General features: G+C 45.7%; 2 protein-coding genes across 2 annotated transcripts; both read right to left on the reverse strand.

Moving 5' to 3' along the window:
* Positions 1 to 3,081: 3,081 nt before the first annotated feature.
* Positions 3,082 to 94,458, reverse strand: SMC3 (structural maintenance of chromosomes 3). The gene is made up of 29 exons (XM_040361639.1): positions 94,284 to 94,458; positions 93,076 to 93,151; positions 91,657 to 91,695; positions 87,912 to 87,979; positions 86,006 to 86,077; positions 85,845 to 85,924; positions 82,249 to 82,327; positions 75,652 to 75,769; positions 75,403 to 75,578; positions 75,200 to 75,280; positions 73,642 to 73,806; positions 73,419 to 73,540; positions 70,895 to 71,108; positions 66,975 to 67,078; positions 54,104 to 54,203; positions 53,838 to 53,998; positions 52,739 to 52,880; positions 47,768 to 47,918; positions 46,747 to 46,899; positions 43,762 to 43,913; positions 41,860 to 42,018; positions 41,643 to 41,750; positions 41,411 to 41,519; positions 38,112 to 38,359; positions 28,052 to 28,264; positions 19,563 to 19,754; positions 14,045 to 14,222; positions 10,856 to 10,962; positions 3,082 to 3,544 (listed from the first exon to the last, which is right to left on the reverse strand). The coding sequence occupies exons 1-29, from the start codon at positions 94,296 to 94,298 to the stop codon at positions 3,473 to 3,475; spliced, it is 3,654 nt and encodes a 1,217-aa protein (XP_040217573.1). The 5' UTR covers positions 94,299 to 94,458; the 3' UTR covers positions 3,082 to 3,472.
* A 32,662-nt stretch (positions 94,459 to 127,120) lies between these two features.
* On the reverse strand, positions 127,121 to 141,202 carry DUSP5 (dual specificity phosphatase 5). The gene is made up of 4 exons (XM_040361640.1): positions 140,773 to 141,202; positions 133,676 to 133,812; positions 129,630 to 129,849; positions 127,121 to 128,241 (listed from the first exon to the last, which is right to left on the reverse strand). Exons 1-4 carry the CDS (start codon positions 141,134 to 141,136, stop codon positions 127,841 to 127,843), a joined length of 1,122 nt encoding a protein of 373 aa, XP_040217574.1. The 5' UTR covers positions 141,137 to 141,202; the 3' UTR covers positions 127,121 to 127,840.
* Between the last annotated feature and the right edge of the window lie 2,977 nt (positions 141,203 to 144,179).

Below are 144,179 nucleotides of genomic sequence, written 5' to 3' on the forward strand. Positions count from 1 at the left end.
TGAACTCAATATAAAAAGCACCTAGCACAGTTTGTAGATAAAGCAAACAAAAAGTAATATAGTCCGATAGTGCAGCGCTCCAGTGAATATAAATTAAATCAATATAATAAAGTCCAAAATGAATGTGTTCATCAATGAAGTTGAAATCCAAGACCTCCACCAAACTTCAGTGTGCAAACAACGGAAACACACCACTGTGCAAACAATCTGCTTACCAGAAAATCATCATTATGGGCATGAAATTAAATAACGTGTAGAGCAGTTGCAGTCTCGCTGCCAGCAGGATGTTTAGGTGAAAAAACGGTTGTCCACAGGCAACATCAATGGTAAAAGATCATACCGGAATTCACAAAGATCCAAAAGGTATGCATTGCGTTCATTAATAAAAGCAAAAAAGTGCAGAGAAGAAACGGCAATAGTGAAGCCCGTAGGTAAAAGCAACACGCAATTTATTGTATGGTACTTACAGGATCATACAGGCAATCAGGCATCAAAACATATAAAAGCCCCGCGGCTCTGATGATATCCACTATAGGATGCGCCTCTGATGATATCCACTATAGGATGAAACATGTTAGGCTGGCTGATACAAGTACGCTACGAGCCGCGGAGCTTTTATATGTTTTGATGCCCGATTGCCTGTATGATCCTGCAAGTACCATACAATAAATTGCGTGTTGCTTTTACCTACGGGCTTCACTATTGCCGGACTATATTTCATAGTTATCAACCAGCTCCTGCAGAGTCAGGGCTCGAATGAGGAAAATTGCAGGGTCTGCATTAGAGCTGCACGATTAATGCTCAAGAATCGTTATCACAATCTTTTTCCCCTTGCAATTCTTGACACAGGGTTTCACTATCTTTGACATGACAAAAAAATTTCTCTCTGCACTTTGTTATGCAAAGAATTTCCTGGCTGCTCTCAGCCAAAAGTCAAAGTCTGGGCAGCCTGCCAAGTTTTGAAAACATTCTTTATCAGTGGAAAGTCAAGTCTAAATGTATCACATCAAAGGATCAAACTTCTGTATGTAAATTAGGAACGTTTAACTACTTAAACACCAAACCTTTTTCTGACAGCTCTTTTCAAGTTAAAATCATTATTTATTTTTTTGCTAGAAAATTACTTAGAATCCCCAAACATTATATCATTTTTTAGTAGAGACCCTAGAGAATAAAATGGCGGTTGTTGCAATATTTTATGTTGCACTGTGTTTGCGCAGCAGTCTTTTTAAATGCAATTTTTTTGGAAAAAAATTCCTTTAATGAATTAAAAAAAAAAAAAAACTAGCCAGTAAAGTTAGCCCATTTTTATTTTTGTATAAATGTAAAAGATTTTACGCCATGAGAATCGTGATCTTCTTTTTAAGCAAAAACATTGTGATTCTCATTTTGGCCAGAATCGTGCAGCTCTAGTCTGCATCCCTTTAAATGTTATTTCATATTGCGAGTATCTTACCAAAAATAAAATTTTTGTTGCAAGGGATGCCAAAAAAATCAGTGCACCAATCGCACAATCAGGAAATTATGTTTCTGGGAGGCATTCTGCACACATCCTTTGTACAGAACACCATATTGCATTGTAATTTACAGGAAAAAAATAAAAAAGTGCTATGGATTGAAAAGGAAAGGGCAATTTTTATTTAACATTCAAATACATTTTGACTTGTGTCGCAATTGTACACGCCATAAAAGTGCAGTTACTAGACATGCACGGAAACATAAATCGGGCGAAAATTGTGTGATTGTTTTTTTGCCGATAAGGGAACGGAAAACGCATGCGATTTTGTCACGTATTGCTTTTCATAGGTCATGCGACTCAAAAAATGCATCAAAAACGTAACACTTGCTGCGTTTTACTATGCATTTCAACAGGGAGGAGTGTTTTCAATGAAGGTTTTTTTAACTGACCAAAAATGCAGCAAGCAAGATTTTAAACACAGCAGAAGCGCAACGAACCAGTGTGGACATACATAGAAATTAAAAAAGGACACATTTTTGAGCTTTTCTTGTGCCAATTCATGTTAATTTAAATTCATAGTATCAATTAAAAAGTCGAATACAATTATATATAAAAATATAAATATTTAATTGGTAATGCATCCTGCATTTTTGGTATGGGCACAAAAATTTCTATTCGGTGCACCTCTAGGAGTTACCCTTTAACCCTCAAAACTTGCACGAAAGTCATAGCTGAATGTTATACAGTACAATAGTTGTGACACTGGTCAAAGCCAAAGTCGTATACAAGTCGCACCCATCCAAAGTTTCATCAGTCCCAGTTCACACTTGTGCATGGTGCGAGATAGCATGCGAGTCGCACTGCACATCACATGCAATGCGATTTCAGCCATACAGATAGTATAGGTGATATTGCATTGCGTTCGCACCAAACTTTCACAGGACCTTTTTTGGTCCGCAACAGAATCGGATTGCAAGGGTGTTCACACCTATGCGATCTGATTCAGGTCCAAACTGTCAGTTCGCAGTGCGATATGTGAGCTGAAATGGGGGCGTCATTAACATTGTATTGTCACTCCCAGCAGTTCACATATGGAAGTGCGAGTCAGGATTCGCAGGGTTTCCGCATCAGGGGACGAGTTGACACAAACAGAACCATAGGGGAGGAAAACTGCGGAGCAAGGCAAGTATTCTTCTCTATCAATCACCTAGTAAAATGAGCAAGGTTGGGGGCAGGGTACATTGTTATGTATAGGTTTTTATGCTCTGAATTAGGCTTTAATGACAGATTTTTTTTAAAGCTGGATTTTCACCTTGGTTGTTACACTAAATTAAGCATCTTTTAATGAGATGACTCTACATACTTAGCAGCCATGATTAGGAATGCCATATTAACTAGTAGAACTGCTGATAAACTCAGGCAGCCTGCCATTCTCTGCCACGAGCCTGCACGTGACCAGGCTGCAATGATCACTATGAAGAAATGCAGCCTGGTCTTTTAATTACTAGCTGTCTGGACCTACAAGTGGAACCTCTCAAACCCAGGAGGAGATTATCATGACACTTCTGGTCCACTGCTCTCTATAACGAGATGTGATTTATTATCAGACAATGATGTCATCACACTGTAAAATCAGTTGTTTTATTGACGCTATTTTAAAAGGAGGTTCCCACAAGGCAGTCTGGTAAAAACAAGAATTAAAATGCACTTCTGTGGAAAGCATAAAAACAGCATTTCAGGGATGGGGGAGGAATCCTAAAAAGGCAAAAAAACAAAAACAACCAACAGCAGGTATATAAAACCAACACAACGTACAGAACACAAACGTAACATCATAGTACAAAACATGAAAAGCCTGCCATCTGAAGTATTAAAACAACTCTTGAAAAAAAAAAAAAAAAGGCTAAACGAGCGCAAAATTTTACACTTTTTAAATATACAGAACCCGATGCAAAGGTTAGCAGCGGGTAACATTTTGTACAATGCCTTCCGGCGGAACTGGCGACAGGTGCTTCAACCGTGAGTTGTATCGTCTTCCACAAAGTCCTTGGCCTGTTCTGCTGTGATTACGTCAATGTGACTCACCTGAAAAAAAAAAAAAAAAAAAAAAAAAAGTACAATGGGAGAAGTTAAATAACGCAGATGATATAGTCCTCTGCCCAGACGGTAAGGACTCTGCTGTCTCATCGACAAGCCTGGCATTTCATGTGTTCAGGAGCAGGTTACGAGAGTGAAGGGCAGCAGATGCCTGTGACGGAGGCTGTTATCCGATATCGGCCAAGAATTTTTTCTTGCCCAGTAATAACAGCCGGGCTTCTGTTCCAAAACTAGGCCTGCTAAAATCACTGTGCAAACTTATATACAGGCAGTCATGTGCATATGACCCTATGAAACCAAAGACGCTGAGCAACACTTATGACAGTTTGAAGTCTGAGGATCGTTTTCAAGTACCTAAATAGTACATTTTGTAAATATAACTCCCATCACCCAACTAATCTTGCCACTCGCCACCTATTACTTCAATACATTCTTAGGCAAAGCTAACACAAGGGCTCAGCATCGCTATGCTTCTTTTAATTGGCAAATTAAAATTCTTTTCAGATATTATATATATTATAATAAGATTTAATCTTCGTAGTTATTGGAAAAGGATGCTGGGGAAAGGCACCAGAGGGAGCAGCTACAGGTACATATAAAAAGTATACAATCTTACTAATAGAGAAAACAAGTGAAAACACCACTTTACAATAGTTCATAATATAAAGTAAAGTGGACAAAAAAATAAATAATGTGAACAGGCAGAGTGCCTTTATTGCAAAAGACATGCAATGTCTCTTCTGCAATAAAATATACTTATCCGACTGTTCCCAAGCCTCTCTATAAACGTACACTAAGCAGCGCAAAGCGCTGCTCAGTTTAAATTTCGGCACACTGCCTGTGTGCTGTGATGACTGCACTCCTGCGCATGTCCGGGAGAGACATCATCCCGTGCCTGCCAATCAGGAACAGCCAAAGACTTTGTGAACTACTGGAACAGGGGCAAGTTTAAAAATCGGCTTTAAAATTAATACATATGCAAAACCAGGATTTTTGTATTTACCATACAATCCTGTTTTGGAGTACATTGAGAAACATAGGAAGTCTGCAACCTTCAGGTTATAATGCCATCTATAGGAATACTATAGAATTGTAGGCCAACCAAGAACAACCACTCCCATTTGAAAGGGTCTCATTTGGCAGCAGTATTACCTACTGAACACAGCAGTGAAGTTCTGCCCAAAACAGGATCCAGTCTCATTCTCATGCGACTTCTGTTTCCAAGTCCCCTGCACCGACAGGCACACACAGGGAGTCCTTCTCCACAGAGTGAAACTTTAGTTTGTAGCTCTGGGGTATGCAAGCATCCACAAAGATTAAAGGGGTTGTAAAGGTACGTGTTATTTCACCTTAATGCATCCTAGTAGCAGATGAGGGTCAGATACTAGTAGGTTACCAAAATAACTGTAGGCGGACTGGAAGAATGGATCAAAGATGGTGTCCCATGTGGCTCTTTGAAAGCAGGAGTAGCAGCAAGGAGATGTTTCCTCACTACTGTATAATGGGAAAAACGGCTTGCATGTGTCACTTCACCCACTTCTGCTGCAAAACCAGCAAGAAAGGGAAATTAAAAGTGCTCAGTCTTTATGTGAATGGGGTGCCTCCCAGTTACCAGCCTTATTGGCTTACTCACTAAATGAGCCTTGAGAGACAGGGCAAGGCACTGGACCTAGAAAGTGCTCTGCAGCTAACTTTTACCAGAATGCTGTCTGCAAAGTCCCCTTGCTTGAAGGTCAATACCAGCATATCCCTGCAATGTTGTCAAAGAATTCACCCTCTCAAGACTTCAGCCAAAAACGAAGGCATGCAGGTAGGAGGGGTCATTGCTGGGCTGGCCTACAGGATTTTTTTATTTTTTGTAAATGTTTTCCAGTGTCCAATCTTACTGTAGGTGGCAGTATAATCTGAAGGTTAAAAACACTTACTGTCTCTCGCAATGGATAAGAAATAAATAGGATTTTTGTACTCACCGTAAAATCCATTTCTCTGATTTCATGGACAGACACAGCAGCAATTGACCTTGGGGTATTATCCTCAATTTTAGGAGATTGACTAGGCAGAAAAACAGCATGTTAAGTGTTAAACACTCCACACAGCATAGTACCTCCCAGGGGGCGGATCCCCCTGGGTACATCCCCCATTCTCTGTTCTGCAGCCTCAGCTCGTAAACAAGCAGTACAAACAAAGGAGGGGTGGGTGCTGTGTCCGTCCATGAACTCAGAGAAATGGATTTTACGGCGAGTACAAAAATCCTATTTTCTCTTCCGTTCATGGAAGGACACAGCAGCAATTGACCTTAGGGACGTCCCCAAGCAGTGTAAAAAATCGAGGGGGTGGGAAAACACAGCAAACCAACTTCACCCCAAACAAACCAAAGTTCCTCAACGGAGGAACTTCAACCTTAAACAGCCGTCTGCAAAACCTTGCGGCCAAAGGAGGCATCCGAAGATGCACTCGCATACACCCTGTAAAACTTTGAGAAGGTGTTGTGGACTGACGACCAGGTCGCTGCCTTACACACCTGTAAAACAGACGCCTGATGGCGGAAAGCCCAAGAGGCACCAATCGCCCTGGTCGAATGCGCCGTAACCGGGAAGGGGGGCGCCCGCCCCTTTAAGGCATAGGCCTGAAGCATGACCTGCCTGATCCACTTAGAAATGGTGACAGACGAGACCGCCAGACCCTTCTTAGGACCAGTCACCGACACGAACAGTGAATCCGACCTCCGAAACGGAGTCGTAGCAGACAGGTACACCCGTAGGGCTCGAACCACGTCCAAGGAATGCAACACGGCCTCCTTTGGATTCGCTGGCAGAGGACACAAGGATTGAAGAACAATGTCCTCATTAATGTGAAAGGCTGAAACAACCTTAGGAAGGAATGATGGCCGCAGCACCACCTTATCCCTGTGGATGACCAAGTAAGGGGCCTTGCAAGACAATGCTGCCAATTCAGAAACCCGTCTGACCGATGTAATTGCCACCAGAAAAATCTCCTTCTGGGAAAGAGTCAATAAAGGGATTTCCCTAATGTCCTCAAACGGAGACTGTTGAAGCACAGAGAGGACTAAATTCAAGTCCCATTGGGCCGGGGAGGACGCACAGCAGGGGCCACATGTCGAACCCCCTGCACAAACGTACGCACCAGAGAGTGCGCCACCAAGGGTCGCTGAAAGAAAACAGCCAAGGCCGAAATAATCCTGCTTAAGGGTACGTTATGTGTATTGTGCAGATTTTACCTCATGTTCTTTTTGTTATGTACCATGAACACTTTTTGTAATATGCTTTATTGTATTTTCTATTGCATACAGTACAACCCCACACGGATTTTGGCCCCTGAAGAAGGGACTTTATTCCGAAACGCGTAGACCTGAATTTATCCCTGTGGATGAGTCCATCACGCATCTATGCACTTTGTTCTTAAACAGTTTTTTTTCATACTTTTTGTATTAAATTATATAATACATTTTATTGAAATCACATGTTTCCTTAATTGTTACCGTTAAAGCCCCACCCTGGGGGAATTCCCTTTTTTCCTAAGGCGAGAGCCTTATCCACTCCACGCTGTAAGAACAGCAGAATCCGGGACATCACGTATGTACGGGGGTGCTAATTCATCTCCTCACACAGAGATGTAAGCCTTCCACGTACGATGGTAAATCTTTCTCTCTGTAAACGCCACAATCAGACCCAGAACTCGCATGCAAAAGCCAAGCGACGGCCACTTCTGGGTCGCCAACCGCTGCACCGCAGACTGCAGTGTCTGTAGTTTCTCCGTGGGAAGGAAAACTCTCGCCTCCGAGGAATCCAGGACCAACCCCAGGTATTCCAGATGCTGAGACGGGACCAACACTGACTTCTGGACATTTAGCAGCCAACCGAATTCCTGGAGGGTCTGGCAGGTGATAGACACATCCACCTCTAATTTTGAGCTTGAAGAAGCTCTCAAAAGAAGGTCGTCCAGGTATCCTACAATAGCGATCCCGCGCTGCCTCAGCAGGGCCAGAATCGGAGCGAGCACCTTGGTGAAAACCCTTGGCGCCGAAGTCAGGCCGAAAGGGAGGGCCACAAACTGAAAGTGGTCCTCCCCGACCGCAAAAATCTCTGGTGCTTTGCGCATATGGGGATATGCAAGTACGCGTCCTTGATATCCAAGGACGCCAGAAAATCCCCCCGATGGAGTTCCGCCACTACAGAGCGAACCGACTCCATCCTGAACTTTTGCGATTTGAGGGCCTTGAGATCCAGGATTGGACGGATGCCTTCCTTCTTGGGGACTACAAACAGATTGGAGTAAAACCCTTGAAACCGTTCCAGTAAAGGAACTGGCACGATAACCCCCCTGACCAGCAGATCCTGAACAGCCCCAAACAGGGCCTCCCGACGACCCGTAGGAAGCTGGAGGTTGGAAGGAAAAAATCTGTTTGGCGGACAAGAGAGAAACGATCTTGTACCCTGAGGAAACTACTTTGCAAAGCTAGCGGTCGGAAAGAAGAGACCTCCAACGAGCCGAAAATTCGCGAAGCCGGCCCCCCACCCGAGAGACGGGCGGGGGAAGACCTTCATGCGGAAGCAGGCTTGTGGAACCAGGGGCACTTCTGCCCTTCAGCGGCCGCCTTAGCTGCCCTGGAAACGTTAACCTGCCGCACCGGGCGGACTAAAAAAAACCGATTGGGGGCGGTAAAGGAAAGCCCCTGCCTACGGCGAGGCTCCTTACCTTTACCCAAGTGCTCTTACCTCCGGTGGCATCTTTTATGATGTCATCCAGAGGATGCCCCAAAAATCAGTTCACCCTTAAAGGGCAAGTCCACCAAGGCCTTTTTAGAAGACTGGTCTGCAGACCAACACTTCAGCCAGACAAGGCGGCGCAACACTACCGCGTAGGCCGAGGCCCTGGAGAGCAAGGGAAGTGTATCCAGGGCCGACTTGCAGACAAATTTTAGGCCCTGCACCAACTGGTCGGCCAGCGCCACACAGTCCGGAGGGGCATTATGCGCCTCCACTCCTGAAGCAACAACTTTGCCCGTTCAGTAAGTGTCTGTGACACTAGAGCCCCGGCCAAGACCGGTCTCACCGCCGACCCCACCACTGTGAACATGGAGCGGGCCACAGCCTCAGCTCTCCTAGCTGCGGGTCCTTGAAAGCGGGAGCCCCCTCCAGAGGTAACGTGGTAGCCTTGTTCAGCTTGGACACAGGGGGGTCCACTAACGGAGGAGAGGTTCACTTCTTTAGGAAGTCCTCCTCAAAAGGATAACAGACCACAAAGCATTTCGGAACAAAAAAAACTTTTTGCGGCCGATCCCATTCCTTGTACAAAATGTTTTCCAGATAAGGAACGCAAGGAAACACTTTTGCAGTGCGGGCCGGCTTACGGAACCCAAAAAGGGACCAACATCTCTGATGTCTCCGCCGAATCCTCAATTTTTTGAGTATCCCGCACCGCAGTAATAAGAGCTCCAACAAGCGCCCTATCATGCGCTGACCCTGAAGCAGAGTCATCCTCACTGTCCGTGTGGACTAGACCTGCATCCTCTGACACCACGGAACCAGGGCCGGAAGCAGTAGCAGGGTCCAATTCCGTGTGAGAGGCATCCCCAGAAGAAGGCGAGGGGAGGGTGCGCTATTTACCCCCCCCCCTCTGGCCACGTGCCGCTTCAATCCTGGCAACAAACGCCTCAAGGACTGCCGTCATAGCATCCACAGAGGTCGCAGGAACAGGGGCACTAAGGGTTAACTCCGGCAAGTCTGGGGGAGAAGCATCCGGTTTGGACGCCATGCTGACCCACCCAAATAGCCGCCCTTGGACTGCAAGGCAAGATCCACAGGCCACCCTCCCGGCCACAGCAGAGGCAAAAATCCCATCCAAAATGGCCGCCGACATGCAAAAAACAGCATGCATGCTTCAAGAAAATGGCCGCCGATCACTAATAAAGGCGCCTGGTGCCGTCAAAATGGCGGCCGCGATTGTTTTTTTTCTACACCAAGTAAACACACCAGCAAACCCCCGGGCAGGCCCCCCCCCCACACACACAAGGCAGTAATAAAAACAACAGCACCTCCGATAGCAGATACAGCCACCAGCCACAGGATGGAGCCCCCCAGGCGGACCCTCCACCTCACGGCCGACCACCCAGAACGCAGGGAAGGAGGGAGAGGAAAGCAGGACGGACACCCGATCGACCTCCCCAGGAATGCCCCAGCCGCACCACCCTGCCAAAGCAAGGGGACTGCTACTTACCCGTCCTGCGACCACCGGCTGGAGGCATCCCGGACAGAACCAACGTTCCACGCAGTTACGACATGGCTGTCGGCCCGGCACACTGACACAGACATAGAGCCCGGTCATTTGTGTGCCCTGGAGCGTATAGCTCACCATGACCTGGACGGCCCAGCGCGTAGCTAAAGGCCGGCACAGGCTCGATGGCCAGAAACGAAGGGACTACAAGGATCCAGCCTGTCACCCAGTCGGCAGTTGATTGTAGATCCCAGGATCCAAAAATGCAGGAAAAACTAAAGAAAAGCAAGAAAATCGCAAAAAAAATTATCTCCAGAGCACATGGGCCCAGAGGAGCCATGTCACCTCCTTGCCAGGCAGAAAAAAACTGAGGCTGCAGAACAGAGAATGGGGGATGTACCCAGGGGTACTGTACTGTGTGGAGTGTTTAACAATTAACATGCTGTTTTTCTGCCTAGTCAATCTCCTAAAAGGGAGGATAATACCCCAAGGTCAATTGCTGCTGTGTCCCTCCAAGAACGGAAGAGAAATTGCATTGCTCTAATTCTCCCAGAAAAAATACTGTATGTGACAATATCAAAAACATAGATTATCAAAAGAGTACCGTGGAAAGCACAGGCTATAGAGGAACGTATTTGACTTCAAACTTAAAGAGGGGGGTTCCACCCACAAGTGGAACTTTCTCTTATATGCTTCCTCCCCCTCTCCGGTGCCACATTTGGCACCGTTGGACAGGTTCCCCCTTCAGGAGATAGGTCTATTGCCGATCCCCTGGAAGATCGGCCCCCCTCCTCCTTGCCAATTAGAAAGCGCAGTGTGCTTCACGCATGTGCAGTAGGGAACCAGCTGTGAAATGGAAAGGCTTCACTGCCGGTTTCCCTTACGAGGAATGGTGGCGACAGCACCTGGAAGTCAATCCAAAGATCATCTGGGGTGCCGACATTGTGGGCACCCTGGACTGGTAAGTGCCCTAATATTAGAAGTCAACAGCAGCAGTATTTGTAGCTGCTGACTTTAATTTTTTTCACCCAGGCTGGACCTCCTCTTCACAAGTTGAAAACGTACCTTATTTCTAAACTTCACTCCATAAAACTTGTCAGCAGATTCTAACAGCTCAGGCCTGAAGGTTGTGGTAATGAACTGAGCATGTGATGCCAATTCTAAGATCATATCTGTAGATAAATAGACAAGATGGAGAATACACAAAGTTAGTTTGTGGGAAAAATTAAGCAATTCACAATACAAGACCCAAGACAGGTGAAAATAGTTCATGACATTTTCCCTTTAATTTGATAGACTGTTGCACTGACCAGTGGGGAAGTGGGAGGAAAAAGACCACACCAAAACTTTGCATGAATAGATGTGGCCAAAAATGTGTGGACATCCAACTATCACATCTATGAGCTTTCAGCGCTTTCACACTTTGAATGACAATTGATGTCACACATGACGCAGCTCTACACACTGGCACACGCTTCATGCACCTATTAAAAGGCAGCGGACACCATCTTTAGCACGGGTACCGTAATACTGCATTATACAGTATACCCAACAGATGACTGCAGGCCGCACTTACACCTGTGAGAGACCAGAGCAATCGAGTACCGATATCAGCAACCAGACTGGTTCCCTGTGAGCTATACACCTGCGAGGACTGCGCTTTCTTACTCTAAAGCCAGGAAGTGGATATACTCTTGAATTGGTCGGGTCCTAAAATAGCCAGGAATGTACCAGATCCCCCGAGAAAACCATCCACTGTTTTGGACGGATCTGGATTTCATTTATGTACAAGGTGCAAAGCCTGCAGAACCACTAGGAAGGCGGGGGTTCCTAAAAAAAATGTCCCACTTCCAGTCTGTGGTAACCAAAGAAAATTTCAAAATCAAACCTCTGATTACGTGCAGCTCGAGCCACGTTACCTACTTATTGGAGTGCCCATGTTCACTTCAGTATGTGGGCCGAACTACATGTCAGCTTAAAATTAGAATAAATGAGCATCTGGCAAATATTAAGATACCCAAATACCAGTTTATCCAGACACATTAAACTCTTTCATAATAGTGACCCCACCCTATGTACTTTCTATGGTATTGATAAGGTTTCAAAACATTGGAGGGGTACAAATATGAAGAGAGCAATCTCACAGAATGAGACGAAATAGCTATATACCGTAAATTACGCACTATGCAGTCATATGGTATGAACATTGAGCTTGATCTCAAAGGAGAGTGGAATATTTTATATATACACACACATTATTGTGGTACATTTAACAACTTATATAGCACAGGGTGTCTTCGTGGACTTACTTCTATGCATATCTGGTAAAAAAAACACACAGCATAAAAAGTTGGTGCCAACTACACAGATGAGCGCATAGCATATAGATTGGCATTCATTTTTTATGCCATACTACAAATAAAGTTTTACATTTTTAATTTTAGTAAATAAAGGTAATGCGTTTATTTTGCAAGCGGTACTACGTGGTGCAAAGGCGTATGATACAATTAGCACCAAACTATACTGAAATGTAGGGCTGCAACTGGCCGATTATTGTTTCGATTAATCGAATAATCGGTTAATAACTTTAAAAAAATAAAAATTTTGCTGCGATTTGCATTTTTATTTATTTTTGGCTAATCTGTTGTTGGGCAGATTAGAAAACACAAATTGCCACAATGTTTTTCTGCAGCTTTTCCATTAAAGTATATTGAAACAAAAAAACAAAAAAGCACCGTTTTGCGTAAAAAAAATAAAAAAGTCCTTGCCCATTTCAAATACACAGCAGCTGAAAAAATCATGGATGTGAAACCATGTAAATGAACGTAGTGTGTTTCTGCAAAAAGCAGAGGTGTGACCCCAGGCCTGAGATGTTTAGTAACATAATGGGGTTAAAAAAACTAAAATTAGTACAAAGAGCAAATAATCGCTACTGTAAGGGGTTCATTTTTTTACTGTGGGACAGTGAAAGTAATATTTACAGTAGAGATTTGCTCTTTTTGTACTATAAAGGGCAAATTGTTTTATTTTTTTAATCCCTTTATGTTACAGGCCGATTAATCGATTATGAAAATGGGGAGCTGCGGTGGCTCAACGCGATTGGCACTGCGCTGACAAGCCATTCACCTCTGCAGCTAGAGGTTCGGATCCCGGTCTCAGCTACATGTGAATTGAGTTTGGTGGTCTCAGCCCGGCTCCCGATGGGTGTGCTATGCGAGGTAAGCTTGCGCTTAGAACGCCCACCCCCCTCCCGCAAAAACCACCACACTTACACGCACTCGAAATTGGGTTAACATGCACGCACTTTGACCACGCGGTCTCTAAAGAGAGAGGCAAAGGACTAACGGGGCTGGTTGAGCGGGCTAGATCCTCTCACTCCCTTATAGGGAGTCCCTCTGCCCCGTTGGGCTTCAAAGCGGAGCAGGTAGGGCGGGCTGTGTGGGAGGACCCCCTCACACACCCACCATTGCCACCCGGGGCATGGAGAAAGGTGGCAGACTGCCTCTGGGGGAGGCCTGCCTACTCCCAACTCCTGCAGTCCGGCTCCTCTTTCGGTTACACGCACAAAAAAAAAAAAAAAAAAAAAGAAAAAAAAATTGATTAGTTGTCGATTAATCGATTAGTTGTTTCGGCCCTACTGAAATGTTTTTTAATTTGTTGTGCCAACTTGGGTCACCAGGAGTGGCGCTGTGGTACGGTTTTTATTTGTATCTTTGTCTGGTGCATTTGTAAACCAGCACTGCGGCTACACACACAAATTTTTCTTATCTAGCAATTAGGCTTTAAGACTATAAACAACATGACCATCTGTGACCAGATACGCCCCCTGAAGACATAATTAACGAAACGTACGTCGAGGCGGTACCTGGTCACGTCGTCTTACGCCTATCCAGTCCTCTGGCTGTCCCCTGTGGATAGTGGAGCGCACGCCATCCACGGAGGTGGATGGAAACCTGATCAGCCGGCACAGGAAGTGAAGGGAAATCTCTCCAGTGGCGACCAAGCAGCAGCAGCAAACTGACCAGGGCTCTTATTTTAGCAGATGGCAATAAACCCTGTTAATGGACAATGTGCCAAAGATTTACTGATTTCAGGTGCTTGTCCAGGTTTTGACTCTGCTGTGACAGATGCACTTCAAGGCAATGCTGTTTTAATATTTTTTTTTACTAAGCAAGGGGTCTAGAAATACACAAACAAAAACAAGAAGCACACAAAATGAAATGATACAAAACAGAAAAAAAAAAGGCACAGTACCTGACACAGCTTTCCTGTGCTGGGCATCCAGAGCCTGGTCAATTTCATCAAACAGGTAAAAAGGGGCAGGGTCACATTTCTGGATTGCAAAAATCAACGCCAGGGCTACCAGGGACTTCTGTCCTCCAGACAGCTGCTGCATCTCTCTCATTTCAGCTTGCTTGCCAGTGAAGGAAACCTATGGGGAGCAAAACAGCAAGGACATAGTACAAATTACTTGCAAGCACACTACAAACTTGTAATTGAGTTATAGCCCTGCAGCTGGACAGATGCTACTTAGTTAGCCATAAAAGTGTATTTTAAGGGTGTTTGGGGGGACAATTGGATGAATCAGGCAACTGGTAAGCTTCAGACCCACCCTAGAGTGTGACTGCAAAGTGCAGGAAAGGAAAAACCCTGATGAACTTATCTCTATCCTACTAGCATTCTCATTTTGAGCACATGACCCATCTGGCTACTTATGCTGCTTTTTCCTCTACCACTTTGAAATCTGTTGTAAATAGTCTGCAAGAAGCCAATGCAAGTTAAGATACTTAAACTGCTTGCATTTAAGCACTTAAGGACCGCCCACTGTTGATATACGTCGGCAGAATGGCACGGACAGGCATTATCACGTACCTGTACGTGGTCCTTTAAATACCTGCCGTGTGGCCTTCCCCGTGAGTCGGACTGTGGGTGCCGCGGACTAGATAGTCTCACAGAGGTATAGAGCAGGGAGATGCTTGTGTAAACACTGCGAATGACACTGATCTCGGCTCCGTGTACTCGTAGCGGAGATCAGTGTCATATGACAGAGAGCCCATCCCCCCTACAGTTAGAAACAATGCAGGGAACACTTAACCCCCTACAGCGCCACCTAGTGGTTAACCCCTTCACTACTGGTGTAATTTTCACAGTAACCAGGGCATTTTTATAGCACTGATCGCTGTGAAAATGACAATGGTCCCAAAAATGTGTCAAAAGTGTCCGCCATAATGTCGCAGTCATGAAAAAAAAAAAAAAAAAAAAAAAAAAAAAAAAAAGAAGAAGATTCACTGATCGCTACCATCACTAGTAAAAAAAAAAAAAAAAAAAAGCCATAAAACTAACCCCTATTTTGTAAACGCTATAACTTTTGCTCAAACCAAACGCTTATTGCGATTTTTTTTACCAAAAATATGTAGAGGAATACGTATCGGCCTAAACAGAGGAAAAAAATATTGTTTTTTTAATATATTTTTATAATAATATTATACATTATATTTATTATAGCAAAAATTAAAAAATATTGCATTTGTTTCAAAATTGTCACTCTATTTTTGTTTATAGCACAAAAAATAAAAACCGCAGAGGTGATCAAATACCACCAAAAGAAAGCTCTATTTGTGGGGAAAAAAAAATAGAATTTTTGTACTCACCGTAAAATCCATTTCTCCAAGCTCATGGACGGACACAGCAGCCTTTGACTGTAGGGTTATATCTGCTTCCTTTCAGGAGAGTTAGGCAGAAATACAGCACTTTCAGTTTTAACAACCTTTCTTTAGTGCTGCTCCTCCCAGGGGGCGTGGTTCCCCGGGTATAACCCACACCCTGCTCTAGAAGCCTCAGTTTGTAACAAGCAGTACGTCAATGAACTCAGAGAAATGGATTTTACGGCGAGTACAAAAATCATATTTTCTCTTCCGTTCATGGACGGGCACAGCAGCCTTTGACTGTAGGGACTTCCCCAAGCAGTGTCAAAAAATTTGGAGGGGTGGGAAAAACAACACAGCAAACCAAGCTTCACCCCAAACAAAACCGGAGTTACTCAACGGAGAAACTCCAACCTTAAACTGCCGCCTGTAACACCCTGCGGCCGAAGGAGGCATCAGAAGATGCACTCACATCCACCTTGTAAAATTTTGAAAAAGCGTGGACCGACGACCAAGTCGCTGCCTTACACACCTGTAACAGAGGCTTGATGTCGGAAAGCCCAAGAGGCACCGATCGCCCTGGTCGAATGCGCCGTGACCCGAAAAGGAGGCGCCCGCCCCTTCAGGGCATAGGCCTGAAGCACAACCTGTCGGATCCACCTGGAAATGGTGGCCGACGAGACTGCCAGGCCCTTTCTGGGACCAGTCACTGACACAAACAGTGAGTCCGACTTTCGGAACGGAGCCGTCGCCGATAAGTATACTCGAAGGGCCCGAACCACATCCAGGGAATGCAAAATGGCCTCCTTCAGGTTCTTCGGCTGAGGACATAATGATGGAAGAACAATGTCTTCATTAATGTGAGAGGCCGAAACGACCTTAGGAAGAAAAGAGGGCTGCGGACGCAGTACCACCTTATCCTGATGGATGACCAAGTAGGGGGCCTTGCAGGACAAGGCCGCCAGTTCAGACACCCGTCTGATTGAGGTAATTGCTACCAGAAAAAAACACCTTTTGTGACAGAGTCAACAAAGGGATCTTCCGAACTCAAGTCCCATGGGGGCAGTGGAGGGCGCACCGGAGGGGCCACATGCCGGACCCCCTGCACAAGAGTGCGTATCAACGAGTGCGCTGCCAAGGGACGCTGAAAGTAAACAGCCAGAGCAGATATCTGCCTCTTGATCGTGCTCAAGGCGAGAGCCTGATCCACTCCCCGCTGTAAGAACAGCAGAATCCGGGACACCACGTATGTATGAGGGTGCCACTTCATCTCCTCACACAGAGATGTAGGCTTTCTACGTACGATGGTAAATCTTTCGTGAAGTAGACCTCCGTGCACGTAGCATGGTAGAGATCACCAAGCCCGACAGGCCCCCGGTCCTTTAGTACCTGGCTCTCAACAGCCACGCCGTTAAAGCCAGCGACTGTAAAAGCAGGATGGAAGACCGGACCCTGCGACAAGAGATCTTCTCTCAGGGGTAGACGCCAGGGGACGGCTGCCACCAGACGCACCAGGTCCGCGTACCAGGAGCGGCACAGCCAATCTGGGGCGATCAGGATTGTTGGAATTCCTTCGGCTTCCACTCTGCGCAGCAGGCGAGGAAGAAGCTGCAGGGGGGGGGGGGGGCGCGCGTAAATTAGGAGATGGTGACCCCAAGGAGCCACCAACGCATCTGACACGTCCGCCCACGGGTCTCTCGACCTGGCCACGAACCGTGGCACCTTCCGGTTGAGGCAGGACGCTAGAAGGTCCACGTCGTAAGTGCCCCATTTTTGGCACAGACCCTGAAACACCTCCAGGTGGAGAGACCACTCCCCTTGGTCCAGAGTTGTGGGACTTAGGAAGTCGGCTTGCCAATTCTGAACTCCCGGAACTCCTCCTGAGTCCAACGCCCCTGGGCTGACTGGGTGCCCCAAACGCCAGCCCCAACCGGAGAGGCTGGCATCTGTCGTGACCACTGTCCAGCGGCACGGCAGAAAAGACTTCCCGGTCCGAAGCACCGGAGACGTCAGCCACCACACCAGAGAAGACTTAACCAGATGGCTCAACTGAATCTGGTAATCCAGAGAAGACGGGAGCCTGTCCCAACGGTGTCCCTGGTGTGGAATTGGGCATACGGGACCGCCTCGAAAGAGGCCACCATCAGACCCAGAACTCTCATGCAGAAACAAAGACGACCACTTCTGGGTCGACAACTGCTTCACTGCAGATTGCAGGGTCTTCAGTTTCTCCGTCGGGAGGAACACTCTCGCCTCCGCGGAGTCCAGGACTAGTCCCAAGTATTCCAGTCTCTGGGACGGAACCAACACTGACTTCTGGAGATTCAGAAGCCAGCCAAACTCTTGGAGAGTCTGACACGTGATAGACACGTCCTCTTCTAATTCTGAGCCTGAGGAAGCTTGCAGGAGAAGGTCGTCCAGATATCCCACGATAGCAATCCCTCGCTGTCTCAGCAGGGCTAGTATCGGGGCGAGCACCTTGGTGAAAACCCACGGTGCCGAGGCCAAGCCGAACAGGAGGGCCACAAATTGAAAGTGATCCTCCCCGATCGCAAAAACTTCTGGTGCTTTGTGCATATGGGAACATGTAGGTATGTGTCCATGATATCCGATGGCCGAACATGGGGGGACTACAAGAGTCAAGACCCAGCCTGTCATCCAGTCGGCAGTTGATAGAATAATCTCAGGATTCAAAAATGCAGGAACAAAAAAAAAAAAAATCGCAAGAAAAAAAATCTCCAGAGTACAGGACTCTAGAGTGCCTGTCCTCTCCTGACGTTAGGCAGAGAAAAACTGAGGCTGCTAGAGCAGGGTGTGGGTTATACCCGGGGATCCACGCCCCCTTGGAGGAGCTGCACTAAAGAAAGGTTGTTAACACTTTAGGTGCTGTATTTCTGCCTAACTCTCCTGGAAGGAAGCAGATATAACCCTACAGTCAAAGGCCGTTGTGTCCGTCCATGAACGTATGAGAAAAAAAAAGGACGTTGATTTTGTTTGGGAGCCACGTCGCATGACCACGCAATTGTCAGTTAAAGCGACAGTGCCGAATCGCAAAAAGTGGCCTGGTGTTTGACCACCCAAATGGTCCGGGCTGAAGTGTTTAAAAAAAAAAAAAAAAAAAAAAAAGCAATGATGTTTTAACTAATTGACCTTAATTGAGTGGCCACGCAACGCTGAAGCCAAGTCAAATTTATGTCATTGTTTTCCCACATATAAAGCTTTCTTTTGGTGGTATTTGATCAGTTTATTTTTTGCACTATAAACAAATTTAAAAAAAGAGATGATATATCTCTCTCTCTTATAAAAAAACACATCCAAACAAAACAATTCTGCTATATACTTTCGTAAAAAAAAAAAAATCTCATTAAGCATATATTGCTTGGTTAACGTACCCGTTATAGCATCTACAAACTATGGGATATATTTATGGAATTGTTAATTTTATTTATACTAGTAAAGGCAGCGATTAGCGACTTACAGCCACTGTACTAATAACACTAGCTGGAAAGGGGTTAAACATCTAGGGCGATCAAAGTGTTAGAGGTTGTAAAGGTTTGTTTAAAAGGTTCACGAGAAAAAAAAAAAAAAAAAAAACTGGCAATGATGCCCCCCCCCCCCCCCCCCCCCGGTTTACTTACCTGAGCCCGTTAACCTACTGCACTAGCCCCGACGTCCTCGTCTCCACTCAGTCTGGCTAGATTGGATGGATTTATAGAAGCGCAGCCATTGGCTCGCGCTGCTGTCAATCACATCCAATAACGCGGCGCTTAGGGGGCGGGGCTGAGTGATACAGTCGGCGGCAGTGTTTGTGTGTATGGTGTTAGGTGCTACTAAGGTAAGAGATCAATTTTGTTCCCTGTTTTGCAAAAACACAAAACCCATCCCCCCCCCCCCCCGTTTACATAGGCTCAGATCTCGGTTCTGTGTATTCACGTGTATATGTACACAATTCTTTTCAGCACAGGAGAGCAGACCTGTAGCAGCTTTAAAGAATACAAAACTGCATTAATATGGTTTAATATTTGCCTGGAGTGCAACTTTAAATATGATATGAAGTCATATATTTAATTAATGTACCAAACACCTCTCAGCCGCCTCCTACTCTATCAAACACTGGTGGTTCTTACCCGGATTCCAACACCAGTAAACTGATCAACAGATGGCACACTTTTCTTTGAGCTGGAGCCTTTTTCACCGTCTGCGTTCCCTTCCCCTTCATCTTGAGACTGGCTCCCCTCTACATCCCCTTTCTTCATCACAAGTGTGGCTTTTCCTCCTGGCACCAGCTTCTGGAACACTTCACTGAAGTTCTTCGATACCTAAGAGAGCAACAACTTTCAGTTACACCACTCATGGCACAGAACAAGATTTGCAGTTTGAATGCATACACGGTTGCCATTTCTGTTTAGAATGCATACTAAGGGTTTTCCGACAGACATTAAAAAAAAAAATATTTCAAAATACCTATAGCTAAAAGACAGAGAACAAAAATTATTGGATACGAACCAACATGATGTTATAAAAAAAATTGGATTTTTGTACTCACCGTAAAATCCATTTCTCTGAGTTCATGGACGGACACAGCAGCAATTGACCTTAGGGTTATCTACCTTCCTTTCAGGAGATGACTAGGCAGAAAAAAAAAGCACTTCAAGTGTTAAAACACTTCTCAGTATAGCACCTCCCAGGGGGCGGGTCCCCCGGGTACATCCCTCTCTCTGCATCATGCAGCCCCAGTTTGTAACAAGCAGTAGAAACAAAGGAGGGGAGGGTGCTGGGTCCATCCATGAACTCAGAGAAATAGATTTTTCGGTGAGTACAAAAATCCCATTTTCTCCTCCGTTCATGGACGAACACAGCAGCAATTGACCTTAGGGACGTTCTCAAGCAGTGTCAAAAAATTACGAGGGGTGGGAAAAAAACAGCAAACCAAACTTCACCCCAAACAAACCAGAGTTCCTCAACGGAGGAAACTCAACCTTAAACAGCCACCTGTAAAACCTTGCGGTCAAAGGAGGCATCCGAAGATGCACTCACATCCACCTTGTAAAACTTTGAGAAGGTGTGGACTGACGACCAGGTCGCTGCCTTACACACCTGTAAAACAGACGCTTGATGGCATAAAGCCCAAGAGGCACCAATCGCCCTAGTCGAATGCGCCGTAACCTGAAAAGGGAGGCGCCCGCCCCTTTAGGGCATAGGCCTGAAGCACGACCTGTTGGATCCACCTAGAAATGGGGGCCGACGAGACCGCCAGACCCTTCTTAGGACCAGTCACCGACACGAACAGTGAATCTGACCTCCGAAACGGAGCCTTAGCAGACAAGTACACCCGTAGGGCTCGAACCACGTCCAAGGAATATAACGTGGCTTCCTTCGGGTTCGTCGGCCGAGGACATAAGTATGAAAGAACAATGTCCTCATTAATGTGAAAAGCCGAAACAACCTTAGGAAGGAATGACGGCTGCAGCCGCAGCACCACCTTGTCCTTGTGGATGACCAAAAAAGGAGCCTTGCAAGACAAGGCCACCAGTTCAGAAACCCATCTGACCGAAGTAATGGCCACCAGAAAAACAACCTTCTGGGACAGAGTCAACAAGGGAATCTTTCGAATGTCCTCAAACAGAGACTCTTGAAGCACCGAGAGGACTAAGTTCAAGTCCCATGGAGGCAGTGGAGGATGCACAGGAGGGGCCACATGCCGGACACCCTGTACAAGCGTACGCACTAGGGAGTGCACCGCCAATGGTCGCTGAAAGTAAACAGCCAAGGCCGAAATCTGACCCTTAACTGTACTTAAGGCGAGAGCCTGATCCACTCCACGCTGTAAGAACAGCAGAATCCGGGACATCACGTATGTACAGGGGTGCCAACTAATCTCCTCATACATGAAGATGTAGGCCTTCCACGTACGATGGTAAATCTTCAGTGAAGTAGACTTCCGTGCACGTAGCATGGTAGAAATCACTGAGTCCGACAGACCTCGATCCTTCAGCACCTGGCTCTCAACAGCCATGCTGTTAAAGCCAGCGACTGTAAAGCAGGGTGAAAAATAGGACCCTGCGACAGAACATCTTCTCTCAGGGGTAGACGCCAAGGGGACGTCTGCCACCAGACGCACCAGGTCCGCGTACCAGGGACGGCGCGGCCAATCCGGGGTGATCAGGATTGTTGGTATCCCCCTCGGCTTTCACTCTGCGCAGCAGGCGGGGGAAGAAGCTTCAGAGGAGGGAAGGCGTAGATTAGGCGATAGTGACCCCAGGGAGCCACCAACGCGTCCACACACGGGTCTCTTGAACTGGCCACGAATCGTGGCACCTTCCGATTGAGGCGGGACGCTAGAAGGTCCACGTCTGGAGTGTCCCATTTTTGGCACAGACTCTGAGAAACCTCTGGGTGGAGAGACCACTCCCCTTGAGCCAGAGTTGTGCGACTTAGGAAATCAGCTTGCCAATTCTGAACTCCCGAAATGTACACGGCCGACAGAGCCGGAACGGACCTTTCGGCCCACCGAAGGATGTGCGCGACCTCCGTCGCCGCAGCCGAGCTCCTTGTTCCGCCTTGATGATTGACGTACGCCACGTCCGTGGCGTTGTCGGACTGGATCCTGACCGGTCGGTCCTGCAGCTCCAGGGACCACCTGGCAAGGCACAGCTTGATTGCTCGGAGCTCCAGAATATTGATCGGTAGGCGGGACTCCTCCCGAGTCCATCGCCCCTGGGCTGACTGAGTGCCCCAAACGCCCCCCCCAGCCGGAGAGGCTGGCATCCGTCGTGATCACTGTCCAGCGGCACGGCAGAAACGACTTCCCGGTCCGAAGCACCGGAGACGTCAGCCACCACACCAGGGAAGACTTGACCAGATGGCTCAGCTGAATCTGGTAATCCAGAGAAGACGGGAGCTTGTCCCAACGTGACAGAATCTCCTTCTGTAGGTCCCTAGTGTGGAATTGGGCATACGGAACCGCCTTAAAGGACGCCACCATCAGACCCAGAACGCTCATGCTTCAGAAGCGAAGAGACGACCACTTCTGGGTCGACAACTGCCTTACTGCAGATTGCAGGGTCTTTAGTTTTTCCGATGGGAGGAAGACTCTTGCCTCCACAGATTCCAGGACTAGTCCCAGGTATTCCAGCCTCTGGGACGGAACCAACACTGACTTCTGGAGATTCAGAAGCCAGCCGAACTCTTGGAGAGTCTGACACGTTATAGACATTTCCTCCTCTAACTCTGAGCCTGAGGAAGCTCTCAGGAGAAGGTCGTCCAGATATCCCACGATAGCGATCCCACGATAGCGATCCCTTGTTGCCTCAGCAGGGCTAGTATCAGGGCGAGCACCTTGGTGAAAACCCGCGGTGCCGAAGCCAGGCCGAACGGGAGGGCCACAAATTGATCAATCGCAAAGCGCAGAAACCTTTGGTGTCTTGTGCATATGGGAACATGCAGGTATGCGTCCATGATATCCAAGGACGCCATGAAGTCCCCCTGGTGGAGTGCCGCTATCACCGAGCGAACCGACTCCATTCTGAATTTTTGCACCTTGACAAAGCAATTGAGGGCCTTGAGGTCCAAGATAGGGCGAACACCTTCCTTCTAGGGGACCACGAACAGATTGGATTAAAACCACTGAAACCGTTCCTGCGAGGGAACCGGCAAAATCACCCCCCCCCCTGTCCAGAAGATCCTGGACAGCCCCTGACAGAGCCTGCCGGCGAACCGGAGGAAGTTGGAAGGAAAAAATCTGTTTGGGGGACAAGAGAGAAACTCTATCTTGTACCCCGAGGAAACTACTTCGCAAACCCAACGGTCGGACAGAAGAGACCTCTACCGATCCGCGAATTCGTGAAGTTGGCCCCCCCACCCGAGATCCGGGCAGGGGCAGACCTTCATGCGGAAGCAGGTTTGTTCACAGGCTTGTTGGGCTTGCGGAACCAGGAGCGCTTCTGCCCCGCAGCGGGGGCTTTAGCACCTTGCGGACCTTCTCCCACCGTGCTGGGCACACGAAAAAACTGCTTGGGGGTAGTAAAGGAGGGTCCTTGCTTGTGGCGAGGCTCCTTACCCTTCCCAGACTGTGGGAGCAGCGTGCTCTTACCACTCGTGGCATCCTTAATGATGTCATCCAGGGACGCCCCAAAAAGCCATTCACCCTTAAAGGGCAAATCCACCAAAGCCTTCTTAGAAGACTGGTCAGCCGACCAGCATTTCAGCCACACAAGGTGGCGCAAAACCACTGCATAGACGGAAGCCCTGGAAAGCAAGGGGATCGTATCCATGGCCACCTCGCAGAGAAATTTTTGACTCTGACCCAATTGTTCAGCCAGGTCCCTAAAGGACTCGGAAGCGTCCCGTTCTTCCAGCTCCTGCAGCAGGAGCTTCGCCCTTTCAGCCAGGGTCTGTGCCACCAGGGTCCCGGCCAGAGCCTGCCTCACCGCCGAACCCACCACCGTAAAAAGGGAGCCGGCCACGGCCTCTACTCTCCTATCAGCAGGGTCCTTAAATGCAGGAGCCCCTTCCACAGGCAACGTGGTGGCCTTGCTCAGTCTGGACACGGGAGGGTCCACTGACGGAGGAGAGACCCATTTTTTCAAAAAGTCCTCCTCAAGGGGATAACGAGTTGCAAAGTTTTTTGGAACGGCAAAAACTTTTTGCGGTGTATCCCATTCCTTGTACAACATACTGTCCAAATAAGGAACACAAGGAAACACTTTAGCGGTGCGTGGCGGTTTGCGGAACCCAAAAGGGACTGTCACGGCAGGTGCCTCCGCCACCTCCTCAAGTTTCAGAGTATCACGCACCGCAGAAATAAGAGCTCCAACAAATTCCTTGTCAGCAACCGACTCTGAAGCAGAGTCATCCTCACTGTCCATGTGGGTTAAGCCCGCATCCTCTGACACTACAGAACCAGAAGCAGCAATAGCATTGTCAGATTCTGCGTCAGAGACATCCCCAGAAGCAGGCTCAGGGAGGGGGCGCTTTTTACCTCCCATCCGGGCACTAGCCGCTTCAAACCTGGCAAGAAAAGACTCCAGGACAGCCGACATTGCCTCAACAGATGTGGCAGGGGGAGGGGCGTCAAGGGTTAACTCAGGCATTGCTGGGGAAGAAGTACCTGGTTCAGGTTCTATAATGTCCCAGCGCTGTGTCACCCTCACTGCAAAGCAGGGAAAAAAACACTGGTCACCTCCTGGCTGCTACTAACAGAGTATGGGGCCCCTGGGACTCACCACCCCTCCCGGTGCAGCGCCGTCTGATAAGGACAAGGTGTGCTGAGAAGCTGTGCAGCGCTGCGTCCGTCTCCCTCAGACAGATTTCGCTGTCTTTTTTGCAGCGCCAGAGCGGTCACACGAGGCCAAACGAAAACCAAGATGGCTGCCGAACGAGTAAAAAAAGAGCCCAGGACCACACTAAAATGGCCGCCAAGCTATATAGAGCGCGGCTCTGGTAAAATGGCCGCCGTGCGCAGTTTTAAAAAGACAGCGACACAGCAAACAGCCAGCACAAAAAACACATCCCAGCACACAGAAAAAGCCCTGTAGTGAACACCACAGCCCCCTGCAGTGACAACACACAGCCCCCGCTACACGTGTATACGAGACCCCAGAAAACCCCCCCTTCACAGCCGCCCCAATGGGAAAGGAGGGAGAGGAAAAATAAGGGAGAGAGGAAAGCAGGGCGAGCCCTCAGTCGACCTCCCAGGTGAACAATTCCAGCCAGACCACTTGCCTGAGCAAGGGGCCACTACTTATCCGTCCTGCGACCACCGGCTGGAGGTTTCCCAGACAGATCCAACGTCCGCTAAATGGCATGGCTGTCGGCCAGACACACTGTGACAAAGCCATAAAAGACCGGTCATATGTGTGCCCTATAACAAAATGTTCCCCGGCCGCCCCTGGAGCAACGGGGCCTGTCGTGGACGTCCCAATGCTGAGCTGAGGGCCGGCACACGCTCGATGGCCGAACATGGGGGGGACTACAAGAGTCGAGGACCCAGCCTGTCACCCAGTCGGCTGTTGATAGAAGAATCACAGGATTCAAAAATGCAGGTACAAAAATAATATAATATAAGCGAGAAAAATCGCAAGAAAAAAAACTCCAGAGTACAGGACTCCAGAAGTGCCTGACCTCTCCTGTCGTTAGGCAGAAAAAAAACTGGGGCTGCTAGAGCAGGGTGTGAGTTATGCCCGGGGAGCCACGCCCCCTGCGAGGAGCGGCACTAAGGAAAGGTTGTTAACACTTTAAGTGCTGTAAATTCTGCCTAAACTCTCCTAGAAGGAAGGTGCATAACCCTACTGTCAAAGGATGCTGTGTCCGTCTATGAACGGAAGAGAAAAAATAAAATAAAAGAGGGAAAAAAAAAAAAAACTCCAGAGCACATGGGCCCAGAGGAGCCATGTCTTCTCCTCACGCTAGGCAGAAACTGGGGCTGCATGATGCAGAGAGAGGGATGTACCCGGGGGACCCGCCCCCTGGGAGGTGCTATACTGAGAAGTGTTTTAACACTTGAAGTGCTGTTTTTTTCTGCCTAGTCATCTCCTGAAAGGAAGGTAGATAACCCCAAGGTCAATTGCTGCTGTGTCCGTCCATGAACGGAAGAGAAAAGTGTTTGTCCAGGCTTTAAATCCAAATTTACACTAAACTCCCCCCACCCTAGATTACATCCAAGTATTAAATCTTTTACCTTGTTCCTGTTGCTGCAAACTGTTTTTTATTTATACCCTTATAACCAGGTTTACAAAATTCTCGCAGAAGCAATTTCTGGAAACTCAACCACAGGGTTACATTTTCCAAAATGCCCTCTCACTACACATGTAAACAGTGTTTTGGGAGAAAAGGTATCCACACTGTGTTCCTTGAAAATAAATCAATGTATGCATGTGGAGTGGTACAGAGGGGCAAGGATAGGCGAAATGCTGTATCCCAGGAGGCAGGGCTGAATAGAATTTCAATGAGGGAAAGCAGTGTGTTAATCTAAACAGAAGTTTATTATAGGATTTATATATTTTATATATTTCTGCAAGTTTCAGCTAAGGTCAGAGTCTACACTGGTTGGCTTCTCCCAACTGCCACACGAAAATGAAAGGTGAAGCTTAAAACTGAACTAAACCCTTCTATCCTTTTCAAAGGAAGCCGCTATCTAAGCCTCAGATCAACAACTCCATGATGTGGTCATTTATGACACCAGCCATTTGATGGTTTACAGTTTGGTTGAAAGCACAAGCAAATGTGACAATCAGCATTTCCAGCACTCCAGAAAATGTGACTTTTTTGGAAATGTTAAATTGATGGGTTTTGTACCGCTTTTATGCAGCTGAAGACGGTCAGCTTTAAGGGCCTTTGCCGATTGGCTTCAATAGAAAAATTAAGGTATTTTTTAGAACCCGATAGTATGATAGAGGTGTGATAGAGGTATGATAGAAGTATGATAGAGGTAATTGCCGACTTGTATATTAAAATTATATTAAAGATTACTTCAACCTTACCCTTTTTCACACTGGTAAGTGGGTTCTCTTCTGTGCTTAAGATGAAACTTTACCCATAACAACTTAATAAAAAATAATGTTCTTTAGCAAGGAAAATACATTCAACATTAATTACCCTACCAAAATGAGTGTGTGCTGTAAAATTTGCCTCCAGTGTTGCTCCCGTTTCTTATTGCAGGAAGCCAGAACCCCTGAACAGCAGTAAATTTTTAGGCTGTCAGCAGATTGGCCTCTACAAATTTTCCACAGTGCCTAAAAATGGAGAGCAACTGAGCATGTGCAGAACAGGGTGAGACAATGTATTACTGCATTTTAAACAGTATATACACTTATTTTTAATGTTTTACATAGCTATACCTGCAAAAGGAGCCAGCCTGAAGTGATCTAGCAGGACTTAATGTTCTGGCTAAAGTTCTTTAAATGTAATTGGTTTTATTTGGGGAGCTGCAAAAAACCCTCACCATCCCTGGCCCATCTTAGCCATTTGCTTTCTGTGCTGTCAGTCATTCAGTCTCAACGTCATGTGGGGGCGTTACCATGGGCAGTCTACATGCAAATGCAGTTAAAGAGGAACTGCAGTCTGCTTACATAATTTGTAATAAAAACATCTTTGCAATTCTGAAGCTTCCAACCACTTTGCATATTAATTTTATACATACTGTGATTTTGTCAAATATGCTGAAACCTCCCTCCACTAATTCTGGCTGCAACCATTTTAACTGTGGGAAGCTGACTCACCTGGCAAACTCTCATGAGTGAGAGAGTGCTGTGCACGACATCATAAGCCTAGGCTTTTTTATCAGACAAGAATCAGGAAGTGGGTTGTAGAAGATATTTACTGGCAGAAAAAAAATGTTTTACTATCCAAAGTTAAAACAAGGGCAGAGGTTTCAATGGATGGAAAGATGAAAAAATTACTGAAGTTCCGCTTTAACCGAAGAACACCTATTCCTTGAGCCTACACAGCCACTACACTACACAGCTCCCACCCAGAGCCCACTTTTTGGGAAGATACAAGGCAGGGGTGCTGCAATGTTTGTGAAGGCACTAAAGCAGCCTGCCAGCTCTGCCCACCCCCACCAATGAAAAACCAATTTCTATGCTACCAATTTTCCCTTGTCTGCAAATCATCTCACCTGCTTAAAAGTAAGCTGGATGGCCTCGTACTTTCGAAGCTCTAGGACATTCATTAGCTCCATGATGGATTTGTGACCTCGGTCCAGCTCTTCCTGACGTTTAATGAGCTTCTCTTTCTGCTCAGAGAAGTTAACAAACTGGTCCAAAGCTTTCTTGTTGACGTGGCTGTACTTCTTTAGCTCTGTGTTGCATTGCTCCAGCTTGCGGAATAGCTGCAAGTGAAAACACGAAAAATTTACAAATTTAAAAACTATATGTAAATGCACAACATCCAAAACACATAGCAATACTTGCAATATTGTTTGTGCACTACAATCGCATTTAGTATTTTCCAATATAAACATTTTTTTTCATGTAGCATTATATGCGGTCCCATGACTGTACATCCTTCCTTATAGTCCTGTTTCTGCACAATGGAGGGGTGCCAGGTTACTAAAGGGGCAAGCAATTTCCATTCAGTAAAACTTGGTGTCATTCACAACTTTGTGTGTCATCTGGTACGGTAGAATCACCACAGCACACACCGTGTGAGGTTGTTTTATTTACACAAAGCTTTATTGACAAAGGACAGGAAGACAGCATGGAAGAGGAGCTATATGACAGCAATGTGCTTGGCTCCCTGCTTTGCGATGGTTGCCCTTTCATACAGAATGCTCAAATTCAGAGCAGAGTATGGTTTCCCTGAATAGAAAAACTATAGCAGGAGCAATAAGTGTGGCAACCCTGAAGATGAAGGGCAGGCTGGAATAAGATTTCCGGGGGGCGTGTCCTGGACCGACATGTGAGAGGACGTAGCTCTCACAGCTCCTGAGCTTGATCCGTGACCGATCCCTCCCTCAGCCAAGCTACCGACTTTTCGCCGCTATATGCTGCAGCCTGCTGATCCCGGGACCTCAGGGGAACCTCCGCCAGCCCTCTGCACCTGGGGAATGGTCCGAAAAGTGCTCTTTGAATCGGGTCCCAATTTTCAAGATGGCGCCGCCGCGCTCACAGTGAAGGGAACCCCACGAGGCGCTGATAAGATGAAGGACCAGGGTCCCAAAGCTCAGAGGCCGCCGAAAACACAGGGTAAGGAGGCCCCAAGGACATGGTATATTACACCCAGAAAATGAATGGGCTTTGCGGGAACCGATACTGCAGGGCAATCCAAGAAGGCGGCCATCTTAGCTGAACACAGTGAGAGTGAAGAGTCAGACCAGGCTGATTCTGGGGCCCAAAACACTGATGCTGCTGATACACCTGGAGCTGCCCAACCCACACCGGCAGATATCCTAAAGGCGGTTAACCTTGGCAATGCCTCAGTGAATAACGTGCGGGAAGAATTGTCGCTGCTGCGACAGGATTTACAAAAAATGAGAGAATGCACCACGGCCGTGGAAAGTAGGGTGAGCGAGCTGGAAGATCACTTGACCCCCATAGAAAGAGAGGCCAAGGCTGCTTATCAACTGGCGAGGGAGGCCACTGACCGAGCTGAGGATTTTGAGAACCACCTCAGGAGAAATAATATACGCATTGTGGGTCTCCCTGAGAAGGTGGAAGGCAGGGACCCCACGACCTATGTGGAGGGGTGGTTGCTGGACATATTTGGGAAAAACACATTCTCCCCGTTTGCTGTAGAGCGCGCCCACCGGGTGACGGCTCGCCCACCGCAACCTGGATGGCTTTTCCAGGCCGATGCTGGCAAAACTGCTGCATTACAGAGATAGGGAAACGGTGCTGCGCTAGGCAAGAGAAAGGGCCAACATACAGCACAACGGAGCCAGAGTGTCCTTTTATCCTGACTTCTCGGCTGAGACGCAGAGCAAAGTTTTTGAAAGTGAAACGTCGGCTCAGGCAGTTGCAGCTACCATACGCCATGCTATACCCGGCCAAGTTGCGGGTGATTGTGAATGGGCAGGCACAGTTTTTTGAGTCGGCCAAGGATGCAGCTAACTGGCTTGACCGGAACGAACAAGCCTTGAGACGGCGAGGACAAGATGGAGGGGAGGACGGATAGTGGCGCCCCGACCCATGGCGGGCCTTTGAACAGGCCGTGGACAAAGTGAGATCGTGTCTTGGTGAGGAGAATTTGTGATACTTCCATCTAGTTTATCCCTGGCTGAGGGACATTATACTGCTATTGTTCAAGACGAGAGCTTCAGAAATCTTAATGGCAAATCTACTAAACCTGACTTGTTTTGGCCCCCTGTGTTTCTATATGGGGACCTATGCCTGTTCTGCCCGGTTGGCAGGGTTCAGAGATGAAGAGTTGGTGAGGGCTGCGGTTTGCGCCATCTTTTTCCGTTTTTTGATGGGTGGTTCTTCAGTCTGGATTTTACAGCAGTCAGCGTGAACAGCGTGTGTGCATGCCTTCCGGCCATGCCCGGGGGCAAGGTATTCGCCAGAGTCTCGGGACTAATGGAGGTACACTTGTTTACTACTATTTTTTTTATTTTTGTGTCGTGGAATGCTAGAGGACTTCACTCCCCACTTAAGAGAACAATGATACGCATGTGCCTTAAAAAACCCAGGGATTTTTTGCTTCCAGGAAACGCATCTGACGGTGGACACTGTTAGCTGTTTGCGATACAATTGGGTGACTAAAGCGTACCACTCCACTCATACCTCTTACTCTAGGGGGGCGAGTGTTTTGGTGCATGGATCCCTGGATTATCAGGAACTGGACAATAGCATCGACCCTGAGGGGCAATATGCGTTTCTTTATTGCAGGTTGGGTGTTTTGACATGTATACTTGCATGTGTGTATGTGCCCCCCCCCCCCCCCCCCCCCCTTCACAGCGGCGGTGCTGAGGGCACTGATCGCCTACGTGGACGGTAGGCCTGAGGTGTCGTTGCTGGTGATTGGGGACTTTAACTGTTGCCTGGACCTTGCGCTGGATAGACATCCGGCCGTAGGAGCCTCTGCCCTCTCCAGGGGAACCCCTCTGGCGCGGTTGTTGCAGGAGGTGGGCTGGGTGGATGTCTGGCGACACCAGAACCAGGGAGTTAGACAATATTCGTGTTTTTCTAAGTCCCATGGCAGTTTGTTGATAATTGACCTGGGGGTGGGAAACGCACGCATGCTCCAGTATGTATCTAAAATGGAACACAGGCACCGTAGAGTATCTGACCACTCCCCATTAATAGTGCACTTGGTGGTCTCCCAGCCCACTGAGCTCCCTAGAGCACCTTGGAAATGTAATGCTTTTTGGCTGAAATTGTTTGAGTCGCCTGCAACCATAGAAGAGAGCGTGCGTGGGTTTTTCATTAACCAGGATCCACAGGGTTCTTGTATACAACAGTGGGAGGCTTTTAAAATGTTCTTGAGAGGGGTTTTAATAACAGAAATCACCAAGGTTAAAAAGGCCTTTGTCTGCTTTTGTGATGGAACTAGAGGAGAGGGTGGAGGTTCTGGAGGGGCAATATGTTTTGAATCCCTCTGACTTGGCCAGGGAGGAGTGGCAGGCCGCTCAATCTGCTTATGAGCGGGTGCTTTCCTCCAAGGCCGAAAAAATAGGATTTTTGTACTCACCGTAAAATCCATTTCTCAGAGTTCATGGACGGACACAGCAGCCTTTGACCTTAGGGTTATATCCGCTTCCTTCCCGGAGAGTTAGGCAGAAAAAAAGCACTTTAAGTGTTAACAGCACTTTCCTCAGTGCAGCTCCTCCCAGGGGGCATGAGTATAACCCACACCCTGCTCTAGCAGCTCCAGTTCGTAACAAGCAGTATAAACAAAAAGGAGGGGTGGGTGCTGTGTCCGTCCATGAACTCAGAGAAATGGATTTTACGGTGAGTACAAAAATCCTATTTTCTCTTCCGTTCATGGACGGACACAGCAGCCTTTGACCTTAGGGACATCCCCAAGCAGTGTCAAAAAATTTGAGGGGTGGGAAAAACAACACAGCAAACCAAGCTACACCCCAAACAAAACCAGTTACTCAACGGAGGAACTCCAACTTTAAACTGCCGCCTGTAACACCTTGCGGCCGAAGGAGGCATCAGAAGATGCACTCACATCCACCTTGTAAAACTTTTAAAAAGTGTGGACCGACGACCAAGTCGCTGCCTTACACACCTGTAATACAGAGGCTTGATACCAGAAAGCCCAAGAGGCACCGATCGCCCTGGTCGAATGCGCTGTAACCCGAAAGGGAGGCGCCCGCCCCTTTAGGGCATAGGCCTGAAGCACAACCTGTCGTATCCACCTAGAAATGGTGGCCGACGAGACTGCCAGACCTATTCTGGGACCAGCCACCGACACGAACAGTGAGTGCAACTTCCGGAACGGAGCCGTAGCAGAGAAGTACACTCGTAGGGCCCGAACCACATCCAGGGAATGTAAAGTGGCCTCCTTCTGGTTTTTCGGCTGAGGACATAAGGATGGAAGAACAATGTCCTCATTAATGTGGAAAGCCGAAACCACTTTCGGAAGAAAAGACAGCTGCGGCCGCAGCACCACCTTATCCTTATGGATGACCAAATAGGGAGCCTTGCAAGACAAGGCCGCCAGTTCAGATACTCGTCTGATCGAGGTAATTGCCACCAGAAAAAAACACCTTTTATGACAGAGTCAACAAAGGGATCTTTCAAGTGTCCCCAAAGGGAGCAACCTGAAGCTAAATTCAAGTCCCATGGGGGTAGTGGATGGTGCACCGGAGGAGCCACATGTCGGACCCCCTGTACAAACGTAAGCACCAAGGAGTGCGCCGCCAAGGGTCGCTGAAAGTAAACGGCCAGAGCCGAAATCTGACTCTTAACCGTACTCAAGGCGAGACCCTGATCCACTCCCCGCTGTAAAAAACAGCAGAATCCTAGACACCACATATGAATGAGGGTGCCACTTCATCTCCTCACACAGAGATGTAGGCCTTCCACGTACAATGGTAAATCCTACGTGAGGTAGACTTCCGTGCACGCAGCATGGTAGAGACCACCGAGCCTGACAAGCCTCGGTCCTTCAGTACCTGGCTCTCAACAGCTACGCCGTTAAAGCCAGCGACTGTAAAGCAGGGTGGAAGATCGGACCCTGCGACAGAAGATCTGTTCTCAGAGGTAGACGCCAGGGGGCGTCTGCCACCAGACGCACCAGCGGCGCGGCCAGTCTGGGGCGATCAGGATTGTTGGAATCCCTTCGGCTTCCACTCTGCGCAGCAGGCGAGGAAGAAGCTTCAGAGGAGGGAAGGCGTAAATCAGTTGATAGTGACCCCGAGGAGCCACAAACACGTCTGACGCATCCGCCCACGGGTCCTTCGACCTGGCCACGAAACGTGGCACCTTTCCGGTTGAGACGGGACGCTAGAAGGTCCACGTCTGGAGTGCCCCACTTCTGGCACAGACTCCGAAACACCTCCAGGTCTAGTGACCATTCTCCTGGGTCCAGTATTTGGCGACTTAGGTAGTTGGCTTGCCAATTCTGAACACCCGGAATGTACACGGCCGATAGAGCCGGAACGGACCTTTCAGCCCACCGAAGGATGTACTCTACTTCCAGCGCTGCAGCCGAGCTTCGTGTGCCTCCCTGATAATTGACGTACGCCACGGCCGTGGCGTTGTCATACTGGATCGTGACCGGTCGACCCTGCAGCTCCAGGGACCACCCGGCAAGGCACAGCTTGAGTGCTCGGAGCTCCAGAACATTGATCGGCAGGCGAGACTCCTCCTGAGTCCAGCGCCCCTGGGCGCCCCAAACACCCCCCCCCCCCCCAGCCGGAGAGGCTGGCATCTGTTGTGACCACTGTCCAGTGACATGGCAGAAATGACTGCCCGGCCCGAAGCACCGGAGACGTCTGCCACCACACCAGGGAAGACTTGACCAGTTGACTCAACTGAATCTGGGAATCCAGAGAAGACGGGAGCCTGTCCCAACGTGACAGAATCTCCTTCTGTAGTTCCCTGGTGTGGAGTTGGGCATAAGGAACTGCCTCGAAAGAGGCCACCATCAGACCCAGAACCCTCATGCAGAATCGAAGAGACGACCACTTCTGGGTCAACAACTGCTGCACCGCAGATTGCAGTCTGAAGTTTCTCCGTTAGGAGAAAAACTCTCGTCTCCGCGGAATCCAGGACTAGCCCTAGGTACTCCAGACGCAGAGACTGAACCAACACTGACTACTGGATATTCAGAAGCCAGCCGAACTGTTGGAGAGTCCGACACGCGATAGACACGTCCTCTACCAATTCTGAGCCTGAGGAAGCTCTCAGGAGAAGGTCGTCCAGATATCCCACGATAGCGATCCCTCGCTGTCTCAGCAGGGCCAGTATCGGGGCGAGCACCGTGGTGAAAACCTGTGGTGCCGAGGCCAGGCCGAACGGGAGGGCCACAAATTGAAAGTGGTCCTCCCCGACCGTAAAGCGCAGAATCTCTGGTGTGCATACGGGAACATGCAGGTATGCGTCCATGATATCCGAGGATGCCATGAAGTCCCCCTGATGGAGCGCTGCTATTACCGAGCGAATCGACTCCATCCTGAATTTTTGCACTTTGACAAAGCAATTGAGGGCCTTGAGGTCCAGGATCGGACGGACCCCTCCTTATTGGGGACTACAAACAGATGTGAGTAAAACACCTGAAACCGTTCCATCGAGAAAACTTGCACAATCACTCCCCTGACCAGAAAATCCTGGACAGCCCCTGACAGAGCCTGCTGGCAAACCGGAGGTTGGAAGGAAAAAATCTGTTTGGTGGACAAGAGAGAAACTCTATCTTGTACCCCGAGGAAACTACTTCGCAAACCCAACGGTTGGAGAGGAGAGACCTCCACCGAGCCGCGAAGTCGGCCCCCCACCCGAGACCCGGGTTCAGACCTTCATGCGGAAGCAGGTTTGTCCACAGGCTTGCGGAACCAGGGGCACTTCTGCCCTGCAGCGGGCGCCTTAGCACCTTGCAAACTTTTTCCTGCTGCACTGGGCGCACGGAAAAAACGCTTTGGGGTAGTAAAAGAGGGCCCTTGCCTATGGCGAGGCTCCTTGCCCTTTCCATACTGTGGGAGCAGTGTGCCCTTACCACCTGTGGCATCCTTAATGATGTCATCCAGGGATGCCCCAAAAAGCCGCTCACCCTTAAAGGGCAAATCCACCAAGGCCTTCTTGGAGGATCGGTCCGCAGACCAGCATTTCAGCCACACAAGGCGGCGTAGTACCACCATAGGCGGAGGCTCTGGAAAGCAAGGGAAGCGTATCCAGGGCCGACTCACAGACAAATTTTAGACCCTGAACCAATTGATCAGCCAGGTCCTTGCAGGTCTCGGAAGCATCCTGCTCCTCCAGCTTCTGCAGCAACAACTTTGCCCGCTCAGTCAGTGTCTACGACACCAGAGACCCGGCCACGACCGGTCTCACAGCCGAACCCACAACTGTGAACATAGAGCGGGCCACAGACTCCTCTCCCCTATCAGTGGGGTCCGTAAAAGCAGGAGCCCCCACCACAGGCAATGTGGTGGCCTTACTCAGTCTGGACACAGGCGGGTCCGCTGACGGAGGAGAGACCCACGTTTTTTAAAAAGTCCTCCTCAAAGGGATAATGGACCGCAACGTTTTTGGGAACAGCAAAAACGTTTAGTGGCGTGTCCCATTCCTTACATAGCAAATGCTCCAAATAAGGAACACAGGGAAATACTTTTTTGCAGTGCTGGGCGGCTTGCGGTACCCAAAAGGGACCGGCACAACTGGTGCTCCCACCAAATCCTCAAGTTCATAAGTATCACGCACCGCAGAAATAAGAGCTCTAAAAAATTCGCTATAATTTACTGACCCTGAGGCAGAGTCATCCTCACAGTCCGTGTGGGCTAAGCCTGCATTGTCAGAGACATCCCCAGAAGCAGGCTCAGGGAGGGGGCGCTTTGTACCCCCCTACTGGGCACCAGCTGCTTCAAACCTGGCGAAAAACGCCTCAAATACAGCCGACATTGCCTCAACAGATGCGACAGGAGCAGGTGGATTAAAGTAAAACTCAGGCATTGCTGGGGCAGAAACACCAGTTCAGGTTCCATATTGCCCCACCGCTGTGTACTGCAGGACAGAACAACCCACCGGTCACCTCCTGGCTGCAAAAATAGAAGCAGAGGCCTCCCAGGGACTCACCACCCCACCCAGCTGCAGAGAGAGCTGAAAACCTGAGGTGTGCTCTGATGTGCTGGCTGTGCTGTGTCTGTCACCTCAGGGAGGAATCACAGCGTTTCACAGCGCTAAAACTGTCACAAGAGGCCAAGAGATTTCCAAGATGGCGTGGCGCAGTTTAAAATCCCCAGTGATACACCAAACACCTCATACAACACAGCAGCACCCCCCAGAGTAACAACACAGTCCCCCAACAACACACGGGCCCCGGCGGTAATAAAGAAAACCCAGGAGGCCCCCCTTCATAGCCGCTACCCAGGCAGGGGAAGGAGGGAGGGGAAGGGGAGAGAGGAAAGCAGGGCAGACCCTCAGTCGACCTCCCCAGGGAAAAACACCAGCCATACCACCTTGCCAGGGCAAGGGGCCACTACTTACCCTACCTGCGACTACCAGCTGGAGGCATCCCGGACAGAACCAACGTCCACTAACGGCATGGCTGTCAGCCAGACACACTGTGACAAGGCCATAGAGACCGGTCATATGTGTGTCCTGGAACATGTAGTTTCCCGGTCGCCCCTGGAGCAATGGGGCCTGTCGTGGACGACCCAGAGCTGAGCTGAGGGCCGGCACACGCTCGATGCCCGAACATGGGGGGACTACAAGAGTCAAGACCCAGCCTGTCACCCAGTCGGCTGTTGATAGAAGAATCACAGGATTCAAAAATGCAGGAACAAAATAATAAAAAGCGAGAAAATCGCAAGAAAAAAATCTCCAAAGTACAGGACTCCAGAGTGCCTGTCCTCTCCTGTCGTTATGCAGAAAAAAACTGGAGCTGCTAGAGAAGGGTGTGGGTTATACCGGGGAACCACGCCCCCTGGGAGGAGCTGCACTGAGGAAAGTGTTGTTAACACTTAAAGTGCTTTGTTTCTGCCTAACTCTCCTGGAAGGAAGCGGATATAACCCTAAGGTCAAAGGCTGCTGTGTCCGTCCATGAACGGAAGAGAAACTTGTATAGCGCAACACATGCGAACTGAATCGCCTCAGGGAGCTTGGTATCCGTTTCCTACTATATTTTGCCTTCAGAATAGATGGGTTTTGAGTTTTTTTCTGAGGCCTGGCGATTCACTTCCATTCGGATGCTGGTTGGTAAAGCGTTCCAGAGTTTAGGCCCTTGGACTGCAAATCTTCATTCTCCTTTGGACTTATAGCGGGCCTTGATGAGCTTCTACTTGGGCCGCCTAGGTGACACTTCCTCCCTGCAATCTTCTGGGACACAACACAGGTCCCAGGAGATTGGCTGGCCAATGGCAGAGTGCACCCGGCCGTGAAGCCGTAAGCGGTCACGGCTGGGTGCACACAATAGATTTGACGGTGGAGAGGAGGGGGAAAGGAGCGGTGCTCTGTGCGGGCGCATCGCTGGACAGTCAACAGGCAAGTGTCGGTTTAATAAAAGTCAGCAGCTACACTTTTTGTAGCCAATGACTTTTAATAAACTAAAAATAGGGTGGAACTCCACTTTAAAAAGTGCACCAAATCGGTGCACTACAGGGTACAGGAATACACACACACTGCTGCTGGGAGGTCAGGAGGGATATGAATCCACAACAGGCAAAACCTGCAGTTCAACACACTGAACCTGCCCTTCAGCACATGAAAAACCCACCCTGCAGTAGCGAGGCAGAATCTGACAAGTACGTTTGCTTCTGCTGTTTGCATATCGTCAGATAATGCCTCGGACTACCTGTGCATGCGCTGTGTTGACGTCACACCAGCTGATAGACATTATCTAGCGTGCCGTTTGGTACTGTGCATGCGCAGACCCATCGGAGGCATTTTTTGACGGGAGACAGTATTCGACAGGACCCTGGCGCCTACACCAAAAGCAGATTGGTGAATCGGCTAGGGTTGCCGACATTGCGGGATACCTGGACAGAGAAGTGTCTTTATAATAAAAGTCAGCGGCTACAGTATTTTTTTTTATACCAGGCTAGAACGCCGCTTTAAGTATGAATTCACATTTACCTGTTTTAATGTTAACGTCTGGTATTTTTCAAAAGCCTCCTGCGGAAGGGAGCCCAATTCTCTGATCTTTTTCATGCATTCCTCTTTCTTTTTTAAGAGCATTCCCTGTCTGTTGGTCATCTTCTCAAGCTCCTTTGTGTCGTGATTAATGGCATCCAGATTTTCTTTTTCCATATGCTTCCATCGATCCATGCTCTTCACAAGATCTTTTACTTCTACTTCAGTTTTATCAATATTTACATCCAGACCTGACAATGAAATCAATGAGGTAATGATCAAAAAACAGCAGGAGAGCCAGTGGAAGCACAGATTCACAGACTGAAGCAGAAGCAGGGAGATCCTTGCACTGTCAATTCTCAGGTACAACTCTCCAACAAGAAGAACAGTGAGCAGCACAGTAGTGACATCACCATATCTCACTTCAAATCTGGCAAGACTGGCAAGTCAGAGGCTGCAGTGCCTTAAATAATCTCAGACTGCAGATATACAGTGATGAAGTTACAGAACAAAGTGCCTAAATGTTTAAGGGTACAGATTAGGTACAATTACTATTTCTTTTTATTTTTTCATCAAACCGACTTATTAATTGATCAAGTGTTTGTGAATGTAAAACATTTTCTGCTATAGTTCCCTTCAATATAGCACAGTAAGCTCCCCAGTGGATGTCCTTTATAAAAACATGCAGTATAATGGCTTACTTTAAAACGCACTTCGGCGCTCAGCTGACTACCCGCTGGTCTCCTCCCAATGTGATAGCTGCGGGAGGGGTTTCTGGGAAACCCACGCTGACGTCAGCCGAGACGAGGAGACCGGCGGGCAGTCACGTGTGCCGAACTGCGCTCTGAAGTAAGCTATTATACTGCATATGTTTATAAAAGGACATCCACTAGGGAGCTTATTGTTCTATATTAGAGGCACCTAGAAAAGAAAAATCGCTGTTTCTAGTGCAGCAGGGGAGGATCGGCGAGCTGATGGGCAAGGAGGGGAGAGGAGGGAGATGCATGCTTTTAAGAAACCGGGTCATTTTTTTTTGGGGGGGGGGGGGGGGTTAACAAATGAGAACAGATACAGATAACATGCCAGTGACAGTCACCCACAGTCTACACATAGATTACAAGAGTAGAATGATTCACTTGTATAATCACAAACTTACAGTATATGTGTGTGTGTAATATATTATATCACACAAACACAAACACTGGAACCTTGGATTACGAGCATAATCCCTTCCAGGAGAATGCTTGTAATCCAAAAATACTCGCACATCAAAGGGAGTTTTCCCATAGAAGTCAATGGAAACTAAAATAATTCATGCCACATTGACTTCTATGGCATGCAATACCGCATGTGGTCAAAGGTGGGGGGCGCCAGAGAGACTCAAATGCTCGTAGATCGCTCGGCTGCCCTCGGAAACTGAGTTTTTCTGAACGGCTCCGACGCCCCCGCACCTCTTGCCAAATGCGTTACTGCACACCGCAGTGACTTGAATCTTGCTCGTTTTGTGAGACACTTGAAAACAGTCAGGATTAAAAAAAAAAAAAAAAAATTATATATATAATAGAGCTTGTATTGCGAAGCGCTCGTTAACCACGTAACTCGCAATCCGAGGTTCCACTGTGTGTATGTGTAATTATTTGGCATACAAGATACAGGGTCTATAATTTTAATGGTAGGTTTATTTTAAACAAAGAAAGACAGGATAAAAACAAACAAAAAAAAATCCAGAAAAGCACATTTCAAAAAAGTTCAATATTAATATTGTTATGCATGTGTAAAATAAATATTGAGTGTGCATGTGTTATGTGGGGAAGTGACCCCAACAGAAAAGAGTGTGTGTGAATAGATGGTATACATGGTGTTGGTTCAAGGTGCGAGACAGAATACGTCTGAGTGACAATGTACACCATCTATTCACTCACATACTCTTTTCTGTTGGGGTCACTTCCCCACAAACACATGCACACTCAATATTTTTCACACATACATAACAACGTTTACACATATATATCTGTACGTGTACTAAACAAATCTCATAAAATACAAGGTATTTTTCCCACACGATATATGCACATTCAACACCTTTCACACACTTACAATAACACTTTAAAATACACATATACATACATACATACATACATACATGCATAGTAAAACAATTTTATGAAATACAGCTATATAAATATAAAAATACTACATATAAAAAAAAAAAAAAATCTTATAACCAATTTGGCATTCTGTTATTCTGCCAAGGTTGTTTAAAATTTGATCATATTTTATTCATTTATTGGTACGATTTGGGAAACACGCTAGAGGGAGTGTGTGTCTGTCTCTCTCTCCCCAGCCCCCCCCCCCCAAGGTGTCTAAAGTGGGACTTCTTGCAAGCCCCTTTGTGCTGGACTTCTTTCTGTGGAGAGGGGACGGACCAGGAGCCTTCTGGACCACTTAATTGCTTTTAAACTTCTGCTTGTGCGATCTTCTTTCTAAATTCCACCTTCTAGTGGTAAACATACTATTGTCGTGTACATAGATGTTTGTGCACTGTGAAACGTTTTGAATCCAGAGTTTTTTTTAAATATATTTCTTCAGATCCAATAAGCCCCCCGAGGAAGACCAAGACTGTACGGGTCGAAATACGTTGGTTATCAATGTGGCTTACATTCTGTAATGTAATGTTCTGCTCCACTATGTGAATATCACCATTTTGTGGAATATGTATTGTATCATACAACCAGAGCTCATATTTTATTTGGAACATGACATTGAATTACATTTTGTTAAAATAAGAGAAGTTTTATAATCAGTTACCGTCTTTTGATCCATTTAACATTGCTGCTTAAAAAAACATCCGGTTTTATAACGGTGTAATTTAGGGCATCTCCAGAGAAGGTGGAGGAGGTCACCCCTGTCCCGTTTACATCCATAACACAAAAGGTGAGCAAGTATGCCCATTTTATGCAGTTTAGCAGGTGTGAGAGGGGATCTCGGTACCATATATAACTGGGATAGTTTTTGTGACGAGTTTAAGGAGCTAGTTACCACCGCCTGCAACTCATGACACCCCACTGATCACCAGGCAGGGATCCCATTTCGCTCTAGCCGGCATAGCTATCAAAATTGTATCTCAGTAAATTAGTGTAGCAGTGACAAATAAGACCTTCAGCATGTTCTACAATTACCATTTCTAGTTGTTTCCTGATGGACAAATAGTCTTCCCTTTTTAAGTTCAGGTCCACTTTGGGAACTACTATGCAGATGAAAAATGCAATGGCAATTTATAGGAATATGAAATTCATTGTTACCTTCTGATCGTGCCACTGTTTCCTTGATACGTTTGTTGATGTTCTCCAGCTCAGATGTGGTTGCAGTAAGTACTGTCCCCCCCTCTGTCTCTCTTAGCTCATTCAGTTCCTATACCGTATAAAACAGAGATCAAACATGTAAAACTAAAATAAGGAGACACTCAGTCCCATCCATGTTTCAAGAAGCTGGTTCTAAAAAAACAAGCTGGCTGAAACCCATAGTTGTGTTCACCTGCTCTACTTGGTCCAGCCTCTTCCGCAAGTTCTCATTCAGGTACGTCTCTACTCTAGTGATTGTGCCCTCCAGCTTGATTCTTTCATTCAGGAGTTGTCGATTGTCCTAAGAAATAAAACATGTTAATGAACTCTGTTGAACTTCTGTTAATAAAAGCGGTCCAATGCAGAACCTGCACAGCTTGCCATAATGCCATATTTGAAAGGTTATATACCTGCTGTAACTGTCGGATTTCATCGTTCAGGGCATCTACCCTTCTTTGGTCTTCCAGACTTAGCTGTGATAACAGGTCTGTTCCCAGCTCTGCTTTAAGGGAATCCCGAGTTGACTCCATGGCATGTAAACTGGCCTCCAAGCTCTGCAAGCTGCGTTGCTGTAAAACAAGATTGTAGAGGAACATTAACAATGATATAAACCAGGAGCTTTCCACCTATGGATCTCAGCTGCCTTTAATGTGGCTTACAAACTAAAAAGGTTAGGGAACTCTGGTACTTCACATTTTCAAGTGATGGTGAACTAGCTTAAAACTGTTTTTTTTTGCGTTGGCTTTTAAATCCACCCTATAGGAGTTCCTTTAAATCCTAGACCCAGCTGTCAGAGCTTCTATCCTCCACTGAAGGTCGGAAATATAACCCCAGACCCTTGCATTCAACTAAATACAGTAAAATCTTGGATTGCGAGTATCATTTTTTCCAGAAACTTGCTTGTAATCAAAAGCACTTGTATAGCAAAGCACATTTCCCCATAAGAAATAACAGAAACTCAAATGATTTGTTCCATGACCTTTTATTCATAGGTCCTTCAGTTTATAGTCCATATAAAAAGATTATAGCGATGTGACCAGGTTGTGTAACCATAAAATGTCCATCCACAAATTGCCGCCTCCACAAGGGGATTAGAAGCAAAATCCAGCAGGAGCTACAGAGAATAAAAGAGAAGTGTAGCAATAGGTTGCTAAATGTTATACCTTCATTAAATGTAACCATATTGCTACACTCAGAGTAGCTCCTCTTCTATACTCAGTTGTGACATGACGCTACTTGTATATCAAGACATTGCTTGTATATCAAGTCAAAATGTATTTAAAAATGTTGCTTGTCTTGCAAAATGCTCTTAAACCAATGTTTTACTGTATATAAAAAAAAACATGAATATGCAGGATTTTATTGCAGAAAAGACATGCACTGTCTCTTCTATAATAAAAGAACCTTAATTGTGTATCTGCAATCCTCTGCAGAATGTACACTGAGCATGTGTGAAAGTGTTGTCATCCAATGCCAGGTAATCAAAAAGGCTGAAGACCAGCACTCGAAAGCACCAGGGGAGAGGATGATGGTGCAGTGGTTTCAAACCATTGGGTAGATATTTGTGCCTTTAGTTCTGCTTTAAAAGGAACACTAAAAGGTTTGTTTTTTATTAGATCAATTGATTTCTGTAAGCTAGAGCATTTAAATATCACTCACCTTGTTTTTCCTTTTGACCTCCAAAATACAGTAATCCAGGTTTGAAAATGCCATTCCCTGTCTCTCCTCTTCTTGCTTTCCACCAGCATCTGAGGCGTTTTGCATGGTGGAAAGCAGAATGTGCTCACCCCCTCCCCTATGACTACAGCCCTGCGTGAAGATGCTCTCTTATCCCTCACAGGCATGGAGGCTAAGCCTAATGGGAACTGTAGTTCCCATTAGGCAGTAATGTAGCAAGAATGAATGCGCACCGCAAACCAGGAAGTCAGTGAGAATAACGATTCAGGAGTGACAGAGGTGAATAAAACAGCTCGATTTCAACAGGTATCAGTTATAATGCAAAACATTACTTTTTACTTTTTCAGCTACTGTCAGACTTTAATTTAAGAGGAAAATATTTTTGTCTTTACAACCCCTTGAATCTTTACACAACATAGAAGCATGTACAGTAGACAGCTTGATAAAAAATAAAAATAAAAAAAATAAAAAGGATTGAAACAAACTCAGGTTCCTACAGGCAACACAGTGCATCTGCTAACATTTTAGGCTAGCCCAGACTGACTTTAACAAACAAAAACATCAGAATTATTATTAACAAAAAATGTAGCTTTTATATAAAAAAAAAAAAAAAAAAAAAAAAAACTGAAGCTCACCTTTGGCATGAAAGTCTTTTCAGACTGCAGACGCTTCTCCTTCAGCATCTTCATTTCTGATAATATACTGTCTCGTGAGGCTTTAAACTTCCTCTGCTGTGTCTCAATCTGTTGCATCTGGTTCATCAACTGGTCAATTTCATTATTAATCCCTGCACAACACTAAGGAACATACACACCACAGTAGAACATGTTTAACCCTCTCACGCCGACCGCCTCCTGTCCCCTTAAGAGTTCTAAAAGCCGTGAAGCAGGCATCAGGGTCATGTGACTGCCGATTGGCTGTCACATGAACAGAAAGCTACATATTAAAACAAGCATGCATTGGGAGCTTACAGATCTCCATGCGTGCTCTCAGCACGGTAACGTGGTTTATATGCGGCACCCCAGTGTAAAAGTGGTTAAGTAACTTTTACTTCTTCATACCATCCCCTCTGTGTTCTAATCCTGTGTGCCCCCCCCATGCAAGTCATTAAAGCGGAGCTCCACCCTCAAATCAAACTATACATCAGTAGGTTTAAAATAATGTCATTAACCGAGTAAAAAAAAAAAAAAAAAAAAAAAAAAAAAATGTTTTACATGCCTTAAATGCTGTGTTGCTAGGCAGCATTCCTAATCTGCCTTCTTCCTGCACCGCGGTCCTTCTCCTATCCTACCTAAGCCGCACAGACTCCTGAGTGTCATCATTTCCCAGGAATCATTTTAGCTAGGGGCTCTTTGCATGGCGAGTGAGCAGGGGAGGATGCCAGCATCTCACCTCTGCCTGCCGTCTGCGTGTTGGATTAAGGCTCTGGGGGAGGTACAGTGTCCATGTCCTCTCTGGGGAGGGTAGCAGTCGCGTCTGCATTAGATCGGTCATTCATTGTAGCGTGACCTGCTTGAGCAGCAGCATGTTAGCCTCTGTTCATGGAGCCAGCACAAAACTATAGTACTCCTTGAGGAAGCGCGGTGCGGGCAGTTTAAACAGGTCCCTGGTCATGCCCGAGTGTTCCCCTGTCTGTTCTCCCGCGATTACACTCTATTGCGGGTCAGACAGTCGCTGTGGGTTGCGTTGGATCAGAGCAGTGGAGCTCAGGACTTGATTATCAGCGTTGCCAAACAGATTTCCCAGCATGCACCTCAGCAAGAAAAACAGAAAGGAAAACTAACTGGGCTTCAAGTGCCCTCACATAACATGGATGCGGCCAGATACTGAGGAGAAGATAAGGCAAGTGCGCACATAGATTGCTTTAAGGACTGGGGAGACATTGCTATGTTTTATTGACTATTGACTGTGACAAGTACGATCTAGCAAAAAAAAAAAAAAAAAAAAAAATTTATGACCGGAGCACCACTTTAATAAAAATAAAAAATAAAAAAGTCTGCTGTACCTCATTTCAGAGCTCTTCTCAGCAATCACATGATTGTCTAGCTTTCTTCTCTCCCCGTCTGATAGATGCATGGGGCAGGGCTGAGATTCCCCCACTTACATCACTCAAGAGAGGAGAGAAAGCCAGCCGATCATGTGATCGCTGAGAAGAGCTGTGAAATGAAGTAGAACAGCCTTTATTTATTTTTTTTAAATCACTCAAACAGGGACACACAGGATTAGAACACAGAGGATGATATGAAGAGCAGCAGGAGTTGAGGGGGCAGGCACTGTCACAAGCTGGATAAAAAAAGAATGGATAGCTGCACACAGAGGTAGTGATGAAAATCTTATTGTAAACTCCGTAACATGAACACCACCACAGGACAGGAAAACATGTACAGGCAGACACTTCACACAGCAACGCTGCACTTATTCATGAATAAGCACAGTGTCGTTGTGTGAAACGCATCTATTATTTGTGCCCGTTTGCCTGTTCTGTAGTACATTTCATGTTACGGATTTTACAATAAAGAGATTCATTACTACTTTGTGTGCAGCAATCCATTCTTTTTTATCCAAATTGCACGGCCGGCGAACCAAGGCTAGCACCCCTGGGAGAGGTACATTCTTCAGCATAGCCGGTTTCATAACTCAAGTGGAGCAGCATTTTCCCATTACTGTCACAAGCTGACAGGCAGAGAGGGGAGGGGAGAGAGCACAGAGGAGACAGATTGCAGGCTGTGGATGGCGGAGGCACGTACGGATGACTCTGGGGTCAGAGTTCAGCAGCCCTGATATATCGGAGTCAGCATACATGGGGGAGGGTATAGCCAGGCAGGATCAGCCAGGTATTACAGGGGGACAAATGACACAGAACAAGCATGGTGCTGTATAAAATGCTTTAAAGAAACAGGATCATTTTGGGGGGGGGTTAACAAACCCTTCTAACTGAGGCAAGGGCACAACATGCCATTGCTTCAGTGCGCATGTGCCGATGACTTCAGTAAATGCAGACACAGGGGGATATCCCCTAAACCATGCAGGTTTAGGAGATATCCTGGGTAGCTACAGGTAAGCCTTAATATAGGCTTACCTGTAGCATAAAGCGTGTTGTAAGGGTTTACAACCACTTTAAAAGTTACCATCTTCCTTGATACCTCTCCAGAGTTCTTACGCCACTCTTTTCTCACTTGAAGCCACCACCAAACTACCCGGCCACTTCATCCCATATATAATGCAATACTGCTTACGTCTAGGAATTGGCTGCTAGCCATATACACTGCATTATGGGAGCTGGGGGATGCATTTCCTTACTCTGAAGAAGTTTATTTTTTTTCTTGCGCCAGAGGAATGAGCAGCAGGTATCGGCTAAAGAGGGGCATCTTTACAAAGACATGGTAACTTTCCCTAGAGTGGATAAAAGTATTAGTTCATCTTAAACTCTACATTAGACAAGTAGAGGTCTTCCAGCTAAGTACATCTGTGTTCGATGTGATCTTGAGAAACACAAAAGAAAGATTTGGTTACATCTAAAAAGGAGATGTAAGCACTGTATGTAGGGTGCCTCTTATGAAATGGTATTGTGTAAAGCTTTACTTTTTTTTTAAATTTACAATACCACAGTTAAAGGATACTTTCAATGTTTCTGCGTAGGTTCTCATTTAGCTTTGCCTCCAGTGCATGCAGTTCATCCTCTACTTTCCGCACATCTTTCTGCAGCTCCAGACGAGACTTCCTGGTGTCATAGTAACCACCAGTCAGTGCACCCCGATGGCTGACCTGGTCACCTATAAACAAGAAAACAATTTCAATAAGCGGTCTCTTTTGTTGAGTTCTATGAAGGACTAATCACCTCAGGGGAATATGACTCGTCTATAAAAGGTTCTCTAGGAATCTAATGGCTGTGCATCCTTATGTCGCCTTTGTTCTCCAGCCTCTCCCGACTGCTTGTCGGAATGGAAGGGGGAGGGGGGGGGGGGTAGAGCAGAAGATCTGTGTAAGCTCTAAGACCCGGGTCTTACACAGGGCTGAGGACTATCTCCCGACCCCATGCGAAAAAAAATAAAAATAAATAATAATAGATGCCCGAGCAGCCAGTGCAAGAGCGAGGCACTCACATGCCCCCATTTACTCAGAAGCACCAGGTACTTGTTTCTCCTGGAGTTTGGCCTAAAGCTGAGTGTCCGTGGGGGAGAGGGAGGTAGGTGTCCTGGTGATGAGCTGCTGCTAAAGTGAACCTTTTGCTTATGGACAAAAGCACAGGGTCATATTAACACCTGCGAGAGATACAGAGCTGAAAGGATCACTGAGGTTTGCTAACACAGCAACAGCAACCCAATTAAAAAATCAATCCTAATACATGGATTACGAAGAGTGATGTGATATACTGTCTCTGATGAGGCTTTTTGTGCTCCCAGCAACAGCTGTTCTATAAAAGAAAACAGAAATACGATCGTCTAATCCTATCGAGCAGCGTCCAGAATTCATATTTACGTAGGCCGGCATCCAAGAACACATTAGGTCTATAAAGTTACAGTTTAACATGCTAAACTGCTTCACTCAAAGTCAATGGGGTAATACACAAATAATGCCTGACAAAGAAGTAAAATGCATGGGAAATGCCAGGAACACAAAATGTACTACAATGAACCTTACCCTCAAGGGTGATACAATCCATTGTGAATGCCCTGGCCAGCTGTGTGGACACCTCCATACTGCGACAAATAAGTGTCCTCCCAAACACATGCTTAAAAGCTTTATCGAATCGGTTAATGTACCGTAGCTTACTGATCATAGGAATGGCATCCTGTCAAGAAAGACATACAAATTAAAATACTGAATATTTTACCTCTAGAACACAATTCCAAATAGACTCAATTCTGCTGCAGCATCCAAGTCAGGGGTGCCCAACCTTTTTAAGAGCGAGGGCCACTTAAGCAACTTGGTAACCAGTTGCGGGCCACAATGAGCAGAGCGGGTGGATGACAGGTCATGGCTATTCTATAGGCCCTCCAATCCTATCTGCCCAGATGGAAGGGGACAAATTCCCTTTTGTTCTTTGTGGAGCGGATTGGAGATAGGCGGGCGTAAGCGGGAAAAAAAAAAGGATTTTTGTACTCACCGTAAAATCCATTTCTCTGAGTTCATGGACGGACACAGCAGCAATTGACCTTAGGGTATTATCCTCCCTTTTAGGACACTGACTAGGCAGAAAAACAGCATGTTAAGTGTCAAGCACTCCACACAGCATAGTACCTCCCAGGGGGCGGTTCCCCCAGGTACATCCCCCATTCTCTGTTCTGCAGCCTCAGTTCGTAAACAAACAGTACAAACAATGGAGGGGTGGGTGCTGTGTCCATCCATGAACTCAGAGAAATGGATTTTACGGTGAGTACAAAAATCCTATTTTCTCTTCCGTTCATGGACGGACACAGCAGCAATTGACCTTAGGGACGTCCCCAAGCAGTGTCCATAAAAATCGAGGGGTGGGAAAACACAGCAAACCAACTTCACCCCAAACAAACCAGAGTTCCTCAACGGAGGAACGTCAACCTTAAACAGCCATCTGCAAAACCTTGCGGCCAAAGGAGGCATCTGAAGGATGCACTCACATCCACCTTGTAAAACTTTGAGAAGGTGTGGACTGATGACCAGGTCGCTGCCTTACACACTTGTAAAACAGACGCTTGATTGCGGAAAGCCCAAGAGGCACCAACCGCCCTGGTCGAATGCGCCGTAACCAGGAAGGGGGGCGCCCGCCCCTTTAGGGCATAGGCCTGAAGCATGACCTGCCTGATCCACAGAGAAATGGTGGCAGACGAGACCGCCAGACCCTTCTTAGGACCAGTCACCGACACGAACAGTGAATCCGACCTCCGAAACGGAGCCGTAGCAGACAGGTACACCCGTAGGGCTCGAACCACGTCCAAGGAATGCAACGCGGCCTCCTTTGGGTTTGCCGGCCGAGGACACAAGGATGGAAGAACAATGTCCTCAATAATGTGAAAGGCCGAAACAACCTTAGGAAGGAATGACGACTGCGGGCGCAGCACCACCTTATCCCTGTGGATGACCAAGTACGGGGCCTTGCAAGACAAGGCCGCCAATTCAGAAACCCGTCTGACCGATGTAATTGTCACCAGAAAAATCACCTTCTGGGAAAGAGTCAATAAAGGGATTTCCCTAATGTCCTCAAACGGAGACTGTTGAAGCACCGAGAGGAACAAATTCAAGTCCCATGGAGGCAGTGGAGGACGCACAGCAGGGGCCACATGTCGAACCCCCTGCACAAACATACGCACCAGAGAGTGCGCCGCCAAGGGTCGTTGAAAGAAAACAGCCAAGGCCGAAATCTGTCCCTTAAATCGTACTTCAGGCAAGAGCCTGATCCACTCCACGCTGCAAGAACAGCAGAATCCGGGACATCACGTATGCACGGGGTGCCAATTCATCTCCTCACACAGAGATGTAAGCCTTCCACGTACGATGGTAAAACTTCCGTGAAGTAGACTTCCGCGCCCGCAGCATGGTAGAGATCACCGAGTCCGACAGGCCTCGATTCCTCAGCACCTGGCTTTCAATAGCCACGCTATTAAAGCCAACGAATGTAAAGCAGGATGAAAGATAGGACCCTGCGACAGAAGATCCTCTCGCAGAGGCAGGCGCCAAGGAACGTTTGCCACCAGACGCACCAGATCCGTGTACCAGGGACGGTGAGGCCAATCCGGAGCGATAAGGATTGTTGGTATCCCCTCGGCTTCCACTTGGCACAGCAGACGAGGAAGAAGCTTCAGAGGAGGAAGGGCGTAGATTAGGCAATAGTGACCCCACGGCGCCACCAACGCGTCTGATGCGTCCGCCCACGGGTCTCTTGACCTGGCCACGAACTGTGACACCTTCCGATTGAGACGGGACGCCAGAAGATCCACGTCTGGAGTGCCCCATTTCAGACACAGACTCTGAAAAACATCCGGGTGTAGTGACCATTCTCCGTGGTCTAGCGTTTGGCAACTTAAGTAGTCGGCCTGCCAGTTCTGTCCCCCCGGAATGTACACGGCTGAAAGAGCCGGAACGTTCTTTTCGGCCCACCAGAGGATGTGAGCGACTTCCGCCGCTGCAGCCGAGCTCTGTGTGCCCCCTTGATGATTGACATACGCCACAGCCGTGGCGTTGTCCGACTGGATCCTGACCGGGCGGCCCTGCAGTCTCAGAGACCACTTGGAGAGGCACAGCCTGATCGCCCGGAGTTCCAGGACATTGATTGGCAGACGGGACTCTTCCCAGGTCCAGCGCCCCTGGGCTGACTGAACACCCCAGACACCCCCCCAGCCGGAGAGACTGTCATCCGTCGTGACCACCATCCAATGGTACGGCCGCAATGATTTCCCGGCCCGAAAATGTCAGCCACCACACTAGGGAGGACCTGACCAGGTGACTCACCCGGACTTGGTAATCCAGAGACAAGGGGAGCTTGTCCCAACGCGACAGAAAAATAACACCAATCACACTAATCACACCAGCAAACGCCCGGGACCCCCAGGCAGCCCCCCGCGCGCACACGGCAGCAAAAAAACAAACACAGTACCCCTGATAGCAGACAGTCCCCAGGCCAAGACGGAGCCCCCCAGATGGAAAACCGACCACCCGGAACGTGGGGAAAGGAGGGAGAGGAAGGGAGAGAGGAAAGCAGGGCGGACCCCCAAATCGACCTCCCCAGGAATGCACCAGCCGCGCCACCCTGCCAAAGCGAGGGGACTGCCACTTACCCATCCTTCGACCACTGGCTGGAGGCATCCCGGACAGAACCAATGTCTGCGCAGTTACAGCATGGTTGTCGGCCCGGCACACTGTGACACGGACATGTGTGTGCCCTGGAGTGTATAGCTCACCGGCCACCCCTGGAGAAACGGGGCATGTCGTGGACGGCCTAGCGCGTAGCTAAAAGCTGGCACACGCTCGATGGCCGAACTTGGGGGGACTACAAGGATCGAGGATCAAGCCTGTCACCCAGTCGGCAGTTGATTGTAGATCTCAGGATCCAAAAATGCAGGAAAACGAAAAGAAAAAGCAAGAAATTTGCAAAAACACAAATCTTCAGAGCACATGGGCCCAGAGGAGCCATGTCATCTCCTTGCTAGGCAGAAAAAAAACTGAGGCTGCAGAACAGAGAGGTACTATGCTGTGTGGAGTGTTTAACACTTAACATGCTGTTTTTCTGCCTAGTCAGTGTCCTAAAAGGGAGGATAATACCCTAAAGTCAATTGCTGCTGTGTCCGTCCATGAACAGAAGAGAAAAGTCTGTTTACATTTGCCGCTCTATAGAGGTGAATTGAGGATCCGATTGGGTCGTGCCAATCGTGCGAAAAGGGCCCAAGACTGCATTCACACTGATGTGCTGCAGCATACTGCACCCGTGTCTATCCTGCGGGTTAACTGAACTTTGCCATGGGACTCCACCTGTGGCAAAAGCTAGCGCTGGACAGGAAGCATTGGCTCATGGGGCTTTGCTCTGTAGCCGGTTTCTTCCACTACCACCAGCTCCACTTACAACACTAATGCTGTGGTATGGTGGGTCGGCAACCAGCAATCTGGGCTTGCCAACCCCCCATCCCAGAGCAGGAGGTCGCGGGCCACATCAGAGGGCTCCGCGGGCCACATGTGGCCCCCGGGATACTGGTTGGCCACCCCTGATCTAAGTGAACGTAAGGTCTTTTGGATTCTGTGGGGAAGGGTCTGAAACAGTTTTTTGGTGCTGTGTGGGGACTTTATTAGGAGATTTCCTCTAATATCCTGCCCTAGTGATGTCGTCACTGCAGGCCTTGGGCATCAATAATAACCTGAGACGTACTCACCTACCTACTCTAAATTACATGGGCAAGGTTCTGTATTATCAAGGTAGAGGCAGGCAAGGATCAACAGCACTATTATAAAAAAAATAAAAAAGAAGAGGCAAGGTTCAACAGCATCAGGGAATAGGCAGGCAAGGTTAAACAGCATCAGGAAAGAGGCAGGCAAGGTTAAACAGCATCAGGGAAGAGGCAGGCAAGGTTCAACAGCGAACAAATCTGACCCCAAGTGACACTTTTTGGGGACCAGTGACATTATTACAGTGATTAGTGCAAATAAAATGCACTGATCAATGTATAAATGACACTGGCAAAGAAGGGGTTAACACTAGGGGCAACCAAGGGGTTAACTGCATTCCCTGGGTGTGTTTTAACTGTGTGTGGGCTGGGCTTACTGGGACAACACAGATTGCTGTTCCTGATCACTAGGAACAGCAGATCTCCATGTTGTCCCCTGTCAGAATGGGAATCCGCTTTGTTTACTTAGGCAGATCCTTGTTCTGCCTCTCTGCACCACAATCACGGGTGGCCGCCGTATCTATTGCATGAAGCAATGTACAGGTATGTTGTTTTGCACAATAGAGCCAACCTGCTGCAGTATATGTACTGTGGCTGGTCGGCAACTGGTTAATCTAGTTGAATTCACACAAATCTAAATTCCCTTTAATCCTGCATTGTCTCTCACTATGCAGCACCCAAACAGTGAAACTCATGATGCATAAAAACCAGGAAAAAATAAAGGACCATGGTCTTTTTCTTAGTCAGGCCAACAATTACTCACATTGGTCTCTGGGTAGGCAGTATCTCTAACATCTAACTTGTTGAGTGGCAGAAAGGTAACCTCTCCAGGAAGATTCATCTTGTTAAACTCCGTTAAGATCTTGGTGCTGACCTCATCTGAATCGACAATATGATAGAACAACCTGAGGGAGAGAACAGTTAAAACATTCTGGTGTTCATGACCTTTGTGTAGTTCATGCTATAAGTAGTTTTCATCAATTTTGAAGTGATTAGTAACTGCGGGTGGGCAAATCTAGTAGAATTTCCCTCTTGCTCTCGGACTCTTTTCCAGAGACAGCAAAAGATCTGCAATAGTTGGAGTTGAGAATTCTTGGCTTGTATAATGAATTCTCAACTAAAAACAAATTGAACACATTATATCCTAATGGCTGTTCATGCATCTGTGAAGAAAATTATGCTGGAGTGGACAATCACCTAAGCAGATAACATTTAGGAGAAATAAAAAAAAAACACACACACACACCACCTTTCTGAAGTACTTTTGTAAGCAATCGTGACTGCAATAAGTTTTGACAGTGAGCTCTTGCGGCTGCGCATCTGCCAAATTAGGAGGGGCGGCTGTGTCCATATATCAGCTGCATCAACATCCAGTAACATAGGCTACCTGCATGCAGCTCCAGTTGCACAAACAAAAGGCTCAATTCAGGTAGTATGGGAATTGACGCTCATGTGAAAGAAGCCTTAGAGAAGATATTCTACTGGGAATTCTATTTATTTATTTAAAGCTGGACACATAAAATGCAGATAGCTTGAGTTGGGTGTAGGGGAATGGGCATAAAGGTATTTTACCAGATAGGCTGCACTTCACTGTCACATTTGGTGGCTTATTAAACGCATGAATTCTCCTTTCCTGTCAGGAAAGGAGACCTTGAATGAACTGTGCAGAGTAGTGGCTGCTCTTGTAAAAGACTGTTCCTCCCAGCAATGTCCTCATGCTGTACTTTCATCACCTCACTTCACTGGAATTTCATAATTATCTCTAATGAAGACAGAAGGCACTGCTGGGGGTTTTAGGGGATAGTTTACAGCCTTGCAAGTATAGTTTGTGGTAATAAAGACTGGGATGAAAAAAAGGTTACCTGTTCCCCGCTGTGACCTCCACACAAGTATAAAAGGCAGGTTCGCAGTCAAAATTATTCATGACGATGCCATGGTAGCCATTAGCAACATGTGGATTAATTCCCTTCCTCCGAAAGTGCTCCATAACTTTATTAATGCTGTCAATGCCGTTTAAAATTGCCTGCCAAAAGAAAATTAAGCTTAGTTTACAAACTAAAATTTAAAAAAGTATTTTTACAACAAAACATTGATTTTACGAGACATACAGGCATAACATTCAAGTCACCTTTCCTGTGGCAGCCCGAAGTAGCTGCTGTTTCTTCTCCAGATCCTCCCTCTTGGCCGCTAGGGCCTGCTGTTCTGCATTCTCCTCCCGCCACAAGTAACTGGAGAACAAGTAATATAAAAAGACAAGTTTAGGTTTAAAATTTTCAAAAACCTTATTTCTTGAGCAAAAGGCAACTAAAATGTCTAATTTCTTATGACACCAAGCTAACCTAAGGTCTCACTTTCTGTGCAGATGGGGGAATAGCTCACAAGAAAAGCAATGCTTTTGTTTAGCGTTTATCCTCCTAGTGGCAGACATAAAACCCTCAAAATTCCAGTTTTGCTAAAAGGAAACCTGCACTGACATAAAGAACACCCTGGATGCATTATATTAGGTGGGTGGACAGTGAACATAAAATGTGCTCCTTCCCTTAACTACTTCTGGACCGGAAGGTTTTACCCACTTTCTGACCAAGTTATTTTTTTTTCAAAGCGGCACTGGGTTAATTTAACTGACAATTGCGCGGTCGTGCAACCCTGTACCCAAATAAAATGTATGTCTTCATCTCCCCCCCCCCCCCCCACCCACCCACAAAGAGAGCTTTTTTTTGTGGTATTTGATCACCTCTGTGGCTTTTATTTTTTTGCGCTATAAACAAAAAAAGACTGACAATTTTGAAAATGATATATATCGCTGTTCCTAATCACTAGGGGCAGACAATCACACTGTACTCCCCCACAGAATGGGGATCTGCTTTGTTTACATTGGCAGGTCCCGTCCTGCCTCTGTGGAGGGATCGTGGGCGGACAACGTGGCCATCGGCCAAGTGCATCGGCTCTGCGCGCCCGCTATATCCGTTACACAAAGCGCCATACCGGTATAGCGATTCACGCAATAGAGCCGCCCTGCAGCATTATAACTGTGGTGACTTGTCTGTAATTGGTTAAAGTGAATGTTAACCTGATTCATGAAATTTGAGCTGGGCACATATGTCTGTAGTGTTTTCTTAGCCCTCTTCCAAGCACTATTTTGCCAAGCTTTCTCCTGCTCAGTAGCTCGGTTATCAGCCTGATAACTTACAACAAGTACTCTGGAGAGACAGCAGCCTGAAGTGTGTGTGTCCTGGAAGGATGCTGTAAATAGAATAGCAGACAGCTTGCTGTCTCAGAGCAGAGCTCTGCACATTCCTTCCTTCGCCAATATGGAGTGGGATTGTGTGTGCCTTTCATCCAATCAGCCGTCTTGGCTGTACGCCAATAGTTTACTCCCAGTGGTGAACAGGAAGAGAAAATCTATAAAACAAAGACCACTTTCCAAAGGATATATATATCTGAAGACAGCAGATATGCATTTAAAACTTATGTAGGGAGATATGTTTTTGTATCATCTGAGGCAATAACACTTCACCCTTCGGGCCCCCTAATATTTACCTGAGCCCCATCTCTGTCCAGTGACGTCCACAAGTGTCTCGGCCGTCCAGGACTCTCCCTTCTGATTGGCTGAGACACAGCAGCGGCACCACTGGCTCACCCTGCTGCAATTTAAAGTCAATTAGCCATTTAAGAGAGGAGGCGAGGCCGAACCACAGCTCTGAATGGACACACGGAGCTGCAGCTCCACTTGGGTGTTCCCATAGCAAGCTGCTTGCTGTGGGAGTACTCAAAAAAGGAGGGAGGGGCCAGGATCACCGACAAGGGACCCGAGAAGAGGAGGATCTGGGCTGCTCTGTGCAAATCTACTGCACAGGGCAGGTAAATATAATAGGTTTGCCATTTTAATAAAAACAAGGCTTTACAATCACTTTAAGTCTATACACCAGGCAAGAAGCGGGAGTCTCAGCTCTACTGTCCTATTAAGTTTTGCAGGACAAAGTACTGAGGTTTCTTCACGTGAATGTTTATCCTCCTTAGAGTACGGCGCCAAACGAGAGAGAGAGAGAGAGAGAGAGAGAGAGAGAGAGAGAGAGAGAGAGAGAGAGAGAGAGAGAGAGAGAGAGAATGGAACCCAATTCTGGAGACAATAAGATTGAATGGTGGTATGCCTGAGTCAACGATAAATAAAAAGAAGGGAAGGGAATTCGTCTTTCTGAGAGAAGCAGTGGCCGAGATAAAAACCTCAGTCCAGACCAGAATTGCAGTTTCTGAATTGTAAAGAGTACCACAACACTCAGATCCCATGGAGTCACAGCGGAATAGATATGGGAGCAAATTGGGAGTACTCCTGCACACAGGTCCCGATCAAAGCGTGAGAGGGGCCAATGGTCTCTGAAAACTCCTGGGGTGGAAGCTCTGAGACTCGAGATGTCCTGCATATTAACAGCCATGCTGTTAAAGCCAGTTACCATAAAAGCAGGATGGGACAGAAGGTCTTTTCAGTAATCATATCTGGGCAACATTCCACATTATACAGGGCCAGTTCAGAGCGACGAGAATCACAAGAATGCCCTCCGTCTCAATCCTGTGAAGGAAGAAGCTTCTCTGGAAGAAAGGCAATGATCCTCAACCACTGCTTTCACAGGAGAATCCCATTACTTTGGAGACCTGTCCAGTTTGTTCAACCTGGAGGCAGGGAGAGTCGCATCCTTTGTGACTCACCCGTCCTGGAACACCTCCAAGTGTACCACTTTTCTGGGTCCAGGTGCTGCCAGATAAGGAAATCTGCCTGCCAATTGTCTACACCTGAAATGTTCATAGCGGACAAGGATGAAATATGAAATTCTGCCCAGGTCAGGATTTGATCTATCTTTTTACCATGACGAGACTTCTGGTTCCGCCATCAAAATCAATTTACACTGCTGCTATGATGCTGCCCCAACTGAATCTGGATTGAATGATCCTTCGTAATACGGTGAGACAGCCAATTTGTCAAAGTTTCAGGATGTTGATGAGACTCCTACAACAGTCCTCCAGGCAATTTCTTAACAGTCAAAGAGGGAGAAAACTTTGCAGCCCATTCCTTGCTTTTCTTCCACTGATGAAGATTGTGCTCTTACCACCAGTAGCACCATTATTAAGAGTTGGTCCAAAGAGCCACTGCTCCTCAAAGGCAATGCGGAGCAAGCGCCTCTTGCACAAAGGTTCCTCGGCACAACACTTAATTCATACCGGTATATGTACTGACACTATGCAGGTTATGAGAGGAGAGGTTTCTAGCAAACTATCACAGCTGAAGTTTAATTCCACAGCCATTGGGTCCATATGCTCAATATAAAATGGATCAATTGCAGCAGAAGTTAGATCTCTTAAAGGATTTTGACTAAATCAGGCACTGGTTTGACAAAGTCCACTGTAAAAAAAAAGCCAGCAACTCTGTGCTTTTCTTATTGATCTTTATTAGCTATATAGCACGGATTCAGTACAAAATTCTAATGCAATTCGGCCATTGCAGCCTTCTTCATAGCACTGTTTGACAAAGGACCTGCAAGAGAGAACAGATCTTCCAAACGCTTATTAGTTAGGTTCTTAAAAAAAAGGATTTTTGTACTCACCGTAAAATCCATTTCTCTGAGTTCATAGACGGACACAGCCTTCATTGACCTTAGGGTTATGCTTCTTCCTACCAGGAGATTTAGGCAGAATTCTACAGCACTTAAGGTGTTAAAAACTTTCCTTCATGCTGCTCCTCCCAGGGGGCGTGGCTCCCCCAGGCATAACCCACACCCTGCTTTAGCAGCCTCAGTTCGTAACAAGCAGTACAAACAAAGGAGGGGTGGGTGCTGTGTCCGTCTATGAACTCAGAGAAATGGATTTTACGGTGAGTACAAAAATCCTTTTTTCTCTTTCGTTCATAGACGGACACAGCCTTCATTGACCTTAGGGACGTCCCCAAGCAGTGTCAAAAAATTCGAGGGGTGGGAAAATAACACAGCAAAAACAGGTTACACCCCAAACAAAAACCGGAGTTACTCAACGGAGGAACTCCAACCTTAAACTGCCGCCTGTAACACCCTGCGGCCGAAGGAGGCATCAGAAGATGCACTCACACCCACCATATAAAACTTTGAAAAAGCGTGGACCGACGACCAGGTCGCAGCCTTACACACCTGTAACACAGAGGCTTGGTGTCGGAAAGCCCAAGAGGCCCCGATCACCCTGGTCGAATGCGCCATGACCCGAAAGGGGGGCGCCCGCCCTTCAGGGCATAGGCCTGAAGCACAACCTGTCGGATCCACCTGGAAATGGTGGCCGACGAGACTGCCAGGCCCTTACTGGGACCGGACACAGACACGAACAGCGAGTCCGACTTCCGGAACGGAGCTGTCGCCGACAAGTAAACTCGAAGGGCCCGAACCACATCCAGAGAATGTAAAGAGGCCTCCTTCGGGTTCTTCGGCTGAGGACATAAGGATGGAAGAACAATGTCCACATCCAAGTGAAAAGCCGAAACGACCTTAGGGAGAAAAAAACGGCTGCGGCCGCAGCACCACCTCATCCTTACGGATGACCAAGCAGGGAGCCTTGCAAGACAAGGCCGCCAGAACAGACAGACACCCGTCTGATCGAGGTAATTGCTACCAGAAATAAAATCACCTTTTGTGACAATAAACAAAAAACCTCCCGAATGTCCTCAAAGGGAGCATCCTGAAGCACTGAAAGGACTAAATTCAAGTCCCATGGGGGTAATGGAGGGCGCACCGGAGGGGCCACCTGCCAGACCCCCTGACCCAACGCACGCACCGAGGAGTGCGATGCCAAGGGTCGCTGCAAGTAAAAACAGCCAGAGCAGAATCTGGCTCCTAACCGTACGTAAGGCGAGAGCCTGAACCACTCCTTGCTGCAAAGACAGCAGAATCCTGAACACAACGCATGTACGAGAGTGCCAGTTCATCTCCCCCCACACAGAGAAGTAGGCCTTCCATGTATGAGGAAAAAACCTACGTGAGGTAGACTTCCGTGCAGGCAGCACGGTAGAGACCACCAAGCCCAATAGGCCTCGGTCCTTAAGCCCCTGGCTCTCAACAGCCACGCCGCTAAGGCCGGTGGCTGTGAAACAGGGTGGAAGATCGGACCCTGTAACAGAAAATCAATTCCCAGGGGAAGACGCTAGGGGGCGTCTGCCAGCAGACGCACCTGGTCCGCGTACCAGAAGCGACGCTGCCAATCTGGGGCAATCAGGACCGATAGAATCCCTTCAGCTTCTACTCTGCGCAGCAGGCGAGGAAGAAGCTTCCGAGGAGGGAAGGTGTAAAGTAGGCGACAGCGACCCCAAGGAGCCACCAACGCGCCTGACGCGTCCGCCCACGGGTCCTTAAACCTGGCCATGAACCGTGGCACCTACCGATAGAGACGGGACGCTAGAAGGTCCACGTCCAGAGTGCCCCACTTTCGGCACAGACCCCGAAACACCTGCGGGTGGAGAGACCACTCTCCTTGGCCCAGTGCAGTGCGACTTAGGTAGTCGGCTAGCCAATTCCGTATTCCCGGAATGTACCCAGCCGATAGAGCCGGAACGGACCCTTTGGCCCACCGAAAGGATGCGCGCGACCCCCGTCGCTGCAACAGAACTCTGTGTGCCTCCCTATTGATCAACCTACGCCACGGACGTGGTGTTATCGGACAGGATCCTGACCGGTCAGGCCTGTAGATCCAGGGACCACCTGGCAAGGCAAAGCTTGATTGCTCGGAGCTCCAGAATGTTGATCAGTAAGCAGGACTCCACCTGAGTCCAGTGCCCTTGGGCTGACTGGGTGCCCCAAGCGCCCCTCCCCAACCGGAAAGGCTGGCATCCGTCGTGACCACTGTTCAGTGGCCTGCAGAAAAAAGACTTTCCGGCCCGAAGCACCGGAAACGCCAGCCACCACACCAGGGGAGACATGATCAGATGACTAAACTGAATCTGGTAATCCAGAGATGACGGAAGCTAGTCCCATCATGACAGCAGTTCCCTCCGTAGTACCCTGGCGTGGAATTGGGCATACGGAACCGCCTCGAAAGAGGCTACCAACTGACCCAGAACCTTCCTGCAGAATCGCAGAGATGACCGCTTCTGGGTCGGCAACTGCTGCACAGCAGATAGCAGAGTCTGAAGTTTTTCCGCTAGGAGAAAAACACTCCCGCCCCGGAGGAATCCAGGACCAGTCCCAGGTATCCCTGAGACGGAATCAACCCTGATTTCAGGACAATCCAGAAACCAGCCGAACACTCGGAGAGCCCGACACGTGATAGGCACGGCTCTACCAATGCAGAGCTCGAAGAAGCTCGTAGGAGAATGTCGTCCAGACATCCCATGATAACAAACCCCCGCTGTCACAGCCGGGCCAGTATCGGGATGAGCACCTTGGCGAAAACCCGCCGAATGGGAAGGACACCATTGAAAATGGCCCCCCCCGACCGCAAAGCACAGAATCTCCGGTGGTTTGAGGATATGCAGGTACACGTTCATGACATCCAAGGATGCCAGAAAATCCCCCTGATGAAGTGCCGCTATTACCAAGCGAATCGACACCACCTTGACAAAACAAAACAAGGGACTTGAGGCCCAGAATCGACCGGGCCCCATCCTCCGTGGGGACACAAACAGAATGGAGTAAAACCCAGAGACCGTTCCAACGAGGGAACTGGCACAATCACTCCCCTGACCAGAAGATCCTGGACAGCCCTCGACGGAGTCAACCGGCGAACCGGAGGAGGCCAGAAGCCGGAGGGAAAAAAACAGTTTGGCAGACAAGAGAGAAACTCAATCTTGTACCCCAAGGAAAACACTTCGCAATGCGAAGCCAGTCTCCCACCCGAGACACGGGCGGGAGCAGACCTTCAGGCGGAAGCAGGTATGTTGGTAGGTTGTTAGGCATGCAGTATCAGGTGCGCTGCTACCCCGCAGCGGGGATTCAAGCACCATGTAGACCTACCCCCACCGCACAGGGCGAGCGAAAAAACGCTCGGAGGTAGGCAAGGAGGGTCCTTGTACAGGGCGAGGTCCCTAGCCCTTCCCAGACTGTGGGAACAGCATGCGCTTACCACCCGTGGCATCCTCAATGATGCCAGTCAGGGAAGACCCAAAAGGACCGTTCACCCTTAACGGCCATCACCAAGGCCACCTTAGAGGTCCTTCTTCCAGCTCCTGCAGCAGGAGCTTCGCCCTTTAAGTCGGGGCCTGACCAGGGCCCCGGCCAGAGCCGGCCTCACCGCCGAACCCACCACCGTGAATAGGGAGCGGGCCACGGCCTCCACTCTCCTATCAGCGGGATCCTGAAATGCAGGAGCCCCTTCCACAGGCAACGTGGTGGCCATGCGCAGTCTGGGTCCACTGGCGGAGGAGAGACCTACTTTTTTTTTTTTTTTTAAAGCCCCCCTCAAGGGGGTAACAGGTTGCAAAGTTTTTTGACAAACTTTTTGCGGTGCATTCCATTCCTTGTATAACATATTGTCCAAATAAGGAACACAAGGAAACACTTCAGCGGTGCGTGGTAGTGTGCTGGTACTGACACGGAGGTGTCTCCGCCACATCCTCAATTTTTAGAGTCTCACGCACCGCAGAAACAAGAGCTCCAACAAATTCTTGCCAGCAACTGACTGCAGCAGAGTCATCCTCACTATCCATAAGGGTTAAACCCGCAGCCTCTGACATAACAGAACCAGAAAAAAACAGCGATTCTGTGTCATCCCCAGAAGCAGGCTCAGGGAGGGGGCGCTTTTTTACCCCCCATCCGGGCACCAGCTGCTTCAAAACTGGCAAGAAACCCAGGACAGCCAACATAACAGATGTGGCAGGGGAAGGGGCATTAAGGGTTAACTCAGGCATAGCTTGAGTTCCATAGTGTCAGCGCTGAGTCACCCACCCTGCAAGGCAGGACAAAAAAACCCCACTGGTCACCTCCTTGCTGCTATTGCAGAGCATGGGGGCCCCCGGTATTCACCACCCCACCCAGCTGCAGAGGGAGCTGAAAAACCTCAGGTGTGCTCTGATGTGCTTGTTATAATGTGTCTTCACCTCATGGAAGATTCACAGCGTTTCACAGCACTAAAAACTGGTAAAAGAGACCAGAGGCTGTGATGAGTCATCTCAGGGAAGAATCACATCGTTACCAAGGAGATTTCCAAGATGGCCACCATCTGAGGTAAAAATTACCTCATAGAACACAGCAGCACTGGCTGTGCTTTGTCTGTCACATTTAGAAAAGAATCACAGCGTTACCAAGGAGATTTCCAAGACGGCCGCTGTCTGAGGTAAAAATTACCTCATAGAACACAGCAGCACTGGCTGTGCTTTGTCTGGAAAAAATTACCTCATAGAACACAGCAGCACTGGCTGTGCTTTGTCACCTCAGAAAAGAATCACAGCGTTACCAAGGAGATTTCCAAGATGGCCGCTGTCTGAGGTAAAAATTACCTCATAGAACACAGCAGCACACAGCAGCACCCCCCAGAGTAACAACACAGTCCCCCTAACAACACACGGGCTCCGGTGGTAACAAAGAAAACCCAGGAGGCCCCCCTTCACAGCCACTACCCAGTCAGGGGAAGGAGGGAGAGAGGAAAGCAGGACGGACCCTCAGTCGACCTCCCCAGGGAAACCACCAGCCAGACCACTTACCTGAGTAAGGGGCCACTACTTACCTGTCCTGCGACTACCCGGCTGGAGGTATCCCAGACAGAACCAACGTCCGTAAACGGCATGGCTGTCGGCCAGACACACTGCGACAAAGCCATAGAGACCGGTCATATGTGTGCCCTAGAACCGAAGTTCCCCGGCCGCCCCTGGAGCAATGGGGCCTGTCGTTGACGTCCCAAAGCTGAGCTGAGGGCCGGCACACGCTCGAAGGCCGAACATGGGGGGACTACAAGGGTCGAGGACCCAGCCTGTCACCCAGTCGGCTGTTGATAGAAGAATCGCAGGATTCAAAATGCAGGAACAAAACAATAAAAAAGCGAGAAAAATCGCCAGAAAAAAACTCCAGAGTCCAGGAACTCCAGAGAGAGCCTTGACCTCCTGTCGTTAGGCAGAAAACAAACTGAGGCTGCTAAAGCAGGGTGTGGGTTATGCCTGGGGGAGCCACGCCCCCTGGGAGGAGCGGCATGAAGGAAAGTTTTTAACACCTTAAGTGCTGTAGAATTCTGCCTAAATCTCCTGGTAGGAAGAAGCATAACCCTAAGGTCAATGAAGGCTGTGTCCGTCTATGAACGAAAGAGAAACAGGTACATCCTCCATCGGCATAGTAAGCACAATATTAAAGGCATTATAAACGTCCCTCCCTGCACCTGCTGTTTTTCACCTGCATAAGATGTACACAGATCTTAGTTTCACGGTGTCATTTGTTGTTCTGTACACACATCCTATAAGGGTAAATCATCACATTGCTGTGTTAGAAGTTTCTGCCAATGTTCAAACATGCGACATGGCACTGCAGAAGTTCATGCACGACCTCTGTAAGAAAGGACCAACATTTCCTGCAAAGAACCTACATATACCACAATTCCTGGGTCTCCGAGTCTAGTGCTCCTCAAATTCGAGAAATAAACAGTAATTAGATTTGACACAGGTCAAGCAGTTAGAGCTATTTGCAGAAAGATCACCATGCAGTCGTTTATCACAATAGCCCTCCCACATTTGTGATCCAACACAGAGAAATTAATGAGGCTAAAAAGGACAGGCAACTTCTTGTCTGGGGTCACAATCCATGCATTTTAGGGACAAGCTAGGAGAATGAATACATGGACATAGGGAAATCTATAAGCTATGACACTACAATCTGCAGCCACAACATTTGAGCCGAGGGCAAACAAACATAAAGTAATAGGACTACAATAATACCCAACTAAAACAACAAAAACATTTGAAAGTGGACAATGCCTTTAAGGGAAAATGTTGGATTCACAGTGAGAATCAGACTTTTTGCACAAAAAGGCTGATCCCCTAGTTTCAGTGTAGCATTTGCTGCATTAATAAAAGTTGAAACTGTCAATCAGACATAAAATCTGCAGAACGGGGCACAGAATCATACTTGTGGATTCAGTCAGCAAAAAAAAAAAAACTGGCTGATTTGAGCAATAATGTGATAAAGACCACAACTGAAAAAGGTGGACGGACCCAGCCATACCCGACGGAGCCAAAAAGCATCAAAGACGTGAAAGCAGGGCGATAGGATTCCAAACTGCAGACATCAGCACTGATAGTAGGAATGCTGCAAGCAGCCCCAGAGCCATTATCAAAAAGTGAGCTAAAGGCAAATCAGTAAAGCAAAACGGTCTCCTCCATGTCTAGAAACAGACATGCTGCGATCGCGTGGTAGTAAGGCAACATATGGTTTTGTTAAAGAGGATGTATAGCCTTCTGTATACTTTGTAAATATAGGCAAGCTTAGAATAAGGTTTACCTATAGGTACTGTAAATATCTCCTAAACGTGTGCGGTTTATAAGATATTTACTGTATGCTGTGCCAATAATGTGCTGCGACTGGCGGCTCCCGTGCACATGCACGGGAATGACATGGCTCCATAAAGTCTCAAAGCTGGAGTTTGCTTCCTCTTTAAGTGACAATACCTTAGTTACGAGACCCAGACAGCTTTCAGAAAGTGAGAGTTGGATGGCTGGAGGTGACCAAACCCAATTTAGGTGGGTAAAAGGAACGAATTAATGATTGAAATTCCACTTGACTCTCTGCAAGTAGCAAGAAAGATGCTTCCTCAATGCTGTATGGCGGGAAAGAGTGTGTATGTGCAACATTCCACTTGGCCAATGCCATCAGAGATCAGTCCCACAGCGTAAACTCCTTTCAGTGTGAAACTAGTTGGAATGGGAAATAAGGGCTCAGCAACCCACGTAAATAAGGTAAGCTCCCAGTTACTAAGTGAGCCTTTGGAGACAAGGCAAGTGCTGAGGCAATGCAAGTGGCTTTGGTTCTGAAAAGTGTTTTATAGCTAACTTTTACCATAGCAGAGCCTGGTCAGCACCTCACGCAGGACCTAATGCTTAAAGGTGGATTTCAGGCTATCCCTGCAATGGTGTCCCGTTCAGCAGGGTCCGTATACAGTCCCCAAGAAGCCAGGCTGGGGACAACTGTGCTAAAAGCTGTTAGATGCAAATCAATGGAGACAAAACTCCAGCAGCAACATAGTGAGGAGCCTTGACTGAAAAAAAAATTGCTAACAAAAAATAAAAATACAGGTCAGTCTTTAACAGAGCAGAGAGGAAGTAAGTATATTTATTCTTCTATGCAGGGCTGTGGAGTCGGTAGATAAATGTTCCGACTCCTCAGTTTTATGTACTTCCGACTCCGACTCCTCTGTATTAATATGCAAATGTATTTTATACATTCCTTGAGGGAAAGAAACTCAACCTACCACAGGACTACTGGCTTGGAAGCCAACAGTCTACTGTATTGCACAGTTTAAGCAAAAGACAAACACAATGAAAACAAAGTTTTATAAAAAAAAAATATTAATCAATCAAGTGGCTGGATAGTAGCAGCAGGCATAAACATCAGGAACAGGATTTTTACCAGTTCAAAAATACAAACCACATTATTTGGTTGTTTTAGAACAAAAACAAAGCTTATCTATAATGAACCAAAAACAAAATCTGTAAAACCTAGAAATGGTTTATATTAATCTAGAAATGTAGTTATAGGCTTAGCAAATGCAAATCAATTCAATGTAGAGTTCTAAGGAAGAGAATTGCCTCTGCCAGATCCTCTTTCATAGAGGCTCTTAAGTCAGACTTTATTATTTTTAGGGCTGAAAATAATCTTTCGACACTGACTTGGGTGGGTGGCATTGCAGTAACTATTCTGGCCACATCACTAACGATCTCTGGATAAACAAGGATGGCTTCTTCAACAGTAAGTTTTGATGAGCGATCATACTTTTCAACTTCTTTTAGTGCTTTATAAAACTCCTGTTGGAATTTTTTTATTTGGACACTTACTGGTTCTCTAAGGCCGAGTACTCACGAGCAGACATGTCCAATGAAACCGGTCCGCGGACCGTTTTCATCGGACATGTCTGCCCGGGGACTTCTGTTCGATGGCTGTACACACCATCGATTAGAGGTCCGCGCGTAAACAATACGTGGGGCGTGTCCGCGGTGTCGATGACGCGGTGTCGCCGCGACAACGACGCGGCGACGTGGGCGGCCTGCCTTTAAAATGCTTCCACGCATGCGTCGAAGTCATTCGACGCATGCGAGGGATGGCGGGCGGCCATGTACGGTAGGTATGTACAGACGACCGTACATGTCCGGGCGGACAGGTTTCCAGCGGACTGTTTTAAAGCAAGTCCAGGAAACAGTTGTCTGCTGGAAACCTGTCCGATCCGCCCGAAAATGGTCCGCTCGGGCCTACACACGGCTAAAAACTGCTGAAACTGCGGACCAGTTTCAGCAGACATGTTTGGTCGTGAGTACGGGGCCTCACATGCGTTCCCTGTAAAAGCAAAACACAACACTATGGAAAGTATAAGTATTGCAGCTCCTAATTGTGAGTTGCGTGCCATATAGTGAAGCACATGAAAAGCATGCTTTTTCACGGACACTTAACATGTTCGTTTTGCGGTTACGTGAGGCACTGCATGCATTGGTCTTTATTCTTACAGTAGAGAAGTCATTAATTATAACTTTTTGTGAATTGGGACATTTAAACTTGCTTTTTTTTTTTTTTTAATTCCAATCTAAATTTAGTAGGAGTCGGAGCATTGTTTGCCGACTCCGACTCCAGGTACCCAAAATTTCCCCCGACTCCGACTCCACAGCCCTGCTTCTATGTCACAAATACTGATCCATGACGACAGTAGTTGGTGTTATCTTGGCCTGGCCTACATTTTTAGTTATTTTTTTAGCCAGTTTCCAATCCTGTAGACGGCAGCATAACCCAAAAGTTAAAGATTTTGCTTTAATGATGAGAAGAAAAAAAAAATGTAACTTGAACGCTCCGGCTACATAAACAAAATGTACTTACTTTCGCTCGCTTTGTAATTCATCTTTCTTATTTTTCACCTCATAATATTTTTTATCCAGTTCTTCCACCCGAGCTTTCACTTCGTTCAGATCTTGATCTAGTTTCTAAGGAGCCAAAAGTAAAAAGCAAATCATCATAAACAACGGGACCTTTAACATTGTGCACAAATATTCCCCACATTCCTAAATATCACTATGTGTGGGTTCCACGTGAATTTGTATGGTCAATAAGATTCAAGCAGTTTAGAATGTTAACTTCCTACTGTACATGTTTTCTCTAATCTTCCAAGACAGGGGTCTCCAAACCCCGGCCCACAGCTCCCTTAGATACTGCAGACACAGAACTGCCGGTCTGCTTGCTCCCCCTCCCCCCGTTGTTATCTGCAGAAAGTCCTGACAAACAGACACAGGCACTCCCCCACACTCCCTCCCGTTATGCCACTCGTGCTGTGAAATATTTTCCGGGACCGCCGGCGAGAGCAGAAGGCAGACGGGCCGGTCTGTGTGTACCGTTATTGGATTAAGGCAATATGGGGGGGTCCAATCTAGGGGTATAATCAGGGTAGGGGAATCCGGGGGGGGGGGGTGTATTAGGGGAGAATTATCTTTGTGTGCGCGCGCAAGATCAGAGTAAAGCGATATGGGGGTATTATTGGAGTGGGAGGTAGCTGGAGGGTTTAATCAGGGTAGGGGTATCTGTGGGTGGTTTCGATCTGGGCGTTTGCTTATGGGGAACCCAGCCATTGGAAGTTTTTGGTGGCGTTGTCTGCCAGCTGCCTGTATAGAGTGAGGGAAAAGTGGGGAATGCATTAGCCCACCTCCTCATTACTGCCATTTAGTGCAAGTTCAACACAGCTCAATTGTCAGTGGTATGTAATGTCTAATGGTGGGACACAGATGTGTAGGAGACTCTGATGGGGGACACGTGCGGAAAGGCTCTGATGGGGACAGACGTGATTATTTATAAATGAATGAATAAAAAATGTAACCACTTCCACACCGCAGGTCGTCATATGACGTCCTGGGCCTTTAGTGGGGATATCTGAATGATGGGTGCAGCTGCAGGCATCATCCAGATATCGTTTTTTCAGCTGGCGATTTCCTTACACCAGTGGTCTCCAAACTGCAGCCCAGAGGCCGGATGTGGCCCTTTGCTTGTTTTTATCTGGCCCTTGGGCACAAGTTTTCCCTCTAAAAAAAGGCATTATACTCTCCACTGGTGTAGGGCGTAATTTCTACCACTGACACCAATGATGGGGCACTATTCTTTCTACTGACAGCAATGATTGAAAATTATTTCTCCAACTGACACCAACATTGGGGCACCATTCCTCCCACTGACACCAATAACGGGGCACTTTTCCTCCCACTGACACCAACATCGAGGCACTATCCCTCCCGCATGACATTTTCTACTCCTACTGGCCACAGACCGGCCCCCCTAAGTCTGAAGGACAGTAAACCGGGCCATAATTTGGAAAGTTTGGAGACCCCTACATCGTAAGAACAATTACAGCAGCCGTTTAACCACTTGATATTTCTTACCGGCGACGGGAGGGGACATGCCGCCCCCCCTTCCGTGCGTTCAGGCACCCGGAGAAGGACTCCGCCAGCACCGGAAAAAAGTCATAGAGAAAACCGAGGGACAGATGGTCTGACTCCTCTGCAATATCTGATAGCCAGATTAATAGAGAGTTACGCCGGCGTATCAGTAGATACGCCGTCGTAACTGATTCTACGCCTGCGTAAATTTAAGCTTATTCTGGAAACCAGATACGCTTAAATTAGGTAAGTCTCCTACGCCGTCGTATCTTAGGGTGCAATTTTTCCGCTGGCCGCTAGGTGGCGCTCCCGTTGAGTTTGGCGTAGAATATGCAAATGACTAGATACGTCGATTCACGAACGTACGTGCGCCCGTCGCAGTAAAGATACGCCGTTTCCGTAAAAGGTAAGCCGGCGTAAAGATAAAGCTGCCCCCTAGGTGGCGTAGCCAATGTTAAGTATTTCCGTCGTTACCGCGTCAAAATTTTTACGTTGTTTGCGTAAGTCGTCCGTGAATGGGGCTGGATGTAATTTACGTTCACGTCGAAACCAATACGTCCTTGCGGCGTACTTTGGAGCAATGCACACTGGGATATGTACACGGACTGCGCATGCGCCGTTCGTAAAAAAAACGTCAATCGCGTCGGGTCACCACCCATTTACATAAAACACGCCCCCTCATCCTCATTTGAATTAGGCGCGCTTACGCCGGCCCCATTTACGCTACACCGCCGTAACTTAGGAGGCAAGTGCTTTGTGAATACAGCACTTGCCTCTCTGACTTACGGCGGCGTAAATACGATACGCCGCCGTACCTGAATCTAGGTACATGACTGAGGCCCGGGCGCGACGTTATGATGTCAAGTCCAGGCCACCTGAAGTAAACAAAGCCTGGGATTCGGCTGGAAAGCATCAGATCGTTCTTTTTTGATCTGATGCTTTCCAGCCTGGAGGAGAGATGTGGGCTCTTATAGACCCCACATCTCTCCATAGAGAGGACATGTCATGCACTATCCCTATTACAAGGGATGTTTACATCCCTTGTAATGGGAATAAAAGTGATCAAAAACATTTTTTTTTAAAGGGTTACATATAGTGTAACTGTGAAACGGACAAATCAGCTCACTGTGAAACCTGCCAAAAAAAGAAATCAGCCTAAAATATCGACATCATATCAGCCATCGGCTGCCCCGATTTCTAAATATCGGCCAGAGAAAAACCCATATCGGTTGACCTCTACTACAGATGTCAGGGAAGACTTGTTTGTTTTAAAAGGTCAGCTTACAGCAGCCTTTTTCAACCAGAGTGCCTTGGTAAAATGGCTTAAAATGCATCAAAAATTATTGTATACAAGCCAGCTTTTTAGTTACACAAAGCCACGGGCACCATTATTACTTTCTAGATACTGGCATCCTAACAACCAATGAAGTCATCAGTTGATGTCTGTTGCAACGATAGCATCCTTATTTTACCCTACTCTACCCCTCTACCTCAGCACTGGGGTCACATTAGCTGACTGATGCAGAGAAATTGAGGGAGAAGAGAAACATTGGAATACTAGTCAGTAACAGTGTGCAAAAGTGTATTTGCTTTGAAAGAATAAATTACTTCTAACATTGGGTGTCCTATGTCTTGATGTTGCAGCATTATGTAAAGACTATTAGAATCATCTTTTACATTTTAGAAATGGGGTGCCTCAAGACTGTCCATGATTTTAAAGGGTGCCTAAACTGGAAAAAGGTTGAGAAACACTGGTTTACAGTCTAAGAATATGTAGCTATTTGAATGTCTGCTTACACTATTCAGCTCCCCCCTTTCACAAATCACCTACTATTAGTAGATGTAAAATGTGCCTGTAAAAGAAAAAAAAAAAACTTACACTACCTCATTTCAGTCTATCTGCCTGCAGCGTCAGGTTAGATCCGGGGACATACAGAGCAGCAGGAATCTAGCAAAACTGTGCATTTTCAATGGACTGATGTCATGCCCAGGGAAGCAGAAGCCCAAGGCAGGTATAAACTAAACATTTTTTTTTTTTTTTACAGATGCATTTTTCATACTAGGTAGGTGATCTGTAAACAGGGAAAGGGTCCAGGCAATTTGAGCAGACCTTAAATTAAATTGCAGTCAGTCTGCAATTTGCTAATCCCATCAATGTATGCCAGTGTTATTCAAATAGTAGTAAAGGATATGCTGCTTTACAATGCAGATATTTAACTAAAGTGTGTTTCCACAGATCATGTACTGCTCAGCAAGTGTATGTACAGCCACTTTCTAAAGAAATCTCCACTGTTTCCGATAACTAAAAATAATTCTAAGCGGTTTCACTTTATTTTTTCCATTCAAAAGGAAACCCACGTCAGTTCAAAGCATACTTACAGTGTACTGCTCAAGATTTTTCTCCTTATTTGCTTCAGTATCTTCCAGATCTTTGTTTATGGCAGCAATCTGACGTTTTTTGTCATTAATGGCCTGGTCTAAAGACTTAAGCTCTTTCTTAATCCACTTATCTCTCTCTTCTTTAGAGGTGAACTGGCTACCACGTCCTTGCTTGGCATACAGGTCAGTTCGTTCCTGTGTAGCTTGAGCCAGTCTAAAACAAGTTTAAAGAAACATTAAAATCTGAATCCCTGCCAGACAGTAAAATATAAATAAGAAAAATGAAATCGTAAAACACCAGTAATTCTGTTAAAGAATTTTTGAGATTCATCACGCCCCTACCACCCTACCTGGAAGGTGACACCGCCTTTGCAGTCTACATTTTCCTGGTTCTCCTCCTCTAGCCTGTTTACTGGGTAATGAACAGGCCTTTATATAGACACATTTGGGCAGTTATACCTGCATCAGGAATTCAACCAGGATTCCCATTTCCTTAAGACACTAAACCAAAATGTAATCCTTAAAGGGGTGGTTCACCCTAAAAACTACTTTTTTTTTATTACACTGGCCCCCCACATTACAATACGATTAAGGCTATTATTTTTTTTTTGATGCTGTACATACCTTTGTACAGCATATTCACCCGTTGCTTCGGGGTTGCGAGTTCCGCGGGAGTGGGCGTCCCTAACATGTCTGTGATTGACATTTTGACCAAAAACGGGCTCCCCCCCGTCGCGTAAGCCGTGTCACGATTGGCGAAAGGAGCCGAACGGCGATGCGCATGCGCAGTATAGCGCCGACTCGCCGTTCGGCTCCTTTCGCCAACCGTGACGTGGCTTACGCGACGGGGGGAGCTCGTTTTTGGTCAAAATGTCAATCACAGACATGTTAGGAACGCCCACTCCCGCGGGACTCGCAACCCCGAAGCAACGGGTGAATATGCTGTACAAAGGTATGTACAGCATCAAAAAAATAAAATAATAGCCTTAATCGTATTGTAATGTGGGGGGGCCAGTGTAATAAAAAAAAAAAAAAAAAAAAAAGTAGTTTTTAGGGTGAACCACCCCTTTAAACCAGCCATACATGGTTCAAACTGTTAATGGGCAGGCTGAATGTACCAAGCTGATCGATCAATTTGGGTAAAACCAGCCTGCAGGCTGCTAAAGCCCCTAGCAAAAAATCACCATCTTTTCCTGGAGGGAACAGCACCCCCCCAGGAAAAGGCAATTGCTCGGCAGGAGGGTTTCCTCTGTTCCTCTGTCAGCACTGGCTATGTTAATGGAAAATCTTGCAAATTTGCAGGAAAGAAATTTGAACTGTAAAGCTGCAATGAGCAATAAAAGCAAGAGTCAAAACAGTCAGTCAAAGTTTCCTTACAAATAGGCGTTTTTTCGCAAAAAAATAGCACCTGAAAAGCACCTGTAAACTGCAACTTCTGCAGCCCCAGTGTGAAAGCTCGAGTGCTTTCACACTGGCGTGGTGCGCTTGCAGGACAGGAAAAAGGGCAGTTTAGGAGAACTTCCCTACCGGCTCATTGTAAAATGACGCCGGCAGGGACCCTCTCTCGATCCGGGTGGACGTCATATGACGTCCTGTGTTCCCGGCGATCTAGGGCGCCCACGGCAACGCTCGTGACCAGGCGCGGGTGCAGGGCGGCCGCGATTGCCGCCGGGCATCCCACGATTGCCGGTAATCACGGCAGGAGTGTGGATCTGTGTGTGTAAACAGATCCACACTCCCAAACGATTAAATACCACCAAACGAAAGCTCTATTTGTGGGGGGGGGGGGGACAAAGATTTAGTTTGGGTACAGTGTTGCATGACCACGCAATTGTCATTCAAAGTGCAACAGCGCTGAAAACTAAAAATTGGTCTGGGCAGGAAGGGGGTGAAAATTCCCTGTATGGAAGGGGTTAAAATCAATGGCCAGTGCTGCCGAAATGCCTGCAAAGCACTTTGGAAGCTGTGCTTGTGGGGGTCAAAAGCGCCCTGCTAGAGGCCAAAAAGCGCTGCTAAAACGACCGTAAAGCGCTGCTAAAACTAGCGTCGCTTTCCCCGTCAACGTGGCCAGCGCCTCAGTGTTAAAGTGCCCATAAATCTTAGTGAAGTTTAAAATAATAAAAAAATAAAGTATTGAAGCACATTTTAAAAAACAACGCACTTGCATTTATGTGCCTTCACTGTGGTCTGAATGGAGCCCTAAACCATATGTGAGGAAAAATGACAAATTGAAATATTAAGAATTTGGGAAAAATAAGCTTTGACCGACAATACAATAAGGATGAGGAATATTGTACAAATTGTAGTTTGTTTATATACACTGCCTGTCTCCAGAATTTTTCTCAAAATCTGTTCTGAAAGAGCACCATTATACGCATATATTGCTATAGATTTACAAGGTCAAACTCAAAGCTAAGGTTATTCTCCAAAATGAACATTATAAAATAAATAAAATGATTTGAAAAGTAATCCAGCTACTGGACAGGAAGAGACATCTACATGGCAAGTAAGCACTCTTGCACACCTTGCAATGCCACTTTCTTCTTTCTGTTTAACACTGCTGAATTTGGGCTCGGTTTCAGCCAGCTCCTTCTGCTTCTCCTCAATCTTCTCCAGTAACTTCTGCCTCTCTTTTAGCAAACGTTTCTAAATCAGAAAACAGCTCAGGTTAAAAAAAAAAAAAAAAGTTTAAAGCTTGCCGTATGTAGACAGACCAGTTATCCTTCACAGTCAGTAGCCATATTTACCCTCTGCTCGCTGTTCCCAGCCAGCTCATCCTGTAGATCCTTGGATTTCAGCTCAAGTTTGGTTCTCTGTTTTATCTGCTCCTGCCTTTCTGCGCTCAGTTGCTCCTTCTCCTCCTTCATCCCTGCGATCTTCGATTTCCACTCGCGCACTTGACGTTCAATTTCCTAATGAAACGCACAAAAAAAAAATTGGCTTCCTTATTTTGAAAGGACATCACATAATATTCTATCCGCAGATTCAAATCCCACATACTCATCTTTGGTTTGCTCCCCCCGCAGTTCTATTTATCAGAGCAGTATATTAGTTACCACAAGTGACAGTGCTTGGCCGAACACCAGAATGTTCACATGGAAAAGATCCGGTAGCATATTAAATCTCCCTCTCTCTCCAGAATCCACAGTCAATCAACACGCCTATTCCAATGCTTTTTTTTTTCTTGTTTGTTTAAAAGAGGCATAGTCCATCTTTGGGTATAAATGTCACTGTTAAACAAAAAATGTCAACTTCCTAATGGCTGTCCAACCGCGGGGGTCCTCTGAGGATCCAGAAGAGGAATTTCAGTGATGAAATCATCTAGAGGAGACTGTTGGATGCAAGAACATCTGCACTGCTGAATTACTGGTCTCCTGCACCTGGAAAGTGGGTTCTCTGGTCCAGTCATGTGATCTCTCCAGCAACCAGCTTCAGGGGAGAGGAGAGAGCAGTGACAACAGCTGCAGAGCATGGGCGGTGATGTCAACCATAGATTTACTATGGGGCATCCATTGTCATCTGTCCAGAAGCCGGTGCTGGGAGACGATTACATGGCCAGAGTGCCCTTAGATTAGGCAAGCATAAGCATCTTTCCTGTACAGGGTAGTTAGTGTGTGCTTAGGACGGGATGGGAGCAGGTTTAAGCTTAGTTTTGACTGAACTTACACTTCAATTCAGCTCATAGCCAAAACTGGAATATAAACCAAGACCTGTAATGCCTGACTCTTAAAAGACAATAGCTATAAAGTGTCTGTAAATGTGGGTATCGCCTACAGAAGAGAAGGAATATCTTGGGGGCCGAGTCATAAAACAGCGATATGGCTGTACCCAAGCTGCAGTATCTCATAAAGGGAGTACACCATTCACATTTTTGTAAATAGTTTATTATATCTTTTCATGCGACAACACAAAAATCTGGACTTTTATTTCCCTATGTCCTGCAATCTTTGGTTAAGTGCCAACTTCCAATTACTAACCAACAGAAAAATTTCAGGCAGACTCTCAAAGCCTGGTAACATTTTATGTCATAAAGCTATGTTATCAACACTAGTCAATATTCCAATCTCACACGGTCCTGGACTTTGAAAATGGCTCGTGGAAAGAAGGTGGATGCTGAAACGATCACCAGCTGGGCAATGGAACCAAACAGATAAAAAATATTCGCCAGCACACCATGGATCGCAGATAATGTCCAAAAAAATGTTGTATTACATTTTTTTGGATGTTATCAATACTTCCACTAAAAATTAACCAGAAAGGTTTGCTTTGCTCAGATCCCCATAAACAAAAAAGTAAAACACTCGCCTCCATTTTATCTCTGGCATCTTGTTGAGCATCTCTCAACTGCCTTGATTTTTCACCGCTGGTCTCACGCTTTGAGGAAAGCTAAAACAAAAAGGAGGAGAAAATAAAGTGTTGCATAAATGCACTGAAAGGTTACAAGGTGTGTATGTGCCAGACTCTTATGGTTCCTTTGCAACGCTAGCAAATGGGTTAAAAAAACTTGCCTCGTCCAGTTTGGCTCGGGTTTCATTCAGCTCCTGGTTGTAGATGGTATACTCCAGTGCTCTCCTCATCTTATCCCACTTCTGGTACTGGGCCAGTTCTTCTTTCTCATCCTCTAGGGTGTGCAGTCGCTCTTCGATGTACTTCAGTAGCTCATTGATCTTTTCACGTTTACCCTCTGTAGAGAATCAAAATTATTTGTGAAGCTCTGATATAATCTTAAGAGATGCCAAGTAAGGAACTTTACTAACCAGTTTCCTTCATCAAGGAGATACTCTCTTCTTTCCTCTCATCGTACACTCTGGTTCCAGCTACTTCCCGCAGCAGTTTCAGACGCTGAGAGTCCGGAGCTGTGGCCATCTGATTAATCTGAAAGAAGAAGAGCAACCAATTTGCCACAAACCAAAAAGAGTATGCAAGTCAGCAGTTACTGAAAACCTAGTAACTCCCAACATTTTTCTGGTGTACCCTCTTTGGAAGACGTTGAACTTTCATCCCCAAGCTGTACATGTTTTTTGCATTAGTCATACATAATAGACATTCCAAAAAAATAAAAATAAAAGGGTAAAGCTAATTTTTGTTTTTTTCAATAAACATTTAACTACTTAACAACCGAGGATGTCATATGACGTCCTCGACTTTGTGTGTGATATCTGAACGACGCCTACAGCTACAGGCATCAGATATCACCGTCTTCAGCCGGCAATTCTCTGCACGATAAGAACGATCAAAGCGGCAGTTCCACCGATTGATCGTTCTTATAGGCAGCGGGAGGGGACCCCCTCCCGCCACCATCGGGTGCTTCTCCGGGCTCTCCAGTGCCATCAGGGGCCTGGAGAACGAATCGGCCGGCACTGGCTGGGAAGCATAGTAGAGATGACTGGTGACCAGATGGTCACCAGTCATCTCTATGACCGTCACGCCCAGGTACCCGGAAGTAAACAAAGCCGCAATCGCGGCTGTCGGCATGAGATCGGTGAATTATGTTCCACAATCTCATGCTTGTAAGCCTGGAGGAGAGATGTGGGGTCTTAAAAGTGATTATATATATATATAAAAAATTTAAACAAAAAAAAAGTAAAAAAAAAAAAAAAAAAATCATAAAAAAAAACACACAACATTTTTTAAAAACGCCCCTGTCCCCGGTAGCGCGCGCTCAGGAGCGAACACGCATGCAAGTCCCACCCACATATGTAAACGCCGTTCAAACCCCACATGTGAGGTATCGTCGCGTGCGTTAGAGCATGTGCAACAATTCTAGCACTAGACCTCCTCTGTAACTCGAAAATAGTAACCTGTAAAAAAATTTAAAGCGTCGCCTATGGAGATTTTTAAGTACCCTAATTTGGCGCCATTCCATGAGTGTGTGCAATTTTAAAGCATAACAAGTTAGGTATCCATTTACTCGGCGTAACATCTTTCACATTATACAAAAAAATTGGACTAACTTTACTGTTTTGTTATTTTTAAATTCATGAAACAGTTTCCCCCCCCCCCCCAAAAAAGGCGTTTGAAAAATGATTGCGCAAATACCATAAAATATATATATTATATATATTTTGGGGGTTCTGATAAATTTTCTAGCACAAAAAAAAATTTTGATTTTTACTTGCCCGGTGACCAAGTCGTTAAAGGAAATTGAATGCATAGTCCACAGCTCAGGAAACCTAGGTGCACCCTAGCAGACATGGGGTTCAGCCCCTATAATTGACATACATACACGCTTGTTCCAGTTACAGGTTCCCCACCAGTGACATACGTTTTATAGGGCCCAGATGCCTGTGTTTTATGGCCAAACCTACATGTTAAAATGGGCTTATCCAAAATTGCTGCAGGAGTCCAGTTGCAGACACCTTTGGTTTATGTTGTGGCTCTACTTTTTCCCTCCTGGTGTCTCGATTTATTTGAGAATTTGTCTTATGACCATCACCCTCTCAGATTACTATGGGACACTGAACATCTCCTATAGTGATCTTTGCAAGCAGCTTGGCAATGCTACACACAGCACACCCTCAAGGGCACCTCTGGCTGAGGACATGCAATGTTAAACCTATTTAATGCCCAGCCCCTCTGTGCAGCGTCATGGTTGCCCACCAAGATGTACACTTTGGTAAAACACAATGTTAGTCTAAATTAAACACTGGAAAAAATAAAAAAAATATTACAATAAAAAATAAAAATGGAACAGCAGAGAAACAAAACTAACATCAAAAGCTACATAACAGCTTAGGCCCTATCACACAGGTGATCAGATCAGGTCCGCCTGTCAGTTTTTCAGGTGAACCTGATCACATGGCCCATGTATCCCTATGGTTCAGAAGGTGTAAACGGATTTGTATCTACTCGTCTACCCCCAATCCGATCCCATTCACTATGCAAAAACTAGAGTATATGGACATGTCATTTACTCACTCTGCTCTGATCAGCAGACAGATCCCCTTCTGAGCAAAAATAGGATTTTTGTACTCACCGTAAAATCCATTTCTCCGAGTTCATGGACGGACACAGCAGCCTTTGACCTTAGGGTTATGCACCTTCCTTCCAGGAGAGTTAGGCAGAAAAACATCACTTAAAGTGTTAACAACACTTTCCTCATTACAGCTCCTCCCAGGGGGCGTGGTCCCTCTGGTACAACCCACACTCTGCCTCAGCAGCTCCAGTTCGTAACAAGCAGTACAAACAAAGGAGGGGTGGGTGCCGTGTCCGTCCATGAACTGAGAGAAATTGATTTTACGGCGAGTACAAAAATCCCATTTTCTCTTCCGTTTATGGACGGACACAGCAGCCTTTGACCTTAGGGACGTCCCCAAGCAGTGTCAAAAATTCGAGGGGTGGGAAAAAAAAAACACAGCAAACCAAGCTTCACCCCAAACAAAACCGGAGTTACTCAACGGAGGAACTGCAACCTTAAACTGCCGCCTGTAACACCTTGCGGCCGAAGGAGGCATCCGAAGATGCACTCACATCCACCTTGTAAAATTTTGAGAAGGTGTGGATTGACGACCAGGTCGCTACCTTACACACCTGTAACACAGAGGCTTGATGACGGAAAGCCCAGGAGGCACCGATCGCCCTGGTCGAATGCGCCGTAACCTGAAAGGGAGGCGCCCGCCCCTTCAGGGCATAGGCCTGAAGCACAACCTGTCTGATCCACCTAGAAATGGTGGCCGACGAAACCACCAGACCCTTTTTAGGACCGTTCACCGACAAGAACAGTGAGTCCGACTTCCGGAACGGAGCCGTAGCAGATAAGTACATACGTAGGGCCCGAACCACATCCAGGGAATGTAAAGTGGCCTCCTTAGGGTTCTTCAACGAGGACATAAGGATGGTAACACAATGTCCTCATTAATGTGAAAAGCCGAAACAATCTTCGGGATAAAAGATGGCTGCGGCAGCAGCACCACCTTATCCTCATGGATGACCAAGTAAGGAGCCTTGCAGGACAAGACCGCCAGTTCAGATACTCGTCTGATCGATGTAATTGCCACCAGAAAAAACATGGGGGTCTTTCAAATGTCCTCACAGGGAGCTTCTTGAAGCACAGAGAGGACTAAATTCAAGTCCCATGGGGGCAGTGGAGGATGCACAGGAGGGGCCACATGCCGGACCCCCTGCACAAACGTACGCACCAAGGAGTGCCCTGCCAAGGGTCGCTGAAAGTAAACAGCTAGACCCGAAATCTGACTCTTAACCATACTCAAGGCGAGAGCCTGATCCACTCCACACTGTAAGAACAGCAGAATCCGGGACACCACGTATTTACGGGGGTGCCACCTCATCTACTCACACATAGAGATGTAGGCCTTCAATGTACGATGGTAAATCTTCCGTGAAGTAGACTTCCGTGCCCGCAGCATGGTAGAAACCACGAGCCTGATAGGCCCCGGTCCTTCAGTACCTGGCTCTCAACAGCCACGCTGTTAAAGCCAGCGACTGTAAAGCAGGGTGGAATATCGGACCCTGCGACAGAAGATCTTCTCTCAGGGGTAGACGCCAGGGGGCGTCTGCCACCAGACGCACCAGGTCCGTGTACCTGGAGCGCGCGGCCAATCTGGGGCGATCAGGATTGTTGGAATCCCTTCTCTGCGCAGCAGGCAAGGAAGAAGCTTCAGAGGAGGGAAGGTGTAAATTAGGCGATAGTGACGCCAAGGTGCCACCAACGCGTCCTTCGACCTGGCCACGAACCGTGGCACCTTCCGATTATTGAGACGGATGCTAGAAGGTCCACGTCTGGAGTGCCCCATTTTAGGCACAGACTCTGAAACACCTCCAGGTGGAGCGACCACTCTCCTTGGTCCAGTGTTTGGTGACTTAGGAAGTCGGCTTGCCAATTCTGCACTCCCGGAATGTACACGGCCAATACGATAGAGCCGGAAAGGACCTTTCGGCCCACCGAAGGATGTGCGCGACCTCCGTCACTGCAGCTGAGCTCCGTGTGCCTCCCTGATGATTGACGTACGCCACGGCCGTGGCATTGTCGGACTGGATCCTGACCGGTCGGCCCTGCAGATCCAGGGACCACCTGGCAAGGCACAGCTTGATTGCCCGAAGCTCCAGTACATTGATTGGCAGGCGAGACTCCTCCTGAGTCCAGCGCCCCTGGGCTGACTGGGTGCTCCAAACACCCCCCCAACCGGAGAGGCTGGCATCCGTCGTGACCACTGTCCAATGGCACGGCAGAAACGACTTCCCGGTCCGAAGCACCGGAGACGTCAGTCACCACACCAGGGAAGACTTGACCAGATGACTCAACTGAATCTGGGATTCCAGAGATGAAGGGAGCTTGTCCCAACGTGACAGAATTTTCTTCTGTAGTATTCGGGTGTGGAATTGGGCATACGGAACTGCCTCGAAGGAGGCCACCATCAGACCCAGAACCCTCATGCAGAATCGAAGAGACAACCACTTCTGGGTCGACAACCGCTGCACCGCTGATTGCAGTGTCTGAAGTTTCTCTGTTGGGAGAAAAACTCTCGCCTCCGCAAAAAGCACTAAAAATACATAGATGTGAATCAGGCCTTAATGATATAGTACTATAGACAAGTACAAATAATGTAACTGGCTGCCACATTTTTAAAGCTACAGATAAAAGAGCAACACTAAAACTGCTTTCACACTGAAAGCACTGTCTGTTAGCATAAAATTGCAGCTCAATTTAGCAGCGCTTTTTTGGCCGCTAGCGGGGAGCTTTTAAACCCCCCCCCCCCCCAAAAAAAGGGCTTAAAAACTCCTATTTTGAGGCACTTTCAAATCGATTTTCAGGCCCTTTTTAGAGCACTACCCATTCATTCCAATGGGCAGGACGTTTTGGGAGCGCTAAATACAGTGCTCCCAACCCGTCCCAAAGATGCTGCTTGCAGGACTTTCCGAACGTCCCGCAAGCGCACCGTCCCAGTGTGGAAAGACACACTGGAATGAATGAGAATTGGTTTTCATGCACTTATCAGAGGCCATTTCCAGAGCTAAAGCGCCTTAAAACTGCCCCAGTGTGAATGGGGTCTTATTTAAGAAACAAAATCAGAATGCAAAAAATAACGTTTCAGTTTTAAGTATAGAGATAAAAACACAGTGGACATAAACACTTATTAACCGTTTTGCTTTCCAAAAACATTGTAGATTCTATTCATGCTCTCTCCACCAATCTACAAAATGATTATGTTAAGTTCACAACACCGATCAATGCAGTAAAGTCCAATAGGTAAGGCACTGCAAACCTTTCTCAATCGATTTAAATAGGTTCTGGTCAACTTACTTAAAGCGGAGGTTCACCCTAAATGAATTATATACCATCCCGTCCAGCATACTTGCGTCAGCTACAGTATGCTTCTTTTTTTTTTTGCACTTTATTTACCGTTTAATCCCTCAGTTTCTTTTCAGACTCCCGCGGGGAGTAGGCGTTCCTATGAAGAGGGGAACATGATTGACGTCCGGCTGGATGGCATGGTACATAGATGTTTTTTAGGGTGAACCTCTGCTTTAATGCAGTGGGTCTCAAGTGCAGCCCCTGACATCACAAGAAGCACGCAAATAATACTGTAAGTTTGCACACATGGAAGAGAAGATGGTTAGGGACTACAGACACACTACTGGAGATGACCAGAGAGTGCAGGTATGCTACAGGAGAAGGCCAGAGACTGAAAACCTGATATAAATTGCTGAAAACTAGAGCCATGCTTTAAGAATCATTTCTAGATTGGAGACACATGAGAATGCTAAACATCCCTGCTATTGCAGCCGCTTTTATCAATCAATGCTTCCATATTTGTGTTCCCTACAGCCACGTAAAAATTTGTTAGGCCAAATTTGAGATTTCCCCAACATTATAAAAGATCAGGGGAAAAAAAGAAGTAAAAAGTAAAAAAAGACATCACAAAAAAAAAAGTAAAGATATTGTGAAAGAAATAAACCATACCATTTTCCTACTAGAAGCCAGTCTCAATAATATTGTTGTACATTGGCTTAAAGCGGAGTTCCACCCAAATATGAAACTTCCGCTCTAAGCACTCATCGCCCCCTTAGATGCCACATTATTATCGCTGAGTGTCGGTTTATTAAAGAAAGTCAGCAGCTACACTTTTTGTAGTTGGCGACTTTAAATAAACTTACAAACAAGTGGAACTCTGCTTCAAGTACAAAAACAGAATACTATCTTAAGGGGGCCTAAAGTCTGTATATCTGCTGCTGAACTACCCTCTGAGGGGCAGAGGATAACAGGAGGCTAGTGTAAAAAGACAGGCCGAGGTACAATTTTAAAATACATTTATTTATATAGAAAAACTTGGGTTCCTTTTATACCCAATTAAAATGGCACTTTAAATACAACACCACAAATAAAAAGGACATACCTTTCCCTGTTTAACAATGTAGTATGGATTACTACGTGAAAAGCCAGCGCTTTCCAAAAGATTCATTACATCATTCTTCCTGAATGAAAAAAAAATATTGAATTTTTAATGTAGGATACTGTACAACTGAAGAAAATACTCAATTTCAAAACACAAATACACAAAGTGATAGAGCATATTTAAAAATTGTGTGTTAGCATAGGTTAAAAGTAAAATCAATGCCCATTTAGGAGGGCTGAGAGGTAAGAGTCCCGGGAGCTCAGCCAGGGATCTGGTTTATCTTCTATCGCACGGCCGTGCACTCACACCATAGAGCTGGTGCTCACCTTCATCCAGTGCATTCAGAATATCTGCCCTGACAGCTGATTTGTGTTTACTATTGGGATTGAACTTCCATTCCAGTTTTTTTGCACAATATTCTTTATATATTTTTGCACATTCGCCTTATGAGTATTATATATTTTGGACTCACTATTCACTATTTGAGTATATATATATTTATATTTGGACTCACTATTCTCCTTGCATTTAATACTATATGCTGATTATTTGTCAGCTCTTACATTTATCTTGCTTATGTGATATCACTATTCCATTAGTGTGATATGTTGCGCAGAATCACCATTTATTTATATTCCTGTTTTATGTCATGTAAACATAATTAGGTTTTGCTGCACTATATATTTTTGGTGGATTCACTCATTTAGGATCCATTTTAGCGCAAAAGCACTAGGTTAAAAGTAATTTAAAAGTAATTTAAACCTAAACTGGGTGACCATTAGTTTGTTCAGTGAACTGTGTAAGAATTATGTTTTTTCCCCTCCAAATAACAGACTTTAACATAAGTGCACTTGAGAGTGAGACAACACAGGAGCACAGCTGTCAACCGTTACCTTACAGCAGGAAGTGCCTTAAATATTAGGGACCTTTCATTGCAGGATCCCCATGGAACATTTCAATGAAAAACAAAGTTAACCCCTTCCCGCTACCGCCTCTCAGCCCTTAAGAACTTCTAGATTCTGGGAGGTGAAGGCGGGCATTCGGGTAAAGTGACTGTTGCGATTGGCTGTCACAGAGGTCACATGATCAGAAAGCTCTTGATCACAAGTATGCATCGGGAGCTTTCCAGTCCCCATCGGTGACTGTGCTGGGCATGTGCTCTCAGCTAAGTTGTGTGTTTGCATAGGGCCGCATACACTCACTGGCCACTTTATTAGGCAAACCTTGTTATTACCGGGTTAGACTCCCTTTTGCCCTCAGAACTGCCTTCATTCTTAGTGGCATAGATCCAACAAGGTGTTGGCAATATTTATCAGAGATTTTGGTCCATATTGATATGATAGCTCCACCCAGTCTCTCCCGTTCCACCACATCCCAGATCTGGTGACTGTTGAGGCCATTGGAGTACAGTGACCTCATTGTCATGTTCAAGGAACCAGTGGTGAGATGATTGGAGCTTTGTGACATGGTGCATTATCCTGCAGGAAGGAGCCATCACAAGATGGGTACACTGTAGTCATAAAGGGATGGACAACATGGCCAGTAACAATACTCAGGTAGGCCGTGGCATTTAAACAATGCTAAATTGCTACCAAGGGGTCCAAAGCATGCCAAGAAAATATCCCCCACACCATTACACCAGCCTGAATCATTGATACAAGGCAGGATGGATCCATTCTTTCATGTTGTTTATGCCAAATTCTGACCTTACTATCTGAATGTTGCAGCTGAAATTGAGACATCAGACCAGGCAACATTTTTCAAATCTACTATTGTCCAATGTTGGTGAGCCTGTAAGCTTCAGCTTCCTGTTCTTATCTGACAGAAGTGGCACCAGGTGTGGTCTTCTACTGCTGTAGCTCATCTGCTTCAAGGTTTAACCACTTGGGATCCGCCTGCCGTCAATTGACGACTACAGCGCGGATCCCAAAATCCAACAGGACGTCAATTGACGTCCGCCCCTTTGGGCGGTCCCCGCGCGCGCTCCAGAGCGCGCAGCGGGGAAAATCTGTGTTGGCCGTGTCCCTTGGACACAGCCAATTACAGATCGCCGCGAACGGCCAATCAGAGTGGCCGTTTGCGATGCGATCTGTGCGGCCAATGAGAGATGATCTCATATGTAAACATATGAGATCATCTGTCATTGCCGGCTCACTCTGCGCTGTCTCTGGAGAGGAGACCGATCTGTGTCTCTTGTACATAGAGACACAGATCGGTCACCCGCCCCACCAGCCACCCCCCCTCCACCTACAGTTAGAACACTTTATAGGAAACATGTTTAACCCCTTCCTCACCCCCTAGTGTTAACCCCTTCAATGCCAGTCACATTTATACTGTAATTAGTGCATATTTATAGCACTGATCGCACTATAAATGTGAATTGCGCCAAAAATTTGTCCGATGTGTCCGCCATAACGTCGCAGTCCCAATAAAAAAAAAAAAAAAAAAAAACTCAGATCGCCGCCATTTCTAGTAAAAAAAACAAAAAAAAAAATATTCTGTCCCCTATTTTGTAAGCGCTATACTTTTGCGCAAACCAGTCGCTTATTGCGATTTTTTTTTTACCAAAAATATGAAGAAGAATACGTATCGGCCTAAACTGAGAAAAAAAATGTGTTTTTTTTTTTTAAATTGGGATATTTATTATAGCAAGAAGTAAAAAATATTGTATTTATTTCAAAATTGTCGCACTTTTTTGTTTATAGCGCAAAAAATAAAAACCGCACAGGCGATCAAATACCACCAAAAGAAAGCTCTACTTGTGGGGAAAAAAGGACGTCAATTTTGTTTGGGAGCCACGTCGCACGACCGCGCAATTGTTAGTTAAAGCGACGCAGTGCCGAAAGCTGAAATTTCACCTGGGCAGGAGGGGGGTATATGTGCCCAGTAAGCAAGTGGTAATGTGTTGTGCGCTGGTTGAGAAATGGTATTCTGCATACCTTGGTTGTAACGAGTGGTTATTTGTGTTACTGGTGTCTATTATCTCGAACCAGTCTGCCCATTCTCCTCTACACTTCTGCTGCTCACCGGATATTTACTATTTTTTTCCAGACCAGACCATTCTCTGTAAACCCTACAGATGGTTTTGCGTGAAAATCCCAATAGATCAGCAGTTTTTGAAATACTCAGACCAGCCTGTCTGACACCAACAGCGTGGATGTGTGCTGCTTTAATAGGCTCCACTCCCAATTTCACTTTAGTTCCAGATCCTACCTATGTTAGAAGACTGAGCAGTATAGTCTTTATTGGCCATAGTGCACAACTATTTTCCTTAATCTTCAATTGAACAGGTGTACCTAATAAAGTGGACGGTGAGTGTAGGCGTTAAAAGTCCACCTGCCGAGAGATATATGCGTGTGCGGCGGGAAGAGGTTAAAAAGAGTGAAAATTACATGAACATGTTAAAGTCTATATGACTTTAGTAAATTGGGTTTAGATCTACTTTAGTTCTAATCTAATGGAGAAGTAGCTTTACACATTATTGGCTTTCAATGTACGATTATTCTGAGAAAGACTATCTTGTGGAATCTTCACACCAAATGGCCTACTCAAAAAACATAAGCAATAAGAAAAGCCCAATTATTGGTGTCACTTACGTCACCATTTTCTTGTCTAGGAAATACTGGTCCTTTTTGGCTCCAATCACTCTTCGTAGTGACACCTCCTCCTTGTCAATCTAATTAAAGAATTAACAAATTCAATTCAATTATGAGTTTTATAAAGATTTCATAAATAAAACTGCAGAACTTAAACTTACTGGCAATCTGTTGTCGGAGTTATCAAATATAATTTCCACGAAGGCAGAAATGACTCGAGGACCTGTTCCTTCCTGAAAGAAAAAAAAATATTTTTAGTTTTACTGCATTTACATCTATTTTGTAAGCAAAAACATAAATCTGTCTTCTATAATAAAAGAACTGCTTGAAAGCTTGCCTGATTGTTACTAAAATAGAATTCCTGTTAAAATCACTACATTAAAGTAAAGTATAACTAAAAGCAAAACTTTTTTTTTAGCTTTGGATAGTGGAGAGTGATTAGAACCCCTGACTAGACCTGCACGATTAATCGTGAAGAGAATCGCGATTTCGATTCTCCTCCTCCGCGATCTCCCCTCAGAATGACCGACGATTCTCCTACATGTCACCGCCATCACCGTAACCAGTGTGGAACGCAAATGCCGCCGACATCGAAACCGACGTCAGCAGCCTGCGCCGCCGGATAGATTCCTGAGCTTCTCTCACAACAGTAGTTTGTATCCATGCGCCACCCAGTGGTTGCCGGCGGTACTGCTTCTGATGTATTAAACCTTCTCACAGTTCTGTACAACTGTGTGTATCCATGCGCCACCCAATGGTTGCTGGCAGTACTGCTTCTGATCTATAAAAAGAGACCAGTGATATGTCTATAATGTTAAAGACCATATAACTCCTATGAAAAAATCAGAATCAAAGTTTTATTCTGCTTTATTCATAGGAGTTATATGATCTTTAACATTAGACATATCACTGGTCTCTTTTTTTATATATTCATATTTTCAGATAAATCACAGGTTTATTTATTATTATTTTTTTGGGGGGGGGGGGGGGTTCTGGCATTACATTTTTGAGAATCGTGATCTTTTGTCTAAGCAAAAGAATCGTGATTCTCATTTTGACCAGAATCGTGCAGCCCTACCCCTGACATGTTTTTATTTCTGCCTGTGCCCTCGTTAACGACATTTACCTTCTCCATTTGTCTTGTTTACCATTATCATTGAAAGTGAAAGTAAAAGAAAATTCCAAAATGTAATTTGTCCCCAGAAAAGAGAAGGGAAATCTTCCAATGGGGACACTACTTCTGGTGACCCCTAAAAAATTCCACTAATTTGCAGGATTTCCTTTCACTTCCTGTTTGGCTATGGGACACAGATGGCGAAAACAATCCGATAGGGGTTATAACCTTCCCTTGCCCTATCCAAAAAAAAAAAAACGTGCCTCTACTTTAAAGGGGTTGTAAATCTTTGTGTCTTTCACCATAATGCATCCTATGCATTAAGGTGAAAAAAACACCTTGCACCACCCCCCCCCCCCCACCAATTTACTTACCCGAGACCCCCAATCTCCTTGGGCACGATCCCGCATTGCTTTCACCGAGCTCTAGTTGGCTCTTCATTGGATGATTGATAGCAGCACAGCCATTGGCTCCTGCTGCTGTCAATCAAATCAATGACGCAGCGCACCAGGGGCAGGTCCAGTCATACACTTTGCAGCTATAGTCGCCGAATGTATCACACGCGAGCCCACAAGGTAACCCCCTCGGGAGAGCTTTTACAGGTCACCCATGTAAAAAAAAAAAAAAGACAAAAAAAGTATCAGAGCTTAGTGGAAATATGTGGTTTATTACCAGTTATTGTTAGGGTCTTATTATGTAATGCTCCTGTGCAAGAATTAGTTCTAATGGGTGTACATTCACATAACTGTCTCAGCTATTAAGTGGGGCATGCAATCAGTCAATTCACAAGCAACTAGCCAAGTTGCTACTCTTGTTCTGCTTAGCCAACTGGTCTTCTTTAGTCAATTGCGTTTTAATAAATGTAATATATAGAAAGAAAACTAAAAAAGGACATCAAATATTTCTACATCTGATATATTAAAAAATAAATTGAATATATAGGAGTTACTCACATGTAGAAGAGCCAATCTCTGCTCTGGACGGAGATGACTGAATTCATCACTAAGAACAAATTGGATGGCTGGAGGGGGAAAACATAACATTTACTACAAAAGAAAAAATGCAAACACATATTTTGATTTCACAGCACGATATATTCTTATTTCATGCATAAAATTAATGTAAAAGTTATTTTTTTCTTTTAAACATGTCATACTTGCCTATTGCACAGAACAGCCCAAAACCTCCTTTTCTGGGGTCCCCTGCTGACGGTCTTGTCCCCTCCTCCTCCCCGAGTGCCCCACAACGAGCAGCTTGCTATGGCGCTTGATTCGGAGTCTGTGTGTGTTTATAAACTAACAAACACAGAATGGCTGGACCCTGTCCCCACAGGATTTGACTGACAGAAGCAGGAGCCAATGGCTCATGCTGCTACCAAGTTTCCCGTGAGAAGCGAGAGAGCGGAGAAGAGCTGCTGCAGACGGACACAGCCCCGGATAAAAATCAGGCTCAAGTACGTGTTTAAGGGGGGCTAGGGGGAGCAACTTCTGAAAGTGTTTTTTTTTTTTTTTAGCCTTTAAATGAGTTGTAAAGGAAAATGTTTTTTCACCGTAATGCAATCTATGCATTAAGGTGAAAAAACATCTGCTGCTGCCGGCCCCCCCTGAGCCCCCGTTATACTTACCTGACCCCTCGAAAGTCCCGCGCGGTCCCGATATCCTCTTCACCGCTCATTGGCTAGAGCGGATGGATTGAGAGCAGCGCAGCCATTGGCTGGCGCTGCCGTCAATCACATCCAGTGACGCAGCGCAACGAGGGGCGGGGCCGTGTGATAGTGAGCGGCTATGGCCGCACGCTGTAGGACGGGAGCGAGCCCGCAATTAGTGACCACCATGCGAGCGCTCGCATGACTGTGGTGACTAATTGCGGGGAGGAACAGAGACAGCCGCCGAGGGACCACAGAAGACATGGATCGGGGCCACTCTGTGCAAAACGAACTGCACATTGGAGGTAAGTATAACATGTTTGTTATTTAAAAAATAAAACATTTCCTTCAGTGACCCTTTAATGCAGGTAATGCATTTAAAGTGATTGTAAAGTAAAATTATTTTTTTCCCTATAAAAATAACCCAGTACATGTTATACTTATCTGCTCTGTTTAAGTGGATTTGCACAGGGCAGCCTGGATTCTTCTCTTGAGTCACTCCCTCTTCTGTGATCCTGGCCCCTCCCTCCTGTTCCGTGCCCTCAAAAGCAAGCAGTTTGCTAAGGGGGCACCCGAGCCCAGGCACAGCTTCCTGTGTCCATTCAGTAATGGAGCCCCGGCCCTGCACCCTCTCTCTCGATTGGCTGAGACACAGCCAATGAAGAAGAAGAATCTCAGACAGCTAGGACACTCGTGGACATTGCTGGGCCGAGAGGAATAGAATGCATTAAGATTTAAAAAAAAAAAAAAAACACACCACACACCTTCTGCTTTTACAAACTACTTTAAAAAGGTAGAAAACCTTTTGGCCTTTAAAAAACAATTAACATTGAACTTCAGGCAGATATAAAGATACAAAATTAATACAGCGCTGTTGGCGCTATATAAATCCTGTATAATAATACACCAAAGTATTCATTAATGCATTGTTTAATATCACTTTAAGTCCTTTTTTTTTTTTTAAATAACAAAATGTAATACTTACCTGCTCTGATCAGTGGTTTTGCACAGAGCAGATCCTCCTTTTTCCCAGGCCCGCCCTCCTGCAGAGTACCCCCACTGCAAGCAGCTTGCTATGGGGACCCCCGAGCTACTGCTCTGTGTGTCCATTCAGACATGAAGCCGTGGCTTGATCCCAACCCCTCCATCTAGTCATTGGCTCATTGACTATGATTGACAGCAGCAGGAGCCAATAGCACCTGCTACTGTGTCTCAGCCAATCAGTAAGTAGAGTGCCAGACAGCGATGCTCTTGTGCAACTTTGCTTGATCGAGATGGGGCTCGGTTAAGCATTAGTAGGGCTGGGGGGGGGTGCAAAACACAAATCATTTGTCAGATAAAACAGCTCCCTTGCATGTACTTCAACTGGGCATTTTGCAGTTTACCCAAAATCAAAACACAAGACACACATTTTGCCAATTTTCCAACATGGTGAAAAGAAAATCCTTTCCAAGGGCAGCTAGAAGCCGTGGTCTAAAGGCCCCTTCTAAACACAGAGCAAGCTGCAAACCAAGAGTAAATATTCTTACCTTGCCTGCAGTCTGTGTGATGAAGTGTCTGCTTAGTTGCTCCTTGGGAGCAGCATTAATTCCACACTTCACTTCAGGGAGTTTAGAATACCTGCTCCTCACTGCTTGCTGTCATTCTTCCCCCTGGCCCATGAGCCACATAAGTCAGTGCTGAATGCGGCAGCAGTAACAGATATTCGGCTCACCCGAATGGTCGAATACCTGCAGTAGCTGGAAAGTGGCAGCTTTTCAACACACTGGCCACAGTGAAGTTAACCACTTGCCGACTACCTCACCTTCAAATCCCACGGCAAAGCAGTCTGGCTGCATATATTGGCTATTTTGAAGTCGATCTCATAATTTACACACATTGCAAATCCAGACAGGTAACTCCTGCAGTATCCAATTCATCAACCTGGTTAAACAACTCAGCTTCTTATGCCACCTCGCCTCCTCGAACCCCCTCAATTAACAGTGAATCAACATCTCTGTCAAGCGAGGTGGGCGCACTAAGAAACACTAAACAGTGAAGTAACAGTATTTCGACTGTGTAAACAGCTGCTTCCCAAGTTCTTCTTTAACCACTTCCCGCCCGGTCAATAGTGAATTGACGTCCGAGAAGTGGTTTCATTATCCTGACTGGACGTCTATTAACGTCCTGCAGGATAACGGGGGGCGCGCATCGTGGCGATGCGGTGTGTCAGTCTGACACACCGCTACACTGATCTCGGTAAAGAGCAAATCACGGCTGATCACAATGTAAACAGGAAAAGAGGAAAAAACAGGAAAAGCCGCTGATCGGCTTTTCCTCACTCGCGTCTGATAGACGCGAGTAGAGGAGAGCCAATCGGCTGCTCTCCTGACAGGGGGGGTATGTGCTGATAGTTTATCAGCACAGCCCCCCCTCAGATCACTGCACTGGACCACCAGGTATGCCCCCTAAATCACCAGGGAATGCCAATCTGTGCCAAGGCATCTGCCAATCAATGCCCAGGCAGCTGCCAACCAGTTCCCATTCAAAATCCCTGCCAGTGCCACCAGGGATACCCATCAGTGCTGCATATCAGTGCCATGTATCGATTCCCAGTGCCCAGCAGTGCCGCCCATCAATGCCACCCATAAGTACCCACTATTGCAGCCTTTCAGTGCCCAGTGTCGCCTATCAGTGCCACCCATGAGTGCCGCCTATCAATGTCCATCAGTAATGCATATCAGTGCCACTCAACAGTGCCACATATCAGTGCCGCCTCATCAGTGCCCGTCAGTGAAGGAGAAAACATACTGATTTACAAAATTTTATAGCAGTAAAAAAAAAAAAAAAAAAACTTTTGTATAGCAAAAAATAAAAACCCCAGAGGCGATCAAATACCACCAAAAGAAAGCTCTATTTGTAGGAAAAATATATATACAAATTTGGTTTGGGTACAGTGTAGCACGACCGCGCAATTGTCATTTAAACAGCGACAGCACAAAGTTGAAAATTGGCTTGGGCAGGAAGGGGCGTAAGTGCCTGATATTGAAGTGGTTAATAAAATCTGAACTTACCGTAGAAGAAATTACTCTTGCCAGATCCATTTCTTCCCACTGTAATTCAAAAAAACAAAAACCTTATTAATAAAAGTAAATATATATACATATTGTTTAAAGTGGCCCTTAGTCCTGAATGAAAGCTATAAACATTTGAAGAAAAATGTGCCATACACCTTGGCTTTTATTTAGCACGTTCACTTAGGCAAAATCAATGTCGTTGGGGCTTTTTGCGCGATTCCTGGGAAACTCAGGATTCCAAACCTAGTGAATGCGCTCCTGCATGGTGCTTGAAGCATCTTCTTGTGAGATTATGGATCTTGGATGTCCCAGTATTCTTCTGTGAGACCCAGTGATGTCACCAACATCTAAAGCACAGGTGGCAACCACAAGGACCGCTGGTCGCACCCAGCCCACTAGGCCTTGTCATGTGTCCCGCGCAGCATCCGCCGCCTGTTTTTCCCCACTGCCCGTTTCCCAGACAAGAGTAAACATCCTCCTTATTCCTGCGAGCATCGATGGCTTTGTTCGAGCGCATGTACGGCCAGCCGTCTCATAGGAAACTAGAACAAAAATGTCCTGCTCTCCTCCCTAGTCCAGTGAGTGGCGACGGATTTTCGTGAGCGCATGCGCCACTGGCTGTCTTCTAGAGAACGAGAGTAAACATGTCCCGCTCTTCTCAGACCTTCCAGCAGCACCGACGTGCTAAGCCTGACATAGCTGTCAGGAGAAGAGGTCCCCAACAATTTGGACGGCGATGTTTTTGTTTTTTTAACCATCCAGTGGGCAGGCATTTTGAGGACTTGCTCAGTGTTGTAAAAGCCTTGTTGTGCTAAGGATTTTGATAAGTGATGGTGAAATATGACATAGGGCAGAACTGAACACTGATACTGGTGCTGAACACCGAAATTTACCTACACAGGGATGTACTAACTATAGCCCAATACACAGGGAGGGAGCCGCCTATACAGGATGGTACCAGAGCTGGGCAAGGTAGGAGAGAGTACCGATGTCAGTATGTTTTTGGGGGGGGGGGGGTGCAGAGGTCATGACCTAGGATGGGTGAGAATGACATGTTGCACCTTGTACATAACGCTCTCTTGCACCCGTCACTCTGTACATAGAGCATTCCTCACTCTGTACGTAGCGTACTCTTGACTTCTGATGGTGTTCGGTCTGAGCAGTCTCCAATACAGTTTCTTGAAGATGATACCAGCGGTGTGTGACCCTCCTTTTTGGATTTGCATCATCTGCTACAGGAGTGCGAGTGGGCTCGGTGCTGGTTTGCAGAAACTGACTGCATGGTGTGAACTAGAGCCATTGGAATACATGGAAAACACTGTGCAGAAAAAATCCTGTATTTTCATGCAAGGACTACCTACAAAAAAAAAAAGCCTGTAAAAAAAGAATCAGTTTTTACCTTGTGTTCATACATACCAATAACATTGTGTTTTGAACTAAAGGGATCAACAATAGTCTGATCTCTGTAGCTGCGGAAGCCTTGGATGATAACCTAAAAAAAAAAAAAGGGGTTCCATTAGGGTCATCACATCTTATTTCAACTGTCAGTATACAAGGTACAGTAGTCAGTATAACGAGGTACAGTATACGAGGTGCAGTGTACAGTATAACGAGGTGCAGTATAACGAGGTGCAGTATACAGTATAACGAGGTGCAGTGTACAGTATAACGAGGTATAGTATAACGAGGTGCAGTGTACAGTATAACGAGGTACAGTATACGAGGTGCAGTGTACAGTATAACGAGGTGCAGTGTACAGTATAACGAGGTATAGTATAACGAGGTGCAGTGTACAGTATAACGAGGTGCAGTGTACAGTATAACGAGGTGCAGTGTACAGTATAACGAGGTGCAGTGTACAGTATAAAAGGTGCAGTGTACAGTATAACGAGGTACAGTATACGAGGTGCAGTGTACAGTATAACGAGGTGCAGTGTACAGTATAACGAGGTGCAGTGTACAGTATAACGAGGTATAGTATAACGAGGTGCAGTGTACAGTATAACGAGGTACAGTATACGAGGTGCAGTGTACAGTATAACGAGGTGCAGTGTACAGTATAACGAGGTACAGTATACGAGGTGCAGTGTACAGTATACAAGGTGCAGTGTAAAGTATAATGAGGTGCAGTGTACAGTATAACAAGGTACAGTATAACGAGGTGCTGTGTACAGTATAACGAGGTGCAGTATAACGAGGTGCAGTGTACAGTATAACGAGGTGCAGTGTACAGTATAACGAGGTGCAGTGTACAGTATAACGAGGTGCAGTGTACAGTATAACGAGGTGCAGTGTACAGTATAACGAGGTGCAGTGTACAGTATAACGAGGTGCAGTGTACAGTATACGAGGTGCAGTGTACAGTATAACGAGGTGCAGTGTACAGTATAACGAGGTGCAGTGTACAGTATAACGAGGTGCAGTGTACAGTATAACGAGGTGCAGTGGTCAGTATAACGAGGTGCAGTGGTCAGTATAACGAGGTGCAGTGTACAGTATGAGGCGCAGTGTCTCTCGGGCCCGGTCAGTATACAGTGTGTATACAGTACGAATTCTCTGGCCCTGTCAGGCCTCAGCTCCTCGCCGGGCTCTCCCTCCGCCTCCCGTAGCCCCACCGCCGGTACCTGTTTGATATACATGTCCGCGGTTCTCCCGGGCCCTCCTGCGTGGCCTCGCTCCGGTAAGGGGTGTGAAGGGGCGCTTTCCCGGGCCCGGATTCGGTTACTACCAGTCTCCCGCCAGCAGACAAAATGGCGGTCGTCTCCTCCTCACACACCGAGGACCGTACCAACTACGAGGAGTGGGGGAAGACGGATCTCCGGTAGAGAGCGGGAAGGGGAACCGGGGATAGCCGAGGGTACAGCGTCACATAGGATAGGGGGAGAAGAAGGAAGGGCCTCCAGACACACCGGAGAACCGAGGAATGAGAGAGATTGACCTCCCTGTGACCGGCGAGATGTGGTACAGTCCGCCTGAGGAACACTGGCGCCAAACTAAACATTGAACTCAATGTGTACACAACACAGTCAGACGCTCAGACAGTGTACACAGCTATGTCCTATACAGGGTTATACCATACACACTACACCATACACACTACACACTACACCATACACACTACACCATACACACTTATATATACTATATAAACTGCTGTACCATACACACTATACTATATACACTGCTATACCATACAAACTACACTATATACACTGTTATACCATACACACTACATTATATACACTGTTATACCATACACACTACACTATATACACTGTTATACCATGCAAACTACACTATATACACTGTTATACCATACACACTACATTATATACACTGTTATACCATACACACTACACTATATACACTGTTATACCATGCAAACTACACTACACTTATACCATAGACACTGTTATACCATACAAACTACACTATATACATTTGTACCATACAAACTACACTATATACATTTGTACCATACAAACTACACTATATACATTTGTACCATACAAACTACACTATATACACTGTTATACCATACACACTACACTATACAGTATACACTGTTATACCATACACACTACACTATATACACTGTTATACCATACACACTACACTACACTTATACCATAGACACTGTTATACCATACAAACTACACTATATACATTTATACCATACACACTACACTATTTAACAGTGGCGGCTGGTGCTCCAATTTTTTTTTTTGGGGGGGGGTGAAAAACTGAAAAAAAAAAACATAAATTGAAGCCTCACTGTGCCCATCAATTGCCGCCACGGTGCCCATCCAACGCAGCCACTGTGCCCATGAATTGCCACCACTGTGCCCATTAAACGCAGCCACTGTGCACATCAAGCGCAGCCACTGTGCCCATCAAACGCAGCCACTGTACCCATCAAGCGCAGCCAATGTGCCCATCAAACGCAGCCACTGTACCCATAAATTGCCGCCACTGTGCCATCAAACGCAGCTACTGTAAACATCAATTGCTGCCAGTTTGCCCCATCAATTGCCACCAGTGTGCCCATCAATTTCCGCCAGTTTGCCCCATTTATTGCCACCAGTGTGCCCCATCAATTGCTGCCAGTTTGCCCCATCAATTGCCACCAGTGTGCCCCATCAATTGCCGCCAGTTTGCCCCATCAATTGCCACCAGTGTGCCCCATCAATTGTCGCCAGTTTGCCCCATCAAATGCTGCCAGTCCTCCACGCTCCCTCCGAGTCCTCAGTGTCTTCTCCTCCGAGTTCTCTTCTGCTATGATTGGATGCCTGATAGGCGTCCAATCACAACGCCTGTCGCTTCAGCCAATCAGGTGACAGGTAACCAGATCCGGTGTACCTGATTGGCTAAGAGGCGGTTCAGAGTTAGGAAAGCGATTTATTTGATTTCCTAACACAACACTGTGTAAACAGCGAACGCACAGTAGTGCGCCCGCTGTTTACCAATTTGGAAGCCTATTGGAGCCCATGGCTTTAATCAGGACACCTATTAAAACCGACGGCTCTAATTAGGCACTTTCAAAAACACCCATGCCGCTCTAATTCAGATGCCCGGCACCCCTGTCAAGGGGCCGGACACCTGAATAGGGGGCGGCAGCGGCGACAATAGTTAGATGCATGCAATGCATGAATCTATCTATTTGTTGATAGAGCGGTACAGGAGAGAGGGGGCGGCGCTCCTGCGCCCTCTATGGATGCACCGCCACTGCTATAGCTATATGCTATATGCACTGCTATACTATAAATACTGTGCTGTATACACAGCTATACTACACACTGATATACATACAGCCTGTACACACCACACTAACTCTTGAATTCATAGACTGTCTCAGACAGATTTTGCTAAAGTGTCTCATGCATTTGAAAAAATGGTGACGAAAGCACCAAAATTCATATACCTGCCTACGGGTATGGACTGGCCATTGGGACTACAGGGACTTACCCGGTGGGCCGGCTTCAGTGACAGCGGACCGCCGCCCCCCTCCGCTCCTCTGTCTCTCCCTCCCCGCAGCGCTCACCTCCTCTCCCTCTTCGCAGCGCTCACCTGGGGGGGAACAGAGAAGCAGGGGGAGGACCAGAGGAGCAGGGGGGGTGACAGAGGAGCATGGGGGGGGGGACCAGAAGGAGCACGGGGGAGGGGACAGACAGCTGACTTAACAGCTATGGCCTGGGAGTTTCTCACTTCTGCCTAATCTTGTCCCATGGGGGGGCACCGAACTGATTCTTTGCCCCGGGTGAAATAATGTCTAGCTTCCCCACTGGTACTACCGATAAGAGTACCAGTACCAGCCGTTCTACTCTAATAAAGTAGAGCGGCTAGTGGCTAGTGAAGGGGGAGAGGGGGCTTGGGTGGCCGGGGGGGGGGGGGGGGTTGTCCAGCTGCCATGGGAGAGACCTGTCAAAGTGGGCCAGTCTGGATGAAGTCCAGTGCCAAATTTTTGTCCCAGTCCAGCCCTGCCTGCCTACACTGTGTATGTGAATTTGGCTCATGCTGCACCACTTTTAGAATGCGCAAGAGTTACTTTCCCAAAATCTGTCTGAGACAGTTTTTCTCTGTTTACACCAAAAGAGAGTTGGTCTTAAAGCAGAACTTCACCCAAAAGGGGAAGTTCCACTTGTTTGCACCCTTCCTCCTTCCACTGCCACTTTTGAGACTTTTTTTGGGGGGAGCTGGTACCTGGTTTTGACAGGTACCCACTCCCACTTCCAGTCAGATGCGCCAGAGCGATCTGAGCTGGAAATTCCCCCCTCCCCCTTCTTCCCCCGCAGCCTTCTGGGACATATCACAGGTCCAGAGGAAATCGCTGGATCTCTGGACAGATAAGTGTCCTTATATTAAAAGTCACCAGCTACAGTTTTTGGGAGGGAGCCTGGAGCTCCTCTTTAATTAGCTCCACTTTTACATTTGGTGTATTCAATCAGACACAATGTAAACATGGTGCATTGTAGGATTTGGTGCAGAAGTCGCTGTCAGAAACAAAAATGTCGCAAATGCTTCATGAATTTGGTGAAATATATTAACAAGGGGGATCTAACGCCAGAAATGTGGCCCAGCAGCTTCATTGAATTTCCCCTTATGTGCACTGCTATTCAAATGCACATTACACTATACTGTATACATAGCTGTATCATACAAACACTACACTGTATACACAGCTATACTATTCTATATGCAGAGCTGTACTATTCTATATGCAGAGCTATACTATGCTATATGCAGAGCTATACTATACACAACTATACTATTCTATATGCAGAGCTATACTATACACAACTATACTATTCTATATGCAGAGCTATGCTATACACAGCTATACTATTCTACGATATACTGTATACTACACTGTATGCACAGCTATGCTATTATATATGAAGAGCTATACTATGCAAAAGCTATACTATTCTATATGCAGAGCTATGCTATACACATCTATACTTTTCTATATGCTGAGCTATGCTATACACAGCTATACTATTCTATGTGCAGAGCTATACGATACACAACTATACTATTCTATATGCAGAGCTATGCTATACTGCACGGTATACACAGTTATACTATGTCCTGTTATACCATACACCTTGCACATGCTATATACAGTATATTGCATACACAGCTACACCAAATCAAGCTAATATTACAACACTTGCACAATGATCATTAGAGGGCAACTAGAATGCCAACTCATTCAAAAAATCATACAAGAAAAATCTGAAACGAAAGACTGCGCATGATCAGGAACAAAAAACAACCCAAAAAAAAGCTGGACATCCTCTTTAAGGACACATAGCCACACATAGCAGGGCTGTGGGAAGCTTTCTTTTGATCCTTTTTGTCATAAGTCATAGGAGGTCAAGTACAATTTGTAAATCTGGACCCAATGAGGTCCACAGCGCACACGGAGTGAATTTAAATGGAATAGCACTGCACTGTAACTTTAAAGTGGATGTAAAGCCACTCTCATCCTTTCTAAACTACTGCCTAAGTGCTGATCTATAAGGATATAGATGCCTCCTGCCTGTATCCTTACCTGTCAAATGTCTCCCCTCTGTCTGTTATAAGAACTGAAAAACTGCAGATTCTGTGGGTGGATCTGTTGTCTGGAGCTCGGTGGGTGGAGTCGTGATGTCAGTGGACTCCCACCCTCCTCTGCACTCCTCTGCATTTTTTCCTGTGTATTCCTTACACTGAATTCTGCTATGATCACTAACATCCAGTCAAAATCCAGAAAAGTAACCACATGACTTCAGGAAAGGAGTGGGGGGTGGGAATTAAAAAATAATGCCTGCCTCCAGGCTAGTGCATGAGATATGTAAATAACCTGTCATTCACAGCAAGGGGGCGGAACGGACTAAGGTTTTTCTCTGTAAGTCCGTTTTTTTTCACTGGACAATAAAAGAGGATTGCTCAGAGCTGGATTAACTCTGTGTGGCAAGACTGGGCACAGATGATAGGAAATCTTATACTGTACATTGTGACATCAAAAAAGAAATAAGAAACATTTCGGGTTTACATCCACTTTAAATTAAGGCCACTGGCATAGATTATTAGAGGATATAATTGATCTATACATCAAACTATTTTTTTCAATAAAAACTTTGCACTTGCTTATTATAATGGACTTTCTTGTTTAAATGTTTATGTTTATGGAGTCATTGATTGCACTTTAATTGAGGTACTGGCGCTTTTTGGCACATTTTACCTGAGGGCGGTTTACACTAGATGCTGTGCGAATTCACAGCAAATTTGCTGCAAATCCGAACCGCATTAAAATTGCAAGCTGTTCATGCAAACTAACTGCAGAGTATACGTTAAGTTAACGACACCCCGCAATCGATTTGCAAAACTCAGCGCAATTTACAGAATCGTATCTAAGAGGTGTGAACACCCATGCGATTCGATTCTGGTGCAGAAAAAAAGTGTCCTGCATGAGTTTGGTCCAAATGCGATGCAAATTCAGCTATACAGTTTGTATGGCCAAATTCACATCGCACAGACATTGCATGTGATCTGCACAGCAATGCAGTGCAAATCACATGCGATGTCCGGCATCACAGTGGTGTGAACCGGCCCTTAATTATATTTGTATCAAACATTTTATTTGTTTAATACCTTCATTACTTTTGTTTTTGGATATATCCAGTACATGTATATGCAAAAAAAGAGTAGCACGCTTTATATCATTTGTCTCTTACAGCTATACCAAACCCTGTGTACTTATTACAATACACGGGGTTCCTCCAGAGGTTGCTAGAGGTTCCGTGTACAGTAAATGATTTCTACCTCTCAGATGAGTAACCATTGACACCATTGATCTTTTTAGCTACCTGTAAGGCCCCGTACACACGACCGAACATGTCTGCTGAAACTGGTCCGCGGACCAGTTTCAGCAGACATGTTCGGTCGTGTGTACGGCCGACCGGACAGGTTTCCAGCGGACATTTGTCCAGCCGACCGTTTTCCGGCGGACAAATGTTTCTTAGCATGCTAAGAAACATGTCCGCTGGAAGCCTGTCCGTCGGACATGTTCGGTCGTCTGTACGACTCACCGTACATGTCCGATCGGCCGCCATCCCTCGCATGCGTCGAAGTGATTCGACGCATGCATGGAAGCATTGACCTTCCAGGGCCGTGCACGTCGCCGCGTAATCGTCGCGGCCCCGTCACTGCGGATCGTGTACGCGTGGATTTCTGTCTGATGGTGTGTACAACCATCAGACAGAAATCTCCGGGCGGACATGTCCGCTGAAAACGATCCGGTGGACCGTTTTCAGCGGACAGTCCGTCCGTCTGTACGAGGCCTAAGGGAGAGAAGTCTTCCCAATGACCACAAATGTGTCAGAGAACCTACCATCACATTATTGTACTGTGAGCTTTAAATATAATAATTGTTAGCAGCTGTTCCCTGAAGCCAAAAAGTTATTTCAATGGTTCCTCTTAGTTAAAAGGGTAGAGAAAGGGTGCAATGCACTATATACCAGTATGTCCAACCTTATGACCTTCCTGGGCCACATTGGAAGAACAGAAATTGTCTCGGGCCACACATAAAACACATTAACACAATGACAGCAAGAAACAATTAACTACTTTGAGTGCTCAACAGCACCCTGGTAGTTCATTGAGAACTACAAGCAGACACCTACAAAGGCTGTCAGTACTTATAGTTCACCCATTTACAGAACACGTTGAATGAATGATGTGGTCGGGTGGGCAGAGCCCCGCACATCCACGTTTTAGCAGAAAATGCCCTGGACATGAAGGGGGTAAAATCTCCTGGAGGTCAAGTGGTTAACATGCCTAATAGCCTGTACACGTGATCAGAAAATCGTACGAAAAATACCGCTTTCGAAGCGATCATACGATAATCTGATCGTTAGTACACAGCTTTCGAGAGCTGATACAGTTCATTCAATATTATCAGATGGGCACAAAAAAAATTCTTGTACGATCTTCGTTTAATAAGTACAGTTGTCGTTCAAAAATCCGATACATATGCACTACAAAGCATTACATCACTCGTCGTGCGAGAATTTTCGTATCTTTAGTAAACTCTTCATTTTCGATAAGAAAAAAAGAAAAAGAAAATGGACGATCGTTCTTCAGATAATCTCATTGGCCCGGATTCACATACATTGGCGCATATTAATGCCGGCGTAGCGTATCTAATATATGCTACGCCGACATAGCGCAGAGAGGCAAGGACCGAATTCTCAAAGCACTTGCCTCCCAAACTGCGCTGGGTTCCCTCAGCGTAAGCCGTCGTAGGTGGAAGTGGGCGTGAGTCATGCTAATGAGGCATGACCCCATGCTAATGATGGGCCAAGCTCCATAGAAGTACTTTAAACGAACAGAGCATGCGCCGTCCCGTGGCCGCATCCCAGTGCGCATGTTTAGAATCACGTCGAAACAACTGCCTAAGATACGTCGAATCACTGCCTACGACGTGAACGTAACCTACGCCTAGCCCTATTCACGTACTACGTAAACGACGTAAAATACGACGGCTGTGTTCCCTGGTCCATACCTTTGCATGAGTTGCGCCACCTATATGGGGAATAACTTTACGCCGGACGTCCGCCTTACGCAAACCGCGTATATTATGCACCGGGCGCAACTACGTTCGTGAATCGGCGTATCTCCCTCATTTGCATATGTGCATAGAAAATCAATGGGAGCGCCCCTTTGCGGCCAGCGTAAATATGTGCCCACGATACGCCGGCGTAGGAAAGTTACGTTGGTCGGATGCAGCCTATTTTCAGGCGTATCTCAGATTGTGGGCACGGCGCATAGTTACACTTACGCGGCGTATCTCGAGATACGTCGGCGTAAGTGCTTTGTGAATCCGGGCCATTGTGTGTACCAGGCATTTAACACATGCAATGCACATTTAATCTCACAGGACTATACAGTCACTGTAGCAAGTCTATTTAACTTGCTGTGTTGAATGTATCCACAAGGTGGAGCCCTTAATTCATTTCCCATAACTTTTGTCCTTGATTCAACAATGTAACTACAGTAATATTATTGAGCTCTGTAATCACCAGTGTTGTTAATACTTTTATTACATAATATTTTAATTAACATTTGAGCAGCTCTGGCTGCAAATCTCAAGAAATTAGAATCAGGTGTTCCAGATTAGGTGCCAAGGATTAGAATTTCCTTAGGGAGTATTGAGGTGGAGCATGTTTTATTTAAACTTCTCTGTGGTCCGGCGTTCCCTTTGCTAATGACACGTGTGGTATCATTATGTCAAGTTGTGATTTGCTCAGGTGTGTATGGATCTTAGTCTGAATTCACCTGAGCTTATCCCACCAGGAAGCTGTCACTGTGCTTTATCAATTATAAGCGGCCAAGGCATTCTATGCCCTGCATGTAGGCAGGTTGCCTGGAGTTTTTTAGCTATGGCTCATAGACACAATCAAAAAATCATAGAAAAAATACAGTTTTCAAAGCGATTGTACGATAATCTGACCGCTAGTACACAGCTTTAGAGAGCCAATCGCGACAGTTCATCCAAAATTATCCGATGGGACAAGTGTAAAAAAAAATTCTCGTATGATACCAGATCGTACGCTTTGCCTTTAAAGAGTACAGCAGTGGCAGCTGGTGCTCAAATTTTTTTTTTGGGGGGGGGGGGGCAAACAAATGAAAAAAAACCCACATCAATTGCAGGCTCACTGTGCCCATTAATTGCCGCCACTGTGCCCCACAAACACAGCCACTGTGCCATCAATTGTTGCCTCTGTGCCCATCAATTGTCGCCACTGTGCCATGCTATTGTCGCCACTGTGCCCATCAATTGTCGCCACTGTGCCATGCCAAACGCAGCCACTGTGCCATCAATTGTCGCCACTGTGCCGTGCTAAACGCAGCCACTGTGCAATGCCATTGTTGCCACTGTGCCCATCAATTGTCGCCACTGTGCCATGCCATTGTCGCCACTGTGCCCATCAATTGTCGCCACTGTGCCATGCCAAACACAGCCACTGTGCCATGCCATTGTTGCCACTGTGCCATGCCATTGTCGCCACTGTGCCCATCAATTGTCGCCACTGTGCCATGCCAAACACAGCCACTGTGCCATGCCTTTGTCGCCACTGTGCCCTGCCATTGTCGCCACTGTGCCTATCAATTGTCGCCACTGTGCCATTAATTGTCACTACTGTGCCATGCCAAACGTAGCCACTGTGCCATGTCATTGTCGCCACTGTGCCCATCAATTGCCACCAGTTTGCCCCTAAAATGCCGCCAGATTCCCCCCGCCTGGCACTTACCTGTGCGTCCCCTGGCAAACTATTTGAAAGCCGCTGGCTCTGATAGGCACTTCCAAAGCCAACCAGCTGCCGTTATTCAGATGGCCGGCGCTCACCAGGGGGCCTGCCATCTGAATAGTGGGCGGCAGCGACAATACATAGATTCATGCAATGCATAAATCTATGTATTGTATTTCAGTGGCGGTGCAGGCGCAAGAGGGGGCGGCGCCCCTGCACCCTCTATGGATGCACCGCCACTGGTACAGCTTACCTCTGAAAATACAATACAACACATTACATATTTTCCAAATTTTTATTCTGTCGTAAGAGAATTTTCGTAACTTAAAGTGACATTAAAGGTTCCTGTCTTTTTTTTAAATAACAAACGTCATACTTACCTCCACTGTGCAGTTAGTTTTGTACAGAGTGGCCCCGATCCACCTATTCTGGGGTTCCACGGCTGCTCTCGCAGCTCCTCCCCCCATTAGATAACGCCCTCTGGGAAGCTCTCTCCTGAGGGGGTTACCTTGCGGGCGCGTTCCTGAGTCACACACTCAGCGTCTATAGACGCAGAGTGTATGACTCCGCCCCGCCCCCGGCTTCCGCGTCATTGGATTTGATTGACAGCAGGGGGAGCCAATGGCTGCGCTGCTATCAATCTATCCAATCAAAGCTGGGCCTCCTTGGAGGGAAGGATGGCGGAAATGCGCCCACAGAAATTTGGGGCTCAGGTAAGTAAAACGGGGGGCTGGGGGGCACTGCAAGGTGTTTTTTCACCTTAATGCATTACAACCTCTTTAAGTAACCCCTTCATTTTGGATATGGAGACTAGCATGCGGGGGAAAAAAAGGACACTCATTCATCCGATTATCTCATTGTGTGTACCAGTCATTAGACAGTGGCTGACCCCGGCTGGAGAAGGGGATTTGTTTTTGCACCCCTGTTCCCAGGCTTTTTGGACCCTGCCTATACACCCTTTGATATAAAGGAGGGGGAAGGCCGGATTTTTTTTTTCCAAATCTTTTATTTAGTCAAAGGGCATGGTCCATGGACCCATGACATGTTATAAACATAGTATCACTGTTTACAAAGCAAGTGCCATAACACAAACATGACAACATTTCGTCAACCAAAAACGAGATTACATTGTTCAGTATGGTAGATCCATGGGACTGTCCCTTATCATTTTTAAACTTTATAACAGAGAAAGGCATCTGATACCGTGAACACATGGAACAGAAAGAAAAATAAAGTTTTTAGGGAAACTGAGAGAAAGGAAATTAGAGTAGATAGAGATATGGGGTTAGGAAATGGGTGAAGGCGAGGAGGGATTGGGGGGAGGGAAAAAGGGAAAAAGGGAAAAATGTGAAATCGCGAACCACCCCGACCAAATTCCAATGGTTTGTATATAATTCCGAAGGTATCGCAAATAACTCGGGAAACACGGGGGGGGGGGGGGCAATTGACGTTCTGCCCGCAGTCTACCTGCAGAGTGTATGCCCAGAAGCCTTAGATAGGTATCTGCACCCCCTCCCCCCTGAAAGGTGCCAATTGTGGCACCGGAGGGGGGGAGGGTTCCGATGAGCGGAAGTTTCACTTTAGGGTGGAGCTCCGCTTTAAACGCTTCCAAATATGGTGGTAGGAATGTTATGGTTTGGAGTCGCTTTAGGGCCTGGACAGTTCGCAGTCATCAATTTAACTATATACCCTACACATCATATTAAAGTGTGCTTGATGAGAATGTAAGGCCATCTGCCTGAAAGTTGAAGCTGAGTATGGTAAAGCAGTATTAAACCCAAAAACAAAAATGTAATATACTGTATTGTAGCTTACAGGTCATTAGATGTGGTGGCCAGCATTAGTTTTCCTCCTCATTTGTCCCTCATTTTGATCTGATCTACAGATGTATATAAAATGTACTTGTTCTCTATAAAAAAGTGTTTTCCAGCACTAATCCTTTCATCCAATTTCTAAATTGCTGGATTTCTAAATTCCAAAAGCCAATATAATGGAATAATAGTGGTAAAAAAAAAGCACTTGTGGGTTTAACCAAACTTGTTTTTTTGTACAATTCTCCTTTAAGGGGGCGTGGCAAGGGGTGTGTCCTATGGCTGAATACTTTTGCTGATAGGTGTCCCTCATTCCCATCTCAAAAGTTGGGAGGTATGCACTGTGTTGTCAGTCTAAACAGGAAATAACAAGATTACTGAACAGATCAACTTTATCAATTTATTGGTATTTCAGAATTTTAAGAGATGAAAACAACAGCAGGTGTGTGTATATATTGCTGAGATGTACTGCATATGTTATTGTTTGGCCAGACCGACACTTTAGCGAACTGTCACTTCACCTTGATGAGCATTTACCTCTATACAAAGAAAAAGTCTGGTCACTGCTGCTCTCTAAGACCCCTTTCACACTGAAGAGTTTTTCAGGCGGTACTGTGCTAAAAATAGCGCTGCTATGCCGCCTGAAAAACTCCTTCACTGCATACTCAAGGTGAAAGCCGGAGGGCTTTCACACTGAGGCGATGCGCTGGCGGGAGAGAAAAAAATCTCCTGGCAGCAGCATCTTTGGAGCGGTGAGAGGAGCGGTATGTATACCGCTTCTTCACCGCTCCTTCCCATTTAACCACTTAAGGACCGCCTAACGCCGATATACGTCGGGTGCGGGCGCCCGTGACCCGGTCCATAGCTCCGGGACTCGTGGACCCGATCGCCGCTGGAGTCCCGCGATCGGTCCCCAGAGCTGAAGAACGAGGATAGCCGTGTGTAAACACGGCTTCCCCGTTCTTCGCTATGGCGCTGTCATCGATTGTGTGTTCCCTTATATAGGGACGCACAATCAATGACGTCAGACCTACAGCCACACCCCCCTACAGTTGTAAACACACTTCAGGGAACACATATCCCCAACAGCGCCCCCTGTGGTTAACTCCCAAACTGCAATTGTCATTTTCACAGTAAAACAATGCATTTTAAATGCATTTTTTGCTGTGAAAATGACAATGGTCCCAAAAACGTGTGAAAATTGTCCGAAGTGTCCGCCATAATGTCGCAGTCACGAAAAAAATCGCTGATCGCCGCCATTAGTAGTAAAAAAAATTTAAAAAAATATAAAAATGCAATAAAACTATCCCCTATTTTGTAAACACTATACATTTTGCGCAAATCAATCGATAAACGCTTATTGCGTTTTTTTTAACCAAAAATAGGTAGAAGAATACGTATCGCCCTAAACTGAGGAAACAATTATTTTTTTATATGTTTTTGGGGGATATTTATTATAGCAAAAAGTAAAAAATATTGCATTTTTTTCACAATTGACGCTCTATTTTTGTTTATAGCGCAAAAAATAAACACCGCAGAGGTGAGCAAATACCACCAAAAGAAAGCTCTATTTGTGGGAAAAAAAGGACGCCAATTTTGCTTGGGAGCCACGACGTACGACCGCGCAATTGTCAGTTAAAGCGACGCAGTGCCGAATCGCAAAAAGGGGCCTGGTCCTTTACCTGCATTTTGGTCCGAGTCTTAAGTGTTTCTTAAGAGAGGCGCATTGCGGGCGGTATTAACCCTTTATCGGCTGCTAGCGGGGGTTAATACCGCACCGCTAGCGGCTGATTCCCGCGGCAATCGCGGCGGTATAGCGCCGCTATTTTTAGGGGCGCTATACCGCCACCGCGGCTCCCACTCCAATGTGAAAGGGGCCTTGGAAAGAAAGTTACCGCTCCAGGTGGATTGTGCTAGGATGATCAGTATGGTCCCAGGAAATCAAGGGTGCTGGCAATGCACAAGGCAACAAATGGAAAAAGAAAATATGGACAGCTGCACTCCAAAAAACCTTGATCGTTGTCTTTATTTAAAAAACGAAAAATGCACTACAAGTCACAGCACACTACACGGGAGTAAAACAGCCGACGCGTTTCGCACTATAAATTAGTGCTTAACCACTTAAGGACCGCCTCCTGTAAAAATACATCAGCAGAATGGCATGGCTGGGCAGATGTACGTACCGGTACGTCCTGTACATCTACCCAGCCGTGGGCCCGCGGGCGCGCGCCCGCGACCCGGTCCGAAGCTCCGGGACCAGGACCGCGGGACCCACGGACCCGATCGCCGCTGGGGTCCTGCGATCGGTCCCCGGAGCTGAAGAACGCGGAGAGCCACGTGTAAACATGGCTTCCCCGTGCTTCACTTTGGCGGCTGCATCGATCATGTCATCCCCTTTATAGGGAACCACAATCGATGATGTCACTCCTACAGCCACCCCCCCCCCCTACAGTTGTAAACACACACTAGGTGAACCCTAACTCCTTCAGCGCCCCCTGTGGTTAACTCCCAAACTGCAACTGTCATTTCCACAATAAACAATGCATTTTAAATGCATTTTTTGCTGTGAAAATGACAATGGTCCCAAAAATGTGTCAAAATTGTCCGAAGTGTCCGCCATAATGTCGCAGTCACGAAAAAAATTGCTGATCGCCGCCATTAGTAGTAAAATTTTTTTTTTATAAAAATTCAATAAAACTATACCCTATTTTGTAAACGCTATACATTTTGCGCAAATCAACCTATAAACGCTTATTGCAATTTTTTTTTACAAAAAAATATGTAGAAGAATACGTATCGCCCTAAACTGAGGAAAACATTTTTTTTATATATTTTTGGTGGATATTTATTATAGCAAAAAGTAAAAAATATTTTTTTCAAAATTGTCGTTCTATTTTTGTTTATAGCGCAAAAAATAAAAAAACGCAGAGGTGATCAAAAGAAATCTCTATTTGTGGGAAAAAAAGGCCGCCAATTTTGTTTGGGAGCTACGTCGCACGACCGCGCAATTGTCAGTTAAAGCGACGCAGTGCCGAATTGCAAAAAGGGGCCTGGTCCTTTACCTGCATTTTGGTCCGGGGCTTAAGTGGTTAAAGCGGAGTTCCACCTAAAGGTGGGTGCCCGCTTTCGGCACGGCCGTGAAGCCGAAAGCTGTGCCCACACTTAGAATGAAGACGCCGGCCGGAGAGGGGGGGAGAGGAGCGGAACCCCGGGCCGGCGTGTTGCTGGAACGTGGAGCAGGTAAGTGTATGTTTATTAAAAGCCAGCAGCTACACTTTTTGTAGCTGCTGACTTTTAATAAACATTAAAAATGACTGGAACACCCCTTTAATCATAGTTCTCTACTTGTGCAGGGTGACTGCTCTTGTCTCCGCCCCCTCCTGTAGTTTTCTGCAGAAAGCCTGTAGTTGGTGGAGCCTGCTGAGCCCCTCCCACTGCTCTGCTCTCTGCACAAGCTATGTACAGCACATTGATGATGGCAGTGCTGCTTTTACAAGGTAATAGCTAGGTTTGCAAAGACATTTGGTGCACTCAAACTGGATTTATATTTTTGGCTATTGAGGAATATATTTATATGAAAGTTTTCATGCCTAGAGTTCAGCGTTAAGGTGTATAAAATAGGATCATTTGTATTGTTGTTAGGCTGCACATAGACATGGCTGACAGCTTATCATAAGTTCAAATCTCTACACCGATACAGAAATAGCCCCGGTAATGTAAACATGTGTGGGTGCTATATGACAGACCTCTGACTTGTCATCCCTCGCTATCCTCCTACACCCAGTGACGCCGGTTTTCACCGCTTAATGACGTCCTTTGCGTGGAAGTAACCACACAGAGACCAGCTTACTGCACATTTATGTGGATATCAGTTACCCAAATCATACAGGGCTTCATAATGCCGAACATCCAAATTACAATCCATGCGTGTATGATTCCCAGTATGAAATTGTTATTGTGTGTCAGCAACATAGACTGTATTTAATATTAATAATTACTAATATAAGTATTGCGCCTACCTTTTAACATTCATAGTCTTCTATATTATATTTAAAAATACTATATAAAATAAAGTATTTTTTAACAAAAAAAAACTTTATTATAGCTTATGTGGCTATTTTGTAATTTTTTTATTTTCATCACTGTTACATATTTTGTAAGCATCAAAAGTATGATTTATTTTATTACAGTGTGTAATAAAATAACTTAAAAATATGCAATTGTAGTAAAATGAACAGCAGATCACAATGAAACGTAACCAGCAAAGGGGTTGTAAAGGTTTGTTTTTTATTTTCTAAATTGGTTTCTTTAACCACTTGCTTACTGGGCACATATACCCCCATCCCGTGACCAAGTCCTGTCGTGACGAAACGTAGGGAGGCGGCGTTCTGACGTCACCGCGCATCTTCTACCCGGATACGGGCTGTTTGTTAAGCTGGCCGGCTTGATTTTATGCTCCATGTTTGCTGATACTATGTAAGTGCATTTCCACTTATTTTATTAATTAAAGAAGGTTTTACACTATGTGAGCCCCTTCTGTTTTTGCATATCCCTGGATGGTTTATCGGGAGTACCTATCTAACGTAAGGATACAGTCTATTAGGATTTCAGCGCTGTGGCTTCCTTATCACGCTTTATTTGATCTCTTATAATTTGGAGATCATTTCCATCCGGTAAGAGGCTTTTATAACCTTGGTGGAGGATCTTTTCTTTCAAGCACTCTTCTTATGTGGATTCGGTGTTACACTTGGGAGATTGTTCATATCAATTTGCCTGTGTGGCGGGACTGATTCTTTATTTTGAACTTTCCACTTATTTATCATTCACTGTTCAATAATTTTAGCGCGATCTCTTCCATTTTTCATTTTGTTCTTGTGTGGTATAACACTTTTAGATCGCTGCTTTTTTTCTGTTAAACAAGCGCAATTTTTTTTCTATACCCCCTTCCTGCCCAGGCGAAATTTCAGCTTCCGGCACTGCGTCGCTTTAACTGACAATTACGCGGTCGTGCGACGTGGCTCCCAAACAAAATTGACGTCCTTTTTTTCCCACAAATAGAGCTTTCTTTTGGTGGTATTTAATCACTTCTGCGGTTTTTATTCTTTGCGCTATAAACAAAAAAAATAGCGAAAATTTTGAAAAAACACAATATTTTTTACTTTTTGCTGTAATAAATATCCCAATTTTTTTTTTTTTTAAATTTTCTCAGTTTAGGCCGATACGTTTTCTTCTACATATTTTTGGTAAAAAAAAAAAATCGCAATAAGCGACTGGCTTGCGCAAAAGTTATAGCGCCTACAAAATAGGGGACAGAATTATGTTTTTTTTTTTTTTACTAGTAATGGTGGCGATCTGCGATTTTTATTGGGACTGCGACATTATGGTGGACACTTTTGACACATTTTTGGGACCATTCACATTTATACAGCGATCAGTGCTATAAATATGCACTGATTACTGTGTAAATGTGACTGGCAGGGAAGGGGTTAACACTAGGGGGCGAGGAAGGGGTTAAATGTGTGCCCTGCATAGTGTTTCTAACTGTGGGGGGAGGGGACTGACTGGGGGAGGTGACCGATCTGTGTCCCTATGTACAAGGGACACAGCACCGGTCTCCCCTCACTGACAGGGCGTGGATCTGTGTGTTTACACACACAGATCCACGTCCTTGTCTGTGTAACCGCCGATCGTAGTAGTGTGGCGGACATCGCGGCCGCCAGGCACGCGCATCGGCACAGCAGAGATGCGGGGAGATGCTTGTAGTCCCAAGGGAGGGGCGAGCGTGCTGACTAACCCCCAGCCAGAATGTCTCGGATGATGGGCACAGCATCTCCCCGCAGGGATGTAGTCCCAAGGGAGGGGGCGAGCATGCTGACTAACCCCCAGCCAGAATGGCTCAGATGATGGGGGCAAGCTTACTGAGGAGGAACAGGAAGTGAGAAATTCAGACAGACAAAGAAAAAAAACATTTAGAAGGGAAATCGAAGGAAAAGGTTGAGTGAACCAACAATGCACTAGCTTAAAGGAACCTATTTAGAAAATAAAAAACTAACCTTTACAACCCCCCTTTAATGTACTTTCAGCAGAAGTTTCCACTAAAGCAGTGGTCTCCAAACTGCGGCCCAGGGGCCGGACGTGGCCCTTAGCCTGCCTATTTCTGGCCATTTGGGCACTTTTACCCCCAGTGACACCAATAAGGGTCATTATTCCTTCCCCTTATACCAACGATGGGGCACTAGTCCACTGACACCAGTAATGGGGCATTGTTTACCCCCATTGACACCAGGAAATGTTTTCCTCACACTAACAGACCACCCCCTCCAAAGCCTGAAGGGCCTTTATTTAGAAAGTTTGGAGACGCCTATACTAGAGGCAAAAATATTACCCTATTTGACCAAAAGTATGCGGACCACCACCAAATAATTAAAGTGGAGTTCCACCCATAAATATAACATTACATCAGTAGTTTTAAAAAAAATGTCATTAGTTCTTTACAATTTTTTTTTTTTTTTTTTAGATGCCTTCAAAGTGTTGTTGCTAGGCAGAATAGTTAATCTTCCCACTTCCTGCACCTAGGTGCTTAATGCTTCCTAACCTACACCGCACAGACTACTGGGAATGTAGTGGGTGTAACTTTCCAGGAGTCTGTGCACTCCCCAGTCTCAAAGAATCATGTGACTTGGACAGTACAGGTGCTGAAACCTGATCTGACACTGCTTGTGCAGCACTGAGCATGTCCGAGATCTGCAAGGCTGAAATCCAGGAAGTCATACAGTCTGGCTTCATGATGCCCACACTTAAGATGGCCCCAGTCAATTTCTATTTTATAAAGTGTCTAAATGCTGTAACAACCTAACAAAACGGACCTTAGTTTACAGACTAACTTTACTCGAATACATTAAGCTTGTGTATTACAGGGGTATTTATATTTAAAAAGTGAAATTGTGGCCGGAACTCCGCTTTAAGTTGACATGTCTTCAGTGAAGGGTACAGTTAAAGAAAAATTTCAGGTATAGATACATACATATAGATACGTATAGATCAGTGGTTCTCAACCTGGGGGTCAAATGATGATTTGCCAGGGGTCACCAAATTCTGGGCTGTTCCTGAAGCCCACACCACTCTCCCAGCCTTTTTGCAACCACCCAGCCGGGCTGTCCCTGGAGCCTGTGGCCATCTAGCTGGGCTGTTGCTGGAGCCCGCGGCCGCCCACTCAGCCACTTTGCAGCCGCCCATTCAGTTCACGGCATGGTTGGGGGACACAGACTAGAGATCAGCTAACTGGTGAGGGATGTGAAGTGGGAGGGGCTGGAGGAGACCTCAGATTTTGGCATAGGTGAGAGAGATAAAAGGAAAAGAAAGGAGAGCAAAGAGAGAGTGGTACATCCTAAAATGTACCATAAGGTTTTTTAATACTGTACAAGTGGAAGGGACTCAGGGAGCGCTAAATATCCGTGGGTTAGGGGCGGAAAATCCTTGTCTTGCTTTGGGTGCTGACAACCCACACTACGGAAATAATTTTACTGTTAGGGGTCCCCACAACTTGGGAAATTTTATCAAGGGGTCACGGCACTAGAAGGTTGAGAACCACTGGTATAGATAGATACATAGTTACATCAGCTTGGACCAGTGTAACTCTGCATAGCCATATACCATACATGGCCGATGCCTCTGTAACCCGGAAATGACTGAAGTAGACACCGCTACTCCAGTGATCTCCACCTGCTTCTGGATCGCAAGCTGAGCAGCTGTTCTGCTGGATTCTGAACACAAAAGGTCGGCCACTCAACACAGGTGCCATTCAGAGAATGCTTTGCATGTTTTCTTCTCCCTCTCTTTTTTTTAATACGTTTTTATTTTATTCTTTCACATGTCTACATCCGTCAATATTATTATATTTCTTCATTAAATATTTTCCCATTTCATAAATACAACCACATCAACAGAAAAAGTGTCATTATACATTAGATTCCACCTTGAAAAAGAAAAAAACAACAGATAACAAAAAGGAAACAAAACAATAAAGACAAACTTTCTTCTCCCTCTCACGTACCAATCCCTTTAAATTCCCCATCATCCTCCCTTTTGATGAATTATCCTCAAGGAACTTTCTTCTACCAGGGTGATCTTTTCCTTGCTTGACCCTGGTGATTACCAGCCTGTTCAATCAGGCATTGCCTGTAGTCACAGCCCTAATGCCTTTAAGAGCATAGCTCCAGGCCGGTAGGAAGTATTTGTATGAACTAAGGGCCAGATTCACAAAAGAGATACGACGGCGTATCTCCTGATACGCCGTCGTATCTCTGTGATCCGCCCGTCGTAACTATGCGGCTGATTCATAGAATCAGTTACGCATAGATAGCCCTAAGATCCGACAGGTGTAATTGACTTACACCGTCGGATCTTAGGATGCAATTCTAGGCCGGCCGCTAGGTGGCGATTCCATTGCGGTCGGCGTAGAATATGCACATGAATAGTTACGGCGATTCACGAACGTACGCTTTACCCGTCACTCTAAATTTACGTTGTTTCCGTCGAGATACGCCGCGTAAAACTAAGGCTGCCCTCTAGGTGGCCTAGCCAATGTTAAGTATGGCCGTCGTTCCCGCGTCGAAATTTTAAAATTCACGTCGTTTGCATAAGTCGTCCGTGAATGGCGCTGGACGCCATTTACGTTAACGTCGAAACCAATGACGTCCTTGCGACGTCATTAAGCGCAATGCACGTCGGGTAATTTGACGGACGGAGCATGCGCAGTATGTTCAGCGCGGGAACGCGCCTAATTTAAATGGTGCCCGCCTCATTTGAATTAGGCGGGCTTGCGCCGAACGGATTTACGTTACACCGCCGCAAGTTTACAGGTAAGAGCTTTATGAATCAGGCACTTGCGTTGTAAACCTGCGGCGGTGTAACGTAAATGGGATATGTTACGTCGCCACAGAGTAACGTATTTGTACCTGAATCTGGCCCTAACTACCTAATATACATCAATTCTGGACAGCTCTTTAACATAGAAGCCATACTTCAGTACCTGCATCCACCCCAGTGGATATACAGTACACAACATTAACAGTGGTCCTATGGAATCCTCTTTGGACTATATAGTGTATAATTAAAATTGCATTTAGTTCATTGAGTTTTGAAAATCATTTGTAAGGTGAATGTTGGGTTGAATAGATGCAAGCGCAGCTGCGACCTTTCCCTAGACAACGTTGTCTTTTTAATTAATTTCGTTTTTGGAGAATATCTTCACTGTAATTTTTGTCGAGTTGTTTGCTGTTTATCAATGCTGTTTATCAATATATTTTTATTCAACCGTGGTGTTCTGCAGATGTGACCGTCTTGGCAGGATCTTTCTCCTTCCTTTTTTGGATGTAGTTTTTGGTCACTTGGATTGCGCCATATGTGTATTCATATGGTGGTTGGTTGTGCAATTATTTTAGTAGACATTCAATAAGTGGATTTCTACCCAGAACCCCATACTATTTTATTATAGCTAAATTATCCAAAAATTTTCACATGGAATGGGTAGAGGTCTCCTTGCCTAAGGAATTACGGGTTCATTTCTTCAACATTTCGGAATCTTTTATTCAAACCTTGCCCATAGAGACTCTACAATCTGTATTGTAATTCTTTTAACATACTCAATCGTATCTACTCAGACTTCTAGCCAATGATCCTCCGATTGACACTCCATGCCTCTTTTAAAGCGGAGGTTCACCCAAAAATCAACTTTCTGCCATTAGATCCAGCATACTGCTGACATCTGCAGTATGCTGTTTTTTTTTTTTTGTACTTATCGTTTTATCAGCCGTTGTTATCTGGCTCCGAGCAGGGATTCCTTCCGGGTATAGGCGTTCCTAAGCCAAGCGGAGTTGATTGACGGGCTGCTAAAGCGTGTCACGCCTTCCGAAATTACCCGAAGTGACACTCGAGTGTTTACGGCGCCTGCGCAGTCAGCTCTACACGGCAGGCGCAGGCACCGTAAACACCCAAGTGTCACCTCGGGTATTTTCGGAAGGCGTGACGCACTTTAGCAGCCGGTCAATCAAATCGGCTTGGCTTAGGAACGCCTATTCCCCGCAGAAATCCCCGCTCGGAGCCGGATAACAACGGCTGATAAAATGATAAGTACAAAAAAAAACAGATGTCAGCAGTATGCTGAATCTAATGGCAGAAAGTTGATTTTTGGGTAAACCTCCGCTTGAATTACATGTGTTAATCTAAAAATTGAGGCCTCCCCCTCTTCCTTGCTTGCTACTTACTAGTCCGACCTCCCACAATTCAAATATTTCTTAATGTACACCACTAGACCCAGCATTGTTAGGTCTTTCTCAGCTTATACTAACAAACTATATACTGTATTTCTTGATTTACCTTATCAGCCAAATGTTGCGGCCATTGTTCTTGTTAACTGCATTCTCACAATAAAATGTAATAATAAAAAAAAAAATTGTCAGTGAAACCTGTTGACTTGAGTCATTACATTCATTGACATACCTCAAATGAGATTAATTACACAATTTCCATTGTACATATTTTGTAAAGCACCATTGTTCCCCTGTAAGAGGCTATAGGAAAGTATAGCCCTGAGGAGTATGAGATCACTTACAGCATGTAAATTAAGAATATTACTAATGCCCTGTACACGCGACCGGTTTTCCGATGGAATTCCGCTCAAGCTGTCTTGCATCCACACGGTCACACCAAATTCAGACTGTCAAGAACGCGGTGACGTACAACACTACAACGAGCCGAGAAAAATGAAGTTCAATGCTTCCGAGCATGCGTGGACTTGATTCTGAGCATGCATGGTTTTTAGTCCGTCGGAATTGCATCCAGACAAGCGGATATTCCGCTATAAATTTTTAGCATCTGAAAAATTGAGAACATGTTCTCTATCTAATTCCGTCGCAATTTCCGACAGAAAAAGTCTCATGGGGCTCAAGCTTCCGTCTGACTTTTTCTGTTGGAAATTCCGCTCATGTGTACAAGGCATTAGGCTTCCTGGATCATGCAAGTAGCCTATCCAACACATGAGAGCTAGGTGATATTCCTGGAATGTTTAATCAGAGCTCCCATAACTTATCAAATTTCCTAAGACATCCCCGCTTGGCATTGATATATTTTTCCTTCACTCATGTATCATTTATGGCCTTTAGCTAATTTGAGTGGGTAGGCAATAGGGGTTCTAAACACCTCTGAACAATACGTTTATGAGCTTGGAAAAGACATCTGATCACTGGGATCTGTATGGTAGATGGTATAATTTCTTCATCAATGTAGCCTAACAAACAGAAAATGGGGTCCAACAAAAAGGATCATTTGAAGACATAGTTTATGGTATGGAGGACAGCTGTCCAATACCTATGTAATAAGTCTTCATAATCGTAACCAATCTCAGTGTTGTCATTAGGCAAACTGCACCCCCAGGCATCCTTCTAAATCAGTGTTTCTCAACTCCTGTTCTCAGGACCCATTAACAGGCCAAATTTTAAGTATTACCTTGGGGAGATTCAGACTAGAATGCTGCAATCACTGAGCAGCAAATGATATCACCTGTGATGTATTTCAGTTATCTTGTAAACCTGGCCTGTTAGTGGGTCCTGAGGACATGAGTTGAAAACCACTGTTCTAGATGGACAAGTACCTCAGCAAAGAATAAAATCTTTTTTTTCTTCTGCCTTCTCTCCACTCCCTTTCTTTATAGTGTTTTTGTTCATCCCTGGATTCTTTATGCCAATTTGCCTTAGGCTTCGGGTCCCAGCAGAGACCTGCAGCACATTTGCACACTTACAAAGGGGTTTCCACTCATGCAAGAAGACCAACATTGTTGAAAATCCAAGACTCAATGTTTATGAGCATGTGCAGATGTGCCGCAGGGTCCTTTTGGGACCCAAAGGCCAGGGAGAGCCCTTCGGCACATTTGTGCAAATGCGCCATACTAACAAAGATAGCGGGGCAAAGCTAAGGGGGACTGAAGTTCGTCTGTAGGCTGTTTCACACTGAGCAGCGCTGATGGCGATAAAGTGTCATTTTTGAGGCACTTTTCGGCCCCTAGTGGGGTGCTTTTAACCCCTGCTATCGGCCGAGAAAGGGATATAACCGGCCGCAAAGGGCCTCTGCAGCGGCGCTTTGCCGGCGCTGCCCAATGATTTCAATGGGCAGGGGTGCTTTAGGAGCACCCCTCCTACAGCGCTGCAAAGATACAGCTAGCAGGATTTTTGTTTTATCTTCCTGCTAGCACACAGCTCCAGTGTGAAAGCCCTCGAGATTTCACATTGGAGTGAGAGGAGAGGCTCTTTCAAGGCGCTTTGCAAGCTTTTGCAGGCTCTATTTTTAGTGTTAGCGCCTCAGTGTGAAAGCAGCCTTAAAGTGGTTGTAAACCTCAGATATGAAATATGAACAAATTTATATACTTCTATGGTATGTACTTGTCTCAGTTAAAGTGGAGGTAAACTCCAGTTTTGAACTAGTACCTACAAGTAAGCCTATAATAAGGCTTACCTGTAGGTACAGTGAAGACCTTCTAAACTTGCATGGTTTAGGACAGGGGTGCCCAACCAGTGGCCCACGGAGCCCTCTGATGTGGCCAGTAACCTCCTGCTCTGGGATGGAATAGAATAGAAGACTGTTATTAAAAGGTACGTTTATTACTAAAATCACAGTGTATATATGGGCATATCTGTTCTGCAGTGGTTACTGGGCTGCTTTCAAACTGATCCGCAAGTGCAGAGCAGTGCATCTAAGGAGTTACCTGCACTGAGCCATAGGCCCCTGTTACACAGTCAGTCCGACCCAATTGGACCCTCCATTCGCCTCTTAGGAGTAGCAGATGTAAATGGACTTGTGTCTGTTTACAAACGCCTACCTCCAATCCGATCCACAAAAATAAGAAGAAAAACAGTAGAGTGGGCTGCCATGCATACTAGTACATTATAACTTGACCCTGCAGGGGGCCCACTTAATTACAATTTCAGTCCCAGCAGAGTTGAAAAAAAAAAAAAAAACCTGACAGCTCAGGAGGAGCCAATGTACTAACTATCCGATTTTAGTACAGCAATCTCTCTAGCTGTTCTATTGTTCCATTGGCTGAGAGCTCTGATTGGGAACCAATTTGCAGACCTTTTTCTGTCATGCTTCAGTTTGGCCGAGTGTGTACTAGGCTGCATTCACACCTGAGCACTTTCAGCTCCTAAAACGCTCGTAAAAAATGCCCAACAAACAAAATCCTATTCATTTCAATGGCACCTCATGTCCAAAAGAACATGAGATTCTTTTGGACAGATTACAGGATTTTTTTTACAAAAAAACAAAAAGGTGACAGAGGAGGTATCTCCAGGCTGATTGACGACTTGAGCACTGTTCCTATGTGCTGTGTGATTGGGGGAGGTGGCTTCCCTCCAATCAGCTCTCAGAGCTCTCCTCACTGAACTCTGCAGAGTGTAACTTCAGCTCGCAGCTCCCTTTTCTCTAACAGCTCAGACAACCTTTATTAATTCTGGATTTTGAATGGCTGTAGAGGAGACTGCAGATAAACAGAGGGGTGTGTGTGTGTGTGTTTTTAGAGATTGAGTTTACATCTATTTCAAAAAGCATTTGTAATGGAGCCCCAACAGGCTCCACTATTCTCTATGTAAATCATCCAAAATTTCTCATCAGAAACCATCTTCATAGCTCCTCCAAACCACACAGTATTGTGAGTCACGCGCTGAATCACACGTCCACTCTGCCAGCTATTTCCTCCCTGTCAGGCCTTCGGCTGCAGCCTATAATTTTACTTTAACCCGGTTTTAATTGATGAATTGACTCAGTTGTCATTTGCGTTTTGAAAAGCTCTTAGTCACCCCAGCTGAAAATAGTGTTTAGTTCAATAATGTCGCTTTGTACTTCCTAATAGGAATAATTGACTCTCACCCTGCCAAGAGCACCAGAACCACGGATAGGGGACACGTTGAAACTGTGCAGTGGCGAGACGTTTTTTTTATCAAAAAGGTCACATTTACATTACAGACCTTGCAAAAATTGTTGTATATCATAATTTCACATATTTGCACAATGGGAACATTCTGCAGCCCTTTACAGGGAGCATCAACACATTCTGATTAGTTCCTGTCTAGCCATTTACAGGGAGCTTTAAAATATTCTTGTAATTCCCTATCTGCAGCTTTTATTAGTGTACATCAAACTCTTTCCGTCAGTCCCAGTGCAGATAACAGGGAGGAACAATAGCAAAAGAGACCCCCGGAGCTGACTAATAAATTATTTTAAAAACCTTTGTAGTGTGTTTTTCTTAATTGACACTTTTTTTCCCCTAGGTGAATGGGTAGGGGTACAATGTACCCCATACTCATTCACATAGTGTGGGGGACCCCCTTATTAAAGGGGGCTCCCAGATTCCGATAAGCCCCCCCGCCCGCAGACCCCGACAACCAATGGCCAGGGTTGTCGGGAAGAGGCCCTTGTCCTCAACATGAGGACAAGGTGCTTTGGGGTGGGGGGCGCAGGGCCCCCCTGCCCCCACCCCCCATGTTGAGGGCATGCGGCATGGTATGGTTCAGGGGGGCGCGCTTGCTTGTCCCCACCCCCTTTCCTGGCCGGGCTGCGTGCTCGGATAAGGTTCTGGTATGGATTTTGGGGGGACCTCCACATCGTTTTTTCAGCGTATAGGGTTCCCCTTAAAATCAATACCATACCGAATAGAGCCTGGAATTCTCTTAGAGGGGGAACCCATGCCTTTTTAAAAAATAAAAAATTGGCATGGTGTTCCCTCTCAAAGATTATCAGAGCACAAGTCGCATGCCAAAGTCAGATCATACAAGACGGCGTTCCGACTTTGATCCGACTTAAATGATATTCAATGGGCTGAAGTAGGATCAAAGTCGAACCAAAGTAGTGCAGGGAGCATTTTTAAAGTCGGGCCAGTTAAGACGTCTTCCATAGGGAAACATTGATTTTCACACGTCATGTGACATGAGCTCCCAATGTAGGAGCATTTGTCGTATCGGTGTGAACCCGGCCTAACTGCTCTATACTGATATAAAAGTCTGTATGTATATATTTCTGACATATCACAATATACAACAGTATCATTATTCAGAAAAGCTCCACCTTTTATCATTAAAATCCCTCCCTGAGCTCCAGTTGGTGACTTTATCGAGGTTGACATGATGTAATCAGTCTACTGCAGGCAGAAGGGAGCATTTCCTCAGTCTCCTGTCCCTCAGGGTTCAGACTGTACATTGTAAGTTTGTAGCAAGTCAAAAAGTGAGAGGCTGCAGCAGAGAATGATCCGTTTTTGTTTTCACTCAACCAACAGGTTAAATGGGGGGTCCGATTCCCCCCATCCACACATTCAAGGTATATGGGATAATGACTTCCGCTGTGCCATTGTGTTTCTCACCATCAGAATACAATGATCAGTGCTGTCGGCTATAGCTGGTGGCGCAGATTGATCTGGGAAAAAAAAAACGATCAGTAGATCCATTTCTGGACAACCAGGGTGCCCATACATGGATTTAAATTTGACTGCTCCCTGCTAAACAGCCCTGGACCTTTGATGCATTTTTCATTTCAAGATGCACCAAATACATTCATTTGATGAACAGTCTGGACTACAGGCAGGCCGATTAAACACCCAGACTCTTCTACTACGAAGCCATGCTGTTGTCATAGATGCAGTTTAGCATTATCCTGCTAAAATATGCAAGCCCTTCCCTGAAAAAGATGTCAGCTGGATGTGAAGATATTCTGCTTTAAGCCCAGATTTACATCAGAGCCATTTGACATGTCAGATTGGCAGCTATTGCCAGCAATAGCACCGTAAGCATCGGTGCAACAGCACACCGATTTCCAAAGGTAGTTCCTGTACTACTTTTGTCAATTTTCGGGGGGCAATTTGAATAGACATCTGTGTAGGAACCCGCAGATATCTGAAATCGCTGCCGAAGTTGGGCCGACGTGTTTATGAATTCGTGTGAGTTCAGCTGAACTTGCACGATTTCTAACCCACAGCAATGTGAACCTAGGCTAAAACCTGGTTATATCTTCCAACATTGATGGTGCCTTTCCAGATGTGCTTGTTGCGCATGCCTTACAGACCAATGCACCCCCATACCATTAGAGCACCGATAAGCTGGAAGGTCCCCCTCGTCTAGAGAATGTGGCACCCATAGTTGCCAATTTCGATTTGTCTGACCACAGGACAGTTTTCCACATTGCAGACTATTTTTGATGAGCTTGGCCTGGAGAAAATTACAGCTTTTCTGGATCATGTTGGCTACTTATTTGCATGATATAGCTTTAATTTGCATTTTTGAATGGCACAGCGAATGGCGTTCAGACAGCGAGGTTGATTTATTAAAATTGGGGGATAAATCTAGTGGAGCTCCGCATAGCAACCAGTCAGCTTCCAGGTTTTTTGTCAAAGGTTAACTGAACAAACTGACAGCTACCAGGCAAGGTTTCACCAGATTTTGCACTTCCCAGTTTGTTAGTGTGAAAGGGGTCTGAGGAGTTTTCAGGCAGTACAGCGCTAAAAATAGTGATGCTAAACCGCCTGAAAAACTCCTGCCCAGCAACCTCAATGTGAAAGCCTGATGCGCTGGCAGGAGAAAAAAAAAAAAATCAGTCAGCAGCATCTTTGGAGCGGTATGTATACCGCTCCTTCCCATTTAAAACAATGGGAAACCGTGGCAATACCACCTGCAATGCGCCTCTGCAGAGGCGCATTGCGGGCGGTATTAACCCTTTATTGGCCGATAGTGGGGGGCTAATACCGCACCGCTAGCGGCCAAATCCCATGGCAAATCTGACGGTATAGCGCCGCTATACCGCCACCGTGAGAAAGGGGCCTAAATCAACCCCAGTGATTTTTGGAATTATTCCTGAGCCAATGCAGCGATATCCATCACAGAATCATGCCCATTTTTAATGCAGTGCTTTCTGAAGGCTCTAGGGTCACAGGCATCCTGTCATGGACCTTGGAATGCAGAAGTGTTCCTCCTTGAAATCGGTTACACAGTGGGGGGTATTCTGCCCTGTCTTAAGGCTCCATTGTTCTGTGTCTGGCTATTGTGTACATCGATTGCCCCCTGGGGCTTCTGTCTCATTACACATAGCAGTCCTATTCAAGCTATCGGACCAATCCCTGCTGAACCCATTTTAAAGTCCTCATTTGCATGGCTAAGAGGACCTGAAGGAGAACTACGTGTACTTTACAATTGACCAATAGGAAAGTGGTTGTTTGGGGCGGGATTTTCTAAATTCTGTATAAAAGTGTGTTGTGTGCTTCCAATAAAAGTCTTCCTGTTTGAACTTATACAGCCTGCCTGGTGTTAGTTCTAATGGATTCCGAACGGCACATAGCTGTAGTTCGGATCCCGGAGCCTTGGATGACCGAACCATCAGACGTTGCAAGCTGACTCAATAGTAGCAGAGGAGTGTCGGGGGAGCAGAAGCGAGCGAGGGTCTCGTTACACATCCAATACTGCATTTTGGCCTTGTCCCTTGGACAGATTCTCTAAATCTTGACATTATGTATTGTAGATGGTGATATTTAAAGTATTTGCAATTTTACGTTAAACATTATTCTTAAAATGGTTTGACAATTTTTAAAATGTAGCTCATCAGATAAACTTCTGTCCATCTTTACTTCTAAAATCAGCAGAGCTTCCCCTCATTACTGATCTACCCCTCAGATTTACAGCAACTGCACTTCCATGTGCAAAGTGGATTTGTTTTTCGTAAATAAGCCCTGCTGACTCTCCAAGATGCCCTTTTTATGTCCAATCATGTTAACGAGATGTTGCCAATTAGTTTCTTCCATCTCCACCTTGTTAGTTACACTTGCCAGCTTTCTGCTGCCCTGACAACTTGAGACATGTTGCTGCCATTCGTTTCAAAATCCCTTCGATTTCGCTTAACCACTTGCCCACCGGGCCTATTCTGGCACTTCTCTCCTTCATGTAAAAATCACAATTTTTTTGCTAGAAAATTATTCAGAACCCCCAAACATTATATATATTTTTTAGCAGACATCCTAGGGAATAAAATAGCATTCATTGCAATACTTTGTCACACCGTATTTGCGCAGCGGTCTTACAAGCGCACTTTTTTTTGGGGAAAAAAAAATCACTTTTTTTAATTAAAAAAGACAATAATTTTTGCCCAATTTTTTTATATATTGTGAAAGATAATGTTACGCCGAGTAAAATGATACCCAACATGACACGCTTAAAAATTGCGCCCGCTCGTGGCATGGCGTCAAACTTTTACCCTTAAAAATCTCGATAGGCGACGTTTAAAAAATTCTACAGGTTGCATTTTTTGAGCTACAGAGTAGGTTTAGGGCTAGAATTATTGCTCTCGCTCCAACGATCGCGGTGATACCTCACTTGTGTGGTTTGAACACAGTTTTCATATGCGGGCGCTACTCGCGTATGCGTTCGCTTCTGCGCGCGAGCTCGTCGGGACGGGGCGTTTAAAAATTTGTTTGTTTTCTTATTTTTTTTTTTTTTTTATAATTTTTTACACTGAAAAAAAAAAAAAAAAAAAAAAAAAAATATATCACTTTTATTCCTATTACAAGGAATGTAAACATCCCTTGTAATAGAAAAAAGCATGACAGGTCCTCTTAAATATGAGATCTGGGGTCAAAAAGACCTCAGATCTCATATTTAGGCTTAAAGCGGTGGTTCACCCTCCTTAACATCATTCTAGCATTACATTCGGCATCGTAGCGCGAGCTACAGTATGCCAGTCTTACATTTTTTTATCCCCGTACTCACTGTGCTATTGCACATTGAAGATTCCGACTCCCGCGGGGAATGGGTGTGCCTATGGAGAGGGAGGATGATTGACGGCCGGCTCTGGCACGTCACGCTCCCCGAAGACAGCCGGAGTAGGTCTCGGCTCTTCACGGCGCCTGCGCACAGGCTATGCGCAGGCGCCGTGAAGAGCCAAGCCTATTTCGGCTATTTCCGGAGAAGCGTGACGTGCCAGGGCCGCACTTTTTTTTATTCCACTGGCCCCCCACATTACAATCGAATTAAGGCTCTTATTTTTTTTTTGCTGCTGTACATACCTTGATACAGCATCTTCACCCGTGCATCCGGGTTGCGAGTCCCGCGGGAGTGGGCGTTCCTCACATGCTGTTGATTGACGTTTTGCCCAAAAACTAGCTCTCCCCCCGTCGCGCAAGCCGCGTCACGATTGGCGAAAGGAGCCGAACGGGGGGAGCTCGTTTTTGGGAAAAATGTCAATCAAACACATGTGAGGAACGCCCACTCCCGCGGGACTCGCAACCCGGATGCACGGGTGAAGATGCTGTATCAAGGTATGTACAGCAGCAAAAAAAAAAAAATAAGAGCCTTAATTCGATTGTAATGTGGGGGGCCAGTGGAATAAAAAAAAAGTTGTTTTTAAGGGGGAACCACGGCTTTAACAACCCTGTGTACATGTACAGATAAGATAACAGGAGAGTTCAGGAGCAGTTAAAAAAATGCCCAACTGCTCCTAAATGTCCATTTACCAGCATCAAAGTACATGAGGCCTAAAGCTCAAACACATCTGAACTCTATCTGAAAAATACACAAGCACTTATGGCACAGCTGGTAAGAGGGAGATCAGCACACAGTACAACAATGTTAATGCGCATAGGGCAATTAGGGTGTGCCTAGGCACAGCCCACACACTGTATACTGTATGAAACATACAAAACTCATGGGAAACCTGAATTTAGACTTTAATAAAAGCTAATGGGTCAGAAATTTAACAGGATAATAAACCATATTTATGCTCTTCAGCCTTATAACACCAACTTTCTCAAGAAAAAGCCACAAACTTTTTAAATTTAAATAAGAAAAGCACATTTATTGGCACAAAGAAGGTTAAACCTTCAACATAAAAGTACAAAGACAAAACAAGTTATTGCATGGTACCTTGTAATATTCTGATATGGAGCAACAACTCATCTGTATACAGTAGTAATAGTGACCTCTTTATTGCTGAAATCAGTTATATTCTTCCAGCAGCCAAAAGGTTAATAGTAAACATTCCAGTGTTAACCAACACAGCCTTTGAATCAACAGCCTTAAGGTGACCATACACGGGGCAGGATTGTCCAGTAAGATTTTTTTGATATCACCATGCCTATTTTTTGTGCCTTGAAATTACACTTCACATTTGACTCCAGAACTGGAAGCATGTGCATTCTAAAAATATATATTTTTATGATTTAGGGGTTCTGTGGACCATACAAAGCCCAAAAAATAGAAAGCTTTAGAATTTCTAACATCTGTTGTGTACAAATAGCCTGGATTTTTTTGAAAGTGGCCAAAAAGACATGAAAGTGATAAACCATCAAATTTTTATATTAATTCTTAAGGTTCTACCCAACGCTTAGGATCTGGAATATCCACAGAATTTTTCTTCTATGTATGGTCACCAAGGCTGCCCCAACACCATCAGGACCTTTAAATATTGCTTGTTATTTAACATAACTAGTGCATTGTTCCCTATACATTTGGACATGCAAATGCCAAGCCAGCCCAGCTTACAGGATCTTTCAGATTTTTTTTTTTTTTTTTACAATGTTGGAATTTTAATGGGCTTCATCATGCATTATTTTTTTTTATTCTTGAAAGCCAACACTTAAAGTGAAGATAACTAGGTGATTTTTTTTAACAAACAGCCATTTGCTACAAATTGTAACCCAATTATATTTACCATTCCAGAATGGAAGACTGGGCGCTTCCTTCTCATTCGTGGCTGCAAACAATACAAACATTTTGCTTCCCTTTACAAACAAAGCCCAGATTTTGATATATTGAACAAATTGGCAAGATTTATCAGAAAGGGACACCAAATTCGGGTTGTTTGTAGGAAAGGTTTTAAAGAGAAGCAAAAATATTTTATGCTGTTTTGTGAAGTGTTAGAACCTCTAATATTTATTGGCATCTTAAACCCCTCCTCCCGGGGCAAATTGAACTCCAAGTGGCATCAGTCACTACAACAGGAAGTAGACAGAAGACATTTAGGCTTCATTTCCATGGACGTTTTTACAGCCACTTTTTTTAGCCTATTTTACAGCTTAAAAACGCCTGTCCATGTTTTTTTTTTTAGCTGGAGCTCAAAAACGCTGCAGTAGCGTTTTTTGCACATTTAACGTCTGTCGTTTTTACAGCTCTAAAGCTGGAGCTTCAGAACACACTGGTCCTGGTTTTTTTTTGCAGCTTAAAAACGGCTCAGCCATCTACAGCTCAAAAACGTCATGGTGGGCATGAGGCCATAGACCAACATGGAGAGCCGTTTTTAAGCTGCAAAAAACACTCAGAAAAGTGGCTATAAAAACGTCCATGGAAATGAAGCCTTAATCATTCAGAAAGACAGCCGTAAAGACCGTTCGAGGATCCAAATCTTCCTGCTTTAAGTGTAAAAAAAAAAAAAAAAACTTAAAGTATTGTCAAGAATGCCAAAATTCACATAATATGCAACAGTTTCAGAACTTTTCAATACTGAATGTGCAGTGTGGGGAGCATAGGCGTGCGCACAGGCACACCCTAATCACCCTTTACAGCACAGATCCCCTATTGCCCTGGCTCCCCCTTCTCCCTGCAGTGCTACCAGCTTCCCTCCTCTCCCGCCAGCTGTTGCTGCAGGGATGTTTTAGGATGAGTGGAGGAAGGGGCTGGTAAATATGTAATTGACCATCCCCTTTCCTTTCTCAATGAACATCGTGAGTGATCAGTAGTGTGTGCTTGAGCTTTGGGGTGCACACCCTAATGCAATACGCTGCGCACACCTATGGTGGGGAGTAATTTTTCCAGTGCCTGTCAAGACTTTCTAGTATTCCTGTGGAATACCACCAGCTATCTTCAGCCTCCTTTAGCCAAATGGTACAGCTCAGTTCTATAAATATGCAATATCTTTGTGCAAGCAAGGGAATGTCAACACGTTTTCGAATGTAATAAGTAGTTCTTTCTCATCAAGTCATCTTAGGGGAGATTGTGTTGGGCCTTGACAGACATTTTTAACTCCAGGTACTCTGGGGCAAGTGCCCCAAGGAGGATGTGAGCAAAGGAATGGCATCGTCCTCCACCTACTTCACAAAGCCGGCAAGAACCCAGCACTGGACACCTGTAACACCTCAATAGTTACACTACCAGTTGCAGTGTATGAGGTTGTCTTTCACCTACCACTCACCCTACATTGAACGTAAACATCCCAGATTCTACACAACTTATTGCTACGCAGACCTATCAAATTAGAGTACACTGCATGGGTTTGTGCTAGAACAATCCTCTATTAATAGGGTAAAATTCCATACCCTCAATTTTATGAGAGGACAGTCAAAATACAACTTCTACTGAGAGAAAATGTAACTGCAACAGGACGTATCCATGTTTGTAAACTTAATCCAAGTTCTGGAACAGCGAACGTAAAGTCTTTAAAGCATAGGATGCAACTCGTAGGTTGGCACATCGCGTGCCATAGACTAGTGACACCGTCTATTGTATTGCACTTTGTTTTAAAGTCTGTATTCACAGTTTAGTCCACCATCTCTACGGGCACATGTCAGCAGGAAGAAGTCGCAGTGATTGGACTGAGTTTCAGTTGGTGTACAGGAGACCTGAGAGGAACAGGGGTCAAGACAGAAGTGGGGAAAGTGAAACAAGACCCCTCAAAGTGCTGGCCAATGTTCATGTCCTCGGCGAAGAAGGAAACCGTGTCCCTTTTGCAAGACATGAGGGGGCCACTGGGTTTGGAAGAGAAGATTTCAGACTCGTAGTGAAGGAGCTGGCCCATAAAGCTGAAGTTGGGCGATACAAGGCTGCGGCGTTGTTTGATGTACTCAAAGGCCTCCTCCAGGCGGAACAGTTTGGTCTTCATGAGGTAGGCCATACATATGGTAGGCGACCTAGAGATGCCAGCCTCGCAATGGACTAGGACTTTGCCTCCAGAGTGTCTCACAGTATCTGCAGATAGATCAAAATTACACATAAATACAACTGTATGAACACAACACCTGTGCAGAACAATACATGTGCTTCTAGTCCTATGCATGCATGATGATTTAGAACTGAAGATTTGAAAATTTAACAAAACACAATCTCTCCTACTTTTTAGTGATGTAGCAAAACACAGCATGACCATCAGATTTTCAACTCCTCAAACAGTAGGTCCAAATTTCATTGGGCCCCTGGATGCAAAGCTTCGTGGTCTGCCTCCACTTAAATGATATACAAGTGCTCAACTCCATGCATGCCCAAGTGCAGGATAGCACTCCCATTAAAACCCATGGAGACAAAGCCCAAGTTGCTGATCACAAAGAGGGTTGTTTCCCCCGGGGCTTATGACATGTGGTCAGTCACAGCATCTTAAAAAAAAACAACAAACAAAAAACACACATCTGTATGGACATTGGCTGACCTCCACCAAGTTCATTCAGAGGTGTATATTAAACACACCCCAAGAACAAAGAATACAAATCAAGCCAAGGAAAGTACCCGTTGACCACCAGGCATTTAGAGGGGTCAGCAGTCACAAAGCCATTAACCAGTTTTATTGGCCGGTACAAGCTTTGTCCTTGGAGACACAACAGAAGTTACCTCCTATTGAAGACAAATTGCCCATGTTAGAGCACCAGATCCTGTAATTACAGAGCTGTTCTGTTTATGTCCAGCTTTGAAGAATTCTCTAAACAGCCACAAAGGCTTTAATTAATGGTTGGCCTTTAAGGGATGATGGTTGTAAAAATGTTTAAACCCCTGAGCACCCTGTATTATGCTGCTATCCATTATGTAGTAAAAGAAACATTTAAAATTCTTATATGTAACCTGAAATCAACCCAAGACAGTTCTTTACATATAATTGTTTTACAACTTAATCTGCATGGATTCCAAATTGCTAACCCAGTCTGAATCCTTTGCATATTTGATACAGATTTTGAAGACATGGGTAGTCCAATTGCATTTTCTAAACATTTCACTGTACCGGGTCTGCTGCATTTTTAAAGCTTTTTACTGCCGCTTCTCCTTTCACTGTCCAGTCACAGGCTGGGAGAGGGACAAGACCTATGTGTTTTACTTAGCCACAGCAGTGAATAAAAACTAGGCCAAATAGTGCTGTGCCAATACAGAGCTGTGTAAATCTGAGGGCTGGCTATGCAAAAATATCAATCACCCCCCCCCCCCCCCCCTTTAGCAGCTTGCCTGGAACTCAGCTTTGAACAGTGTTCTACACTACATAACCTACTACATAGGCTGAGAAATTTTCATACCTAGTAAAATGAGAAACGTTCATGCAGAAAATGTTTTAAAATAAAATTAGCAGTTTATCACCAGCCCAGAACAGTTTCACTCACCTATAAAATCTATAGCCTCTTGAAAGTGGCTACTGATATCTGTGGTATGATTGTCTTCCACAGGAATCCATTTGTAGTCATATTGGTCTTTGTTGTATCCAGTGCTCTTCCTGGAGACATTGAGTAAGGCGGTAATGCGAAGGCCAGAGAGGAATTCACACTTAGACGCATGGTAGGCGCTGCCAAGATAGAGGAATGGAAGGATCTCAACCGGACTGCCCTGAAAAAGATAAGATAACAAAAGCTAAGTTTTTTGTCGAAAGAGTAAATGTAAATACACATGTTGCAAGAAAAAAGCAAGTATTAGTCTTTATTTTAGGAAAAAGAACACTTTTACAATTGAAACTACAGCTGGAGATCAGCCTAAAATAAAAGCTATAGTTTGTCAGACCTTGCGGCTGTTCTAGGTCAGAAGCTATATCTGTATAATGTTTTATTACGCACACATTTAAATGTTATTACATGCATAGAACAGAGCTGCCACAAAACCCACTAATATTGATTGTTCGGTGACTAGAATAGCAAAGTGGGTTCTTCAAGACTGAGTAATATTCATGATGAAACAGCGCCAATCTAAAAATGGAATGTTGTGTTACATTTGTGATCTTTGGCTTTGTACCCTGGAATTAGAAGCCAGTGAATCACATTAAACCCACACACCTCCTGCCGTCCAGCCCACATAGATGAGGAAAGAGGCACAAAAAAACTCCATTGCTTCCTACCCCAGGACCCCGAACTCAGGTAAGCACAGAACCTTCAAGCATAACTCCGATCAGGCAAAGAGCTCCTATAAAAGCCCCCCCCAATCTGGCTAATCTCAAAATTAGTCTTTTGACAGGATGCGCACTTGACTTTGTAACCTCTTGTGGAATACAACAAGATGGAGCCGTCAGTTACCCTAATCCCTTAAGCCTCCTAAAGTATATGCCGTCTCGGTCTTAACTGTGCAGCTGACATCAAGAGCAGAGGTGGCCCTGTCACGAGGAATATCAACCAACATTAGCCCAGTCATTCAAAAAAAATTATCTCCTTGTGCGAAAATAACTCCAAAACTGCTTTGCAAGTATTTCTGCTACCAGATATCAAACAATTTTTTTTTAAAAAGAGCTAAAAGTCCGCATTGTCACTCTTGGTAGGGTCAGGCAGGGTGGTGAATAAATGCAAAAAAATGTATGGTTTTACTTTCACCTAAGAAAACAAAGCACAAGGGCCCACCGCTTATTTTGTATGTTAACAAGCATTTATTTAAAGTTATTATGATCCTCTGAAAATGGCATATCCTATAGCACAGGTGTCAAACACAAGGCCCAAGGGCCAAATCTAGCCCTCCAGGCCATTTCATGTGGCCCTCGCATCTCTCCTGCAGCTGCAGGAGAGCTCCAGCCCTCCTCTGGTCCTACTTTCAAGCAATGCATCCGGCTTCTTCCCAGCAGCAGCATAAGGAAAGGGGGGTACACTGATGTAAGGGAGAGTGGGTGACCACTTCTGATTATGGGGTGGCTCTTGATATCTAATGTAAAGGGGAGGGGGATGTGCTGGACATCTAATCTTACAGATAAAACCGGCCCTATTGAGATCATAATGCTGATGTCCTCTGTTCCACTGTGTCCCTATAGACACAGAAAGCAGCCAAGGAAATCCAAAGTCAGGTAGTTCCCTTAAGCCATTACCAAAACTGGCTATTGGAAGATTTCCCCTCTATTCTTGTTTTAGTGACAACTAACATTTTGTATTTTGCATTACTTTCAGTCCCCGTGACAATGGTCAATGGGGACTTACAGGTTTTAACTCTTCTCTATCCAACACTACATTTTTGGCAATAGATACCCCAACCATAAGACCAGCGCAGATTTGTTTATTTCATTGCTAGAATTGGGTGGTAGAATATGGTGCAATTTTCTTTTAAGCAACCAGTCTGTTTTTCTGCTCTATTAAGCATACAATCTTAAAAAATAAAAATGCAAGAGATTGTAATACATTTGTAATACATGCCATACTATACAGTAACCCCACAGGTGCCATAGCATTAGATCTCCCCTTGTGTCACGCTTATGTATATTTACTTTCAATATCTTGCAGCAATTTACAAAAAGGAGAAAAGCCACACCACTAGGTTTATAGGAAGGTTTGCCATCCATCATTTTAAACGGTCATAGATGCACTTGAGTTTCCCATTACACATCCGCTACCAGGACAATCTCGCCATCAATAATTAAGTGGAAAGAGGATACGGCAGGAAGGTGCCTGGGCAATTATAGCACCATAAGATATACAGATCTATAGGGGAGAGGAGATGAGTCAAAGGCTATTTTCTGCTTTCAGCCATCTCCCCGGCAAGCTCCAGCACCACACATTCCAAACAGGAAGCAATAATATCTCTATTGATCTCTGGAAGCTTGGCCTTTCACAAGCCCATATCCCGCTAATGGACCGAAGCTTAACGGCTGAAAGGCATTTGCACAAAGCTTAACCCTTGCAGGGCTTGCTCCACAACAGTTTACGGAGAATTTTCCCTATAGTTCAGCCCTTCTCTATACTGACAAAATGAAAAGCAAAAATATATAAACAACTTTTAGTATAATTTGGAAGAGCAGGTCAACCACAACTGGCACTTCAGTGGATGCTGAAGATAAATACTCCCCCCACCTACCCTGAATGAAGCCCACCAACTTACATCTTTCTTAATCTAGCTATCATTGCTGTGTGCCCTGCCCACAAAAACCTCTAAATGCACATAGATGCCACTACCACATTCATTTCTATGGGTAAGCCATACTCTGCTGGATCACTGGAGGCCACCATGTAGGACTTATTATAGGTAGTTATATGGGGCAGTCAATTTTCACAGCGCTTTACTTGGCTGTAAGTATGGATGGGGCCATGGCACACATTTGCAAAAAACAAACACCTGTTGGGGACATTAAGTGAGACTGTGTGACATCTGGCACAGAGATGATAGCTGTTAAAGAAAGACGAGTATTTCAGCAGGTGGACAGAACGGATTAAAGTCCAATTTTACAATGAGTAAAGTTCCCTCCTAAAGCCAAAGTTTACCCCCCCCCCCCCACCAAAAAAAAAGCCACAAGGGACATTACCTTCAGCGTGTCCCTTATGCCATTGTATCTTTTGCCAAAATCTTCCTCCCTAAATGTGTTTGCATTTAGAATTATAAATGGATTTCTGATGCATTGAGGTCATTTATTTATCCATTTGTGTATGCACAGCCAAGATCTTCAATGTGGGCACTTTTTTTTAACCAGGGAATTCCTTTCACTTAGGCCCCTTTGACGCCCGCTCCGTCTTTCCGTTCATTACAAGTCCGTTAACGGACTTGTAATGAATCCCTATGGGGACGCGTCCGTTAGCGGATGGAGCATACGCTAGCGTCCGCGTCAGTCGGGATCCGCTTTTCCGAACGGAAGAAACCCTATTTTTCTTCCGTTCGGCGGAGCGGAACTGATGCAGACGGACAGACGGTCCGTCTGCATCAGTTTCCCCATAGGGGACAGCGGAGCAGAGACAGGGCGGTCCCTGCACTGTGTGCGGGGACCGCCCTATCCGCCGACAGCTGAGCGGGGATCCCCGCTGAGCCAACGGAGACACACGGAGCGGACCGTGAAAGAGCCCTTACTAGCAACTTTCATTCCTTTCCGGTTAAAGGTTTGGGACAGGAAGTGAAATCTCCCCCAACAAGACAGACCGCAAAAAACTGACAGAAATGTCAAACCTTTCCTATGCAATGATCCTCAAAGATCACAACTTCCAGTCAATTTCAAACAGCTTAGAAACACCTGCTGGGCTTTTATATTAGAGGAATGGCAGTCTGCCAAGATTCTGCCTTAGAAAATAGTTGGGAATTTGTGTGTTGTGAACCTTGAAGGTGAATTTCTCCATAATGCCAATAGCTACAGAGGTAAATGAGGGTTTGTGTTAAAGTGCATTTACTGCTTTGTTCACAATATGTAAATATTCTGGGCACAGGTTTACTTTAAGGCAAGTATGCGCCTCAATACATAAAATAAAGGCAAATGGAGCGTCTCCTGTACCTGATCATATGATGGCTTGTGGAAGGAGGAGAGCTTCTCGCAAAGGTGGTTTGGAGTGATGTCGTTTTCTTCCTGCGATAAACTCTTCTGATCTACACAGCATTCTGGGTATTCTGTGCGAAAAGATTCAAATCCACCTGCAGGACAGAACAACAAGTTGTTACAACAGTGAAGTAAAATGATAATCTATTCATATTTTCACCTTGAACAATGAGTCTTCAAAAGGAAAAAAAGGTCTCAGGCTGGGTTCACATATGAACCGCATCCGGCTCACAGCATGCGTCCGATGCACCTCCATTCACCGTTTCAGGTCTGATTTCAGCCCAAATTCTGGGCTGAATTCAGACCTGAAACGGATCAAAAGACGCACCAGACTTGCTGCAGAGATATGTGAACCGGCTCCATAGAGCAGTGTTTCTCAACTCCAGTCCTCAATGCACCCCAATAGGTCATGTTTTCAGTCTTTCCATGAATTTGCACAGGTGATTTGATCAGTTTCACTGCCTTAGTAATTACCACAGCCGTTTCATCTGAGGGAAATCCTGAAAACAGGACCTGTTGGGTTGCCTTGAGGACTGGAGTTGAGAAACTGCCATAGAGAGCCAGTCAAAATCTCCTGCTATTGCTATTGGATGTGGGTTCCGCAATGGTGTGAACCCAGCCTAAACGCAGGATTTATGCAAGAAGCCTTTTTGCTCAATGATACACAGCTTGATCTTCGGTAATCACTTTAATATTGCTAGACCTCAGCAGTTCCCTTGCCGAATACAAGTACAGCAAACACTTCTTGTTTATGGATTCAGTTTTCACCCAAGAGTCACATTTTCCAATTGGAAAAATAGGTTAATCCTGAAAGTGCCATAGAAACATTGGGGTTGATTTACTAAAACTGGAGTGCAAAAACTGGTTCAGCTCTGTACAGAAACCAATCAGCTTCCAGTTTTTTTTTTTTTTTGCCAAAGTATAAAATTGAACAATCTGAAGTTAAAAGCCAATTGGCTACTTTGCACAGCTGCATCATATTCTGAGTGGTCCAGTTTTAGTAAGTGAACCCTTATAGGTATTTAGTGCCAATCTACACAGCTTCTTACATACTATAAATTCACACAATTGACTCATAGGTGATGTACAAATCAGATTCAAGTTTTGTTCTAAAGCATTCTGGAAAAACAAAGGATCTTTATATATAAAATTGCTACTTCATTGACTCATGCAACACTCAACATTACACAGCAGAAAGTCCCTGACCTCCCAATGTACCTACACCCTGTTCACAAAGAAAGGGACAGTTATATAACACTTATTTCATATACATGGGTTTATTATTAGTACATCAAACTAATAATATAATCAAGCTGTTTACAGAATACAGTGATCATCATCTAGGTGGTGACACATCAGTGCAATGCAATCACTTCCTGTGTGATGGTAATTGCCACCAGAGCAGGCTGTTCCAGACCGTCCCATCTGCCCTGCCTTAATCCCGGCTCATGGGATAAAGGACCTGCAGGGAGTCAATAGGAGGCGATTAGCAATTTTTCCTCCTGTGCTGGGGGGTGGCAGGAAGGTAACCTAGGACAAGGGGAGGAGATCTGACAGTGCTAATTACAATTCACTGAATTGGGAACATCAATGGACAACCCTTTCATTCAATTAAACGGTTACAGTACAGCCGCTATTAAAAGGGACCGCTATAAACCGAAGCAAACGTTCCATTATACACATTAGGTAAAACAACTAAAATCAGAGTACAATCCCTTCCCCCGCCACACCTGTCAGCAATTGAGATTTGACATTTTTGTTGTGTCGCCAAAAAAAGGAAGCAGCAAAAATGACAGTTACAGCACCGACTATATAATCTAACCACCAAGGGCACAAGATCTGGTCAGGTCACCAACTGATTTTTCTCATGGAAGATCAGTGTGAACGTGCATGCTTTGGCCAATGGTGTAGTGGTTAGCACTGTCACCCAGCAGCAAAAAGGGTCGCTGGTTTGAATCCTAACCACAACACCATCTGCCTAGAGTTTGCATGTTCTTGTGCCTGCGTGGGTTTCCTCTGGGTACTCCGGTTTCCGCCCACACTCTAAAGACATGCTGGTAGGTTAATAGGATGCTGTCTTAGGCTGGGTTCACACTACTTTCATCCTACTTTGCTCTGCTACATTGGTCCTACATTTATCCTACATTGGTCCTACATTTATCCTACATTGGTCCTACATCCATCCTACTTTCATGAACAGGATACTACTTTGGTCCGACTTCAATGATATTCAATGGGCCTGAAGTAGGATCAATGTAGGACCAAAAGTAGTACAGGGAGCATTTTCAAAGTCGGACCGACTTGTGTAGGACGCTACAAGATGCTCTCATAGGGAAACATTGAACACAGAGCAAAGTAGGATGAAAGTAGTGTAGTAGTGTGAACCCAGCCTAAATTGGCCCCATTATATGTATGAATGTGTGTTAAGAACCTTGGGTTGTAAGCTCCTTGAGGGTAGGGACTGATGTGAATGTACCATATCAACATGCAAAGCGCTGCATAAATTGACAGGGCTATACAAGTACCTGCAATAAATAAAGGGTGCCCAACAGATCGGTCCCAAGGTACCGCTTTATTTTTATCCCCCCCCCCCCAAACGTAAATGTACAATATATATGTGTAAGGAGCTGCAAAAATAAACGGCGCTACAGAAGTACCAGTATTAAAAATTTAAAAAAGGGGTTGATTAAAGGCACTTTGCTACAGCATTTAATAAATGAGGGAGAGCTCTGCCGTCATCCAATCATGTGCAAGCAAAGGTTTTTTTTTTTTTTTTTAATTTTCCTTGCATGCGATTGGGTATTCTTTGCAAAGTAAAGCTTCACCTCATTTACTAAAACTCTGGAGCAAATGCCCTTGCACAGTGCAGTCCAATTGCCTTTCGGCAATTAACCCTATTGGTTCCTTGTATGGCTTTTCCTCATGCTCCAGCTCTTCTTTACAGGGACTACAAGGAGGCCATTTGGATATTTGTGCGCATTAAAAAAAATGTTTTAAAAATAATGATCCTATTGGTCTAGAGTTTAGCTGTAAGGGTTCTTTCACCCCACAAACTTGCAACGAAATTATTGCACATGCATCGTCTTGTGTTATCAATATCAAACAATGATTAGACCTGGTTGGGCCACATTATTGGTCCGATTGTGCCTGCCCTTCCAGATTCCCCCTAGTGTCTGGGTCCAGCTTAGCAGACAAAAATACATTAGATAACTCACTAGTAATCCACTAAACAGACAAGCTAGTACATAAGACAGATCCAGATCAGTAGCCAAGTGCCAGATAAGCCCAGGAGCCAGCTCAATCAACCAGACCACTTCCCAGCCTTATCAACAATGCTGCTGTGCAATTTACATAACACCTCTGCTATTTGCATCCTAAATGTGACAAACTGCAAGGACAACTACAACCCCCCTCCTGACCTGCCACTAACCTCATCCTAACAAGCCATATCCTACCAGGGGAAGCTGCCTCCCCCCAGGGGGTGATGATTTTACAGCCCTATTAACAAGCTGCAGATTATTGCACCCATTGTAGGTACAGCTGAGATCCACATCCTACTGTGTGCCATTAACCCCTTACAGCAAAGGAATAGAGATGATTCAATTAAACGGCTTCTTCCTGCAGCTGATGAGACTATTTATGACACATCCTGATGAAAACGACATTCAACTCTTGACACAAATGTTCCAGTATCCCCCCCCCTCTCCAATTCATTCATTTACAATCGCTTGTTCAGATCCTGCATTGACTTTTCACTTTAAACATTTTTTTGGTCCTAAAAATTAAGTATGTTTTCCTCACCACAAACAAATATTGCGCACCGTCTTTGCACTAAAATGACACTAAATCATAAAGCTGCAATGTACAAGCCCTTTAGATTGTAAGCTCTTATGAGCAGGGCTCTCCAAACCCTGGTCTTGAACTGTATTATAATTGTACAGTCTCCCTCTATATTGCAAAGCATTGCGCAAACTAATTTGGTCTGCACAATCAGATTTTATGCTGAATTCAAACAATTGTCAATCACTTATGCTCACTGTAGAATATATTTTATGTACAATCGCCTTTAGATTTAACAAAAAAATAAATAAAACTATGCAATATGAAAATGTACCTAAACTTTCCAGTTTGTATCCAATCAAGAAGGCATCCTAAAAATATAGGTTCCCCCCTTGATGCCTTGAAATCTTATAAATGACTTTACATCTGTTTAGGAGCAGGATGAGGGGTCGATTGTCATGTTATATTTTCTGATACTATGGGGAAAAAAAAGTAGATGTACAAAAAAAAAAAAAGTAATGATAAAGTCATGATAAACGAACTTGTGCATTTTTTTGTATAATGAGAAAAGAAAATAAAAAGGAAAAAAAAGGGCACTTTGTCTACATAGCTGTTGGTCTAGCTAAAGACTGTACAGTCACATTGTATTGTGCGTGGTTGGCTGTAGTTTGCTTCCTGTGCCATATACAGGATGAGCTCGTTTCCTCTCCACATTATCAGTTTCAGAATCCTGGAAATCAAATGACAGATTCTAAATCTACAATATGGGGAAGTAGACACCTCATCTGAGACAACCAAGTCATAACTGAAATATCACAATTTATCTGCAAAATATGATACAAGGCAATAGTTTTAGCATTGCTGACATCCCTAAACTAAAAATAGTTCCCAAATAAAATCACTTTTTCATCAGTAATTGTTAGGATTGTTATCAACGATCATAAATAGTCATAAATAAGGCTAGACTCAGACACAATATTTATGTATATCAGTAAACATCAAAAAGAAAAATATACAGACAAATCTGTAGGACTAAAGATCCAGCCAGGATCAAATAAGTGAAATAATTGTGTACTACTCTAAAATACTTCACTCCAACATCTAAAATCAATAAGGGATATAAATAGTCTAAAGCCAGGCAATGAAGAGCACAGAATGTTAAATATTGGCTGTTTAATTGTACACAGTATACAAAGTATTATCCAGGGTTTTCTTCCCCAATTGTGTTCCAGGTGGAGGAAATGAGTCACGCTTGATACAAAGACATATGCTCCAATGTAGCAGATATAGGAAGGATGTTTTTGTTACCAGGTTATCTCCATTTCAAAAGACACATTGGTTAGTGGTCATCCTCTGGAGCAGATCCCCACCACCCCCATAAGGTCACATGCTCCAGGGAGCAGATCCCCCACATTACACTTCTATAGAGGGCATACACCAGCAAGCAGATCCCCTCTGTCTTCCCTACCAGACATACACCCTTCAGGTGGAGATCTCCAGCTTCATCCCCCTATTGGCATTAAATCCCCCTCCATTCCTTCTATAAAAGAATAAGATCTCCTCCATGCCTCCTATAGGTACCACATACCCTGCCACCTCCATATAGGCACCTTCGTCCCTCTACCTGCATCATATCTATATCCCCTCTATTGGCATTAGATACCCCTCCATTCCTTCTATAAAAGAATAAGATCTCCTCCATGCCTCCTATAGGTACCACATACCCTGCCACCTTCATATAGGCACCTTAGTCCCTCTACCTGCATCATATCTATATCCCCTCTATTGGCATTAGACCACCTATATGCAAAAAAAAAAAAAAAATACCTCAAAGAAATGGGATTTTAAGGGCAATGAAAATATACAAAAAAGTATAAGTAAATATAGAAAAATATAATATTTAATTTACTTTTCGTGAAATTAAATATTATATTTTTCTAGATTTACTTATACTTTTTTGTATATTATTTTCATTGCCCTTAAAATCCCATTTTTGAGGTATTCATTTTTCTATATACTCGGGATGGTGGCAATGCTCATGTCAGTTTGTTGGGAGTAAACCTTTTTCAGACCACCTATATGCATCAGATTCCCCTCTAGTTATTAAAAGCCCTTTAGGTAGTAGCCCCCCCTATACGATCAGATTCCCCTATAGAAATCATACCACTGCCATCCTATTTAGGCATTAGATTCCCCAAATCAATGTTTCTCAACTCCAGTCAAGTTCCCCCAACAGGTAAGGTTTTCAGGATTCACCCTCAAGTGAAATGGCAATTACTAAGGCAGTAATACTGATCAAATCACCTGTGTAAAATAATGGCAAGCCTGAAAACATGACCTGCTGGGGGTACTTGAGGACTGGAGATGAGAAACATTGCCCTATATGATCAGAACACCCTATAGAAATCAGATCACCTCAATTCTTAGGTATTAGATCTCCTATATGTAGTAGACCCCTTATATAGTCGCATAGTTAGACACACACAAAAAAAACAAGGGGGGGGGGGGGCACAAGTCCATCTAGTTGAACCTATATGATCAGATTCCTCCTATGTAAATCAGATCACCACCATCCTCTTAAGGTATTAGTTTCCCTATAGGTAGTAGACCCCCTAGTATTCCCCCTATGGAATTCAGATCACCTCCAAGTATTGGATCTCCTATAGGTAGTAGAAATTACAACTCCCTGTAGGTATCAGATCCTCCCCATCCCCTCAAAGTGTCATATCCCTCCAATAGACATCAGATCCACTTCATCCCCTCTATAGGCATCGGATCCCCTATAGATTGGAGCTCCAGACACCCCCATAAGTATTAGATTCTAATAGTCACCAGATCCCCCATAGGTAGCAGATCCCCTATAGACATCAGATTCCCTTTATAGGTAGTAGATCCCATCAATCCCACTATAGGATGTAGAGGCTTCTATTGGTATAGGATCCCCTATAAGCATCAGTTACCCCCTATAAAGGTATCAGATCCCCTATAGGAGGGAGATCCCTTGCAGGTTATTATATCTCTTCTCCCCCTTGTAGGTAGTACATCCCCTGATCCACCTTGTAGGTTGTTGATCTCCCCGGTAGGTAGCAGATCCCCTCCCCGGTCGGTAGCATATGCCCTGATCCACCTTGTAGGTAGTTGATCCCCCCGGTAGGTAGCAGATCCCCTCCCCGGTAGGTAGCATATGCCCTGATCCACCTTGTAGGTAGTTGATCCCCCGGTAGGTAGTAGATCCCCTCCCCGGTAGGTAGTAGATCCCCTCCTCGGACACTCACCCTTCAGGAAGCAGATGCGGGGCGCCCCCGGTAGGTTGCTCAGGGTGGTGAGGACGATATGAGCCGGGCTCTCTTTCTTCAGCTTCTGCCACCTCTGGCTCCGCTCATCCAGGACCACCACCACCGAAACCTGTCCGTCCCGGAGCCGGCAGCGGGCCCCCTCCTCGGGCACCACGAAGTGCAGCGGAGCGGCTCCCCCCCGGGCCCGGCGCAGCAGCACGGAATTCAGGTTGACGTTGAGGGATCCCCGCACGCTGGAGGCGCTGAAGGGCAGATAAGGGCGGCAGTCCAGCACCAGGCACCGGGAGAACTCCTTCCTGATCAGCCGGTGTAGCCGCCGACTCTCTATAGAGGTGACCTTCATGTTTGCTCCGCTGCCGCCGCTTTCACAAGCTCTTTAAATGACACTTCCGCTCCGGGGGATCCCGCGTACGCCGCTTATATCTCATCGGGCCGCCCGCCCGTGACGTCACTGCCCATATATGGAGAGTCAGGGTTTCATTCATGGAGTTGTGTGTGGCTCCGCCCCCTCCTCCTTCTTGGAGAGTTCCCCCGCTAGAGGGAGCTGTGAGCCGAGCTCAGTCCATGCACACAGCGGGCTGCGCTGATCAGAGGAAAGAGAACCTGTCTACCTTCAGTCTGCCAGCAAATGGAAATCATACACTGACTGCTGTCTATACAATCTGATTGTACAATTTCTATACAATCTCTTTTGGGGTTTGCTTACACCACAGCTTCCGAGTTCACTGTGTCTTGCATGTGCAGTGTATTCGCAGTGCGTTTTTTTTCAGGGGTTAAATGTCATTTTTGTATGTGTGCGCTGTAATATTTGGTTCTGTCTGTATGGTCTTATGGCTGCGTCATCTTTAATGCATTTTTTAGGCCACGTGTTTGTTTTTTAGGGCCCTTTCACAGCGAACGCAGTTTGATGCATTTTGAACTGCACTCCAACTGCGTATACAGCTCAAAATCAATGCAATCCTATGGGCATAGTTCACATCATTGCAACACAGTTAAAAAAAAAAGTGGAGCATGCTGCATTTTTCTGCACTGCAAATTCAGGAAATGCGCTACAAAAACACTTCAAATGCACTTCACCGTGCCCCTTTAAAGTGGTTGTATGCCCCTTTAACCCACTTCTTACTACAGGTAAGCCTAGATTAAAGCGGGAGTTCACCCGAATTTTTTTTTTTAACATTAGATTGAGGCTCATTTTGTCTAGGGGAATCGGGTAGTTTTTTTTTAAAATCGAAGCAGTACTTACCGTTTTAGAGATGCATCTTCTCCGCCGCTTCCGGGTACGGTCTTCGGGACTGGGCGTTCCTATTTGATTGACAGGCTTCCGACGGTCGCATACATCGCGTTACGAGTAGCCGAAAGAAGCCGAACGTCGGTGCGGCTCTATATGGCGCCTGCGCACCGACGTTCGGCTACTTTCGGAAAATCGTGACGCGATGTATGCGACCGTCGGAAGCTTTTGGGCTTTTGGGAAACTTCAGCTAATTCTCAATAAGCAAGATTCTTTTTTCTAAATTGTCTGCAAAAATGGCACATTGATAAGAACTATATGGAACTGATTGTATATATAAAAAAAAAAAAATTACCCATGCAATTGTTTTAGTTGCCCCACAATAAGGAAAACGCCATGAGCGCACATTCTTGGCCACAATGACAGAGTGATGGAAGCATGGCTGAGTCCTGCATGATGTGGGTTGTATTGCCGGATCCTTGCACCCTTCTGATGACTCCTGTGGTGTGTCAACTGATCCTTCAGGCTATCTGTGTGACCTGTCTGTTTACAGTCATTGGGTTTGATGTTTTGTGTCTGTAGTTCTGTGTATATGCCGCCTATCTGTCATCTGTCTGTCTGCTGTCACTCTTGTCTCATGGAGCCTCAATCAGCAGCACTTAAACTTTCCATGTATGGGGCTCGCTATCCTACAGGTATACAACATCAGACCATTCTCTCCATGCATGCTTATCCACTGGGTAATACCTGGCTGCCTGTCTCCTTATGGGCAGCAGGGGTGCCTAGTTGCAGTAGAGTCACTAGGGTTGGTGTCATTCCCCCCATCGGGCTCTCTGGTGTCACCCTCTCCCCCATCGAGCTCTCTGGTGCCACCCTCCCCCTCATCGGGCTCTCTCCTGTCTAGCCTGCTACCATGCCCTTGCAGGGTGCTGGGCAGGCTAGTTTCGCTATCACAGACAGGGGTGATACCATCGCAGTCGGATATCAGTTCCTACTTGATGGTATCACCCCTCTGGCGGGTGTTACACGGGTATGGTCCACACCCCTATAGCGACGGCACTGCCTAGTTGCTGTGCGAGATGTAGTCTTCTCCACCCCCTTAATGCCAACGCTGCAACACATACGCTGGCTTTGCACTTGAGCTTTGCGGTAATGCGCGGCAAAGCACGCATTTAACCGCACGGAACTATGTGTATAGCGCCATTCATTTGACATCCCAAGGCACACATACAGAAGTGGCCAGTGCACATTCTCAATGCACAAACAGTTAGCGAAAATGCCGGTGCGTTATTGTCTTGCTTTGCGGTACAAAATAATTGCGCTGCCCTAAACGCAGAGCGCCTCAGTACATGAAAACCATGCACAAGCCTGGAGTGCCCTTTAAAGAGGAACCCCATGTTTTTTTTTTTATTCCCCTCCTACATTCTGAGCTGGATTATCCATAAAAAGAAAAAAATATATTCACATGCTATTTGAATGCAGCAATGTTCTAGGCATCATCTGCTGCTCATCCAGCCCCGCAGTTTGGGAGCTGACACTCTTGGGTTTTTGCAGTGCCCTCCCCTCTCCGATAATGCACATGTGTGCTGGAGTGTCATCAGGGAGCTGGCTGCATGAGCCTGGAAGAGATGGCCAGCTCCCTGATGACACAGCATGGTGCTTGTGCTGGAAAGTACCCCAAGGCCTCCATACTAAGAGGCTGTGGGCAAATCAATACATCATTCTTGCCTAGGCAGGAATACAGGAAGTGCGGGAAAGTGCATAGTTCCCAAGTGTCCCTGACTTTGAGGGACTGTTCCTTTTTTTTAGTTTAATTATTCTTTATTTATTTCCTTCAATACAAAAGATCTGTTTGACTTACATGCATCTTTATACATAAAATACATCATACAGCTGCTGTACCACTATGCCCACCCTTTCAGCCCCCCCCCCCCACACCTCCATTCATAGAATCTGTACTATGAAAAGTGTTTTATATGTAGCGCCTGGTTACTTCCAGAACCGGTGCTAGTGTAAATTTAGATCGGGTCAGAGAGTTAAGTAACTCTGGCCAGGTTAATCAGTTCAAATTTTTAAGCCTCTGTCTCAGCTTTGGCTGTACTTTGGGTTCATGCTGTTGTTTTTGGGGTGATCACACCCCAGGTCAGTACGTGGCAGC

The sequence above is a fragment of the Rana temporaria genome, chromosome 8, assembly GCF_905171775.1.
Source record: "Rana temporaria chromosome 8, aRanTem1.1, whole genome shotgun sequence".
Lineage (NCBI taxonomy): Eukaryota > Metazoa > Chordata > Amphibia > Anura > Ranidae > Rana > Rana temporaria.

Excerpts from the sequence above, each read along its gene's own strand:
- SMC3 (XM_040361639.1), bottom strand. Across the intron at positions 86,078-87,911 it reads AGAGATTGGCTCTTCTACAT|GAAGGAACAGGTCCTCGAGT; the intron begins GTGAGTAACTCC and ends TTTTTCTTTCAG. Across the intron at positions 71,109-73,418 it reads GAAGAAAGTGGCATTGCAAG|ACTGGCTCAAGCTACACAGG; the intron begins GTGTGCAAGAGT and ends AACTTGTTTTAG.
- DUSP5 (XM_040361640.1), bottom strand. The coding sequence starts at position 141,136 with ATGAAGGTCACCTCTATAGAGAGTCGGCGGCTACACCGGCTGATCAGG. Across the intron at positions 133,813-140,772 it reads CCGCATCTGCTTCCTGAAGG|GTGGATTTGAATCTTTTCGC; the intron begins GTGAGTGTCCGA and ends TCTGTCCTGCAG. Across the intron at positions 128,242-129,629 it reads AGAGGCTATAGATTTTATAG|ATACTGTGAGACACTCTGGA; the intron begins GTGAGTGAAACT and ends ATCTATCTGCAG.